The sequence below is a fragment of the Equus asinus genome, chromosome 13, assembly GCF_041296235.1.
Source record: "Equus asinus isolate D_3611 breed Donkey chromosome 13, EquAss-T2T_v2, whole genome shotgun sequence".
In the NCBI taxonomy this organism is placed as follows: Eukaryota; Metazoa; Chordata; class Mammalia; order Perissodactyla; family Equidae; genus Equus; species Equus asinus.
The window spans coordinates 6,540,901-6,685,079 of NC_091802.1; the positions used below are offsets into that span (position 1 = coordinate 6,540,901).

At 41.4% G+C, this 144,179-nt stretch overlaps 1 protein-coding gene across 1 annotated transcript; it reads left to right on the plus strand.

Moving 5' to 3' along the window:
- The first annotated feature begins 4,836 nt into the window (after positions 1-4,836).
- Positions 4,837-98,219, plus strand: HS3ST3A1 (heparan sulfate-glucosamine 3-sulfotransferase 3A1). Its single transcript, XM_014864184.3, has 2 exons — positions 4,837-6,946; positions 95,292-98,219. Exons 1-2 carry the CDS (start codon positions 6,348-6,350, stop codon positions 95,911-95,913), a joined length of 1,221 nt encoding a protein of 406 aa, XP_014719670.2. The 5' UTR covers positions 4,837-6,347; the 3' UTR covers positions 95,914-98,219.
- The last annotated feature ends 45,960 nt before the right edge of the window (positions 98,220-144,179 follow it).

The following is a 144,179-nucleotide window of genomic DNA, read 5'->3' on the forward strand; positions in this document are numbered from 1 at the left end:
GAGATGAAGACAAGGATGAAAGTGAGGAACAGACAAGAAAAGAACAGGGCAGTGGAGGGCCATAGCGTTATTTCTTAGATTCGTTTGCCTTCTGGGGTAAGTGGAAGTAAAAAAGGTCCAGTAAAGCACCCTACATTCTTTGAACAGAACCATTTATGAGGCCACACACATCAATTATGCTCATTAATACAGGTGCCCAAAGAATGCTCTCCAGGTTCTCCATACTTCTAGAAAGTCTTAAGTCTTTTTAAAAAATATCTATCTCTATATCTATTTATCTCTCTATAGATGGATATATATATAATTTCATATATATAACTTTATATATAAATTATAGATATTATAATAAATGCATATATAAATTACCCAACAGCCGACATCATACTCAATGAGGAGAAGCTGAACACCATCCTCGAGAACAGGAACAAGACAAGGATGCCCACTCTCACCACTCTTATTCAATATGGTACTGGAGGTTTTGGCCAGAGCAATTAGGCAAGAGAAAGGAATAAAAGGAATCCAAACAGGGAGTGAAGAAGTGAAACTCTCACTCTTTGCAGATAACATGATCTTATATATAGAAAACCCTAAAGAATCCATTGGAAAACTATTAGAAATAATCAACAATGAAAGTAAAGTTGCAGGGTTAAAAACTAAACTTACAAAAATCAGTTGCATTTCTATACTCTAATAACAAACTTATAGAAGGAAACTCAAGAATATAATTCCATTAACAACAGTGACAAAAAGAATAAAGTACCTAGGAATAAATTTAACCAAGGAGGTGAAGGACTTATACAATGAAAACTATAAGACATTGTCGAAAGAAATAGATGATGACAAAAAGAAATGGAAAGAGATTCCATGCATATGGATTAGAAGAATAAACATAGTTAAAATGTCCATACTACCCAAAACAATCTACAGATTCCATGCAATCCCAACCAGAATCCCAATGACATTCTTCACAGAAATAGAACAAAGAATCCTAAAATTCATATGGGGCAACCAAGGATCCCGAATTGCTAAAACAATCCTGAGAAAAAAGAACAAAGCTGGAGGCATCACAATCCTTGACTTCAAAATGTACTACAAAACCATAGTAATCAAAACAGCGTGGTACTGGTACATAGACAGGAACACAGATCAACGGACCAGAACTGAAAGCCCAGAAATAAAACCGCACGTCTATGGACAGCTAATCTTCGACAAAGGTGCCAAGAACACATAATGGAGAAAAGATAGCGTCGTCAATAAATGGTGTTGGGAAATCTGGACGACTACTTGCGAAAGAATGAAAGTAGACCATTATTTCATGCCATACACAAAAATTAGCTTAAAATGGATCAAAGACTTGAAGATAAGTCTTCAAACCATAAAACTACCTGTTAAAATGGCTATGATCACTAAGACTAAAAATAATAAATGTTGGAGAGGGTGTGGAGAAAAGGGAACTCTCATACACTGCTGGTGGGAGTGCAAACTGGTTCAGGCACATGGAAAACAGTATGGAGATTCCTCAAAAAACTAAAAATAGAAATAGCATATGACCCAGCTCTCCCACTACTGAGTATCTACCCAAACAACTTGAAATCAACAATCCAAAGTAACATATGCACCCCTATGTTCATTGCAGCACTGTTCACAACAGCCAAGACATGGAAACAATACAAGTGCCCATCAATCGATGATTGGATAAAGAAGATGTGATATATATATATATACACACACACAATAGAATACTACTCAGCCATAAAAAAGACAAAATCATCCCATTTGCAACAACATGGATGGACCTTGAGGGTATTATGTTAAGTGAAATAAGCCAGACTGAGAAAGACAAGCACCACATGATTCTACTCATATGTGGAAGATAAACAAACACATAGACAAAGAGAACATGTCACTGGTTACCAGAGGAAGGGGGACAGGGGGTGGGCACAGGGGATGAAGGGGAGCCCTTATGTGATGACGGACAAGAAATAATGTACAACTGAAATCTCACATTGATGTAAACTATTATGAACTCAGTAAACAAACAAAAATTATATATAACTTTAATACATAAAAAATTATTTTATATATTATTAATGATATAGTATACATAAATTATAGTTTTATATAAATTATAAATTATATAAAATATATTTGATATATATTATAATGTATATTTATGATATTATATATTGTGATATATACTGTGTGTGTGAATATATATATATATAACTTTAAAGGAAACTAATCAGTATATTAATCATGATCATCTCTGGGCAATGAAATTTGACATTTTGAGTGTATTTGTGTTATTTTATTTTTTATACTTGGTTGTATGTCAAGTGTTTTAAATAAACATGAGTTATTGATTCCAGGACAGGTAGGAGAGAGTCATTTTTTAAAATACTCCTTACTTTAAACTGTCAACCCTCTGTGGGTGGGGTCTGAGGGAAGATAAGCAGTCTTTTGTGCAGTAGCATGGATGGGTGTATAATATCAGGGGTGGGAAGGGCCTGCGGGCAGGAGCCCCGAGGACACGGGGTGAGGACAGTGGAGCAGGAGTGGGCACGCACTGAGGGGAGAGAAGGTCCTGAGAAGAAAGCTGGAGGTCTGTGAACATCCATCTCACCTGTTTCACCACTGAGGACGAGACCGCCTTCTATGAGAGCAAGAGCTTTCCCGGCAGAACCTTACCACTTTTAAGGGGTGGCTATATGCTTTAACACGGAATGACAAAGAGAGAGGAAGAAGCAAGAAGAAACTGCAACAAAGGCCATAGCACTTGTTAGTCATTTGGTAGCTATCTTTTCCCTTCAAAGCACCATAGTAATGATTAGCTATGACTGGTTTCGTCTAATAAATGCATCGGAATGGATGAAAGGAAGCACTTTCTAAAGGGCTGTGGAGTGCGACTGTAACTAATGTCATCATGAGACTTTAATCAGTCTTCTTGATTTTTTCCATGATTAGACACAACGCCATATACCCGTCCCCTATTGTTTTGTCAAGAATCTTTCCCGGAACCTTTCCCTGAGAGATCGCCTTGGGTGGCCTGTGTCCCACCAACAAAGCTCGCTGCTTCTCTCAAGATGACTTCTCTCAAGTCATCTCTGGATGACTTTTTCCTCCTAGGTTTTGAGAACCTCTCCTCTCCCTCATTCCTTTAGATTTAAAGGTGGCAACAGCCCAACACCACTAGCCCAGGATCATCGCACTATGCCTGAGCCTTTGGCTGTTCCACTCTTTTGTAAACAAGTCTTTTTTAAATAATCCCTCCAAGAATTATCCCAAATTGAATGTGCTGTTTCCGTTGGGACTCTGACAGACACACCCCTCTCACCAAAAGCAGCACCCCCCTCTATGCTGTCCAGTGTGGTAGCCACCAGCCACATGTGGGTACTGAGCATTTGAAACTCGTCCCAATACAGAAGTACCCGAAGTGTAAAATACACACTAGATTTCAAAGACCTGGTGTGAAAGGAAAGAACATAAATGACCTCAATAATTTTTATATTGTCTATACATTAAAATCACATTTTTAGGCACATTAGATGTATTACTAAAACTGCTTCTTTTTACCTTTTTAAAGATGGCTACTGGAAATTTTAAGTGACCTATGAGGCTCATATTGTGGCTCTTATTTTATTTCTAATGATGAGAAAGGCCCTGGATATTGTGAGTGGTCCTGAGAACGAGGTCTCCTACACAGCGTGGATGTTAATACCCACAGAAAGGAAATCCCTATGCTCAGTGAAATTATCATGCACAATATTCTATTGTTTTGGAGCTAGAAGGAAACTTGGAGACTGCCATTTTCCAGATGAGGAAACCGAGGCGTGTTTGTAAGCATTTACGGGATTGCATATGCTCAGAATAACTTTAAAACAGTCTTTGTTTTTGTGTCTTCCTTCTGCAAATCAGACTGAAATACCTAGAGAAAAACTTTAAAAGATTTTAAAGTTCAAGTAAGTATTAAACCTCTACTGGTTTGTCGATATCCAATTTTAAAACACGAAGAGGCCTTACTTAGAGCTTGGCAGCACTTGCTGTTCATCCTTGTGAAAACCCATTGCTTTAGGGCATCGGCATCAGAATTCAATAAGCTCTTCGCTGCTTTGTAGACTAGGTTGAGATTGGTACTTTATAAACATAAAACCATGCCAGCACTGAGTATTTATCCAGCAGGGCATAAATACACCACTTCCGCCCAAGCACCGAGTTACGACCACCACTCGCTCCCCTTTGGAAGGTTAAGAAGGACTTCCCTGATTTCTTCCTCCGTGGTCAAATCGAGCGCACCCAGGAAGGCAGGCGAGAAGAAGGTCTGAAGTCCCAACACTGGGCAGCAGGAATTCCCAGTGAATGTCCTGCATCCCGGGCGCCAGGCCTGCTGCGGGCCCTGGTCAGCATCCACGGTGGGCCCAGAAAGCTGCCTCCACAGCCGACAGGAGTTGGTGTGAGACGGCCAGGCTACCGCCCACATTGCGGGGCGTCCTGCCGAGACAAGGAAGCCAAGAAATAGGAACAAATCGGACTGGAATGAAAAACCACCTCGTGCAGGTTCCCCGGGCCACCTCCCTCCATTAAACAGCAAGGCGATATGGAGCCCTTCCTGACCCGCTGTCTGAGGAGCACATTTAGAGGATACAGGGTCAGGGGAGGCAGGAGAAAGAGGAAACCGCTGTTTATGAAAGGTTATTTAACTCCGTTCCCGGGACGAGTGCGCGCGCGCGCGCACACACACACACACACACACACAAACAACATTTAAGAAAAAAATTCCTTCTTCAAAAACTGGGCATGTGGATTTGGAGTCGAAGCTGATATATATTTTTTCATCTTAATTTCTCCCCTTGCTTTATTTATTGACTTATTTCCTAAGAGGCTGTTTCTTTCTAGGTCCTAGAGAACTCTCGATCATCTTAAGCTAATATAAAGGAAAACAATCAAAGGGGGGAAATACTGCTGGCGGGGAGAGAAGGCTTCGCTCGAGGGCCCGGCGTGGACAGTGGACTAGGTGGGAGTCAAAGCTGTTGTGGAGGAATTCCGTTCGCCCCCGACAGATGGGGGCGTGGCGCGCATCGCGCTGCTGGGAACTGCGGCCAACAAAACTTCCGAAGGTTCCAAGAGGTGGCGGGGGGCGGGGAAGGATGTAGCGAGGGAGGCGGGAGGGAAGCAGAGCGCAGGGGACTTGGAGGGGGCCAGGGCTGCGAAGAGCTGAGCGGAGGTGGAGAGGTTTGGGAGCCCCTGATCCAGTGAGCGGCTCGCTGGGTGGAAGTCAGGCCCCCGGGGATCCGGCCGGCCCTCGCTGTCAGTCAGGCGACCCGGGAGCCGCCGGAGCTCCCCGCTCGGCTCGAAGGGGGCGAGGCTGCCCGCGGGGCTGTGGGGCGGGAGAGGGCGGAGTGGGGAAGGGGCGTCGCCCCTGTCGCCCCCGCCCTCTCCGATGTCATTGGACTGCCGCTGCGGGGTCCGCGCCACCTTTTCTCCATCCCACCCCGCCTGCCCAGCTGCGCTTGTCCGGGGGCTGGTCCAGCCCGGGCCGTTGACGTCACCGCCAAGTTTGCAGCCCTCGGCGCCCCACGTGTGGCGGCGGCGGCGGCCAGGGAGGCGGCCGGGGAGCGCCTGCGAGCACAGTGGCCGCGGCCGCTGACAGGTCCCGCGCAGCCCGGCTCCGCCACGCCGCTCACAGGTGGGGCCCGAGAGCAGTTTGGAGCAGCCGGGCGCGCACGAAGAGGGGTGGACGGCTCGGCGCGGGCCTGCTGGCTCCCGCTCGGGCAGAGGGACTCCGGGGGACCTCATACCAGGGCCGGAGGGCGCGCCCCGGCGGGCAGGGGGGCCGAGGAAACAGAGAGGCACCGCCTCTCGCCGCTGTCTGGAGCGCACGGAGCTCAGCGGCCCCGGAGCTGCGCGTGCCTGCCCCGGGACCAGCGAGGGATGCACGATCGCTGAGCGGAGATCCGCGCCGAGAGGCCGCTGGGGCCGGGGCTGAGACGCTCGCCTTCGCCGCCGTCGCCAAGACTCCCATTCCGGCGACTCTCAGGGAACTGGGGCGCCGAGCACTGCCCCAAGACTCAGAACTTGGGCGACTCTTAAGACGATGGTTTCTTAAGCACGGCACCACGTCCCCCTTCCCACCCCCTCGACCGGAGGCAGGGATCCCGCGCGGGGCTCCCGGTGCTCCTCTTCCCTAGGAGCCCCGGCTGCCGCCTCCCCGGGCAGCTCGCACGCCGCAGGGACGCACGGGCGATGCGGCCTCCGTCCAGCGCGCAGGCCCTCCTGGAGGATGTCAGGGCACCTGGCAGGGTCCCGGCCTAGCATGGCCCCCGCGCTGCCCGACGTCGCCTCCGGCTAGGATGGCCCCTCCGGGCCCGGCCGGCGCCCACCCCACCTCGGCCGAGCCGCTGTCCCGCAGCATCTTCCGGAAGTTCTTGCTGATGCTCTGCTCCCTGCTCACGTCCCTTTACGTTTTCTACTGCCTGGCCGAGCGCTGCCAGACCCTGTCGGGCCCCGTCGTGGGGCTGTCGGGCGGCGGCGAGGAGGCGGGGACCCCGAGTCCCGGCGTCCTGGCCGGAGGCCCGAGGGAGCTGGCGGTGTGGCCCGCGGCGGCGCAAAGAAAGCGCCTCCTGCAGCTGCAGCAGTGGCGGAGTCGCCGGCCGCCCGAGCCGCGCGGCGACGGCGAGGAGGCTGCCTGGGAAGAGGAGACCCCCGGCCTGGCCGGGGCTCCTGGCGGCTCCGGGGCCGGGAGCAGCGTGGCCGAGGCCCCGCCGGGGACCCTGGCCCTGCTGCTGGACGAAGGCAGCAAGCAGCTGCCGCAGGCCATCATCATCGGCGTGAAGAAGGGCGGCACGCGGGCGCTGCTGGAGTTCCTGCGCGTGCACCCCGACGTGCGCGCCGTGGGCGCCGAGCCCCACTTCTTCGACCGCAGCTACGACAAGGGCCTCGCCTGGTACCGGTGAGCTGGCGCGGGGCGCAGACGGAGGCAGCCAGAGCGGGCGGCCGTGGGCCGGCTCAGGTGGGAGGTGGGCTTGAGGGCGCCAGTGATGACCCCCAGTTCACCTCCCTTCGTTTCATGCGGAAGGCAAAAGGTCATCAGCAGTTGTCCTTAGGTTGAGGGGTCTCCTTCCCCACCGTGCCTTCTCTTTCCAGGGAGGTGGATGTTGAGGGAAGGAGTGGGCTGGAAATTTTGGCCTTAATTTTTTCTTTAGTCCGTGGCATTCCCTTTCCCCCGAATAGCCAATCTTGTCTTTTTTTTTCCTGCTCTGAGAAAGTATCCATGTTGTTAGCTAAAGAAAAGTTCCTTCGAAGTTAGAAACCTGCTCATGAATTATTAGGTTTGTAACCTAGCCGGTCCCTCTCCCAAGGAAGCCTGTTTTCACATCTTCTTTATCTTCTGGGCAATTCCCTGTGGTTAATGCAGTCTTTGCCAGCAGGTATTTATTTCCCTTGACCCTCTGCCAGATAATTGTCCTAGGTGGTAAGTAATATAGAGACTTAGTAAAAGTGTCAGGAACCAGAGCCTCAGTAGTTGGGAAATATACGTCTGAGCAAGTGCCAGCAGCCAGTCTCCGTGTTTGAAAGAAGGCTTCCTTGGCAATAACTTTTGTTTGGGGCGAGGAGTGAGTTTTCTAAAGTGCTTTGTGTATTTATTGGGAAGGGCACCTTTTGTCTCTGGACTGGCAGAAACTTCTAAAGACCTTCAAACAATTCTCTTTGCAAATGAGGTAGCCAACCTTTTTTTTTTTTTAGGAAGAAAAAGGGAAGAAAATAGGGACATTGGTTACATTGTAGAAAACCCTCCTAATACTGTTTAGGAAACAAGTCTAATTTAGATCTTAATCTTGAATTTGCCAGTCTTCTCAAATTCAGACCACCTTTAATAATAGAATCAGCCAAAGTCTAATAAATCCTAGCGTCACCTGGATTTTATTTCCTATATAGTCTTGGCCTCTTTTCTTTTCTGCGAGAACAAGGAAAAATCGTGTTGCCAGAATTTTCCATTTTATAAAGTTTTATCTTGTTCATTAAGTATGCGTTCTCCTTGTTATTTTAACTGAAACAATATTACAAAAGTTACAACACCATTTAGATATATTTCAAAAGCCCGCTAAATTAACTATTCACCCCAGAAACAGAAATGGACATGATCTGACAAGTTTATTTACTCGAGGGGTCAAGCACACCCTCAGATTAATTTCAGGAGCCAAATTGACAGTAACTTAACTTGTGAGAAAACATTTGGTCCTAAAAGTCAAATTCCAAGCATTAAACTCTTTTCAAACAGTAACTTTCCGTTTGTTGGAAAGAAAAACAAACAACCTTCCCTTAATATAGAATATATATCATTTAAAATCATCAGCCACTTAAAAAATTCCCTTGTGTTTCTGTCGTTTATGTTGTATCCTCTGGGAAGTTCTTATAAAAATGACCTGTTGAATCTGGAAACAACAGGTCCTTCTTTTTAGCACAAAGGCAGCTCTGTTTTTTCCATCAAGGACACAAGAAAGAAGTGATTAAAGACCCCTAAAACTCTTATCTAGAGCAGTTTGCGTTGCATTCGGCCTGGTCCTGTGCTATAAGGGAACACGTTTCAAGCCGACTGCCTGAAACATCTGAGACAATGTTGGGCTCTGAGGTGCTGTAAAATATGGTGAAATATTTAGTACTAAAACCCTTTATTTTCATTTTGCCATTTAGATTTTATTTCCACAAAGTAGGATTGTTTCTTCTTATTCCAGAAATTGAGTATTTGAGGGCACAGTATATCTACAGACCTGGATCTTATTTTCCGTAGACCATTCTGAGCTCGTGTAAGAGAAGGAAGGTTTCAAGGTAACTGGAAACACAAGTATTAAAAAAAAAGAAAGAAAAGAAAAAAGAGAGAGAATCATAAACATTTAGGCCACTCTCTCGTTTGGAAACTGGATGCATGCCGTGAAGTAAATCTCTCCCTGGATTGTTTACTCCAGCAGAGGAGTTCCATAAAGCAATTTATGGTGGTTACAAAAATCATTGCACGGTAGACTTCATGGTTTGGTGAATTTAATTTTCTAAGTGTCGGGGCAATGTCTTTGTTTTACCATTTGCAGTGGTTTTTTATTGGATGCATAAATTTAAGTTTAACTCAATTACATAGAAAACTCATTAAAAAAATCCAACTTATGGAGCCTGGATTATGCGATTATTTAATGAAATTTTGCCACAGTTGTCTTTCATCTTGGCTCTGAACTTGGAGTTTGATGTTTGTGAGAAAGACTGAAAACTTAACTATGAAAAAGAAATTCCCCACACAAAATGCCAGTTAACTATTCAGTGAATTTTAGCCGCTTGTATTTGGCCAATATTTTAGAGTAAGAGATTTGGTTAGACCTTCTTGAGTCAGCCCCAAATTTGTAATATAAAGTTTCTGCCACACTCTTATTGACCACACACACACAGACACACACACTCTCACACATATAGAGGAACAGAAAGAAAATCCCAGTATTTGCAGCTTCAAGTGAATCATGAAAGAGAAAAACCTGTATAATATTTTTAAGATGCTCACTCACATGGGAGAATCATAAATGTCTAGCCTTGTTTTGCCTGGTGAAATAGCTCGGTTTGCCATAATAGTTTGTTGTGACAGCGCCCCCTACTGTCCCGACAGAGGGAGAATTCTGTTGCTATTAGGAACTTTGAAGAAAATCCCTTGGAGAATGAGTTTGAGTTAGAAACTCCTGTTGCTGGGATGTGTCAGTAAATTTCTCTCGCTTGGGAAAAAAAATAATAAAGTACTTATAAACTGCATCCTAAGAATAGTGTAATCAACAGTGTCTGCATTCGAACAAATTTGTAGGAGTAAATGCAAAGAAAATGAACTTATTCAAAATCTCTATAAAGGAAATTATTCTGATTGATTTAAAGCTTCCTACTATTACTCTAAAATAGATAAAACAAAGGCAAATTTTGATATGCCAGGAAATTTGTTAGTGATAATTTAGGATGCTTCGGTGGAGTCTCCTGGGTATGGAACTACGCTCTGATGGAGTTTAAGAAACATTCCACACGACTGAATTTCGCAGATGTGATATCAGTGCAACACGTGTCTGTGGCTTGCATGTCATAGACAAACAATCCTTTGCGATGAACAGTCTCCATTTCCATTGTGTGTGTGGTGAGTTCATAAAGGAAAGTGGGGAATTGTTTCATTAGCTTCAAAACTTTGAGATCTTTTCTGGAAGTCAAGGTCGAATGCCTCTACTGTAGTTCCAGAGCAGGTGAGCTTAGAATTTAATAAGAAGGCGCTCTCTCTGCCTGTGTAGATCTGTATCCACTAGAAAGTGTGGGGTTTTTCTCCTAAGACGAAAGATACCTATTTATGAAGTAAAGATATTTGTGCACTTACGTATGTATTAAAAATGTGTGTATACACACACGACACACGTTTATATGTTTGGTTATATAAATGTTATATAGCCGTTTGGTTTCTGTGATACTTTCATACTGTGTTTCGGGACAAGATAGTAAGTATTCGTTATCCAGTCTCTTCTACTAGTGCATCCATTTCCTATGTTTTGATTCATTTTCTTAAGTAAGACTGGACAATTTCAGCAGAGATCAGTATCATTTAAATTATTTTACTCTATAGCATCCGGGAAGATCAAAGATGACTCAACTTGCAGTTTAGGAGTTAGTTCTCCCCTGGCTTCATCAGCATTTGGAATTTTCTGGCCTCTTATGACCATTGCCTGTTTCACGTCCACCAGGGAGGCAAACTGAACAGAGGAGCTTTCGGTTCCTCTCAGGAGACACCGGCATCTCGGAGCAGCTGGGAGCAGCTGCAGAGGACCTCCGTGGGCTGTTTCCCACCCTCCTGAGCCACAAGGCCCTTCTGCGTGAAGGGTTGGAAATGAAATTTGAGCCAAGGGAGCTGCAGAGTCTGGCCACCCGTGCAAGGTCATAAGGACTTGGGTCCAGAGAGGCTCCTCTGTGCTTCCAGCAGAGTTAAGGACTGGGAAGGGACAAGGGGTAGGAGGAGAGTGGGAAGAATTTGCTTTGGACTCAGAGTCTAGGGTGTAAGTCTACAGGGGGAGAGGGCATAATTTCTCTCCTAAATATACTTCACGGGAGCTCTCAGTGACTGGACGCTCTCCATCCACTGAGAGGTTGCAAGTAGCCCCTTCGGAAAGCCACGGTGCTGTCATTTTGTTCTCTGAATGTCTGGTCTCATCTCTGCATACTAGTGCTCCAGCCGTACAAGTGAGATAGTCTAGTTCCTGTGTGTGTATGTGCTCACCCGCATGCACGTGCGTGTGAGAGCGGACACCCAGTAGGTGGGGAAAGTGATGGAATTTATAGTAGAAAAGTTGTTAAGTGGTTGGGGGAACTTCTGAGCGATATCAGACACCCAGGGTAGGGATCAGGCTTTAGGACTGTTGAGTCCAGGCATTAAAAACAACAACAACAAACCACGTATGGCATAGCCTGGAATTGGAATACCTTGTGTGAGTGAATATTCCTTTATAACGATGAGATTTATAACATGCTGATGTATTTTATGTGAAATGCATAGCCATCTATGAGTGAAAAATTTCCACAATATTGTAATCTCCTGCCTGCCCTGTAAAAAAGAAAACACTCTGGCCAAAATATTTGTCTCATATAAATAAGTCTGTTAATTGGCCAGGAAGAATATGTGCCAAATTTGTATTTTGGAGGGGTCATGGGAATGAAATAAGCCTGTGCAATTAATGACAGCAGGAGCTGACCTTACATAGACCAGATGCTCACATCAGGAGAAGTGTGTTGCAGAGCAAACAGACTGACTTGACATAAACAACGAAAGGCCTCGTATCTCTCAGGGACACATTTGGACGACTGCAGATTGCGATTAACGTCAGTCGGACTGCTGGGCCTGGTCGGGATCTTTATATACTCAGCACTTCTCTGTAGGGGGATGTCTTCCCTCACCAAGTAATAGTAACTTGGCTGATAAAGAGTGTCTTTTCTTAGTATGTTTCCCAATGATACTGGACTGCAAGCTTTTTGGAAATTTGTTTCTGCTTAAGTGGTCAGTTACAATTGTGAAAATGAGGTTTCTTGTTAAATATATGCCTTTAGTATGTTATCAGAGGAAATTGTACCTAAGTGATATTTTAGCTCCATAGTCTTTGCATTTATAGGAATGTGTTAAAAATGCTTGTCAGCATTTAAAACCTTTGCTAATTTGAAACAGTTTAAAAATCTCTGTGAGGGATATTGATATAGTTAATAAATAACCTTATGTGAAACCAGAACTTAGAAACGGACGAAATTCGGAGTTTGGTGCATTGTAGCATCTTCCCGGTTGCTTGCCTCCGGTGATGCAACTCTTGATTTTTTGCATTACTCATGTGGTCATGACTATCATGTGTCCTATGGTCACTTGAGGAGTGTATTCCAGAAGTTCACAATTTGCCTGTTTCAGAAGCTGTCGAATTACAGTAAATGTAAAAAAGAAAAGAGGAAATGTTTATTAAGAATGAAGTTTAGTACTTGCCATTAGGCATGTGATATTCTTGCAAAGGTTAAAAAAAGTCCTGTGCCCGCGCTCTTGAGAGCAGCCCACTTTGAATGTGACGCATAGCGCCACCTAGTGGGAGGGAGAGTCAGCGGGGAACCCGAACAGCTTGAAAAGCTCATCATTATCAGAGTATATTTGCAGTGTCAATTTTAAAAAGGGAGGAAAAATCGTCTTAGGTAGCACTTACAGCAAGTATGATCTTCTCTGCGTGGCTGGGCTTCATTTTGCCTCTCTGCCTGAGCTCACTTCTTTTAGGCAGGGCGTCTGTTCTTTGGAGAGAAATAAAAGAGACTTGCCTTCACCATAAACCTGAGAAACAAGATATAAATGATTAGGAGATTTATATTAGAAATGCACATGACTGAAAGGAATGCCATATGCCCCAGATTAGTTTTGTTAGTGTGTTTTGCCTCTGTTTCTGAAAGCCAGCTTCAAATGAAAATACTTCCAGATGATTTTATTTCAACATCAGTAATGCAGCCTCTTTCCTTCCCTGTGTAGGACAGGCTCTGGAGGAGGGTCCCAGGATTCTTAACAGGCAGCACACAGAAGCCTGTTAACCCTTAACACGCCAGAGAGACACTACTGAACATCCTGCCCACGTGGGCCAGTGTCATAGGAAGGTGCTTCCGGAGAGACCTTGCTGGGACTGCGGTCCAGCACGGGGAGAGGGCAGGTTGGTGCAGTGGGATGGTGATCAGGTTAAAAGTAAGACAGGAGGAAAGGGAAAACTAGAACCATTACAGTGGAGGAACGTGGCCGACCCCACTGTATCCAGGTGGTAAGGTGGAGGTCGTGTGCCCCTGGTGTAGTGCAAAGAGGAGGGCACCTCACCTCGGGGGTGTTCTTCCCCTAAATCCATACCCCAGGCTAATCATGAGAAGAGGTTAGACCAACCCACATGGAGGGGCAGCTACAAAATACCTGCCCACTATTCCTCGAAAATGTCAAGATCATGAAAAACAAAGTAAGACTGATGAACTGTCACAGATGGAAGTAAAGAGACTAGTCACTAATGATAAAGGCAGTGTGGTACTCCTGATTGGATCCTGGAACACAACAAGGGCGTTCGTGGAAAAGCTGGGGAGGTGAGAATTGTGTGAGTACTTTAGTTAATAGTATTATGCCAAGGTGAATTTCTTGGTTTGGATCATTGTACTAGGGTTGAGTAAGATGATAACCTTAGGGGAATCTGGGTGAAGGGGTATATGAGAATTCTCTGTACTTTTATTTTTTTTTACATTTTAATATCTAAAATTATTCTACAACAAAAGGAGGGGCCGGCCCAGTGGTGTAGCAGTTAATTTCGCACGTTCTGCTTCAGTGACCTGGGGTTTGCTGGTTTGGATCCTGGATGCGGACCTACACACTGCTTGTCAAGCCATGCTGTGGCAGGCGTCCCACATATAAAGTAGAGGAAGATGGGCACAGATATTAGCTCAGGGCCAGTCTTCCTCAGCAAAAAGAGGAGGATTGGCAGCAGATGTTAGCTCAGGGCTAATCTTCCTCAAAAAATTAAATAAATAAAATAAAATTATTCTACAACAAAAGGGAAAGCAGCAACCTCAAGAGAGAAGGCAGGAGATGCCTTGCGGTATCAAGGGATGAGGGCTCAGACTGAAATACTCCACTGCACCAGCTCCCTTTTAGTCCATGTTTCTTCTTTCCTTTCCTTCCGAAGGCCCCCGGCCCAGGCCTGCCAGCTTCCCCTCCACTGCCAGCACCTGTTGCTTCCAGACATGCTGATCTTTCCCTCAGCTTATTTCATAATAAAATTGGCTCTTGGCTCCCCTCCTACTCTCTTGTCCCTGAAACAGGCACAGAGACAGTTTCATTTTTATTTCTTTCTCTTTTTCACGGCCGGCAAATGTAAAGTGAAGAAGGTAGAAAACATTGCTTGCCCTTAACCGAAACCTTCTTGTGCTGGAGAACAAAAGCTTTGATGTAAATGACAGGTTTTTGAAAACACCAAGAACTGAAATAGGGGTCAGAGGAAAATCAGACTTGGGCATCTGGCTTTTGTGCTACCAACATCGGACGAACAGTTGTCAGGGGTTGGGAAGCTGGCTCCTGGGTAAACAGATAGGGCCATGGCTGTGGACGCTTCGTATGGCTGAGATGACAACACAGTCCAGATTTTCTAGGCCAGCTTAAGTATTCTGTCTGCTTGCTTGCCCTGGGACTCTGACTTTTGGTTTAAACACTGTGGCTTTTGAGACCAGCCGTGGGTGCAAAACAGACCTGGAACAATCTCGGGGTTAAAGGATGAGGGAGGAAGAGAGAAAATCCATCTTCAGAGCAGTGGAGGACCAGGACCTGGCGTCCTGGTGGGTCTTCCTGCTGAGACTGTTAAGCCTGGGATGCCAGCGTTATCAGACTCAAAGTTCCTGTCCAGGTGGCATGCTGGCATTTTCTGCTTCTGTTTTTAAACACACAGTTGTGCATCTGAGATTCTGATTTAATAGAGTAATGAAAATCTGCCTCAAAACATTTCCTTTGATATTTTTAACGCCTGTAAAAATAGTTTTATCCATATTACACTTTCACTTAAGCAAAACAAAACAACACAACACCGGCTACATCTTGAGACTCAAAGAAGTTAACAGCATTTCCTGCTAATTGTTGATTCGCTTATCTTTATTGGTTCTGTTTTATAAACCTGTTTCATGCCAAAGACAGGCTACTAATGCTTGTATAGATAAAATAATTTCTGTGATTTAATGCCATTCCTTATTTGTTGTTTGGCATTTTTCCATTTTAGTTGGAATATACTTTTCCCCATGTATTTTGAAACTTTTTTGAAATAGCAAAACCCTGAATGTACATTTGATGAAATCTATCATTTTAGTCTCTGTTTCGTTTATTTCTGCCACTAATCTTTGTTTCTTTCTACTAACTTTAGGCTTCTCTTGTTCTTTTTCTAGTTCCTTGAGATGTGAAGTTAGGTTGTTCATTTGAGGTCTTTCTTTTTTAATGTAGGCATTTGTCACTGTAAACTTCCCTCTTAGAACTGCTTTTCATGCATCTTATAAATTTTGGTATGCTGTGTTTCCGTTTTTGTTTTGTTTCAAGATATCTTTAAATTTCCCTTCTGATTTCCTTTTTGACCCGTTGGTTTGTGAATTTTCCAGTTTGTTCTTTTTTTCTGATTTCCAGTTTCATACCATAGTGTTTGGAAAAGATACTTGATATGATTTCAATTTTCTTAAATTTGTTAGTACTTGTTTTGTGGCTCAGCCTGTGATCTGTCCTGCAGAATGTTCTGTGTGCACTTGAGAAGAACGTGCATTCTCCTGCTCTTGGATAGAATGTTCTGTGTATGTCTGTTAGGTCCCTCTGGTCTAAAGTATAGTTCACGTCCAGTGTTTCCTTATTCTGTTCTGTCTGGGTGATCTATCTATCATTTTAGACATAAGGTAATAAGAGTTACTTTCGGTGAGCCCTCACTATGTGCTGGATGATGCTGAATGATCTGCTGCATGTAGTCTAGATAATTTTATTAATGTGATTAATATTATTAGGTAGGTTCTATCACTTTGTGCCCTCTATAGATCTGGAAACAGAGACTCAGAAAGGTGAAGTAAGTCGTCCAAGGTCATATAACCAAGTAAATGATAGAACTGGTGCTGGATCCAGGTCCACGCACGTCCAGCATGCCAACACTTCCCCACTAGGATATTCTGTCATGCTCTCACGTGGAATTGCCCAGGTGTGGTTCCTGCCTAAACACCAAGCCATCAGTGACTCAGAGATTGTGGGGATTGAGAGGCTGCCCCTGGTAACTGCACATGTTTGATTCTGGTCTTGGACCTTTAGTTAGAAAACTGGGCAATAAATCGACATATGGTTGAGAAAACGAATTTCTAAAAGTATTTAAATATCCTTGTGAGTCTGTGGGCCTATGTGAAATAAGTAAAGCCACTTCTGTTTTTTTATCAGCTTGTCTTTTTTTTTTAGAAGTAATCTGATCACAGAATTCAACTTATAGAGCATATGTGAAACCCTGGGCCATTCAGTTGAATTTTCTCTCCAATCCATTAAGAAATAACAGTAACCATAAAGAACCCTCAACTTTTCGTGGTCCAAATGACCAAGGTTCCTCCTTCTAAGCTGCTGCATGGGAAAGCCAAAATATTGTCAGAAATGTTATGAGAAGGCTGCTTACTGCTCCTGGAGTTAGAGCAAGGTGAGTTGGCCCATTGTTAGCACCAGGCTTCCCCTTGACTTCCTTTTGGCAAGGCCTCAACTGGGCGCTCCCCCTGAATATGGCTGAGTCACTGCCAACGTCCATGTTTCTCATTCTTTACTGTATCTGTACCTTTTGATTGACACTCCTTTTTTCATTCTCTAGATGTTTTAATACTCCCAGCAGGGCACAGCCCAGTTGTTACCCCCAAGCACTATCTTGTCTATTTTCATTATTATTATTAGTCGTAGTAGTAATTTTCATCTAATTTATTGCCAGCAGGTCGTTCTTAGTGCCAAGCTCTTTACTATAGTGGTCGTGTCATTGCCATATAAGACATGGCTATTGATTTGAATTTTCTTTGATTCCAGCCAGATAGAATCATAAACTGTAAAGGATGTTGGAGTTACAAGATATCTTAGAGATAAAGATTGTCTTTTACTTATGAAGAAATTGAGGTGCCTTGCCCAAGTTAAGCTAAAAGGCAAGAACTCAGGGCTCCTAATTCCCAGGGTGATTCTGGAGAATACAGTTAGGAAACAATTGCATGCTGCGAATTATATACATTTAGTTTTGGGGGGTTTGCAACAGTAACAAAAGTATTGCACAGAGTGGAACAAGATATAGCATTATTTTTTCTCCTCCTAGAATGGATGAGTGAAGGCCTTGAATTGAATTGAATCATTGGTCAATTCATCTTTAAATTTCTGATTTTCGTGTCAGATGTTTTCCCCAATGTTTTGATGTGTCTAGATTTTGAAATCCAGCTGTCACGATTAGCTTCTGGACCCCTGTATGTAATTTGTGTGTTATGTTCATTGACTGCTTGTACAAGATTAGTTGGAGAAAGCCAAGTACAGACAGGAAAATGTTTGCCTTTTCTCTCTTGACTATTCAGAATAGGAAGTAATCAATCAAATTATAGGAATAAAATTCCTTTTCCCTTTTTCAGAGTTCTTACTTGGATTAGACTCTCCTTTCAATAGAAAATATCAAAGTTGCCAGGCTGCTTTTAATGACAAAGTCACAAACAATGTGTTTGTTATCGTCCTAAATCTTTGCAGATTCTCATTAAGTTCAGGTATTTTCAAAGGGAACTGGATGAAGCTGTAACTGAAGTTACATCCCCAGAGCTAACCGCTCTCCTCATCCGCTTTCTCAGCTGAAGCCCTGTTCGCTCCAACGCGACGTTTTGAAAAGTCCTGGCAGTAGGAAGACACTGCAGTAATGAAGTGATTTCATTTCACAAAGCTTTTGAGTAAACAAAAACGGGCATCTTTTTTTTTTTTTTAATTTCCTGGTGGACTCTAATTATTCTTGTAGTTTCTTTCATCAAATGTTGTGGGTGTTCTTTTTTTTTTAAGGATATAAAGCCCACTTGTTTTTCTTTCTAATGAGGGCTGCCTCTTTCTTCTTAGTGTAGGAGGACTTGGGATTACAACAGTATCTGTTAAAAAGGCTTTTCCCAAAGCCAGAGGGTCTACCGGAATGCACTGCTAGGGTTTAATGATGGAAAGAAAACAAATTGGATCTGTTTTATGTTTATATGGGGAGGAGGTCATGGGGAGCTAATGCTCGTGATAAAAATTCTTGGGATTTTCAGGTGCGTTTGCCCTGTGGCCAAGGGTGGCACATTGGAAGCAAACGCTGGAGAAACTACTCCTCAGCTCCTGCTGATGGTCACCAAGTAAGACAGTGGACTCAGTCTTGCCAGGCCATCTGACTTTTCAAAAGAATCTTGGAATACTGCTTTTTTAAAACATGTTGAAAAATAATTCACATATTAAAAACCAAGACCAAAACTAAAACCAAACAAAATTCTGCATGGATGGAGCAAATCAATGTCACCTGAGAGTAAATGATGGCTCATTTATAATGTATGGCTGATGGTGAAGACCGGAGTTAGACAATGCAAAACTGGTGTACATCGAGAATTTTTCAAACTGGATTACAAGACATTAATGTATAATAAAATCAATTATTTTTTTAAGTGGAAGGGAATAAGTTAAGATAGGAGAGTGAATCCAGTATAGTAAGCAAGACAAATATTATTGTGACAGACTTGATTCAGTTATTTACATATATAGAGAGACAGAAGTGTGAGCAGAAAGCGTTGGATATAAAATGTATTTGTTATAATGGATCTCAATAGAAAGAAGTTTGAAAAACACTGGCTAGGGCGAACAGAAGTGCTGTTTGAAAAGGCTAAAATGAATGTGCTTCAGGATCCCGCAGGAAGCTCAGTGTGAGCATTCTGTGCTAGAGATTCTAAACCTCAGTCTTTTCAACCTTGTATCTCCAGGGCCTGCAACTGTATCTGTCACATAATAGATTTACTATTTGTTTAATAAAAGAAAAGAAAAAGTGACCCCTTAGACCAGAGGTCAGCAATTTTTTTCTGGAAAGGGCTAGATAGTAAATATTTCAGCCTTCATGGGCCATATGGTCTCCATCACAACTTTTCGACTCTGCTGTTATAGCAGGAAAGCAGCCTTAGACAATATGTAAAATGAATGGGCATGGCTATGTTCCAATAAAACTTTATTTACCAAAACAGGTCTCTGGCCCGCTGGCCTTCGTTTGCAGACTTCTACGGTAGGCTAAAGGCTTCGGATGCTTCCCTTGCCTTCCCTTGCGTATCTTGTTACTCCCAGGCGAGTGTCCGCCACTAACATCCTGGGGAGGTGTTGTGAATGCATGGTGTAGGTGATTAACGCCCCCTCGAGATACGGCTCAGGAACTGGAGAGCTCTTGAGGCTGTATGAGAATGGAATAGCCCGTCCTGGAACTGCACGGCAGTCTCTGAAATATAGGGGGTTGTTAGAAGATGGCTTTTTGTGTAAAGGGGATTATATGCTCAACTACAAACATTCTGTTTTGGAAAAGGTGTCATAGAAACACAAATCAAAGCAGGCTTTGGTCATTTTTAAAAAAAGCTTAATAATCCATTTTGACATTTCTTTGACTTTGTGCTTGAGTGCATGTTTTATTTATAGGTCTTCCCCCACGTCTCCAGTTTTCCTTTTGTCTTTTGGATTCCTGGGCATCCTATGAAGCACTTGGGGGTAACAGCAGACGCAATGAGGTGATACTTCATCATCTGACCTCTGTTCTGAGAAGCAATCCTTCCTTGCATCTTTTTTTAAAAATTTTTTATTGAAATAACATTGGTTTACAACGTTATATAAGTTTCAGGTGTCCATCATTACATTTCCACTTTTGTGTAGACTACATCATATTCACCCCCAAAGACCAGTTACCATCCATCACCATACACGTGTCCTGTTACCCCTTTGCCCTCTCTCCTGCCCCTTTCCCCTCCAGTAACCACCAGTCTGTTCTCTATATCTATGTATTTGTTTGTTTTTTGTCTTCCACATATGGATGAGATCATACGGTATTTGACTTTCTCCATCTGACTTACTTCACTTAGCATAATACTCTCAAGCTCCATCTATGTTGCCGCAAGTGGCAATGTTTCATTTTTTATGGCTGAGTAGTATTCCATTGTGTATATATACCACATCTTTTTTATCCATTCATCTATTGATGGGCACTTAGGTTGTTTCCAAGGCTTGGCTACTGTGAATAATGCTTTAGTGAACATGGGGGTGGACATATCTTTTTGAATTAGTATTTTCGTGTTCTTTAGTTAAATATCCAGAGGTGAGGTGCTGGCCCCCTGGCCGAGTGGTTTAGTTTGCATGCTCTGCTTTGGTGGCCCAGGGTTTTGCAGGTTCGAATCCTAGGCGTGGACATGGCACCGCTCATCAAAGCATGCTGAAGCAGTGTCCCACGTAGCACAGCCAGAGGCACTCACAGCTAGAATATACAACTATGTACTGGAGGACTTGGGGGAGAAGAAGAAAAAAAGAGAAAAAGGAAAAGAAAAAATAAAGAAGATTGGCAACAGATGTTAGCTCAGGTACTAATCTTTAAAAAAAAAAAAAACCAAAAACCCAGAAGTGGAATAGCTGGATCATAAGGTAGTTCTATTCCTAACTTTTTGAAGAGTCTTCATACTGTTTTCCATGGTGGCTGCACCAGTTTGCATTCCCACCAGCAGTGTATGAGGGTTCCCTTTTCTCTACATCCTTCATGCAGTGTAATTCAACATTCTGTCTTTGTCTGTGGGGAGTGAGACATCAAGTTGAGATCAAAGCACGGGGAAAGATTTTTGAGGATTATTAAATGGTGTGTTTGGGGAGTTTGAACTTTATTCTGGATCAGCATTGTGCAACAGAAATGAAATAGGAACCACATAGGTCATTTTAAATTTTCTAGCAGCCACCTTAAAAAAGTAAAAATGAAGAGGTGAAATTTATTTTAAAATATTTTGCTTTAAGCCAATATGTCTGAAATGTTGTAATTTCAACGTGTAATCAAAAATAAAACATTATCAATGAGACATTTTACATTTTCATATGAATCTTCCAAGTCTAGTATGCATTTTATGCTTGCAGCACATCTCAATTCTGACTAGCCACCTTTCGAGTGTTCAATAGCCCCATGAGGCCAGTGTCTACCACGTTGGACAGGACAGCGCTAGAGGGGCAGGGGAGGAGGCATTGAAGGTTTTCAATAGAGGACTGACTCTGCACACCTCCTCTGGTTCCACTGTGGAAGCATAATCCTAGGCGGCATATGAAGGGTAGAGGGTGCTTACCGAGATGGCTGGCTGTTGAGGAATCTCAAGGACTGAGATGGAGACTTGACCAAGAGCAGCACAGTGGGCATGGAAAGTAGGGGAGGGATTCGTTGGGTGTTTGGTGGTAGGAATTACAAAGCTTGATGTGGAATGTTAGCGATGAGCAAAGGGGAGAAATTGGAGAATATTTGAAGATTTCCAGCTCAGTTGTGTTTTTTTGTAACTGTGACTGTGCTGGGGAACACAGAAGGAAATAACAGGTATGAAGGAGAACAAACAGCTGTTTCAGACACATGAAGTGGAAAGTGCGTTGGGGTAAGCTGGAGCTCACAAACGAGGTCAGACTCGGGAGCCACCGTAAGGCATGGTTGTTGAGGTCGTGCCAGCCGCCACCACGGCCAAGACGTGAAAGTGTGTAGCAGAACACGCGGAGAGGGTGGAAAGAGAACAGGACCAGGACAACATGTTTATATTCTTGCCCCAAAGAGGGACAGTTTCTGTAGTTTGTGCCACGCATGCAGAAGTGTTTAGAGGGAACTGTACTGATGTCTATAATTTACTTTGAAACTCATTAAAAATGGTGAGATGAATTGATGGATGGATAGAGGGATGGACAGATATGTGATAATAAAAGTACAGAAAAGTATATATTTAGAATTTAGTTCATGGGTAAATGGTGTTTGCTGTCCAATTCTTGGCTGTGTTTAACATTTTCATAATAAAATGTTGGCGGTAGTGGGGAGGAGAGAGTTTCAAGGTCAGTGGTATCAAATGCTACAGAAAGGGTCATTACAGGTATAAGACAAAAGAATGTATGTCTCCTCAGTTAGGAAGTTGTTGCTGACCCTGAGACCAGGTGGGCTATCGTGTTGTGACAGAAGCCAGCTGCCAATATGTTGATGAGTAAATGAAAATGTGTCAGAAAGACAGAGAATGTGGTGAACTTCACCCGTGTGTCCGCCTGATCTGTGCTGTCTCCCTCTGCCTTCCTGGACTTGAGTCGACCAATGGGGTCCTCATACTTGCTTTATGACCATTATGACTAGTCATCCATGTAAGTACAACTTCCCTATATGAAAGTAGGGTTTCAAATGTATCGAGTGTGTTGTCCTGCTTGCTGCATTTGTCTGTCCTGTTTTCTGCACTCATGTGGTCACGTCTACATGGTGACTTTATCAACAGTTTCCTTCTCAGAAAATTTGTAGCCAGATTTTTTTTTAACTGCAAATTGTGCTCTTTGGATGGATGCTTAAGATTTCCGGAATTAATTATTGAACAAAAGCAGCGTCTGATACGCCCATTTAATTTTCTCAAAAATTTTGGTAAAAGCGAAGTGGCCAAGCTATTTTTCAGGGCAGTGCTGCACCAGCCTATTCTAAAGTGCATTGCAAGTGTGGAAAGAAAAATAAACTTGCTTTAAGAATCTCCATCTTTTTGAACATTCACTTAAAATTTCCATGAGGTAATGAAGAAATTTAAATGCTCTGTGTTTTCTCTCACCAACATTCAAATTTTTCAAAAAAGTTTCAACCATCGGATATTCTTTCATCAGTGACGTATTCTTATTTCTCCTTTGCGAATGCCAAATATCATTCTTTGTTAATGCTCCTGATATTTTCCTTTCTCCTTTCTGGAAATTTTGGTGATGACGAGAAAGCATTAAAAAAAGAAAAGAAGAAAGAAAAGCCTGAGAAAAACCAACCAGTTTATTCCTGTACTGTCTGACTCATAAATTTATTGGTCGTGGCAAAAAAAAAAAAAAAATTTCGTAATGTTTTATTTCTTACTTAGTGGATAGTGACTGTTTCTGTCCAATTTATAGAGGCTTATAGAGAAAGGAGTTGGAGGACATTTCAAGCCAAAGATTGCTTAAAATAAGGAGACTTGCTGTATCTGAAGTTGAGAAATTCTTCATGGCCTCTCTCTACATTTAGTATTAGTATATTGCAAATAATTCATCTATTTACATCAGTGTCCTTTCCACTACACTCAGAAATCTAAGGGTGGCCCTTTAGCAGTGTGGCGACAGATTAGGGGGGATTTATCTGGAGAGGATGAGGAAGGAAGAGGGGAGGGTATGGGGAGTCCAGAGAACTGAAGGATTAAAAAGCTAGTGGCTTAAGTGTAAACACACAACCGCATTAAATCTTCACTCATCTAATATCCTGATGAAAATGAAGCCAGCCACCATGTTGCCCTCTGCGTATGTGTGAAGAAACTTAAAAATTTCATTGCATGACCAGAAACTCTACATAATTGGGGCAGAGGAGAAAGTAGAAAACTTGAAGGGGAAAGAAAAGACTAGAAAGAGAAAGGAGCATGAACAAGTGCTTCAGAGGGCTACCAATAAAGGGGCAACGAGACCAATGTGAAGGGGAATGGGGTGTGAAAGCAATTTCAGATCTTGTTGGTGGTCAACCCTGACGTTTTGGGCAGATAAGTCTGAAGGCTCTTGTGAGTCCTGAAATTCTCAGATGTGAAAATGTTGGTAGTTGCTCATCCGCATCTGTCTCCCTTGTCACATGCTTCTCTATGGGTTTCCAGTAAATTTCCTCACACCCTAAATATGTTGCGTTTTCAGTTTCTACCATGATTTTGTTTCAAAAAGAATAATTTTCCCCCATTTCTGGAGACTGAATACTGTCTTCACAGCAATTCAAATCATCTGCCTCTACAAAATTAACAAATGACTGTTGTCATGAAGTGTGATGTCTACTTAAACATTATCAAAGTGCATGGGGGGTTCTACAACAATGCTAGTTAAAAGAATAAGGCATTCGGCAAGACATGACAGTATTTCAAATATGGTTTCTTGTAATAGATTATTGATTTCTCAGGGAGAAGAAGCATGAAAATCATTAATCAAAGACCTAATATATGAACAGTGCCATGTAAATGTAAAAGGTGATTATTCTGAAATGGTTAGAAATCCAGTGGACGTTAAATGTCTCGCTCCAGGTGCAACCTCCTAATTGTTTAGCAAACTATGTCAATGGGCACATTATATTTCGGCTGTATTCTTGCAAGCCTGTTTCCTGTTCACTTATAAAAAAGCAAAAAGATAATAGTTTATTTAAACTGCTTTATTAATATATTGGCTTAAACATATGACTTACATATACCTGTTATCGTAATATGCCAGCACAGTTTTAAAGATCTGAGTGAAATCATTGCCCTGCAAAACAGAAAGTTCTTAAAAATCAATAATTAGATATGTAAGCAATTTCAGTATATTGATTTGGACATCTGACTTATGTATGCGTATTATCAGAATTTTGTAGAATATGCTGGCAGTTTTGAAAGCTTAAGCAAAATCATTTTCCGTGAAAACAGAAAGTTCTTTTTCTTTCTCCCCAAGGCCTCTAAAAATCTGAACTATTGAACTCAGATTTGAGTAATGATGTACTATACTTTGCCAAATGACTCGTTTCCCCTTTTATAACATCCATCAGAAAAAAGGAAGTGTTCAGTTGGACAAACTATTTCCCAAGGAAAGCCTTTTTTTGTATTTGTTTACTTAAGTCGAGGTAGTTTTAAAATAAGATGAAAACTTCATATTGTTCTCAGGTGACATTTAAGACATGAAAAGATTTGAGTCTGTGGGTTATGTTCTTTTGGCACAGAAATGCTGGGACAGTAGTTAAAGGAAACGATGTCTTCCATAATCGAAAGAAAGTAATGCAGACATTTAACAGCATGTGTTCATATAAAAATGACAGAAATAAGATGTATTTCTTAAACTTGCAGTTTTTTTAGACACAACCATGACAAAATATAAAATGTATTTTAAACATTTTTTTTTGAAAACTTGAAGTATTTAGGCTCAGAATGGTGTGACTGGGTTTACTTTTATTGTATTCAATTATTGTTTGAAATTTATGGACTTGCTACAAAATCTCAACCCTCTGGGAACTGAGCTTGTTTATTCTTATCCAAAAATAAAGTACCTTATTTTTAAGAAAAAAGTATGCTATCGTAAGATCTCATTATTAGGATTGTAAATGACCTCTGGGTCGTCTAGTCCAATACTTATCTGATAGACCAAAGTTTATTAAAACAGCTCTATGGCTATTCTAGTCATCAAATAATGCTTTTGAGATACATCTCCAAAACTCTGATGTAACATAACTTATTTGAAGAGTAAAATATTTAGTCAGTCCATTGTTTCTTTTGCCTACTGGTTGCCAAGCAGATTCACATCTGTTTATTCTTTATTCATGTGGCTACTTGTTTTAAGACCATTTGGAGTGTGTAGACAACTTTAGAAGTATGGTTTTATTAGCTCATATTAAAGTTTATTTATTTATTAGTAAGATAATACAGTCAGTTCTGCTATAATGCTTGTTTTGAAAACATGAATTTGTTCCAGTGGAATTAATATATTAGGAAGCCATTTGAGTATAATGCCAATTTTGAGTTTGCTTATGTGCATTTTCATCCACAAGAAACACTAGGTGAATGCGCAAAACTTCACTAAGCTGAATTCAGCCACGCAAGAACACACACACACACACACGCCTCGAATATCTACCTACTACCTCAGTTTACACAAGTTGTGAGCCACACCCGTCCACGTCTGGTGTATGGCTTTAGGTCCCATTTTAGATAACCCTCCTTCTGCCACTTCACAATAGCTCACCAGCTGCAACCCTTCCAATGCCCACTTCCACAAGAAAACTTCCAGGCTTTTTCAAGGTCAAGTGTCATATTTATTGTAGTATTTATGAATTTCTTAACCATTGGTAAAACTGTGCTACCGTTGTTATTAGCTTCCTACCCTTTTTTTACTGTGCCACTCGTAAAGTGTTGGAGTGTTGTACCCTAACTCCTTTCTCCCCATAAGCCTTGTGGCTTTTATTGTGTAATTTTATGTAGTGCGATGATCTTAGGAATGCCTCTGTTGGAGTTACAGCACCAGTGACTATACATGCGCACCCATTACAGAAAACTGCAGCAAATGTGCTAAAGACTACGCTTGTAACCAATTAGATATAATTCCTCCCAGGCATTTTACTGTGTATCACATATTTTTAAAAATTGTTAACCTACTTCGGCTCAGGGCGTAAATGATTTTGTCACTCAGGAGTACAGTATAAACATTTTCTGAGTATATTGTTGGGCCTTTTGTAAATATTGTAATGACTTCTAAATCCCCTTTTAAGAATATATCGTAATTTGCTTATCATTTAACCTTTCAGTACTTTTTAATTTGGAGCTATAATAAATAGTACTTTGATGGATATCTTTGTTTATAATGCTATTTGTTATATTGATATTGTATATCAATATAACTTGTATATTGTTATATATACAAGTTGCTTAGAATATAGTCTCAGAATCATAAGGTCAGAGGCTATGAACATTTGATACATATTACTAAATTGATTTCCAAAACAGTTGTATGAATTTCTACTACCAACAGTATTGTGCAGGTAGAACTGTGATAAAGTTTCTATGCTTCCATGATTCTCAAATAGAGAGAAAATTTCACTTGAATGCAGAAATTTGTTGAATTATACAAATGTTTTAATTTCTTTTAAAAAAAGACACACAGAACTAGGCATCTGGATTTTTAAAAATAGGTAGTTGTGTGGTATGGTCAAAGGATCCCCAGCTTAACTAATATTAAAGTTTTTCCAGATATTTAGACATCAGACAGCTATGTGTTGCTCATACATTTTGTATATTTAATGTAAATGGCAAATTTGAGAAGAATAATAGTAGAAAATCAATTTCTATTTTTAATAAATGAAATAATTTAAATTCAAGTAATTGCCATACTTGCAAATAATTATTCATACTGTAATTCCTCTTACCTGACTAAGACTTCGTTATTAAGGTGCTTCTGGCAACATACTCAGAATGCAGTTGTCATTCATTAAATATTAGCCAGTCCCTATCTCACGCTGAGCACTGTGGTGAGCACTGGATCTGCATGGGAGGAGAGACCGTGGGGCCCAGGCTCCAGGCTGGATTGAATTAAGGCCTTGGGTGAGGAAGGCATAGCTCTCCAAATATCACTGTGGAAGCCCCTGGCTTTTAAAAAGCTTTTAAAGTTGTTTTACTGATGGTGTGGCTTCTGTTGTCTGGCTGTGCCATCAGCCACCTAAGCACTCCTTACTGTTCAGTGTCTACTTGGTTCCAGCACTTCCCTATGACAAACAAAACTGTGGTGGACTCCTTATAATGAAATCTTGAATGCTCACCCATGATTATTTTCTTAGGATAATTTCCCAGAAGAAAAATGTTGGGTAAAATAGCTTATAGATTTCTTTTCAAGGTTTTTGATAGATATTGTAAAATTGCCCTTTGGAAAAGTTGCACCAAATATTCCCATTAGTGGTATGAGAGGGCACCTTTCATTGAGTTCTAGATTAACAGCCATTCTGAGAAGTCTTTCTCCATATCTATATAACAAAAGGTATTATCAACGTTTCTTGTGATCCTTAAAATCTGACATAAAAGTTGAGTTAGGGCGTGCCTGAACTTGATGCAAATGGTGATCATATTGACTGTGGTAGAAAAGTGCTTTCTAGTTGAGAAGCCTGGGATCTAGTCCTGGCTTTGTCATTAATTAGTTAGTGAACTTATACCAGGGACTTGACTTCCCTGTGACTGAGTTTTTTCATCTGCAAAATGAGAATGTCAAATTAAGTGCTTTCTGTTCTTTGCCTCTGAGACTAAAATGGTACCGTTCATATATGCTATATGAACACAGACTAAGGAAAGCTTGTGGGCTTTACTATCATGACAAATATTCTCAAGCTCTCTAGGACGGGATGGTTAGCTTTGCAGGTTCCCTCCGCAGCCAGACCTAAAGGCTCTTTGGGGTGGAAGGTGGTGGGGAAGGCAGGCCTTCTGCAGTGAGGCAGCTGGGAAGCAACCCCATGGACCCCTTGGAAACTGAGAGTCCATAATAGCTTAGTGGCAAGATCTCGTCCAGTGTAGGCCAGGCAGAATCAGGGTGAAGAAAACTTTAGTTTTATGAATTAATAGCATGCTAGTTAGGCAATCCTACCAAGCAAATGCCTGTTCCATCATTCAGTTCTAGTCTTGAAAATTGTGATGAATTGCACTAGTCAGTTTACTGGCAAAAAGCCCACCAACATTTGCGTAGTTGCTTGATGTAGGAATAACTAATTCTTAGGATGTCTCTTGATCTCATATGCTGGGGAGATCTTAATTAAGATGAGATGCTTCAAATGCTAAATGCTGTGAAAAGTTTGTGGACACCGCCAACACTGCAGTGGTGGTTTGGAAGATAGGTCCGCAAATTCTCTGATACTCCTTCCTTCAAGAGGTGGAGCTTAATCGTCCTTATCTTGAGTGTGAACTGAGCCTGGTGACTCACTCACATCAAAGAGAACAGGGCAGAAATGATTGAACGCTACTTCCAGGGTTTGATTTTAAAAAGACTGTGCACCCAACTTGGGTGTGTTCTTTGTCTCAGATGATTTGACATAGGGAAGTTAGCTACCATGCTTTGTGAGCAGCCCCATAGGGAGGCCCACGTGGTGAGAAACTGAAGTCTTCTGCCAACAGCCACATCAGTGTGTTTAAAATGGATCTGCCAGCCTAGAGAAGCCCCAGCTGACAACTCGATTGCAATCTCCAGAGGTACCCTGAGCCAGAAGCACCCAGATAGCTGCTCCAGGATTCCTGACCTTCAGAAACTGTGTGAGATAATCAGTGTCTGGTATTTTAAGTTACTAAGTTCTGGAGTCATTTGTTATGCGGCAGTTGCTAATACAGCCACTGGCATCGTTTGCTAAGGCAGTGCTTCTCACACCTAAGTGGGCATCAGAATCACCCAGAGAGCTCATTAAAACACAGATTCCTGAGCTCCAGCTCCTGAGCATCTGAATCAGTAGGTTTAATGTGGGGCTTGAGAATTTGCATTTCTCAGAAGTTCTCAAGTGATTCTGGTGCTCTGCCGGTTTGGGGACCATCTTTTAGGTGTGAAAGACTTTGTCTGCTGCATGGAAAACCTTGCTGTCAACTCTGCTGCATCCACAGCAGAGTAGAGCTTTTCCATGGCGCTATCCTGGGAGATTTCTCTAGCCTTCCCAATACACCTGGAGCCTCTATTTTTATCCAGCAGTGAAGGGAATGAAGCTTAATTCTTACAATGAAGGCTCTTGAGGTTTCCAAACCTGCCAGTCTGTTGGTAGCCATCCCAGCAATTAGTCTGTTTTTCAGCTCATTCTTTCCCAATACAATTTCCTTCTCTTCTTAGCTTCTATTGGCAGACTCCTTGCTAACCCTTGGCATGGTCTTGTGCTGTCTTGGAATCTCTTAGACAAATGTAGAAGGAACTAAAATCTCTGAATAAGCTGTAAGCTGAAATGGTGGGAGTTGAAGGTTAAGAATGGTTTTCCCACTGGCATCTCTGACACAAGTCACCATATTTAGAAGAGAGAGAGCAAAAACTCCCCAATGGAGCTAGGAATCGACAGGATGCAGACTCATGTGACCACAGCCCCAGCTGACAGCTTGATTGCAATCTAAAATGGTACCCTGAGCCAGAACCACCCAGATAAGCTGTCGTTGCTGTGGCTGCTTCTTCAAAGCACACTCCTGCCTTTATCTGACCAATGCACTTTCATTTACAATGTCTTATGAAGTTGATAAATTATGAAATCAAATGGAGGCTGGGAATTTTATTCCTTTCTGACCTCAGGCATCCTTATCCAACATTTTTGAGCTTCTAAGACACTCTTCTTTTCCCTTAGTACAGGAGCTTGCAAATTGGTGGGGGCATCAGGAAAGAAATGCAGTATAAGGTAGCATGTGCAATGCCAGGTAGCATGTGCAATGCCAGCTTTCAAATTCTCTGAAATCAGAGAATTTCAGAGCTGAGAGAGCAGGAGAGACCTTTGTGTATTGAGGCATTGGGGGAAAGTCTCCTGAAGGCGATGGGATCATAAAAAATGAATAGGAACTAGATAAACAGAGAAACATGGGAGGAAATTCTAGGTAGGGGCAACTGCAAAGTGGGAGAGAGATATATCTGGGTGCTGTTGTGGGGTGGTAGTAACAGGATTAATGTGGCTATGTGGGCATTTTGTCTATAAAGAGTATTGCAAGAGAAGATGAGAAAGAGAAATTAGAACCTCATTCTGGGGCATACTGAAAGGCAGTTTAAAAGTTTTGGAATTTTTTATATGGAAATAGGGAAATTTTGTGAGCGGGCTAATGATATATACCCTTAAATGTTTTAGGAAGATTGATATGGCAGCAGATATAGACTGAATTAATTAAGTAGATGTTGGGTGTGGGGTAGAGTATGCTGCAGTTGAAAACTCCACCAAGGGAACAACTTCTGTAGAGGTAATGAAGACGTGATCTGGATGAGATGAGAGTAAGAATCAGAGAATAAAAGGAGTTAAAAATGACTCTTCCCAAATTATCATCATGGTAGAATGGCAATGGGTGAAACTGAGTGAGTATGGATGAGGAGTTGTGGTTCTAGATACACAGAGAGGTCAGGGGGTGAGTTCCAGGTGGAACCTTGCATAGGGCAGAGGTATAACACTACACATGCAGACTTGGAGTAGTCTGCTTAGATGTGAGAGGAGAAACTGTGGATGGATTGAATTTTTAAGAGATGGAAATCAGGGAGCTTTGGAAGAAGCCTTAGTGGGGACATTGGGCTGTGGAAGGATATTTTAAAATGGGATCCGAGAGGTTGGGTGAGACACAGGGCCACCAGAATGCCACGGAGGCCAGGACAGTGGTCATCTTACACGTGGAGAGGAAGGATGCTAGGGAGAACCAAGAGCACTAAAGATTGAATGGATTTGGCAGTGAGGAGGTCAGGGTTAGCAATTTCATGGGCATTCAATACTTTGACTGAAATCCAGATATAAGGGGAAAAACTTTAATGGAGTGGGTTGTACTGTTTCTCCAGGACCTCTTGAACTCCAGGGCTACACGTAAAAATCCCTTTCTGCCCCCTGGGATCAGGCTGTTAAATAAGCAGAGTCTTACGGTGGAAAAGGGGCATCCCTTTTCTGTAATTCAATATATAAACTTTTAACTTATTCTTTTCATGTCTCCCATATCCCTAACAGGATGGTTAGCTCTTGAGTCTGTGTTTTGCTCGATTTTTTGTTTTCCTGTGGTTTCTGGCCCAGTGCCTCACACGTGGTAGAAACTCAGAAAATAGCTGTTGAATCCCCTATCTCCTTAATCTCGTAAAATAGGAGAATGGGTCTGAAGATCAGGCAGGTGATTAAAACACAGCCAGGACATCTCCCCCAGGAAGCCCAGCCTCTAAAAACAGAAGCCAGAAGTTCAGCAACAGCCACTTCAGTCGTGAGCCCTGTATCAACTGGGGGATCTAGTCCCTGGCACCTCCTGCCTCCCCTCTGCCAGCTCCTGGGTTGTGCTTAGCACCCCCGCTTCCTTTAAACCTCCGTTTAAAATTTCCAGATGAGTTGGTTCCCTGGTCCTCTAAGTGAAGTTCACAAGACAGAGGTGCAACTGTTCATCACCTGGAAGGAAAGTGTACGGGGACACAGTGTGACCCAGGAGACAGGAGACCTACGTTCTGCCATAGGGTGACTTGATTTGGGACAAGTCAGTTCCCCTTTTTAGGACTCAGTTTTGTTTTCTCAAAACTGCGTTTGACTCAATGCTTTCTGCACATATTTGGTCATCTTTAGAGAAAGGTTCTCAAGCGATTCATAGACGTAAAAAAGACGTGATAAGGGAGTGAGGTGAAGAGAGATGAAAAAAATCTCTCCAGAAGCATTTTATCACTTAGGAAAGCATTTTCCTATGAATTCTCCTTTTTTTTTTAACATCATTTACTATGAAAAATTTCTATATATGGCAAAGCTCTAAGAATTTTATCGTGAACACCCATCTGCTCACCACCTAGATTCTATTCTTAGCATTTTACTGGCCTTGTTTTATCACATATCTTTCCATCTATTTAGCCTCTATGCAGTGTGGATTCTCTTCTGTTTCCACGGTCCCTCAGGGTATTATGACTCTCCTCAGACACCACAGGCCTGTAGGAAAGTTAGGGAGAGTGACCAGTTAGCCACTGAGACAAATTGGAGTTGGCAAATTGGTAACCAGTGCCATCTTGGATGCCCTCTGAGGGAGATTTTCTCCCTGCAGTCTTCAGAGAATACAGCATTTGCTAAAATAATGTATCAACCGTGCAATATAAAACACAAAAATAAGGAGACTGAGTTAAAAAAAAAAACAACCTACAGAATTTGTAGATCCAAATGAGCAAAGTTCATCAACGCAGTCTCCAGCAAAGGCTATAAACCTATTCCAGTCTTGCTGCCACCCAAAGTTTTTTGGGGATTTTTTCTTTTGGAATTCCCCTCAGAACTATACAGCTCATAAGAAAACTGGCTTTATTGCTTCTGGGTAGGCTCACACTGATTAGACTCCTAATTGCTGCTTCTCAGAGCCACTCTCTGACCCCCCTTTCTCCCTTTCATTCCACCTGTGGCTTTCCTCTCACTACCCTGGAGCTTGTGTGGGCTGAAACAGCAATCGCGAGTTCCCTGGGTTTCCAAATGGCTAAGAAGAGACTTTGATAACAGTAAGCTTCTCCTGTCTCTCTCTCTGATGCTGAGCAACTCGCCACCAAATGCCTGCATCTCGGTGTCCTTCTCTAAAATATGGCCGAGAATTTTTTCCTTGCCCTAGTTACAGGGCTGTTGCGATGAAAAAAAACGAGACACTTAGAAACCTAAAACTCCTATAAATACATGAAAAATACATGGGGTATTATGATTTTAATTATATTGAACTATAAGTAGTAAGGCCAAAAATAAAAGACTGAAAGGAGATACATTAAAATGCTAGCGAGCTAGAATTATGGACGAGAGATTATTTCCTCTTCTTGTTTCCAAAATTGTTTATAAGGTGATATTACCTTTTTCATGACAAAGTGTATTAGGACTAAGCATCTGTTGTTCTTATATTTTAGGACAAAAAGCAAGAAAGGATTTTTGTAGTAGACAGTTGAAGAAGGAAACGAGCAGTCATTTGGGAGAGAAATTGAAATATTATAGAAATGAACCTTCTTTGCCTAATAGTAGCACTGGCTTCTGGTTTCTACCTTCCATAGCCTAAGAACATTCATTTACTTTGCATCCTTGGGTAACAGTGGAATCTCACAAATGTGTTGAGAATATTCAGATGTAGGCGATTTTATCCCTTTGGAGCTATGAGAAGACTTTGAGAGGTTAGGTTAGCTGTCAGTGGACCTGCTAACTCCTGTCTTCTGAGCTGTGCCACTTCCCAGGCTGGATTAGTGGGACTCCCAGAATAGACTTTCCAGGTCACAGCTTCTGTGAGCAGGAAGGTGGGAGGAGTGTGGAATGGCTAAAGACCTATTTTAGACTTTTAGAACAGAGAATGTGAAAACCAGGGAGTTACAAGGGGAGGTGTCTTTGACATTCTTTGGGTGTACGATTCAGAAGTTTTATTTTGCCTTTTTTTCCAACTCCCTTCCCCAAGGGATTGAATTTACATCAGAATTTTACTTCCAGTCTGGTTTCCTGCATTAAAGTTTCAGAAGTTGATAGTTGTGAAAGATGAACATCTTAAAAATCATTGCTGGTGGTGCAGAGAGATAGAAATGGAAGGAGCTGGCGGGCACCGCCTGGGAACAGGAGGAATGAATCATCTGATCCCTTCTTGTCTCATCTCGGAACGTCAGGCTCTGTCTAGCTGACTGCATCCCGGAGCGGTCCCCATTGGAGGGCTCGTAGACTTGTGTGCGTCTGCTGTGTGCCACAGCCGTGCTCGTCGACGTCGGATGCTAGCCTCTCCGCTCAGGAGACGTGGTACCAATATAGCCTCATAGTTAAAACCTTGAATTATCTCACAAACACTTCCAGTGATGAGATGGACTGAGCTGAGGAAAATGTGATTTACTTCCCACCCCTCTCCACCAACAATAAACATGCAGGAATGTTGTATAAAATAGAACAACCACCGCAACAAAACAGTACACCCAGCCAGAGTTCAAAGAAAGGAAATTCTGCCAGAACAGTAGGTGGAGGCTAAGGCTGCAGTGACCCACGGGGGATGAGCAGGAGAGAGGATCTGCCGGCCGAAGGCTGGGGCCCTGGGGTTTGACCAGCGTTTGCCAGGAGGGACACACTGTGCCCCCTGCACGAAGCCGAATGCCTGCACACACCCTGTGCTCCTTGACCTCATGGCTCACTTCCTAGGCCCAGAAAAGAGTGGTGAGGAAGCTTGTCCTCTGTGTGGGATTTTGGACAAAAGAAAAAAATCACCCGCAAGGAATTAAAACTGTAGCTGTCTGAGCTGTATGTCCGCATGTGGTCTGAATTTATACTTTCTGGAAAATGTGAGAATTCCAAGCTGAGAAATCAACATAAGAACTGGTCTCAGGACCATTGAAACCCCTGTTAGCTGTGGCAGGAGAAAAACTGAAACTTCTTGGATGATTTTTCATCACTTCGTTCTCAGGAGGTTTCCCCAGAATGAACAACCACGATTGAGGATGAGAGCACCATTAGGCATTTCAGTCACCCGAGGGAAGAAATCAGCTGTGAGGAGGAGGCAGCCGGCCCACGCAAACCCCAGGACAGACCTCAAAAATATAATACTCTGAGAGGTACTTACATGCTTGTTTCAAATTATTAAAGAAATACAAAAATCAGAATGAAAAAGTGTGACAGCATAAAAAAGATCTGAAAAAGAACCAGATGGAATGTGAAATGAAAAATAGTGCTGAAGTTAAAAACTCAAGGGATAGGATAAACTAGAGGTTAAAATAGCAGAAAAAGATGTGATAAAAGGTCAATCTAATAAATTTACCCAACAGCAGAGAAAAGCAGCTGAAAAATGTTCATAACTAAAAAATTTGATGAAATTACCAAAGAGATAAAGAGTTAGGGACTAGAAAAGAGTGGTTCAGAGATGCAGGGAATAGACTAAGGAGGCCCAGGATCCGTTTAATTAGGCTTCCAGAGGGCAGAACATGGAGAACTTTCAGATAAACAAAGACAGAGTTAACTACACACAGATTTTCACTGAAACAAATACTGAATGAGATACTTTAGCAAGAAAGACTGAATCCAGAAGGAAAGTGTGAGGTAAGAAAAGCAACATTGAACCAAGAAATGGGTAAATTTGCTAGTACATCTAAATGGGCAATGACTATAAAACTAATAAAAGTAGTAAATAGGTTGGATTACTAATCAGAATGAGGGAAAAGTGAAGTGGGTGGTAGTGTGAAAGCATTTTAAAGTCTTCATGTTGATGGCGAGAAGGATAGCAATGTTAACTTTAGATTTTCTTAAGTTCATCATCATGCAAAACATTAGACGTAACCACTGAAGGAATAAAATAACTTCAGACTGGAGAGGCCATAAAACAAAATACAAATCAACTTGATCAATCCAGTAGAAGTTAAGAAAGGAACAGAGAAACAAATATAGTAAATAGGAAGCATCAAATAAGAGAAAACAAGTTCAAATTGATAAGTAATCAACATAAATGTAAATGGATTAAACTCAAACATTGAAAGATTCTCAGATTGGAGAATTTCCTCAGAAAAACAAGTCTCCTTTAGAAAGAATCTGGATCTTTGGAGAAAATCCCTACTGCCTTCAAACTTCACTTCTAATATCTTCTACACCAAGGGCTAAAAATACATGTTGCTGTGCACAGGCAGAGCAAAGGTCAGTGTTTAGAAAAAATATCGTTAACACATGTCCGGAGGTGCTGCTGATGGAAGAATTGCTTTTCTTGGATTAACATTAAAAACTTCTTAAACCAACCCTAAACTCTGGCTTCCTACAGAGCAATGGTAATGTAGCTTTTTGGTCAATGGGACGAGTCCAAATGTTTCGTTGTGTAATAGTAGACCGAGCCATTCATTCGATGATAATTCGTTAAGAAAACCTATGTGCCTGGCACCAGTGCTAATCGTTGCAATTTTGCGGCTTTTAGGTTGCCCTCTCACAGTTAATTAAAGACATTTTAAAAATTCGGAAACATATATTCAGGGAAGGAAGCAACTCCAGGTGTGCTCTATAGGGACAAATCTCCATAGCCGGAAAGGGAGACAACAGCGGCCTTCAGTCCAGCATCGGGGACCCACGTCCTGTGGGAAAGCTGTTTTCCTGTGCTCTGTTGGGCTGAAACCCTCTGGACTCCATCCACTCAGTGATTTCTAGAGGCAGAGATCGTCAGAGCTGGAAAAGACCTCCTGAATTTCCAACCCGTCAAGCTGCTATGGAGATGAAGAAAACTAAATGTCCTCCCACACTCTACCCGGATCAGCAAAATAGCTGGACATCTCTGACATTTTCTTTCTTTGCTTAGATTCCTACTCCTAGATTATCTACAAAAATCCTACTCCAGTTGCCCCGACTCCAGCTGACGTAAGGTCCTCGTGCGTGATGATCTGAGTGAAACATACCTTGGTACCCACCAACACACAGACCCTCCAAGTAACTGAAGGAGCAGAGGACTCACCACCCCCTTCTAATCTCTCCACTCACCTTGTACTCCAACTTTAGTTTCTTTCGAGACCACTGCCCCCCTAAAAAGAAGACCTGTGATTCTGACCTGCCCCAGGGTTCCGAGGGCGTGTTGAAGAGCTTCATCACTTACTTTCCTCCTTTCCAAATGGGATGCGCACATCCCTGGAGGAAGTGGGGCCAGGAGGTTGGGTAAAATGGGCTCCCTTCCTGTTGCCTGCCATCTGCAGCATCTGGCGTAACAGGTTCACATTTTCCCCACTTTCAGTGCACCCCTGAGATCTCTTGGGTCTTGTTTAGGGACCCTTTAGCTCCAATTCAACTCTTTCAGCCCCCAACAAAGTGAGCAAACAACAGCTGGCCACCACAGCTTTTCAGGCTCTGTATCCACTTCTGATACACAATCCTCTTGTAAAAGAAGCCAAGGCCATCTAGGGAACTAAAGTTAGACAAAAATCATCTTTTTATGAACTCAAATACTGTCCTGTCATGGTAAATATAAGATGGTTTACGGTCGCAGGGCACGTTGACTGGCTTCATAAACCCTGACTCCTGGAGCTCAGCTGGGTGCCTTGATATTTGACTCTTTGGATGGAGTTTGGCCCAGTGGAAATGTTTGCCAGCGATTTCCATCATTGTAGAAAAACAGGACTTACAGCCCATAAATTCTCTGCTTGGCCAGGGTGGGGTGGGGGTAGGTATGATGGGGCCTGGGGGAAGGGCTGAAGACAGAGGGTGGAGGATGTTCAAGGACTTCCATCAGGATAATGTTTCTTCAGTTTTCGAATCTGTCTTTCACACTGGACATTTTTATAGGGCCATTCAATCCCAGGATGTAAGGGAGATCAGAGGGGGCGGGAGGGGGCTGCAATGTCGGGAATCGGATAGGGTTACTGTCCCTGGCCCGCTGTTTCTCCGTGTGTGCCCCGGCTGCCACGCTGGTGACAGGATGTGAAGCATTCACAGAGTGGCCTGGGGTGTCTGTCCATCCAAGGCAGACACGTTTGTCCCCCACCTCTGTCCCCTGGAGTGAGTACCCTGGACTGCTCCAGGCCACGCCTGTGTCTGACTCATCTCCTGGCATGTGGCAGGAGCCCAGCAAACTCTTACAGGCTGCAGGGCTCCCCTTGCCTAGAGACGGGGCCGAAGGTACTACTGGCCTATTCCAGAAAAAGGCAGGGTGGTAATGGTGATGGAGAGAAGGGAAAGAAGGGGCGGAGTCAAATCCGCCCTTTGTTCCCATTTTTAGGTTTTGTGAGACAGTGCCAACACTGGTCTTTGCCTGAGGATTCAACTGTCTGGGAGGGACATTGGCAGCATGCTTTGTCAGCTGTAGATTTCTCCTGGAGCAGAGCTCCCTGGCCCAGTGAGAACCCCATCACTGCCTGGAACTTACGCGAGGAAGCTGCCTTTAGCACCACATAGACAAGCACTGCATCCTCATTTTGCTCCTCACCCCTGGGATCCAGACTTTTGCGCTGGCAAAATGCACAGCTCTGTCTTTTGGATGCTTCTGTGAGTGAAAGGGCTGCTGTTTGCTGCCGTGTCATCTCCTGCTCGAACTCCCCAGTGTCTCTGGCCTGGTGGGAGGTCTGTGGTCAATGCATTTGGGCATGGTTCTGGCCTGGCGGTATCTCAGGGTGAACGCTTGCAAGGAAATCAGCAGCAGGGAGAGAAAAATGCGGTCTAACCCTACCTCCTAAGAAAAGAGGCTTACCACTTGTTGGAGGTAGACAAAAATACACAGCTGCAGACATTGGTTGAGCTTCCATTCCTCCAGGGCATTGGTCCCAATGCTGGCTGCCCACTCGAATCTCCTGGGGAGCTGTAAATACCGATGCTCTGCGATGTCCCCAGAGACTCCTGTTTAATTGGTCTGAGGTGGGCTCCAAGGAGTCTGCGCGTCGTTGAAAATGTCCCCAGATGATTCTAACGTGCACGAGGCGTGGGGCCCTCTGCTTAGATGTGTTATGAACAGAAATGAGGGAGATGAGAGCAGTTTGCTCTGGTCTCCCAGTGGCTTTTCTCCACCCACATCTCCCACAGACCCAGCCTTTTAAGGTTTTGTGCTTGGCTGGACAATATTGCTGGAAATGAAGGCTGAGTTTTACCTCAGCCTGTAAACTCGAGGAATGCCACTTTAATTTCCCAAGCTTTGGTGTCTTTATCTTTTAAAGGAAAAAAACATTTAAAAAGATTTCCTGAAGTACTGAGTACTTTAGTTCAAAGTCAGTTCTTTATTAGGTACTTGGATTGTGGTTGTACTTTGAGTAAAATGGAATGATAATATTTAAATATTTAGGCATATTTATCCATGGCGTCGAGTAGTGGAGCTACATTATTTTGCCCTAAAGGAGGTCAGCTCAGTTTAGTGTGGACATAGTCAGCCAAGGTAGGTGGACTAATGGAAACCCTATATTCTAAACCAAAAATCCAGACGTGTTATGACCAAAAAAAAAAAATTGTCTCCCTGTTAGATGTCCTGAGTGTGACAATTTTGTGATGATTACTTAGGAGGATGTTTTTGTTCTTAGGAGATGGACGCAGAAATATTGAGGGGTGAAATGTCACCATGCCTGCAACTAAGTCTATTATGGTTCAGCAAAGGAGTATACACCTTTGCACACACAGAGAGGCAAGGATGGCAAGAAACAAACAACACCCGGTGATTCCAGGTGAAGAGGTTATGGGCAAGTCACTCATACTGTTGTTGTAACTCTCCTAGAACTTTGATATTTTCCAAAATAAAAATTTTTAGAGTCAAAGAATTGATAAAAAAAGTTGGTTACCCAACTGTAAACTAACTCCTTGAAAAATGAATGTTATTAATTCCACAATTGAAGCAAACAAATAAATAAAAATCAGTATTTGCCTATCGTTTATCAGTCTCCTCAGTTACTTTAAGGATGGTGCATGCTTACATTCTGTGCCCAAAATGCGACAAAGAAAGTGCTAGTTGCTGTCAGCTATTCACTGAAGCTATCTGTTAACAGCATGTTCATGTCTAGAATTTTATAAGGGGAAGGATACCGTAAAGATGATAAATTGCTTAAAACCTTTATATATATATAGAAATATATACCTATATATGTATTTTACTTTATTTTTTATTTTTATTTTATTTTTTTTAAAGATTGGCACCTGAGCTAACAACTGTTGCCAGTCTTCTTTTTTTTTTTGCTTTTTCTCCCCAAATCCGCCAAGTACATAGTTGTATATTCTAGTTGTGATCCTTCTAGTTGTGCTATGTGGGACGCCGCCTCAACGTGGCCTGATGAGCGGTGCCATGTCGGTGCTCAGGATCCACAGCGGCGAAACCCTGGGCCACCGAAGCGGAGTTCGTGAACTTAACCACTCAGCCACGGGGCCGGCCCCCTATGTATATATGTATTTTTTTTTTTTAAAGATTTTATTTTTTCCTTTTTCTCCCCAAAGCCCCCCGGTACATAGTTGTGTATTCTTCGTTGTGGGTTCCTCTAGTTGTGGCATGTGGGACGCTGCCTCAGCATGGTCTGACGAGCAGTGCCATGTCCGCGCCCAGGATTCGAACCGACGAAACACTGGGCCGCCTGCAGCGGAGCGCGCGAACTTAACCACTCGGCCACAGGGCCAGCCCCTGTATATATGTATTTTAATCTCACTTTTACTTGTAAGCGTAGTCTAGAACTGAAGAGTTTGGACATACAAATGTTTGAATTCCTAGATGTTTTGTGGAGGTACCATCCATTAATATGAACTGAGCTTCCCCAGCTCGCTGGGTGATGGTGCCCAGCCACGGGACCAGGACTGAAATAGTGATGCTCACTGCCACGCTGAGCATCCTGGCGCGGGGTGCAGTGCTCAAGGATGGGGTGCCTCTTCAAATGTGCATCCATGCACCACATGGGCAATGAAGAGGTTTCGACTCTTGCCATTATTCACTGCATTTGCCCTTAAACTGTGACTTATTTGGTGTTACTCTCCTACTTTAATTATTTATTTGTTAATTTTTGCTTGTTCAACTTCTTTGCCTTTAATCTTACTTTTTAAAACCTATTTGGTACCACTTTGTTTTAGATATATCTCTTCAGAGAAACATATTGCTGCATTTTTTAAAAAATACATTTACCAACTGATGGGTTCACCCTACTTTCCTTCGTTGACGTTGGCATAAGCAATATGTTTGGCCAAACGGTCATCACATTTCATGGGTTTTGTTGTTGTTGTTATTTATTTTTAACTCTTTTCCTTTTATTTTTCTACACAGACGATGATTTTTATTAACTCTCTAAAAATAATTTGGATGGTATTCATCATATTCTTAATTCTGCTAATTTTGTCTTTCATTTTTTTAAAAATTGAAAATGTATTTCTTTTATAATCAAGATACAGAGAAAATCCTAATTTACTCCCTCTCTGTAAAATGAACTAATATTCCTGCTTTTACTTCCTGCAAAACCTTCTCCACCGGGTCCCATTTTTTGTTGCAGTAATAACACTAATAGCTAATATTAATTGAGAATTCATATGTTCCAGACTCTGGGATGAGAGATTTGTAGTAATTGTTTTACACGATTGCTACGATTACCTAGGAGGTAGGTGTCATGATCAACCCTTGCACAAGAGGGGAAACTGATTCAGAGAGGCATTGCAGTTTGCCTAAAGTCACTCAGCCATTAGGTGCATCAGTCAGACTCTGAACGCAGATCTGTATTATTCCTGAGCTGAGACCTTAAAGTACTAATATTATACCACTGGGCATTTTATTATTACTTTTTAATAACATTGTCGTTTTTTCAAGAGCTATTTTTGACATGGGTGTTTTGTAAACATTTGTATGACAATTTTTTAGACTTTTGTGTTTAGTTTATTTGATGATCAAGGCTTTTATTCTCTGATCTCTCTATTATTCCATTCTTTTTAAAAACATGTACAATATATCAAGCATCCAGATAATACAGATTAACCTCTCATGGCCCAGACTTGGCATTTTGCCATGTGTCCTTCAGATGTAGGTATAGATGGATATAGACATTTTCAAAAGAAAGAAACCAGGGTAGTTCAGGTAAGTCTCTTTGTGCCCTTTTCAGATTCCACCCCTCCCTCCCTTCCTTGAGGTAACCACCATCCTGAATCTGGATTTTTTTATCAGTCACTTCCATATTTTTTATTTTTCTTGCTTACATATACAATAAATGACTGCTATTGTTTTTTGTTTTAAAAACTTGTATATGTGAAAGTTATTTTGTTTTATTTATGTATTCATTGTAGTAATTTCAGTAATATTTTCAGCATTTAATTATGATTCTTGGCATGTCCCATTTTTTTTTAAATCTTCTGTTAATAAATGAAATCTTGGTGCAATATAGGTTTCCCTAGTCACAGATATTTTCCCTCAAAATTCTGCAGAATATGATTCCTCATCTATGGTATTGAATGCTGTGAACTAGATGCCTCAGACAGCCTGTCTTGCTTTGAGGTGACTTGTAGGATCCTGTGTTTATTCATAAAATTCAAAATATTTATCGGGATGCGTCACATGGTTGTCCCTCTTCAGTAATTTTGCCTTGTCGATGGCAAACCTTTTCTGTCCATGGATTCAACTTTCTGAGAGCGTTTTCCAGAACTTTCAGTCCCCTGCATGGTGAGGTTCTGTTCTCTGGTCTCCATATGTCTGCCCTTCTCCCTTCCTGTTCTCATCTCTCAATAGCTTTTCCCTGTAGCCTAAGAGGAGACTTCAAGTTTAGCCTCCACAATGGTAATTGACTTTTCTACTTCTGTATTTTTGGTTTCTTTTAATGATTGCGCCTCTCCCTTTTCATTTCTCTCTACCTCTCAAGGAGCTCCTTCTTAGCCTGTCTTTACTCCCGCTATTTCCCATCTCATCTCTGTCTTTATAAAGTTCATACTGAAGCTTTGCAAGTGCATTGGGCAGGCATCACTCAAAACTTAGTTTGGGTTTTGTTGTTTGTTAGATGTCTTTTTTCTCTCCAAAATGTACCTTTGTTGTCTCTTTCTATTTAGGGCTTTGTTCCTTTCCTTTAATTTTGTGGCTTCTCTTTCTAGAACTGATGTCGGTTGTTATCTGTTGACTCATACTTGAGTGTTCAAGGTTTTATTCAGGCCTTTAATTTGCTCAAAAAATAGGGTGCGTGATTCACTTCAGATGAACAGGAGGTCCAGTTAATGAAAAACCCATTCTAATTAAGTGATTCAGCAACTGCAAGGAGGGGAAAAGAGGTCACATCTCAGAGCACCCACCGGGGAAACAATTCTGGGCAGTCCTCCACCTCTGCTCATTTTTGTGAATCTGCTGGGCTAGGTGACTGCTTTCTACATGGCCTTTTTTTTGTTGGGAATTGGTTGTTTTTGTTTGTTTTAGTTTGTTGGGCCAAGCCCTCGCTCTGGGTTCATTAAGTGACTGTGTCTGGTCTACTTCCTACGTTGCCATCTGCTCTTTCTGGGGAAATTTCTGCTGTCCTGAGGATTTTCCACCAGGTGCAAGCACCGTTGCTGTTGAGTTTCTGAGTGGTTCTCTGTTTATTCCGACTTCTGCCTGCTTTCGAACTCTCCCAGAATCTAGGGAGATTCAGAGTTCTTGGGGGTAGCCCAGACCTAGTGCCCATCACACCACACTACTGTTTTAGGAAAGGTGCTGGGTACCACGGCCCTAGGTGCCCGCCCTTCACTCGATTCCATCTGCGTGATATCTGCGGGGGTATCTCGAAGCTGAATGTGGACGTTACTGTTCACGATCTTTCATACTGAAGGAGAGTTTCTCACATTTTTATCTTCCTTTGGTCATTTTGCCTAAGATTGGATGAAATATGTGAGAGGGAGGGATTTTGATGAAGTCAGAAGTATCTTTTGCCTTCATGATTTGTTCTTTTGCTTAGAATACACTTCTCCAGGCAAGACTGCATGTTCAGCTCTGTTTCAGGTTCTTATGTGTCACATAGTCTATTCATTTGCACAGGTAACTCTTAACACAACTGGAGTTTACTTTCGTGTGTTCCTCGAAGCGCAGATGGAACTTTATTTCTTATCTCAAATAATTAAATGATTGTTCTAGCACCTTCTGCTGAATATAAATATCTTTCTAATTTCCGTGACTATTTCATTAGAAAGTGCCACATTTATGTCATAGGGGAGCCATGCCTTGTTTGGATATTAGGTCTTGAACTCCACACGGAAGACAAGTTCTTACAGAGTCAGACATTTATTTGGGAATCTCTTTAATCAAGTCTGGAGCGCTGTGAGGAGGTGAGGTGCTTCCACTCTGAGGGGTTCCGAGGGACAGTCCCAGCCTCCATTCCTTACTTTCTAGGGCGTTGCTCCCAGCTGAATGTCAGGTTGAATCCCCTACACTCTTTCAGCTGTGTTCCCTCTGTTGCCAGCCTGAATCTGTGTAAGTGAAATGGGAGTTTAATGACGCCCTTTAAACAAGGGTGGGTTACGCTTCATCTGCCAGTTCTTGTTCCCAGCCTACAGGAACCCCGGGGCAGGTTTATGAGATTGAAGGATTGGGGAAGGCTTCGCAGAGAGGAACGGCAGGAAGGTGAGCTTCAGGAAGAGAGAGGGCTCAGCAAAGAGGCCTGCAGGTTCAGCCTGTGCTCAGGGAGCCAGGGGTGTTTTGGATCAGCAGAAATGTGGGTTGCAAGCTGGGGAGGAGTGAGTGATAACGCTGGAGAGGTAGGTACCTGGGACTCCACTAGGGATAGCTGTGAATTCCAGACTCAATTTTCCTTCATTATTTGCTAATCGCCCAGGTGCCACGGAATGGTTTTAAGTAACATTATCCTCACGGGGCTTAAGGAAGAGTAATTTGGCAGCACCTGAATGTGGATGGACTAGAATACGGGGAGATAACTTGTAAGGGTTTGCCATAGTTTAGTTTCGTGATAAGAAGGCAGAGTGCAGTTGGGGATGGATGGATGGGGGAAGGAGGTGGCATCTGTTACAATCTCAGGGATGGCATCTTATCCCACCGCGGCAGGGTTTGAAACTCTGGATGAACTTTTCCTCCTCCTCATTGAAAAACAAAACCTTTGCCTTGCCTCTCGTTTGAAGGAAGGCTGGGCATGCTTCTAACTGGTTGCCCTCGTACATGTAAGACTTGACTGTTCCTAAGTGACCAGTGCTCAGCGAGGAAGACAGTAACCAGGCTTCGCACTGACCGCTGAGCTTCCACTGGGCCACTGCCTCCTGGGGACATCGGCACCCGCAGGGCCTCGTGCTCTCAGACGGCAGCTCTGCTAAGGACTGTGTCTGGGAAAGCTTCGTGAATTTGCCATTCCCCTTGTGAGCACCTTTATTTCTCATTTTTAGTTTTTAATAAGCTTGATACACTATGCATTGCTCATTGCTACTAACATTGGAACCAGTAGAGCTATAACCGGCAATGACGTCCTTGAGCGCCGAGGATTCCTTTCTACTTTTCTGCAATCAGGGCAAGGCTCATAGCTGCTCAAACCACTGGACTTGGGCCGCGGGCTTTGCAGCTGGGCCAGTAGAAGCTCTGAGCCTCAGTCCCACCGGAGCACAGGCTAGCCACTCGATAGAAACTCTCAGAAACAAAAGAAAACAAAACCACCCAAGCGATAAACCCCAAAGAGTAAATCTAGGCTCTATCAAATACATAAGATGTCTTATTTATGAGGCAGGAAGCCCCCAACTGTGGTTAATTCACCAAGAACATTCTTTTCCCTTTTGAATCTCTGAATATTCTTGGGGCCTCCAGCCTCCGTACTTGCGGGCGGTTGTATCCGTGACACTGTGTCCCTATGTTACTATCTAATTTTCCTTGCAAATTCCTGCCTAGAGTTTTGATAGGCAAATTATTAGACCATCCATTGCTCTAAACTCTCTATCCGTAAGGGATAGCAAAGGGGTAAAATTCTTTCTTGACATCATGTTAAGGGAAGTTTGATAAAGATGTGGATACTTAGACCACGAGCCTGCTTACAGTTTTAAAAGAAAGTAACTGAAAGGGTAAGGGACGGGAGTTAGGGGTGAGGAACTTAAAAATATGTATTTTGAGAAATCAGTACTAGGTCATGTGCCTAGGAAAACTCTAGAGTGTTTAGAAAGGAGTATATTAGCTGGCCAGGAGCCCCTCTGAAGAAAAGTCTTTTAAGGCGCAGATTGCTGTGGATGCGAACCTGATGGATGACGCATCGTCTCAGAGGTATTTAGGGAGGTTTGAACTGATGTTTAGAATTTTGGTACATGGACAGTTTCTTTAGAATGTAATCTGATCTGGACAAGTGTTGAGGACCCTGAAGGGACCACAGGTAGAGAAGATCTTAGTTTTTTCAACTGAGAGAAAGCATACCGTCACCTTCAAAGAAACCCTTACTGGTGCTCTTATAAAACCGCCGGGGCAATGCTCCCTGTGATGGCATCGACATTAGCGGGCATGGCAGTGGGGAGCCACTCCTCTCTGCAGGCAGCTTCTCCCACACAAGGCCTGTGAAGGTGCCTGCTTGGTCATCCCCGTGTGGACCTTTTGGGCAGCAGCATGTTTCCTGTCCTGTGAACTTACAGTACTCCCTACTCACTCGCCTCTCCTCCCCTCTGCGCTCTCAGGTCCAACAAGAAGCTGAAGGGAGGAACTGGCCCAGCTCCATAGTCAGCCTTGAAGGCACAGTGTCGTGGCGTATTAATTGGGCTCTGGAGTTTGTATGCACCTTTGCGCCACAGCGATTCTTGCTTAATGTGTAGACTCCGTCCCGTGAAGAACAAAAGGGAATTTAAGTTAACTTGATCATGGAAAGATCAGGAAGGCTCAAACCCTGGGAACTAGAAGTTCAAAGGACACCAAAAGGCCACTTTTCTAGGCAATCAATTGCAGTTCTCCTCCCTGCTAAAATGGAAGCAGTATTAGTCAGTAACCAAAGAGAAAGAACTAGTTGACTGGGTTTACTCAAGGCTCAAGTTCTTGGCTTGCTGTGGAGAAGGTAAGGCGTGGGAAGCCCTTCGCCTGATCTTCCTTCTCAAGTACAGGGGCTGCCGCGGAGGCCGAGGGAGGAAGAGTTTTAGTGGTACCTTTGTTTTTCTTAATTTGCATGTGAAAAAGTGCCGCAGCTCGCCTGAAATGTTAACATCAAAGGCAGCACTCAGGGATCCTGAAGGGAGATTTGGGCGCTGTCCCTCCAGCCAGGAGGCAGAGTTCTGGAGAAAAACGCATTTCAGTACAGATGGGAACTCTTTTTTATAAATAAATTTACAAATGAGGTGACAGAGTCAGTCAGCCACCTAAGAAGAGGCAGAAGGAGCCCCTGTCCTCATGTCCCTCTCCCCATCCCCACATCAGACGTTGCCCTGGAGAGTGCTTTCATGGGGAAGCTGTGCTGATCAGTGCTGAAAGCGCCTTCGGCCCTGACACACCTGGCACTTAGATTATAAGTACCATGGTCAGCCGGGGGAAAATGAAAGTGCTCAAGAACCCAGCAATTGCCAGTCAGTCAGCCATAACCTCGGCTCTATCAAATCAATAAGTGCCCGTCAATTGGCGTCTCCGTGAGTGGGGATAAAAAGAGGATAGAGACTGGGGCTGGCCCTGTGGCCGAGTGGTTAAGTTCACGCGCTCCGCTGCAGGTGGCCCAGTGTTTCGTTGGTTCAAATCCTGGGCGCGGACATGGCACTGCTCATCAAGACAGAGGTCTCACTTTCACAAAGCAGACAGCTTAGTTGGAGGGAGTAGATTCAGACCCCAAATGTTAAGTAGTAATTCTTGAGTTAAATAATATATGGAAAACATAAAAGAGGAAAAGGAAACGCCACAAGGCAAGTAGATCATTATGATAGAGTTGCGTGAAGGAGATAGTTGGGCCTCAACTGAGAAGGGTTTGGTAGAAGGAAGAAGATAAAGAAGTAAAATTTAAGAATGAGAAGCAGTTTAAGCACTGCGTAAGGATAAAAGCGAATAGAATTTATTGAAAAGAAAGTTTTAAAAAGTTATTGTTTTTTTCAAGGAACGAGACGCATTTAAGCAGGGAAAATAGTTTGGAGCCTGCGAGGGAAGGGCTCTGGCTGAGCAGTTTATAGTTCTCTCCTATCACTTTGAACAGGGTGGGGACAGCATCAAAATGCCACTCTAGGACAGTTCCTGTGTTGCTGTGTACGTGGGGGAAACCTCCACCACATAGGAAACGTGGCTGCTGGAGCACGTAAATGGTGATCCTGTCTCTATTTAAAGGGTTGCTAGTTTGTTCATGATGGATTTTTTTTTACAGCAATTTTGATTTTTTTTAAAATATTGCATTAAAACCTTATTTATCTTGATTACTGAGTTTTTTGGTGCCCCCTAAATTTTGCACCTGAGGAAAATATCTCACTTGTCTCCCCCTAGCCCTAGCCCTAAATAAATCCTCCCATTTAAGTGTCTACATAAACAAAAGTTTAATAAAAATTAAACTCAGGTGACCGACAATGCTGGTGTTTTTGGTCAGGTGAATCTGCTCCGAGTGGTGATTCAGGGACCCAGGTTTCTAACCCAACACATGCCTTGAAGCTGGCTCTGAGGCTCGTCTCCGTTCCAGCAGCCAGAAGTGGAAAAGAACATGGAGGATTGGGGAGGCTTGCAAATGATGCCTCATACTGCTCTCATGCTGTTGGCTGGAGCTCAGTCACATGCCTCACCATGGAGGGTGGTTGGCAAATAGGGTGTAGCTGTGTTCTCAGGAAGAAAAGGAAGTAAACTGGATGAACAGCTAGCAGACTCCTCCGTCACAAGTTTTGTAAAGAAAATATAACTGGAAAAAAAGAATATTAAATTTCAATTGTGAAAAAAAGAAAATTTAAATTAATGCTGTTCAAAGTTTGGTCCCTGTGCTCTAACGTTTTTTAAAAAATATACTACTACTAAAAATAAATAGATTCAGTTATCAAATAATCTTGTAAATGTTTCATGCTTTTGTACCCTTTGGCAGATTCGTAATACATGTTACCACTTTAAGGCTCTGAGAGTAAATGAAACAAGAGTATTTTAACTTAACCTTGCCTTCCATCTTCTTTTCATAGCATATCTATTGACATCCTATGGCATTTTGGGAAATGGTGTGTCTGGAGGAAAGGGATGTTTTGAGGTAATCAATAAGAAGTGAATGAAAGGTCCTTTGAGTACCATTCACCATTAACAGTTCAGTTAGATGAGTTGGCAAGAATTTACGGTAAACTATGATAAGCTAGTTAGGCGACTTTTCCCAATAACTTTCCTGGAGGCTAGAATGGAAAAAGCACCTGGCTAGGGAGTTCCAAGTGTGACAATTGGTAGAGCAATTGTTAAATCTGTGTGGTAGTTGAGGGGGTATGTGTAAGGTAGTGTTGAGTCAAACTATGGAGCCCAACAGAGTGAGGAGCAACTACTGCCAGAAGAAGACATTTGGTTCCTTGAAGAAGGATTTGGTCCTTTGGGAGGGATCAGCATAGGAGGAGTTTCCCTGAGGTCAGAGGATTGTCGACTAGTGGTGAGCAAGAGGAAAGCAGCAAGAGAAATTATCCGTGTGAAAGGCAGGAAGTATTTGAGAGCTCAGACACTGAGTGGTGCTGTGAAGTAACTAAGTTTGTGCCTTTGTTGGTGGGCGATAGATGTGGAGTGGAGACTGTTGTGAAGTCTTGGAAGATGTTAAACCAAAGGTCAAGATTATAGATGGTTCATTAACCTGAATATTACCCAGGATGTTAAGAGACATGGTGGATATATGCTTGGGACTGGATGCCTGTACCCCCAAAATTCATATGCGATGATATTTGAAAGTGGGGCCTTTGTGAGGTGATTGGGTTTAGATGGGGTCATGAGGGTGGAGCCCTCATGGTGGGACTAGTGCCCTTATAAGAAGAGGAAGAGACCAGAGCCCTCTCTCCCTGTGCCATGTGAAGACCCGTAAGAAGGTGGACATCTGCAGACCAGGAAGAGAGCTCTCCCCAGACACTGTGTCTACCAGCACCTTGATTTTGGACCTCCTAGTCTCCAGAATTGTGAGAAAAAATGTTTGTTAATCTATAGTATTTTGTTAGAGCAGCCTGAACTGATTAAGACAATATGCAACCCAGCTACAGAGTCATTAAAGACAATGGAAATGGCTACTGAAAAGTGTTAGAGTGTGAAAGTGAGACTTGGATTTGTTAGTATAATTAAATACTGGGACTTTAAAAGGGAAGACACTGTGTTAGATGCTGAGGGGAGGGATCAAGCTGAAGACTCTTTTTCTTCCCCTGAGACGGATGGGAGTGGAGAGTGGGTCTCTATGTAAGAGACATGGTTATAGAATTTAATAGGTCATCGAATATCTAGTAGAATAGGAAATTTGGTGATCATTAAATCTACTGTGTGTCTGTGAGGAGTTCCTAGGCAACCTGCAAAACAGGAATTCCACAGTTCAATGTTTGCTATATGTTACATACCATATGGATCTTGGAGTTTCATATTGCTTATTAGCACATTAGAGGGTCTGAAAAGTCCTAGAGTAAAGATTAAAAGCACATTTATCTCGACTCTCCCCAAACTTATTTGTCTATGAAATCCATTTTTTCGTGGCGCATATATTTTCATTCATTCAACCCATATTTATTGAACATCTACTACTTGGCACTGTGCTATGAAATGTTGGTGTTCCAGAGAATGCAGTTTGAGAAATGATGATCTTCTCCAATCTCTGCATTTTTCTGATGAGGAAATGAAGCCTATCAATAATCAGTAAAGGGAGGAGGTAAAGAGAGAGAGAATTTCCATAGGGAAGGCTGTGGGGAAAATGGACTGCAGGATAATGGAAAGTGAGAAGAGTGATATGGAGATAGTAGGAGTGAAGTTGGGGAGGCAGATACTTCTTTTTCCAGGGGTTGCGTATGAAGATAAAGGAATAAGACAAGATGGAAGTGCACACATCTTAGTGGTGAGGAGCGGGTCTACCTGGTAGACAGTCAGTTTTATGATATTAGAGTACAAGGGCTGGTGGAAATTAAGCAGAGACATACACATACGTAATCCCATACTGAAGCAACCTGTAAAACTGGCAAGAGGCCGGAGGCAAAGATTCATGTGATACTTTTTGAGGTATTGTGCTAGATGCTCTGGGTGGTGCAGACACGAGAAAGAACGTGTCCCTTCCATGGAAAAGAGGTCTCTTCCATGACCTCACAGTCGTAATGCAGCCTCAGATCCAGGACTAACAATCGTTCGTGTCCCGAGCACAGCTGGCTTATTTCAGAGATCACATGACCACAACCTCTAGGGCCTGGTGGAGTATGACAGAAAACATAAAACCTCTTCCATGCAGAGAGGTGCTTAGCTCCCAAGTATAGATAGGGAGAAGGGAGAAAGGGTTTCTCAGATGGTGAAGGCAAATGAATGGAAGAGAAAAATTGAGAAATGAAAGCTCTGCCATGGTGATAAGCAAATGCTGGGATGAGTTATGCATGGAAGTGCTCCCTGTGGAGTGAGCAGAGCATTGATGTCTCCATTCATTGTGCACGTCCCTCTCACACGGCTTTCATTATTTGAACACTATCTGGTGTCATTAAGATATCGGTGTTATTTAGGTATATCTGCGTTGGCAGTTTAATTATGTCTGGGTAAGGCTCAGTATTTATTCATGGGTGATCTTGGGGAGTTGTCAGACTCCAGCCTGGAGATAAAGACTAGGTGCTGGAAGAATGCTAATGCTCCTCAGCTTGCACTTGACAAACACACGTGCCAGTTATTACCAAACTGATTATTTCTATCATTAACAACACATACATCAGCCTCCTTCACCCGAGACCGCCACACACATTCATCTTTTCATAAACAATTGTCAGACAAGGGCGCTGGGAATTGATGTTCTGAGGGAATTGCCCAACTTGGGTCAGCCACTAGATGCAGCAAGCTGAACACCCTGTTAGCGTCATTTCATTAATCAGATTAGGACAATAACCCATGGGGTGAGCCCTGTGTTCGTAAACAATAACCAATCAGGGTGCCTTTGTGTTGCCTGTGGTGGCGGCTGCATTTCTTTTTAGAGGATGCTGCTTTGCAGATCCGCTTGGAAAACCTGCATCTTTGCTCATCCTATCACTGCCCATTTATAATAATTACTCGTGTTCCAAGGAGCGGGGGTCGAGGAGAGACTCCGGGGTGGTGGAGGCACCATCTGCTCCGTATTGCTCACCTGAGTCAGAGCCTCCTGACATCACTTCTCCACAGCAACATGAGCCAAACTGAGCAAATTAAGAGGCTGGGGCTGTGCCAGACGTTGCAGGGCCTGAAAAGTGATGAATGAAAGCAATGGGAAACAGCAGACCTGCTCCCAAGCAGAGACCTTTCCTTCAAAGGGTGACTCACAGAAAAGGCAGTTTTGCCCTAGTTAGAAAGGTCGTCCCAGACCCTCATAACCAAGGAACTCACGCTTGTTTCTCCACATCCACAGCTTGTTCAGATCTCATCTCACCTATTTGGAAAAGAGCATCCTCTGCCCAATTTCACTTAGCTTTTTTTGTTCTCTTCTGATGTAATACAAAGTTTCAGAGTTTGGTTTTTCAATGAGTCTAAATGACTGCCTTTTCAGCAAACACACATTTATATTTTTAAGCAAGCCCAAAGCAAGAAATATATCTATTTGTCCTTGAAATGGTTTCATTTGGTGGCACATACAACATGGTGATGATGATGATGGTTATGCTTTACCTTCGTATAATGCTTCACTAATAGTCTTTTTTGATGTTCACAAAAATTGGACTTGCTTTTAAATAAAAAAGATTTTGGAAACGAGGTTAAGAGACATTATGCAACTTGCCCGAGATCATGAGCTGGTTGGTAGTAACCCCTGATGATAGGGCTCCTTAATCCTCCTTGTACAACCATACGATCATCCTGGACTCATAGTAGTCCAACATTACATGTGATGCTTCAAACTCCTGACAAATGGTTGTTTGTGTGAGAGGATCTCACTCCCTTTTGGTACCTAGTTCATTCTTCTTTTGAGTGGCTTTAACAGTTAAAGATTCTTCTTTTGTTACAATTGAGCCAAACTCTTTATCTTTGTAATTTCCATCCGATTCTAGATTTTCTCCTAGGTGTACATAGAACAAATCCGATTCTCCATGTAAACATCCTCGGACATTTAAAGACAGCCATAATATCTCCTGGAACCTTCTCTTCTTTGGGCTAATTCCAAGTGTTGAGGCTATTGGTACTGTGTTCATCTTCTCGGGCTGCCGTAACAAAATACCACAGACCAGGTCGCTTAAACAACAGAAATTTGTTTTCTTACAGTTCTGGAGGCTGGAAATCCAAGATCAAGGTATCGGCAAGCTTGGTTTCTCCTCCCTCCTTAGCCTTCTCACTGTGTCCTCACACGGCCTTTCCTCTGTGCATGTGCATCCCCAGTATCTCTCTCTCTTCATATAAGGACACCAGTCCTATTAGATTATGGCCCACTCTCATGACCTCATTTAACCTTAATTACCTCCTTAAATGCCTTGTCTCCAGATACAGTCACATTGGGGGTTTAAGGCTTCAACACATGAATTTGGCGGGGTGGGGACACAATTCAGTCCATTACAGGCACAATTAAGTCAAGGCCTCCAGGTCTTCAGCATACTTTATTACATGTACAGGAAACAGAGAAAGTCAGCACCTGGCACAGGTGGAAGAGGTATCTGGAGGTGTGTCAAGGACCTGACCTGCATCTCGTTTCTTCAGACAGCCATCAGAATTGGTGCCCACTGAATGAGTGCTACGCAAAGAGTCCACAGATGGCCATCTGGCCGTGATGCTCAAAGACTCAACCTAAATCAGCATTGAAAATGATCAACCCTGAGGCAGGGGGTATCGTTCCACTGAGGAAAGAGACTTCTCAAGGAGCATGAGTCTCTTGGAACTGGTTATTCTGCAGCACAGGATGTAAAATTGGAAGAATCACCCTCTCAAATCTCAAAGAAACTAGACTCAGGCCTTGTTTTCTTATAGTATGTTTGGGAAGGTGGAAAGGGTAATTATATAAACTGGCCCTTCCATTGCCAACACGTACACCAAGAGTGAGTGAGACAGTGATGAATTGCTCAGAGGTGGAAATAGGGTCTTTAATTTCTAACCTTTTGAGCTGTGGCTAAAATCCATTAGGAGAACATGGATTAAGAAGTCCAAAGTAAGATTACTCAGCATCACCCAGTGGTGAATCACTCTGGCACTTGGGTCAGAATTAACATCTGAGGATTTTTTAAAACTTCATGGCTGGGATTTTTTTTTTTTTTCCTCCTGGTTTGACTTCTTTTGTAGTCTTAGCCTCTTTAGCCAGGGAGATAGGAAATGTTTGGCATCCATTCAAAACTCATTCAGACCACAGGGTAGAGCTAGAAAGGAGGCCTTTGGGGATATGCAGGGTCAGTCTGAATAATTTATATCATAGCTTTCAGTAGAAAAAAGAAAAGAAAAAAGTTTTCCACAGCATCAGTAGGGAAAATTATATCACAATGTATAAGTAGATTTAGCAAGATTTACAAATCTACATGTGTTCCCTTAAGCAATAGTTTTCAAATATTTGATGACCTTAGAACTCTTGGTTGAAGTGAAATTTTACACTAAAGTAAAGTTGAACAAAACTGATAAAATGGAAGTTGCTCTGCTTAAATAAGGATGTGGGATCTCAGAGACCCCTGCCTCTCCTTTTCGCTCTTTCTGGTAGCCCCTGAAGGAAACGAATGTAAGATCTTCCAAGAAGATAGATCAAATGCTTTTTCTCTAGGAGACTCTTACTCTACAGTATCTCCCATTGAACCACAGAACGTGTGTGAGTGAAAATTCATCATTGAGTAGTAAGTCACACCTCTCCTTACGTTTTGAAAATGATACGTGGTCTTCCAACAGAAATGTAGAGATTTAAGGAAACTGATTTTCCCAACAACAGGAGCATTTAAAACTCTCTGTTTAAAGCAAACTGCTGGGAAAAAACTATAGATTTTATCAGTTGAGCTTGCATTTTTAATCCATCAAATCATACACTGTTAAAGATACATGGGACACGAGAAACTGAAATCAAATGAAATAATTATGTAAAAGTGCTTTGTAACCTGTAAAACATTTTTCAAGAATAAGCGTTGATGATGATGATGTTTCCCTCATTCCTTTAACTGGAGCTGTCATATTCCTTTGACGCTGAACCTCTGAACCCTTTAACTGGAGCTCAGAAAAGGGAAAAGAAAATCTTACCTAGTGTCAAGTGGCTAGTCAGTGACATAGATAACACTAGAACATTATAGGTTGTTGCTTGAGGAAATTTGGTCAGTCATAAAAAGCCTAGCAATCAGAGGCCAAGCAGAAATTCAAAAGAAGCCACTTATTTTCTTTTGTACAAAAATGTATTTTATCTATACTTGAAATGGATTCCAAGGAACTACTTTTTGTTGGAATACAAAAGATAAGTCTATCAGAGTGGACCTACGACTCTAAAACATGTCCATGGAGGGAATTTAGGTTTATTTACCAAAGCCCAAACTGGGGTGCAGAGTGGCACCCTCTCTTTGTAGCTCTGTAGTGATGGTTTGGGACATATGGAATGGGCTCTCGTCTTACATGGTTGGTGCTGAGCTTCTAACATCAGTGTTGGAGGTAAAGATTCTACAAAACCAAAATTACCTCTGACAATCCTTCAGACTCTTAGAAACTCAGACACATCATGTATTACTTTTGTCTATGGAAACTTGGCTGAGCTGTTCCTTTTCCTGTGATGTTGGAAGCCGAAATCTCTTTTGAACTGAGCAAGGCAGCATGAGTATGTTCCATGTTTTGTTCTCTTTGAGCTCAATTGGTTGAATATGCTGAGGAATTGCACATGATTTGATTCTACTATGCAAGTTTCTAACTTTACACATAAATTGATTTATGGTGATAGGACTGGTTTGTAACTCAAATAAATTTGAAATGACGATATAATAACAAATATAGAGTGATGTGTAAGGAAAAAGCTGTTCTTTGGCAATCTTTCTAACCTATGAAGTGAAATTATGGAGAATAACTATGAACTTCTCCAACTGACCTTTGGTACCTTCCTCTGAGCTAGAATCTGGGTTCAGAAGAACGTTGGGAGGTGATGTGGGATTGTCTCCAATCGTGGCCACCACCAATTCCTCCCATCCACATTTTTGCATTCCACTTCTTACATCAAGAGGTGGAATCTAGGGGCCAAGCTGGTGGCATAGTGGTTAAGTTTGTGCACTCTGCTTCTGTGGCTCAGAGTTCACGGGTTCAAATCCTGGGTGCAGACCTACACACCGCTCATCAAGTTATGCTATGGTGGCATCCTACATACAAAGAATAGAGGAAGATGGACACAGATGTTAGCTCAGGGCCAATCTTCATCACCAAAAAAAAAAAAGGAGGTGGGATCTAATTATTTCCTCTCCCCTTCGATCTGAGCTGGGCTTGTGACTTGCACTGGCTTATAGAATGAGGCAGAAGCAATGCTGTGCCAGTTCCAGGCTTAGCTATTTCGAGTCTTGAACAGCTTCTATCTTTGCTCCCTTGGAGCCCTGAGCCGCCACGTAAGGAGGCCAACCACCTTGCTTGAGACAGAGGTCAGCCAGCCCCCAGCTCTTCATCTCCGTGGCTGAGGACCCAGACATGTGAATGAATGAAGTCGTGGTCATTCTATCCCCACTGAGCTCCGGCATGAATACAGCTGAAAGAGTCCAACGGACATCACATGGAGCAGAAGAACCTCTTGGCCAAGCCTTTCCTGAAATATGGAATCATGAGCAAATAAATGCTTTGTATTGTTTTACACGTTAAATTTTGAGTGCTTTGTTAAGCGGCAGTGGATAACTGAGACAGTTGGCCAGGAGATTTCTGGTAGATTTTATTTCACAGGTTCTTCTCTGATACTTTTCCTTCCTTCTGCAGACTCTTCTGCTTTTGTATCCTTTGATGCTGCTCAGACTCTTGGTGAAGAAAAGCAAAACAAAACCGAAACATCAGGAATTTCCTCATGATAGGCCCTGATCTTCCCTTCTACCCACACAGATGATGGGGGTGGGTGTCGGGCTCCAGTGTCTTGATGTGGGTCTCAGCTTTGTAGGAGGGGTCACCAGTGTACATCATGGTTTCATAAATTTCACATTCCTTATTATTTTACTGTGCTTGGTTTTCGATTCCTATTGCAATGGAAGACAGTGACAGGTAGTACACAGTTACTTTCTAAAGGATTCAAAACCTCAGGGAGAAGGGGGCCGTGATAAAGATCAGAAATGGGAAATTAGACAATTCTAGGATAAGAGGGGGTCAATAAATTTCTAGGAAAAAAGAAGTGCTACCATGAAAATATCAAGAACCAATCTCAAGGACTTGCAAAATGGTGAGTCCACTTCTCTTGGGCTACTCAGTGACCAATCTGGATGGCTGAGAGTCAGTCAGTCATTGAGCCATTATAGTCAACTGAAAAACAAATTTTTCCTAAAAAAAAAAAAAGGTGGAATTACCATCTGTCAACACAAAGGCTGACTTCTCTATTCAGTACCGTAGTGAGCCTCGTTCCACGAAAGAGTCGCTGGATGTCTGACCATTAAGTAGTAAGACGTGTCACTTCTGTTGGATGGAAAAACACTATAAAATTGATATGTTGCTTAAAATACACAAATGTCACACTTACAGACCAAATAGATATTTCTTGATAGAAAACACGCTTTAAAACCTTAGCAGGGCAAAGAAATCTGCTAAAGAATGTTTATTTGTTGAAAACTCAGTTAAATTCAGTGATATTGTCACCTAAGAAAACCTCAAAGCTCAGATTTTAACCTTACTGAAATATTGATGGCATGGAGAGGAGGCAGATGAAATAAAGGATTCTTATTATTTTTGGTACCTCGGAATCAGCTGCCTGTGAACTATGGGAAAGTGCTTGCCCCCTTCCTCCTCCTCCCATCCCCATCCTGTACGAGAGGTAGCTCCACCCTCAGTTGACAAGCGTCTGGTGGAAATTTTATAAGATTTTTCAGAGAGGCATCAGTTGTCATTAATACTTGAAAGAAAATTGAAGAGAAGGATTCAATTACTCATGTGAAAAATGGACCTTCTACCCAAGGTTTGGCCAATGCTGGGATGTCTGTTTTGAATTTGAATTATAGGTGTGATACATTTGCCGGAGACACGGGCATTCATTTTTCTCAAACCATGCAAGATTGGGAGGACAGAATAGGAGGGAGCAGAGAGAAAATAAGATAATAAGAGTTTCACGTTGATTTACTCATCTTTGTGCAAAGTAATGGGGACAGGAGGGAGACCGTTCCAGAAGTCTGAAGGAGAGATGGAGGAGGCGCGGAAGAAAGGATTGCAGGGCAGCCTGCCAAAGAGAAAGTCAGATTGTTGTTCTTAGATATTAGAAGATTGCTTTATTTCTCTAGCTGCTTTGTCAAAATACTTATGCATAAAATATGCCACATGATGCAGCCGGAGTGAGCGAAGGCCATACTGCTTATCCAGGAAATGACTGTATTCCTAACCTGCCTGTCTGTTAGCTCATTCCTTTAATAAAGATAAACTGGGTCTGCATAGCAGGGCTGAGGCTATGATTCCAGTGTGTTTGAGTCTGGTAGTGCAAGAGAGATTGGCTCACAGTCCCCGCTCGGCAGATGGATGGGTCCTTGAGGCACAAAGTTGACGCCACACAGAAGTCAGTGTCTGTGAGCTATCTTGAAGACCTAATGTCAGATCACTGAGTGTGGATAGGAGAAGCACTGGACCGGAAACCTGTGGAGTCCTCCCTCTTGTCACTAATTAGCTCCAGGCAGGACCAGGTTCATAATTTGTGGGGCCCAGTGCAAAATGAAAATGTAGGGTTCCTTGTTAAAAAATTATTGAGAATTTTGAGGCTGCAACAGCAGAGTACTGAACAGAGGATGGAGCCCTTCTGAGTGTGGACGCCGTGAGTCTGCACAGGTTTTCTGTCCGTGAAGCCCATCCTGGCTCCTTGACTTAGTGACAAGAAGCTTCTCTTTTGGAGCTGTCCGTTTGCGTGTGTGAAATAAACTGATTGGACCACATCAGCAGCTTTCATCGTAGAGGTGGGAACATCGGTGGGGTCAGTTAGCAACATTATTAAGTTGGATCTTCTCTCTAATATGGAATTCAAGTCTTAATTCTAAAGGATCTCTCTGTCCTGTTCTTTAAACCATGTATCTGTGCAGACTGGTCTATGGACCCTCTTGGGTGCCCAGGAGATGGGGAACAGAAAGTTTGTGGCCATTGTCTCATAGGGAAAAAGAGAACTTACGATAAAGAAGAAAGAGGATATGTTGTCATATCTATAAAATAAAATCAAGTCCATTCTCTTGCATTAAAAATTAGTCCCTGCCTTTCCTCCAAAACAACTTAAACCTCCTTTTGTCCCCAAACAGAAATTCTGAAAAATAGCATAAGCTCATTTATCTTGAAACCGACTTTGCAGGCAACGTTGGCAGCTTTATCTATTTGAAAAGAGACCTTGAAACCCAAGCTTCTCTAAAGCTTGGGCTCTGAAGTTGAACTTCTGGGAGATGACAAATGAGAACGGGATGAAGTGTAACTTTTCTTGCTTTAACCAAAAAAGGATCACTAAACCTAAGCATCCAGCTTTGGTTTGTGAGTGCTGGGAAACATTACTCTGTGCCCAGAAGCCGCAAATGGAGTAACTGTGTGGTTCCCCAGGTCACTTAGGGAGGGTTCTAGAGTTGCCAGAAAAACTGGTATTTCAACTTCTGGTCTTGATGAAAGAATCTAATATAATTCTGCAGATCTACTCTTTTTTCCCTTTTCATGACCCAGGGAAGAGACAGTGGGACATAAAGTCACTCATTAGCATAAGGAAAGCAATTTGACATCTACTTGCCATTTTGTATGAGTGAGTGTGTCTCTGATTTATTGATACTTTGCCTTTTTTTGTAAGAAGGCAAAACCTATTTTGGAAGACCACAAGTCCTGCAATACATTTGGCCTACTTTTACAGGTTTTTAATTTCACTTTTTTATTCATCCATTTAATAAGTACAGTTGGCCTTTGTTATTCACAGATTTGTATTTGCGAATTTGCTTACTTCTTAAAATTTATTCATAACCCCCAAATTAAGACTTTGAGCACTTTCACTGTCATTTATGGACATGCACAGAGCAACTGAAAATTTGAGTCACCTGGCACTTGTGTTCCCAGCTGAGGTCAGACAAGGTGACACTGCCTCCTTGTTTCAGTTCTCCCACTGCAAACCAGTGTTCTTTTTGAGGTCTGTTGAGTGCCAAGCTTTTCACATTTTTGTGCTTTTGCTTAGTAATATTTCACTGTTTAAGGGACCCCCAAACACAGTGCTGATGTGCTGTCAAGTGTCTCTGAGTGCAGGAAGGCTGTGATGTGCCCTGTGGAGGAAATATGTGTGTTAGACAAGCTTTGTTCAAGCATGAGCTATAGTGCTGTTGGCCATGAGTTCGATGATATATATTAAATAATGTGTCTGCAAACAGAAACACACATAAAACAAGGTTAAGGATTGATCAGTTGACGACAACGAGGTGACCAGAGCTCATGGGAACCTAACCTGTATTTCCCTGAGGAACAACAGTTCAGTATTCCCTAACTCACTGTTCACGAGGACTTTATAGAATATAACTACCTCAAATAAGGAGAATCGATCGTGTGTGTTGAGAGCCTGCTCTGTTCAAGTGCCTTGAAGGATGCGAAGTGCAATGGAATGTATCCCCCCCTCAAGGAGTGTGTTTAATGACAGTAGTGACCATTTTTGACAACTACTTATTCCAAGCACCTTAAGTACAGTATGTTCTTTCATTCTTTCAGCAATACTGTAAGTTGGGCATTAAACCATTCATAGGAACAAAGACTGAAATTGGCACAGCTGCTAGATGGTAGAGCCAGGATTTGACCCGATTCATTGACTCCCCAAATCGTGCATTCGTCTTCCCATGCTCTCCTATCTAGTCAAGGAAAGAAAAAAAGTCAAGAAAACTCACATATTGCCACTATAGATTGAGAAAAAGGAGGTACCCAAGTAGATATTTCTGGTTTGTTTTCTCAAAAACATCAAGTCCATCCTAATTTCTCCCTCCAGCTTGCTTTGAGATATCTGTAAAAATGTTTTCAGAGAAGCTCTTCTGGAATTTCCAGTCTTTCATATGCTCTTCTGATTTGTTGCATTAAATATAAGGCAGGAATTTTAAACAAGGAAGAAAAGAACTTTATACTCTTTACTATGATCCTCTACTACAATAAATATCACGCAGTTTTTTTCTGGTTGTTGTTCTGTTATGTTAAAAAGAAAGTATGTTGTCTCATATCTATAAAGTAAAATCAAAACCTTTAGGAAGTTGTTTTCATGAAAATAACATCTTTTTATCCTGATACAATCAGATTCCTGTAGTACATATTATTTTGACTTAACCCTTTTCATTAGGTGTAATCAATCTCAAGTAACAGATACATACAGAGTGGTTTCCTTCTGCCTTTAAAAAATAAATTTAATAATTTTTCAGATTATGAGAGTTCTTTTATTATTTTTTTTCTTGCCTTCCCTTTAAGGTCTTGAAACTCTTTTAAAGTAGAGTCTATGTTCCAGATCTTTCCCTTTCAAAGACTTAGGACAGTGACCTTTTTTTCCTATTCCTTCAAGGTTGCTATAAAGTGAAATAACTTATAAAAATCTCCTTAAGCATACCTAGATTATAGCAGGACTTGTTAAATATTAGGTCCTTTTCTACTTCTCTTATTAGTTTAATTTCTGGTTAGCAGTTGAGGCCATTTATAAGGCTAGTGTGTACATGAGAAAAACCTAACTTGCGCAGATATTACTATGTATAGACACGTTACACGTATAGAATTGCCTACAGTTTACAGAGCCAACCTTCCCCATCCTGGAGGTATTTTATTCAATTTAATCCTTACAGCAACCCTGAGAAAAGGACAGAGCAAGTGCCATTGCCTTTTTTTGGTAAGATGATGAGACGGGGGTCTGCTGAGGATGAGATTATACAGGTTAAGATCACAGATGTCACTGAAAATAACCTGTTATACTTCCTCCATTTTCATCGTGAGTCAAAGCATAGATGTCACCATATTGCTTACTAGTTGTCAATATTTCTTGGAAATATTCAAAACAACCAAGATTATAAAACCGCCAGAATCTGACTCCAGATGCTCTGACTTTGATGCTCTTATCTTCTGCTGCCCAGTCTTCTCTGATTTCACACTTTTGTCTGAGAACCGTGGAGAATGATTGTCTTTTCCCCATCCTGGGCATCTTGTCAACAGATACTGAAGAAGTCCCTAATTCTCTCTGAAACTCCGACTACCCAGATTCCTTTTCTGTGTTGATCTCTACTTTGTTCCACTTTAATTCTGACTCCTCAGGCTTTGGATTCTCCCGGAAAACTCATTCCCTCACCATATGCCTCTGTATCCTTGCCAGGTCTTCAGCTTGCTGCTGAAGTGCTGGGGTTCATTTCCTGATTTCTGGAACATTGGCTGCTTCTTCTGGAACTTGACAGCTCATTCATTTGCCAGTTTGAAGTCTGAACTTCCCAGTGGTCCCCTCCTGGACATCCCCATGTTCCTCTGTTAACTAGGAGAGTCTGTCTGTGGTCCCCCATGTCACATGACAACCAGGCCTTTTGCAAATACGATTGTAAATGAATATGTGTGCAGTGAGCACTTGTGAGTGCACGGGAGATCTTTCCACACGCAGGAGACCACCATAAGTCCCAGTTCAGCAGCACCCACTCCAGCCTTAACAGCAATTGCCAGAGAAGTCACTCACTGGTGAACCGTGCCGGCGGCTTCTCTGCCTCAGAGTGGGCTGTTTCAACTCATCTGGCTGATTATGCTTGCAAAGAGACTTGATTTTCAACTCTAATTACAGCCGCTAATTCAGGCCTGGCCTTCTGATCATTCATCTTTTAAGTGTTCAGCTTCTGAATCCCATTTGGTTCCCTGTCCCCGTCTCTTTCCTACCACCTCCCCTTGATGTGGCCAGAATAGTTAACTCAGACAATTAGTAAATGCTGAATCATTGAGTCAGTGAATGAAGCAAGTGTCTGTGTGAGGTATACAACTTCCTGAGTGGGTTTAATGGAAGCCTAAAGAGATTTTTCACAGATTCATGGGTTTTCAAAGGAGAAATTTGCATATTAATAAGAAGCTGTTCAGACTGATTCGCTTAATGTGTTTGGAGTAAGTATAATTAAATGTCAAGGGAGATATATCATGAAGTCATGAAGCTGAAGCCAATTTATCAAAAATAAGGTCTAGGGAGAGACATTTCAAATAATAAACAGTTCTCTAACCTTCCTTTTTAAGGTGATTTGCTTAGTCTGGGCCAAGATTTACATGTTTTTTGAGACTCGGTTCGAACAAAGACACTGGGAACAGAGTGGGGGTGGGGAAAGAGAATGAACATTTTTCCTATTCAAGTTTATAACATTCAAGGAGGTCTTTCCTGTCTGAAACACTTTTAAAGGGGACAGAACCTATTTAGTTTTCTCTCTCAGATATTGGGATTTAGTTAGGATTAGCCCCTACTCCACCCCCGCACATACAGCTGCCATTTGCAAACTCTTGTTCTGATGAGAGAGAATGTCATATGTGAGGATGACTAGTCACTTAGGAACTGACCTCTAAGAAAAATGGATGCAAATATAACCCTGGGTTCTGGATTTTGAAGAGTGAGCTATTTACTAATGAGCATGTCTAAGGAGTTGGCCATTCTTTGAACAAATTCAATCCATGCTTTGCTGTGAATCCACTCAGGAGAGAAGTCATCATAAAATTACACAGGCTTCTTTTTATACTTTATTCCCTAGGTGTTTGATTGAATTAACCAAGAAATTCAGGCTCATGTAGTAGATGGATTCTCTTGAATTCCAGATGACACTAAAGTGACCTCAGGAATAGTTGCTTGACCGAATCAAATGGAAACACTCAGTAGCATCTTGATTCTGTTTATCAGACTGTGAAAGCCAATGGGTTCATTCCTGAGCAGACTGCAGTGAACAGCACCTTCAGTGGCCCTCCTCAGAGAGGTCTCAGGAAAAGAGGAGAGACTTGAGTCAATGCCGTAAAACCACTTGGTTGAAGAAAGAAAATGCCTACCTCGTACTCACTTACCACACCAACAAAATGAAAAGTCATATTTACAAAACTGAGAGGTTAAGGTGCTTCCACTTGCAGTGGCTGTGCATTGTACTGACCGGGGCTGCTGGGAGGACTAAGCAGAGAAAGGCCATGATTCAGGATATACTCTTTCTGAAGCAACATTTACATTTTGGGTGATAGCAGGTTCCCCCAGTTCCACAAAGCAAGCTAACCTTGAGAAGCTTTGAGAACAATCTATTGTATCCCATATCTGAACAGAGTATGTTATATAGGGCTTTTAAAAGTTAGTCAATGTGACCTACTGCCTTTGTAACAGCAATGCCTTTGAAATCTGCCTTTCTTGGGTTCAAGTCCCAACACTCCTCCTTACCATCTGGGGGACTTTGGACAAGTTGCTCATCCCCTCTACACTTTAGCTGTGTCATCTGGAAAGGCAGAGATCATAATGCCTGCCTTGTTTGGGTTTTGTCTGGAGAAACATGGTGTCTGTGAACGATCTTGTTACTGTTGTGTTTTCTATTATTTGACCCATGACCTCATGGAGCCATCGTTTTTGGATCCATCATTTGTGGACACTGTTTACACTTAAAGTGATTGGAGACATTGGACCCTGGAATTTTCTCTTAACGTTCAAAGCTAAAAATAAGGACTGTATTTTAGGTGGGATTGTGTGTGTCTAACCAGGAGAATCCTTTGGAAACTCTGTGTTGCAACTATTCAGAGCAAGGAAAAGGAGGGCATTTTTGTTCCTGGGATCAAGCCCCTGGTCATCCTCCTCTTCCTAATGACAGGCTTACCTTCTAATATGTGTGTGTGTGTGTGTGTGTGTGTAGATAGATAGATTACAACTGTGGTTTCAAATGTTTGTACCACTAGGACTCATTCTTAAAAAAGAAAAAAATCTATGGCACTCTTGCTATATAACAGAATCTGTGCTGATTGAATGAGGGAGGGAGGGTGTCTAGAACTCACCTGCTTAGCACACCCTCTCACTTTACAGGGAGACCCTAAAACGTCTCCAAGGAGTCTGTATGGTTGCATTCAGCCCAGTTTGAATGCATAGCTCGTTGGCTTGCAGTTTCTCTAGCTGTGCTGGACAGGTTTGCATTGTTGTTTTAGTAATGTGCAACTTTTATCACATAACCAAAACTTTAAGTGAACACAAGAATATTGCAGTGTGGTCACAAACACTAAGACAGTCTTATACAAATATTCCTTAATTTTGCAGAATAGGAAAGTCTTTCCGTAGATGACTGTTCAGCAACCCAGCAAACCATAGGTCTTGAACTTCGCATTTATGCCTTCAAAGTGTGTTTCCAGCTGTGAGCTTTTCTCTTTATCCCACAGGAACAGTAAGTTGAATGTTCCCCAGTCCCACTGTTCTCTCTCTTGGTTAGAAGGAATGGTCTTCTAACTGGTCATGGTAGGACCTGGATGGGAACATACCTGGATGGGAACAAGTCCTCTTCTTTAACTTTATTTTGAGTTCAGAGGTAGCAAGTTCAAGAACAAGAGGCGAACCTTTGTGAAACTAGGTGGCAATTCTTTTGCTTACTGCTATCAAATTTTTATATGAAATGTTCATGAATTCCTCAAAGTCAGTCATTCCTCAAAATAAAATATATTCCGTGTAATGTTACTTCCACACTGCTCAGGGATGTTGTGAAGGTAGGAGGATTTTGTGGTCAAAGATGAATGGGGAATGAATTCAACAACTTAAATGGATTTTCCTACAGAAGACTTTTAAGAGTTATGTTTCTAAGGTTCACTGTGACAAGTCAAATAGGTTTTGTCATATGTAGTGTTTCCAAAATGACAGTGACCATGGAAAGCATTTGTCATGAAAACCCTTGGGACTATACGTTTTTTGGAACACAGTTTGTGAAATGCTGTTTTTTCTCTTTTAACTAAAGCACACTGTGATTTATAAAGTGAAAACATTTTTAGGGTGGATAAACTTCCTTGTTAGAATTTGATAATGGTCTTAGGAAGTTATTTTAGGACCCGATGCACAAGTCCTTTCTGCTCCTGAATAAGTAGATGGCAATAGGAATATTAACTGCCAATTTCTTTCTTGAAAACATGGTTTTAGAGACTGAATTTTGTGTGATAGATTGGTGTTATGATATGATTGATTTTGCTGTACCATGGGACTAGCAATTCATTTTCTCCCTAACAAATAGCAGGTGCTACTCATTCAAGGAAACAACTACACAGAAGTGAAATATCTTTTTTTTTTTTAGGGCTGTCAAAAGTACTATGCTGTGTAATTTTCCATGTTTTACTGTTTGGGGTAGCTCATCATTCTCCCAGGGTTACTATTTCCCTATATCAGTGTTTATAAACCCATAGGACTATACATGTAGGGCATTTGTGACAGTTGTATATCTTGGATCCCATGCTTTCCAGCTTTATCTCCCAAGTCCGCCCTCCTGCCCTCACCACTGCATACACCCATACTCCCTTCCCATATACTACCACAGCCCCGCTTTCTGCATCTTTGTATCATTGTGCCTTTGTGCATGAGTCCATCCCTCTGCTTGAAATGCCTGTTTTCTTCCAAACCCCCATCCATTCTTCAGAGATTAACTCCAATGTCACTTCCTTCATGACTGTTTTCTCCACTGGTTCCTCCAGTGGTTGAATTCATCACACTCTTTTCTGAGTTGCATGCCACTTTGTTTACAGCTCATACTCTGTCACTTTTTGGGTTCTCCAGGAAGCAGATCCTGAGAAGGAGTTAGGATACAAAAGATGTTTTGGAGAGGGCCACCTGTTAAGGAAAAGGGAAAGAAGCTAGATTGGGCAGACCCGACACAGACCTGACAGTCTCTGCCAGCTCCACTGGGAGATCTGGAGCAAAGGTTACTCATCAGGCGAGTCTCAACTTGGGCAGACAGCAGACAGCGCTAAGCTCTTGTGCCACCACCTTATTCAGTCATTGACTGAGAGCCACCCGGAGCCAAGTCTGTGTTCAGTAGCTGAGATGGACCCTAAGGACTCCAACAGCTGGAACCTGTCAGCTGACCACACACAGCCTAGCTGCAAGTCCTTTTGTGAAGGGGATCAGAGTAGCTCATCTCTGTGTCTTCCATTTTTTGCTGCCCATCAGAGTTTTTATTCTTTGACCCACATACCTGGAATGTCAGAACTAGAGAGACTTGAGAGATCATGTAATGGAACCTCTACATTTTATAGACAAGGAAATGGAGACATTTGTCACCCACACTGGATTATGAATTCCTTCGTTGTGTGATCCATGTTGGATCCCAAAACAGAATCTACCAGATCAATTCAGCCATTCCCATTTCTACTCCTTCATTCCAGTGACATCCAAGTAACCCTTCATCTGGCCACCCCAGGAGGCACCGCCTTTTCCTGGAGGCCAAGAGGAGTGAATGTTGATGGATGCCAGATAAGAAAACGAGGAAATTATTAGTGATATCTGCACTAGGTCATAGCAGTTCAATTACACATTTAAAAAGAAAAACCCAAACAGTATTGACACTTTAAATATTAGGCTTTTGTGACTTGAAGTCCCCAAACAATTACAGATGATGAAGGGGAGCTGAAACCCACGAAGAAAGCTTAGCTGCAGCAATAGTTGGGAGTCTGTGAACAAACTTTTGTTTGTAGAAGGAAGAAAATCAATGAGCAGAGTGGCAGTAAATCACAGCAGAGTGTTTTCCTTCCTGTTTATCAATCGCTCTTCATAGAAGCTGCTTGGCTCCAAGGTTGTCTTAGATGCACTTCCCAGGACTCTGCTTTCACTGGCTCCTGGCGCTTTGTGAGGGGTCTCTGTGTGGCTGGTGATGGGGCGCCGCCCTCCCACAAGTCTGCCCCACTCCAGCGGTGACTGATAATGCCTTAATTACCAAACCCAAAGCAGGTGATGTCTGTCTTCCTGGTCCTGAGGGCGCTTGATTACTCAGCTCCCTAAAAGGAAACACTTTCCACATCAATAATTAAGCAGAGCAATTAGGGGAATTTAAAAAGTATAATTAGACAGAATCAACTCTGTGTCCCTTGAGCATTCTATCTCTTTTTCTTCCTCATGCTCCATTCCCTCTCTCCCCTCTCCTAAAGTGTCATTTTGTGGACTTAGGAGGCCTCCATTCCCTGTTTTTAAAGCCCAGGCAGAAAAGGAAACAAAACCAGTTGAAGGGGATGAACGCGAGAAGTGGAAGGTGCATGCAGACCCAGGCTGCCTGGTTTCAGTTCTTGGGGCTTGCTGTTTTCTCCTTATAGGCAGCCTCAGCTCTTGGCTTGAGGAGTGGAAATGGGCGGGTTGTTTTGGGCTGGCACATGCAGTTGTGCAGGAAGTCTCTGGGAATGGGTCCCCCACCCCCAGAATAGTGAAGCGTATGGCCAGAAGCACAATGCGCAGCGGCCCCAAAGGGGGACCCATAGGAAATTACCTCAGCCAGTGACCTTTCACTTCACTTTGCTCTGATCCATCTAGTGTCCTCAGATGAAGAGAATCAATTTTTTTTCCCTTGAGAAAATGAAAATCAATCACAGGCCCACCAGACAGTTATGAAAAGTATGAAAATTAAAGATACATCCTAGTTCAATATGGTAATATGAATGTAAGTCTCCCCTTCTCCCAAATGGCCAGTGAAATGGCCAAAGAAATAGTAGCGATATCAGTAGTGGAACAAGAGCAAGTCACCACCCACGTACCGAAAAATTCAGAAACTTCTCTAGGGTATAATGCAGGGAAATCTAGATTGAGGAAAGGGCAGTCAGGCCAGGAGCCAGTGAAGGAAAGTGTAGCCTGGGAATAAAACAGAAGGGACCTCCTGGAAACCCCTAAGCCCAGATACTAGGACCCGAGGGATGGTGTGCTGCAATGCAGTGATGGAGGGCAGCTCCCGAGTCTAGCCTGGGGAGACACTTAAGTGCCAGGATTGACCAAGCAGCATTCACACCTGCAGATGGCAAGGTCAGGGCCTGGAGCACTGATCCTTCCCCTCCAGCGACAGGTGGGGGCTCAGCACATCCAGTTTCAGGTCTCAGCCTTGGCGTGGTAGCCCCTGTGTTCACTCCCACCTCCTGCTGGTGGACTATTTATTTGCCTTTTAATTTGAAAAAGTAAATCCCAGAAAATGAGTAACATTTATCTTCTTCCTTCCTCTGGCCCTGACAGATTTCAACAGGAACTCAGAAAAACAGAAGCCATTTCAGCCCTAAATAAGGGCAAAAATAGCTTCACCTCTGGTGCCCTGTAAGGTCAGCAGGCAGAAACATGATCAAACAGGAGTCTCAGTCATTTCAAAGAACATAACCAACTGGAGGAATCAGAGGGAATGCTCTCCCTGCCTGTCCCTCCGTGATAAATAGTTTCAGTAGGAAATAAGAGAAAAGTTGAGAAAAATCTCTCATTTGTTTTTTCAACAAGATTTCAGTCTTTAGTTGAAAGCTTAACTGAATATCATACACAAGTAATGAAAATGGCCTGAATGTATCCTGATTCCAAAGGGAAAAGTTTAATCAAAGGACGAAGAGGGAAAACAAAACAAAACAAATCCTGCAATCATCTTGATGACAAAAGCATTTCCCTCAAAAGAAGAAAAATGAGGTTAGCATTAGATATCTTCCTCAAGATATTATACTTCTGAAAGCATTAGCCTAATATTACAGGGTTTTGAGGGAAAAAGTTTGTGACTTAAGAATTTGTAACCACCCAAATGATCTCAAATGGTTAGGGCAAAGAAGGTGAAGTCATCACGGTAAGAATGTGTGAACTGAATTTATACAGTATAAAAGGGAATTAATAATGGTAATTCATTGTTTACAAGAAGCACACTAAAACAATATGAAATAATGTTCACAAATATAAGGATGGTCAAAGCTTGAGTTCTCAGGGGCATGCATATGCACCTAAACACATACACATTCAAAGAGAAAAGAAAGGAAATAACAGTAAACAAGCTGAAGTGACAAAAAATGTATCAGACAATGTAAAATTCAAGGTAAGAGACTTTAAATAAAAAAAAGACCTATTTTTTCTTTTTTCGTTAGGAAGATTGGCCCTGAGCTAACATCTCTGCCAATCTTCATCTATTTTGTCTGTGGGATGCCACCACAGCACGGCTTCATGAGCAGTGTGTAGGTCCATTCCTGGGAACTGAACCCATGGGCCCCAGGCCACTGAAGCAGAGCACACAAATGTAACCACTACATGACCTGGCCGGCCCCAAAAAGGTCTGTTTTTAATAATCAAGACCACAACCTACAGCTTAATATTCATGAACCTTTATATGCTAAATGACATAACTATTTAGGATCAAAATATATTAAGTGAAAGCTATTAGAAATGCAAATAGAAAAAAAAAGAAATGCAAATAGAGATTTTAAAAAAGTTTTCTTGTTTCTTTTACTTTTTATTTTGAAATAGTTATGGATTTACAAGATTGCAAATAAATGTACAGAAAGTCCCTGTGTACGCTTCAATATTAACAACTTGTATAACTATAGTTCAATATCAAAACCAGGAAATCAACATTGGTGTAACTCACAAAACAAGAAGAGATTATTTATAATACCACACTATGGTAGAATATTGTAATACATCCACTTAAATCTTTGCCAGAGCCATTGGAAAAATATGAATAAACATATGGAACTCTCAAAAATATACTTAATTTTGATTTACTAAATAGGTATCAGAAGGCTTCCTATCCTACAAACAGAAAATAGGCAATCTTTTCAAAAGTCTGTGGAACACTTATAGAAATTTTTATATATTTGGCCACAAAAAGCATAATAATTTTCCTGAAAGTTTAAATAATATTAAGCTCACACTTTGACTACAAGTGAAAAGTAATAATAAAAGGAAAAATAAAATTAATAAAACAACTACAAGGTTAAAAACAATCTTCTTTAAAATCCTTGAATTAAAGAGGAAACCAAATCTGCAGTTAGAGATCATTTAGATAAGAGCCAAATGATAAACACCTGTCACCTTGTATAGTCAGGGATGTAAAGAGAATGAATTCATGTCCTTATATATTTTAGTATCAAGCTAGAAAAGAATGAAAATGAATCGACATTCAAATCCAAAAACCAGAAAAGGAGCAAAAAATAATAAAACAATGAGAATAGATATGGCCAAAAATAGCGAAGACATTAGAAAGCAAACACTATATAACTCTACAACGGTGATTTTATTTCAGTGGTGAAATAAACTGTCGAACAAATCACGAATACTGTCTGTAGGAAACAAAGAGGGCATCAGTTATTGAAAGACGATCCAGATTAAATTAAAAAAAAACACACAAAAGCGGACAAAAACCGTTAGCAATTTCTCCATGTAAAATTAACTCTCATCTCTTATTTAAAGCATTAAAAAAAAAAAAGCCCCTCGCTGTTGGGGGGGCGCAAATTCTCAGGAAACTGTTCTTTCTAACAGCAACAACAATCCACTGTGTGGCCAAATCTACCGTACCTCGCCATCTTTGCTCGTGTCTTTGCAGCATTTGATATTTGACACTGTTGATCAGGGCCACTTTTTGAAAGGTTTTTCTTCCATCGCTTGGTTTTGTTTTCCACTGACACCATCCTTGTCCTTTGCTACATTTTCTTCCTGATTTTACTCCACGTGGGCCCCCAAAGTTCTAGGCTTTGTCCTACCAGTTGTTATGTCCTTTGTCTCAATTAATTGATCCTGTTTCCTTCTGAAGAAAATAATGGATCTGGCCACATTCTTTGTCTTTTTCTTACAGTTTCACCCACTTTCTGCACAACTACATGTCTAGTTGAAATCACTTTTTTCTAGAAAGGAACGATGTAAGAGGAAAATGGACAAAACTTCACTCAATGTTTTGCTTGATTCTAGAGTCTTAGATGCTGGACCCTTGAGACCCAGTTCCTCCTCTCTCCTTTATGAACCTCCTGGCTTGTGTAACTTCTCACTTTTGACCATACCTCCTGCCTCTCTTTCCTATCTTGACCCATTTCTGTTCCGTTTCCAAACACTCAGCATTTCCAGCTTATTCTAGGTGTCTGTTTCAGCTTGAGAACTTTCTCTACCACTGTCTATAAAGCTTCACTTCTGTGTTCTATGGTAAGATGGTCAAAACTAAGAGCATCATCTTCTTCTGTACACACTTTGTGTGTGTGTGTGTGTATGGTCTTTGAAGCTTGACTTGAAACAGCTTTGGTATTGTTAAACGTTATTTTACCATTATATTCTTGTTTCACTTCCTATGTGTTTATGTTGTACGTCCCTAACTGAGCAGATAACATTTCCTATATGACTTGATATTCACGAATTAACTCTTTGTGATCTGTCTATGTAGTGAGACTTAAATACAGATTATTTAATAGATTGGCTCCTGAAATAGATAATAAACCCTGAGATGGTGGGGTTTGGCCTCACACATTTTCCTTTAACACATAGTAAAGACTCACTAATCTGTTGGATGACCTATGATGTTCTATTTTGATAATTTTGTACATCTAAGGTAGAGATAAATCACCACAATTATCTTAATGAGGTTGAAGGAAAACCATATTAAATTGAAAACAACCAAGCAAAAGCATGCAATAAATTATTGAAAAAAAATTAGAGATTTCTAAGTGGGAGACTAATACCCATCACTTAGCAGTAAGACAGATAAATAATTGGTTTTTTAATAGTCAAGATACATTATCAGTATTTTTCAAACTTTTTTTGACTGTGATCCACATTATTTATATGCATATACATATAAACAATAAGTATGAAATACATGTTCATGAAAGAATACTTTATCTTATATGATGCTGTCTAATAATTTCTAAACTATCTTATTTTATTTTATCTACTCTTTTGAATGCAGGTGGCAATCTTCTAAAGCAAGCTCTCAACAGGGGTGATTTTGCCCCTTGGGGGACATTTGGAAATTTCTGGAGACACTTGGTTGTTATCATGCCCTGGGGGCAGGGGAGGATACTCCTGGGATCTAGTGGGTAGAGGCCAGAGGTGCTGCTCAAATCCTACAATACACAGGACAGCCCCACAACAAAGAATTATCTGTCCTGAAATGTCAATAATGTTGAGGTTGAGAAGCTAGGATCTAAAGGGTTGTATCCACAGATCTAAAAATCCTTCTATGCTAGCCTTACCAAGAACAGGGGACATTGCCTCTAATAATATGCCAAGCTTCTTCCAAGAGGATAATGAGGACAACTTCTGTCATTATGGGCACCCCACAAAGTAGACCCATTTTTCCTTCTTATAGTGCTTGGCGTACTCTTTCTTCAAGTTCATGTCAACTTGTGAGACTGAGGTCTTCGAGGCCGTACAGGGCACTTTGAGGTTAAACGGTAATGAATGCCTCCCTACGTGTCCGTGAAAGCTGATTCAGCACGCAGGGCCATTAGCGGTGTTGGGTTAGAACTAATGAGCTTCGGGTGCCAGGAGTTGGTATTGGAGCTTCATGGGGCATTGAGACCCAACAGCACTCAACTTCTTTCTGACCTGCTGGGGCCTCTATTACTTCAAAACCCAGTAGCGAGAAAACTGCTGAAATGGCAGTTTATACCACATTAGGCTAATTACTTCTTTTCCCAAGATCAAGACTATATTTTGGAAGGGCTGAGGAATCTGAAAGCAGAGAACATCCTGCCTACTGAGGCAGGGAAGCTAAGGCAGTTTTTGTGCCCCTCCAAAGAAACAGGAGATTAGCAAAGAATCTGAAAGCAGAACGCAAAGTGGAAGGACTTCTAATGTTGTCTGTAGACCAGCGCAGCCAAGAAGCAGGTTGTGACTCAAACGCAGAAGCTTGGTTTGGGAGATGTGCCACCACAGACAGCTGCTGCTGGGTAAGAAGAAAGGACGACAGGGGGACTAGCAAAGCTCAACAGAATGCATGGAAACACTAGCGAATTTGGAAGGAAGGATATGCCGTTGCTTTTGGTTGGAAGGTTTGAGGTTGTCTCAGCAAGCCCTTGTCAAACCCAACATGTAGGGATGTTCTAATTTTTCTATGAATAAGCATGTGTTTTATTTATCTAAGTGGAAATGTTTTGCGTTTTTTTCAGCATTGTTAGCTATCATCACTATGGACTTGTTCTACAGACATACACTGGTGGGGAAATATTTTAGAGGTTGCCCTGGCCCAGAGGGTAGGGTCTTAGATTTTTGTTCTTATTTGATTAGTATAATGTTGGGCAAATTATTTCACATCTCCCAGCCAGGATCTTGTAATATTTCACTGTGTAGCTGGACTGGTATGATCCATACAGTTTTGTTTCCCCTTGAATATACTATGGATTTAGGCAGATTGGATAATAATGGAGCTGTCCTAAGTATAGCAGATCCTTTATATCTCCACTCAAGCAGACATTAGAAATTCAAAGCCTCCTGGAGAAAGGGAAGTTAATAACGAGTCACAACTTTTCGGTTATGAGAGAGAGAGACAGTGCCCACAGCAATAGCATGTCAGTTCTTCATTGATCTTTTGCTAGGCTTCTTGCTACTTTGAAGGCAGAAGTAGGGAGATGGTGGCAAATGGTTAAATCTGTTAAATCTGATTTTTATAACAAGGGTACTTTGATTATTTCCACTATGTGGATGAGGAGACTGAGACACTGAGAAATTAAGATACTTATGGGTCACATAGTTATTAAGAAATGGAACCAGATTCTTCTAGTCCCCAAACCTGACCCATTTTCATTCCGTTTCCCATCCTACCATCTCTAAGTTCTGTCCTTCACACCAGGGGGTGATCCTCTGATACTTTGGATTTCTAAAGTTATTCTAAATGCCTTGCAGGCAAGTAACAGTATTTGTTGAAGCTTAATATGGGGAGAACAATCCAACCAAATCAACAATGTTTGTAATTGCTTTATTTTTTTCTAGACTTGGTAAAGATTAAACAATAGCCATATCTTCTCTCAGACAGTTGACATGGATGAATGAAATGACTATACACATTAGTTTCCACTTATTTATAAAATATCTCCCTTATTTTAATCATCTGAAAGTCCAAACTAGATCCATTTCCAGGAGTTTAAGAGATCATGTGGCAGTTGGCTGTTACTGTGGCAAAAATAAACACGCCATCGTTATCATCATCATTATCATCATAACCATCATCATCATCATCGCCATCATCATCACATCGCCATGCTAAGCACTTTCAGCTCATTTGTACTGCATTTTGGGTAGCTTTAACAGTTTCTTATCATGGCTTTTCCCATTCATAGTAGAAATAATTATCACCTCGGTGACCCCACCTCCAGCAGGAGCCACGTGCCTCCTTACAAAATGACGGTGGACTAAAACAGAGGTTAAGTGGCTCGTTCACTGCTGTTCAGATTATCAGTGTTGCAGACAAGAATAGAAATCGACCATTATGAAACTTCTGCAAAGAAAGTCAGTGCTGTAACCATTTAGATTAATCTTAAGACCCTAGGCAGCTGCCAGGATTAGGACCTATTTTCTTATCTACTCTACTTTTGGTGTTTTAAGAACAAGTTAAAGAAGGAAAGTAAATCAAATCAGAAGTAGTGGTTCTATTTCTTAGAGGGCCCAGCAGCACTTTCAGTGTTTGGAACTACAAATGGACCAACAATTCCATTCCTTAGAGATAACCACTGTTGGTTTGGTGTGCATCTGTCCAGATTATTGGTAAGCCCATATTATATATAAATACAGCATATTAGTTATATATGGCTAAAATAATGTTTCGTAATATTTCTACAAAACCCCAGAGACATACAGTTATTTGTTTGACAAGGCTGCAGCGTTCCACTGATCTGGGTTGATTTGAGATCTCAGCTGGCCTTGCTCATGTGTCTGTGGTAAGCTGTGAGTCAACCAGATGGCTCTTCTGATCTTTTCGGATCTGCTCACATGTCTGGGGAATCAGCTGGCTGAAGGTTGATCTAGGATGGTCTTTGCTGGGATAACTTTGGTGACTCAGCTTTGTTCCATTTGTCTTTCATCCTCTGGAAGGCTAGTCCCGACATGTCCTCCCAGTGATGGCCAAACACAAGAGCATGAGTGGAATATCCAAGAAGTTTTTCAAGCCTCTTCTTGAAATAACTATATACTTGCTCATGTCCATTGGCCAAAGCAAGTCACATGGCTGAACTCAGTATCAAGGAATGGGAAAACAGATTCCACTCATGGTGCAAAGGATGCAAAATTCATGGCAAAGGGCAAGGCTAGAAAGAGGGATGAAGAATTGGGGCCATCAACACACTAAACCTCGTAATCACTGAAACATATTTTAACACTCAAGGACTTTTTTTTTTTGCCTTTTTACCAATATGAGCTAATATCCTATCATTTTTATGGCTTATATTATTTTGAAGATCTTTCTTAATTTGAAACAGATGTAATTAGATTTTTTTTAACATTGCAAAATGCTCCATTCTATGGGTATGCCAGAAGTTTTCATCCAGTTCCCTAATGATGGACATTTAAGTTGTTTTCTGTTTTGGAGACTTTTTTAATGGTGCTACAGTGGGCGCCCATTTGCATAAATGTTTGTGTGTTTACATTGGTGTTTCTATAAATTGAACTTGTAGAAGTAGAACTGTGGGATCCCTCATACTTCACCCTCTAGCAAGACTCAACCACTTGTGGTTCCCTGAATGTGCCACAATCTCCTGCACCTCCATGTTTTCAAATACTGTTTCTTCTAGAATCCTCCTCCCCCTCCCGCTTGATTCTGATAAACTATGGTGAAACCCATGATAAAGTGAATCTACATATAACTGGTGATTAGCTCTCAGACTTGTATCAGACTCACTCTGTACTATCTCAAGGTCACAGTATATGCAACTGAACTGTTTTGGAGGCCACTTGTAGCTCTACTCTTATCATCATTTTAGTCTGCACTCAAGCACCCCTGTACGTGTGAAGGCTTCTCTAAATGTTTTAGGCGGATCAGGTATTCCTCTGAATGTAATAATACTTCCATTATAGTAATTCCCCCATTGAAATACGTTGCTGTTATGTCTTTCTGTCAAGATGGTAAACTTTATGAGACCAGAAACATTGTCTTTTTATGTTTGTAGTTGCATTTTCTAATAGAGTGCTTGGCCAAAGTAGGCACTCAATAAATGTTTGCTAATAAAAATCTTACACTAGAGGTCAAACCTAAAAGTAGCCATATAATAACAGTTTAATAAATATTTATTTGTTCATTCATTCTATAAATATTTATTGAATATGTACAGTGAATTGGATATGTTTGAAATGAGAGGATAGGGAGAATGTGAATGTGCCTTCTTGAAATGAGATGGTGTTTTTAGAGAGTCTGATGAAATTCCAGACTTGTTACTCAGAAAAATGCATATATGCTCACATTCACATTTTTACATACATTTACAGTGAGTTCACTGCTTCCTGATACTCGTTCTTGGAGCATAGGTTAAAAACCTCCGCCTCCAGTTGATAAGAACATGGCTCTATGTCAGACTTAGCTACAAGAAGGACAGATTTTAGAGACTTAAAGTTAGACCATCCGTCGTGACCCACCCATCATAGTCCTTCATTCCTGAATCATTACAAGTGTGCAAGTGACCAGAGTATGGATTCTGTCAAATCTATATCTTTACCTATATTTTAGTGGTCTTCCCTACCTCTAAAATATTTTTGAGACTCACATATTATTTTAGGCTACTGATAATTAAATATATACAAATAGCAAATCTACCGCAAATATGTCTCATGACTCATTTGACTTTACTTAACCATAATTCTGTGTAAATACATAGATCTATTTGATTTATTGGAAGACAGAGAGTTTCAAAAAAATTGCTGGATAGAAAATACGATTTCTACATCTTAGAAAACATTTTAAGGTATATTTAGATTAAATGAAACATCATATCCCATTCGGTGTAGTAGCAAAAATAGAAACTATCTAGGAATAATATCAACAAGGTGTATGCACTGCCTGCCTGTAAAAAACTTTACTGTGGATTTGTGACTAGTGACTATGCAAAGAGTTCTTAGAAATGGTGCTAAAATCATAATCCATGAAATAAATGGATAAATTGAACTTCATCAAAATTAAATTAAAGACTTTTGCTCAGCTAAAGATACTGTTAAAGATAAACACTGCATGATTTCACTTACATATGGAATCTAAAAAAAAGAAGTCAAATTCATAAAACAGAGAGTAGAAAAGTGGTTACCAGGAGCTAGGGAGTCAAGAAAATAGGGTGAGGTTGGTAAAAGGGTACAAACTCTTAATTATAAGATGAGTAAGTTCTGAGGATCTAATGTATGACATGGTGACTATATTTGATAACACTATATTGTACAACTGAAATTTGCTAAGAGCATAGAACTTAAGTGTTCTCACCAAAAAAATGAAAAGTACTGCAAAAAAGCCCTCAAAAATTAATTATTACAGTTCAGTCTAGCAATCATTAAAAAAAAAATAATGGTGCCCCATGGCATAGTGATTAGGTTCAGTGTACTCCACTTTGGTGGCCGGGGTTCACGGGTTCAGATCCTGGGCACAAATCTACACCACTCGTCAGCCATGCTGTGGTAGCATCTCACATATAAAGTGTAGGAAAATTGACACAGTTGTTAGCTCAGGGCAAAACTTTCTCAAGCAAAAGAGATTAGCTCAGGGCTAATCTTACTCAGCAAAAAAAAAAAAAAGGGGGGGGGACAAAAAGACAAACTATAGACTGGGAAAATATTTCCGAATCCTGTATCCAACAAAGACCTTCCAGTTAGAATATATAAAGAACTGTTAAACTCCACAGTAAGAAAATAACTCAAAAAATGGGCAAAAGGCTTTAACAAACATTTCAACAAAGAGTCAATTAAGCAAATGAAAAGACATTCAATATCATTAGCCATTAGGAAAATGTAAATTAAAACCCCTGTGAGATACTACCACATAGCTATTAGAAAGGCTAAATTTAAAAAAAAAACAAACCTGACAATGCCAAGTGCTGACAAGGATTGGAGCAAATGGGACCCTCATACATTGCTTTGGTATAGCCACTCCTTAGAGTCGTTTGGCCGTTTCTTATGAAGTTAAATATATACTTTTTAAATGGCCCAGCAATTCCACTCCTTGCTTTTTACCTGAGAGAAAAATTTATATTTGCACAAGAATCTGTACCAAATGTTTACAGCAGTTCAATTCACACTTGTAGAAAACTAGAACCATCTCAGCTGTCCTCCAGCATGTGAATGGGTAAACAAACTGTGGTATATCCATACAATGGAATACTACTCAGCAAGGAAAAGGAACAAAGTATTGCATGCAACAGCTTGAATGGATCTCAAAGGCATTATGCTGAGTGAAATAAACTGTCTCAAAAGATTATATATTATATGATTCTATTTATAGGATATTCTCAAAAAGACAAAACTATCGTGACAGAGAACAGATCAATGTTTGCCAGGAGTTAGGGGTGAAAGGAGGGTAAGACTATAAAGTGATAGCACAATATTGGAGTGATGGAGCTGTTTTACATTCTGATTATAGTCGTGGTTACACAAATCTAGATATATATTGAATTTCATAAAATTGTACTCCAAAAAAGTCAATTCTACTATGCGTTAATTTAAATAGAAAATAAAATAAAAGGTTTACTGAGGAATACAAAAGAAAATCTGTATAAATGAAAGCCCTATCATCTTCCTAGATTGACAGACGACATTCTTCCTAAATTAGTCCTTATGTTTTATGAAACCCCAGTTCCAAAGGAAGGGAGAAGGAGTAGAGGATGTGGTAAGAATATTTTATAATTTTTTAGTCCATTTGGAAGAAAATATATCCAATAAAAAAATATTGAAGAATTGGGGCTGGCCCCGTGGCCGAGTGGTTAAGTTCATGCGCTCTGCTGCAGGCGGCCCAGTGTTTCGTTGGTTCGAATCCTGGGTGCGGACATGGCACTGCTCATTAAACCACGCTGAGGCAGCGTCCCACATGCCACAACTAGAAGGACCCACAACGAAAAATATACAACTATGCACTGGGGGGCTTTGGGGAGAAAAAGTAAAAAATAAAATCTTTAAAAAAAAAAAATTGAAGAATAGAGTAGACAGACAGTTTCATGTTAGATTTGAAACATATCATAAAAGTACCATAAGTAAAAGAGTGCTCTACTGGTGCCAAAATAAACATCGGACAGTATAAAAACTTAATACACAAAATGACAGCTACACAGGAATTTAGTATGTGAAGTAGATATATCAGTACTGGATAAAAAGACAGTTATCTGTCATTTTTTTAAGAGAAAAATATTTAGAATTCAACCTCAGCAATAATTTAAAATGAGTTTCAAAATGAATATAATTAAAATCAAAGATGGCTATTTATTTAATATTAAAGAAAGAAAAAAGAAAAAGAAAAGCCATAAAGAAAAAGATGGAAAGACTTCAAAACATTAAAAAAAAATCATAAACAAAAAGGAAATGAGAAATGATAAACCAGAATATTTGCTACACGAAAGAAAATGTATACATATAATTAACATAAGGAAAATGTGTAAAATCTAAGAAAAAAGGCATCCCAGTAGAAGATAAGCCAGAAAAAAAAAAACATAACCAGGAAGTGTCTTTAAAAATCATATTCCTAGTAAATATCTGGGAAAATGCTCACTAGTTTAAAACGTAAGTATTAAAATATTGAAAAACCATTTTCCTATGTTCTGGCAGTAATTGTGCAATATTATAATCTGCAATATTAATAAGTCCATGAGAAAACATACACTTTAATATACTGAAATACAACTAAGATATTTAACATATTAAAATTCAAAGACACAATTTAATAGAAGGCAGGTTTGCAATACAATTGAAAAACCTTTAAAATATACACACCTGCCTTTCCACTTCAAGGAAATAATTAAACATGTGAATGAAAATGTGTACCTTTGTAACAATAATGTACAACTGAAATCTTACAAGGTTGTAATCTATCATAACATTAATAAAAAAAAAAATGTGTACCTTTGGAAACAACCTAAGCATCCAACAATTAGGGATTCACTAAACGCTTTATGGCAGTTCATATAATGGGATACTGCACAGTCATTTAAAATGAAGTCGATGCTTATTTTACATTAGGAATGATTTTTCCTATTTATTCCTGAGTGCAAAAGCAGTTTAAAATGGCGTATGTACAAAATGGTCTCATTTTTTAAATAAGCTATAAAGATTGCATAGAGTAGTCTGGAAGGATATATTCTAAAATGCTACATCTGCATGATGGGTGGGTGATTTTACTTTTTAGAATTTTGTGCTTCTCTGAATTTTCTAGTTTTTCTAAAATGAACCTCTTTTACTTGTGCAGTTTTTAGATTTCTTGAAAATCTAATTTAACAAAGTCTGTTTGGAAAGCAGCTCCTTTCTGCCTGGTCTCACCCTTGAGCCTATGGGCGTTTATTTTCCTTGGCTGAAGGAAGAGCGACTCTTCAGGCCCACCCTTAGCACTGTCGGGTCCCTGAACATGAGTACAAATGGAGACCCATATCCCATATGCCTAAACGTTTAAAAACTGATAAATCAAGCTAATAAACTGTTAGAGGAAATATATTGTATTCTCCTATTTTGACAAATATTCCTTCATAACAAGAAAACAGAAAAATATATTTAAATCTATTGTTTTTATAGGTCTGGAAGTTTTGGCAAAATTCCAAAGATGACTCGATTTGATTGTTATTGCTCAGCTGGGATTCTGTTGACGGGCCAGCAATGTTTGCATGAGTAATAAAATGAAGACATACACAAATCATGAAGCATTATATCCTTATGCAATACAGTTCATTTTTCATGCTTAATTTCAGCAAAATACCAATTATGTTACAATCAGGATTTTTATATTAATTTTCTCCTATTGACAATTATGATCTAAAGCGGAGGTGGGCAAACATTTTCTGAAAAAGTCAAGGTAATAACTCTTTCAGACTTTGTAGGCCATGTGGTCTTTGTCACAACTGCGCAACTCTGCTGTTGAGGTTCAAATGCGGTCACAGGTGGACGTGGCAATGTGTCTATGAAACTTTACTTACAAAAATAGTTAGATTTGACCTGTAGGCGAGAGGTTGGAGATCCTTGATCTAAAGGATTTTTAAAGGGCAAATGTTCAAATTTGGATATATGTCGATCCAAAATATAAATTTAAGAGTAAAATTGGAAATGATTTTCCTGTTTTAAGTTAATTTTCTTCTAAAGTATTCCAAGTTGTCTATCAAAATCCAAAAACAAAATGTAAATTATAATTTTTAAATATCAAAATTTAAAATCAAAATTAAAGTTGACTTTATATTAATTTTTTAACATTGTAATTCAATCTCATTAAACATTTTCATAAAATTAGAACTGTTTTCCATTCTAGTTTTCAATGTCCATCTAGTTGCCCAGGGAAAGAACTCAGTATCATGCGTCACCTGTTTCATGTAGACCTACGTATTGGCAGGTCTTCGAGTAGCATCATTTACTTAATAATGCAGAATGACTCTCCTCCTCCATGTGCCACTGTTGTGAGTACCATGCTGATGTGTGAGGACCTCCAGGACCGTGAACTGGAATAGGAGGAGAAGCAAAGAAATGAGCACTCAGTAATACTAGCAAATGATGCTTTTATATCAAGAAGCTATTTCATGCCGTCTGATATGAAGCCCTTGATAAGTCACTCGCCTTTTCTCTCAGCTAACTGCTTCCCTCGCTCAGACTTTCCCCAAACCAGACGCAATGTCCATCTCCACTGTCAGCAGCAACACAAACCTATGTGTGTTCTCCACATTGAGACCTGTTGTTTTGAAGACACAGGGTGAGAGGTGTGGAGAAACATTCCCCTGGGACCTGAGCAGTGTTAGGCATAAGAGTGGATTTTTAGGGCTGTGGGTTGCCGTGTGCCAGCACTTGAGTGACAGTGTCCTTAATAAATCTGTGTATGTGATATGTGGGACTTTATTCATCCTGGGTCTTTGAGCTGGGTCGCTTCTTCTCTAAGGGCACTGCTGATGCTTTTCACCTGTGTCCCACCTTGAGCGATGGTTTTCTCCTTCCTGGTGGCTTGTATTATAGCTCCACTGCTGGGCTGTGTGCAGTGGACGCTCGTTGATTGCTTTAGTCTGCATGCCTCATTTCATGATGATGTCATTCTTTTGGAGGTTTGTTTTATGTCATAAGAGTGAGATTATTTTGGAAGTTCTGTTAGTAAGACAGAATGTGTATCGTTTTCTACTGTTCAAAACCAGGGAGGCTAATGACAGGGTACTGATGGCAAGTTTTGGAAAGAATATCCAGGCAGTGCAAGGCCCCGGACCAAGCAAAATCATGGTTTCACATCAGTTTTCCTGTTTTAAACTTAAAAGACATATTGATTTAGCACCTACTCTGTGTCCAGAACCTAACAAACAGAAAAAAAGAATCAAAGAAATTAAAACAAACAAAAAGCCCACCACTGTCAAAATGTAACAAAGAACCTTTCCAAAATTTCAGGTTTTTCTTCATCGTGCCCTCCGCACGTCTCTCTCTCTCTCTCAGCTTCCCCACTCTCCTGAAATTGTCGATTTCCAGGCAAGGAAAGCACATTTCCTCCCTTATCTCCAGCAGCACATATGCAAAGACCTGATAATTCCAGGCTGATGAGAGAGCCGTGCTCTGAAGCAGCTGTCTGCAGTAGCACAAAGCTGATAGCACAGCTCTCAAACTCATCATTTATAAAGCTCCTGTCAGGAGCCGAGGCAGGGGGTTTGCTGTGGCTGCCAACACAGAGCTGGGAGAGGCCTACCCTTGGCCCATGCTCTGCCCACTTTGATCAGGAATTCCATATTCCCCTTCTTGATGGTTGGTCTTATAACATGGTTAAAAGTGCCAGGTAGGATGAAGAAATAACAATTCTCCCTTTAATCAGGGCTCCTGTGTAATTTAGCTTTCCTGCTGGAGAAGCTCTGCAAAGGAATCTGCCCTCCACGGGTGGACTTTACTTTTCAGGAATTTGAAACTTCAGCATGCTCAAACCCTGTGCATATTATATTTCTAGAATGGGGGAAGGATGCTATGTCATAGAAAGAATGGTGAACTAAGGGTCAGGAGACCAGCATCTAAGCCAAGCTTTGTGTCCATGGGGCTGCATCACTTCTCAGACCTTTCCACATCTGTGAGACGTAGGGGCTGGAGCAGAGCTGTCGAAGGTGATGAAGGTCCCTCCCAGGTCCAGCATGCAGTGGTGCTCCGCTTAGGAGACACAGTTCTCTCCTTTCCCTTCTCCAGCACATTCTTCTCTTTTTTCTCCCACTTTCTTGATCGCTTCCTCTCTGTCTCTCTGTAATCAGTCTCTCTCTCCCTCTGTCTCTCTCTGTCTCTCTCATTCACACACACACACTTCAAAGGGTTTGTAAATATTTATCAGGCTTTAGATCCTGACTAATTTAATTGTAGTTTATCTCCACTATATATAATCATTTTTATAACTAGATTTAGGATCATTCTGTAGGAATTATTTCTATTCTAACTGACTTCAGATGTTCTCTCAGTTTTTTCTACACTGGCTGCTTTATTCTTGAGCTTTTAATTTGGCCCTATCTGTCGTTCAACTGAAATGAAACTTCAAGTTTGATTTTTTTCTCATGGTTACCTAGACGCTAAGCTTTTTGAATCATTGCATATCTGCAAAAGTCATTTTGATACGACTTCAAATGACATACAACTTAGCTGAGTGTAAAGGTCTTTTTCCCTTTAATCTTTTAGACCTTGAGCACTTATTACTGAAGTCTCAGGCCGACCCCCCACTCCCCACGGTTTGTTGGTAACCTAGTTATTGTGTTTACTTTTCATTTTGAATGCCTATGAAATTCTTTATTCTCAAACTCTAAAAGTTTGCTAATATTTTTCAAAGTCTGGATCTTCATTTACCAGGGCTGGAAGTAGAGTGGCACACCGGTAGCATGTAAGATGCAAAATTTAAGGTGAAGCTCCCTGTCAGGGCGGTGAAAGTGCTGAGTTCTGCACACAGGGACAGAAGAGTAATTGTCACTCTTTAGTTTTTGCAGGAAGAATGTCTTAAGTCCAGAGACAGACTCACGGTGGAGAAGTAAGACATGTTCTTGTCTTTTTCCAGGTGATTTCTTAGGCTCTGATTGTCTTATAGATTCTGACGTTATTAGGTTGTCTGTGAACTTAGTTTTTAAGATTGTTACGTTGACTTTTTTTTCTGGATAGTCTTTGATATTTTGATAGGACATTGTGAGAAGCATACCAGTTCCTGAGAGCCAGACACCATTTAAAGCAGAGTTTAAGATAATGTACTCAGAGTTAGAAATGATATTTTAAATTTTATAAATACTTGAATTCCCCAGTGAAGTAATCTCAGAAGGAGAAATTCAGAGGGTGATGCAATGAGCCTTGTAAGATATTAGTGTATTTTTGTATTTTCTAGAAGTCAATGGGTGAAATTATTTGTGGGATTACTTGGGAAATTCTAAGGTCCTACACAAACATAAAGGATTATTGCTTGAATTGATGATCCTAGATAACTCTTGCCCCTCCACCTTCAGGACTGCTCTGCTCTCTGACCTGGATACAGACAGATTTTCTACCCTTTCATGAGGATCCCCAAAATTACCAGCCAAGAATCCTTGACTTTTCTCGCCTCCCCTGGACTCCCAAGAAATGTCAGTGGTGTTGCTTTCTTGAAATAAGCTTTTTTGCCTTTGTCATAAAGCCTGGTGGGAATAAGCACCATCTAGTTCTCTTTCTTTGCCTGACTGTTCAGTTCTAGAAGGAGTCCACTGCCGCCATCCCTGGGAAACGCACCAGGCTTTAAGCTTGTTGTTGACGTATCTTGACGACAGTTTGGATATTCGAATTGCACATCTAGATTCGGTCAGCGTGGGAGCCAGTTCAAAAACATAAGGCTTCCTCTTCTACAGAAGCCAACTCAAACAACTACTAAAAAGAGTTTTCTTTCCAGCTTTACAAGTCACGTTTTGAGTGGGATCCCACATGACAACAGCAGGAAAAGCAATATTGATGCGATTGGGGCTTGGCCCGGGGATGGCAGGCTGACAGCACTGGGGGCCCACGGCAGCTTCCTCTGCTCCAGACTCACGCCATCTGGGACCCACGGGAATTACCTTCAGACCGTGGCCATGAAAAGAGCATGTTTTTCCTAGAATTTTCTGCTGCCAGAGGCTTCCAAAAACAGACACATGGTTCTGTTTGGTTGTATAGACTAAAAAATTCTACGTGTACGTGCGCCAGATTTATTTGTTCCTCAAGGTAAACTACCTCTGCAGTACAATTCAGAGACTTTCCCTGGCAGCGTGTTCCTCATTGCAGAAGAAAGCCTTTGAAAACATGCTGTGTGTTTTACCTGTTTGCCAAATTTCAGACAGAATGACTTGTACTGTAATACGCACATGTTTTGGCAGGAGGTCAAAGATAGCCACCAACAACAATGCTGTTGCCTGGGTGTTCGGGGAGGTTGAAAGAATATGTACTTTAGACCTGAGTGGACCTGGATTTTCATTCTCTCCCTCCCCTCAAGACACTCATTACTGTGTCTCTTTGGACAAGTCATATTACCTCTCTGAACCTATTTCCTCATCTGCGAAATTAGGCTAATAATTCTACTTTCCACTGTTGTTATGAGATGCAAGAAATAATACATCAGATCTTGGCCTATGCTAAATGCTTCCTAAGTGTTCACTTGCTTCTGTCTTCATCATGTTCTTCCTAAGACACCTGAACTTGAATTTTTGGCTGCCCTGCATCTGTTATTTTTGACAGAGTCCTATCCGTGAACTTCACGTCCTAGCAGTGACATCTCTTTTTGATGTTTCAGGCACAGAGGAAGCGTGGGACAAAGAAGGGTCTCCTTAGTCACTGGCTTATTGAATGTGGTAAGACCACTCAACTCCTGGGCTCCCTGGTCTTTCTGCTGCCTCCAAGCACTAGGGAAACCCCCAAGGGAGGCATCACTGGGAGCGGTCTCGGCACTCTCCCTTAGCATCAGTTATTTGAGCTGCGTCTTTCAGACCTCATTGGTGTTGAAGTCAGTTCTATTGATGCAGAGCTGCCTTGCCTAATGAGTGACACAAATCTTTTGATTTGATTGGTAGACGCACACTTCAGAACAGAGCAGGTGAGGCTGTGCAGAGCTTTCAATTGACAGATTAATGATGAATTGAAGTCCTGCACCATCCAGGGAATCTTAGAGGTGGGAATGTCTTAGAGACACAGGGGACAATAGTCTTATTTTGCTTATGAAGACACCAAGGCCCTAGAGAGCTAAAGTGATTTGCTCCAGATCACACAGCTTATTAACAGAAGAACCGAGGCTGAATCCACATTCCTATTCCTAGTTTTGAGTTTTCTCTAAGACTATGTTGTCTTCATGGAGACACGTGGTCCATCTGTGCTGTATTTTAGAATAAACCAATAATGTTTTGTCTCCTTTTGAAATCTTAGGCAGAAATCCTAACTTTTAAAAATTATCTCCACCTCTATTGAAAGAGAAATTTACATTTTTTCCTTTCTTAGAGGAAGAGGGGGGTGCCTACTTCTTTCTTCAAAATAACTGATGATTTTTTAAGTTAAATTTCTATCATTTTCCACTTTTAAAACTTTGGGATCTTCTTTGAAAACTGTGACTTTGTTCCCTTCATAAATCAGCTGTCCAGCCTCAGCAGTCCTCCCTTCAGTATCTCTCTTGCTCTCCCACCCCTGTCTTTACCACTCTCAGCCCCTAGTCCAGGTCGTCAGCTCCTCAAGCTTGGATTACACTGGAAGAGCCTCCTACAGCGTTTCACTAGCTGCACCCTTTCCTTGCTCCGTTCTAACTCGTGCACTGCCTCAGATTTCATTTATCACTGGCAGTAATCGTGCCGTCATCTGTTCAGTCTAATTTCATACAATTCTCCTAATTCAAGCAGACACACCCTTTCCTCTGTATTCAAATCAGAGTTTGGGTCTTTCAGGACCTTCACAGCTACCGGCTGGGTAACTGTCTCATGTTCTCGTGTTCTCCATCTGTCGAATTTGCTCCATCCAGGCCATCTTCTGTATATTCTTTTTCCATCCCCTTTCTCTGCTGACTTTCTTTAATCCAAAGTGACAGAAATAGCCTTGCACTAGACCTTGGGAGGACCGTTCATCACCTTTCATATACTAACTGTGGGAACTCACACATGCCACTCAGACTCTCTCAATCTCAGATCCTCATCAGAAAAATGGAGGAGCATAATACCTGCCTCATCTCTCCAATGGCTGCGTAAAGATTCAATGAGAAAGCAATTGCTGCAATGTTTTGCAAACATAATGCACTCTTCAGATATCTCTCTACTCGGGTCCCCACTCTAGAGACACATCCCCTGCGACACTGTGAACACCACTGGGCTTATAGCACTGTGTGATTCACTGGCCCCGTGTGGGACAGAGGCTAGGCAGCTCCTGTTCTGATATCTTACCTAGGGCAAAGGGGAAGGAGTCACTGAGAGGACCACTGATTCCTGGGTATGGGCGCTCAACTCCTTTTCTGTTATGATCTGAATTTCATACATATGTATGCGTATATATGTTTATATCATCAAAAATAGAAGGATATATATGTGTATATATCCTCCTTTTTTTGTTGGATTTCTGGGTAGCTTGCATTTTGTCTATTATGGTTCAATATGAACATTTGGGAACATGTCCTTTGGTGAACATATATACAATTTCTATTGAGTATAGTCCTGGGAATGAAATTGCTGGGCCATAATGTATGCACATAATCAGTTTGGTAGATAGTGCCAAAACATTTTCTAAAGTCACTATGTCAATTTACACTCAGACCAACAGAGAGGCAATTTTTCCACATCCTCGCCCACACTTGGGATTCTCTGTGGTTTTCATTCTAGCCGTTCACGTGGGTGTGTCATTGTATGACAGTGTGTTTTAATTTGGATTTCCCTGATGACTAATGAAGTTCAGCACCTTTTCATGCGTTTATTGACCATTTGGATTCAGTTTTTGTATGCACTGTCTACTCAAGTCTTTCACCCATTTTCCTTTTATGCTATCTGGTTTTTTTTAGCTTATTGATTTATAGGAACTCTTTTTATATTATGGATAGGATTCTTTTATCAGATATATGTATTTTAAATATTTTCTCCCATTCTGAGGCTTGCCTTTCTACTCTCTTAATGGTATCATTTGATGAACCGAAGTTCTTATTTTGATGTAGCCCAATTCATTATTCTTTTCTTTATGCTTATTCCTTTAAGAAATTTAAGAGATCTTTGCTCCCCCTCAAAATCATTAAGATGTGCTCCTAGGTTTCCTTCCAAAAGTTTTATTATTTTGCCATCTGAAATTGATTCTTATACATGGTAAGAGATTAAAATTTCTTGTTCCTTATGAAATGTGGAATGAATTGACCAAACACCATTTACTAAAAATACAATTTTTTTAGGAAGAAGTACTTCCAGAGAGGGCCAGTAGCAATTCCAGTGAGAGGGTGGGGGAGCAGGAAGACAATATGAAGGCAGGGGAATTGAGGAAAACTGGCCCCAGTGGATACAAAGTGTGAAGCATATAATGTGGGTTCCTTTTTTACACTTTCTTAAATGTCTTATATGCACAATGAGTATGTGTTGTCGAGTGCCATTGAGGGCTACCTCTGGGTGGTGCCCCTGACCATGGAAGCGGTGGTGCAGACAGTGCTAGAGCAGTGGCCGTTTTATCCCAAGGGAGGCCTTGCCTCTAGGCCTGTCAGTGGGGTGCTGTCATGGAAGCTGGTCTGTCCTATCAGCAGTGTGACAGTAGGAAAGCTTTCTGGGTCATCTTGGTACTCCTACCATAAACTACTCACTTGATTTAGGGCTTGAGTAGAAAAAACCAAACTCTTTAGCCAGTCTATCATGGTTCCTACACCCTAGACAGCATAGACAGCTACTCAAATAACTCTAGGCCCGTGGAGACTATTCCCAGTGTGACTTATCAGATCCAAATGAAATACCCAGGACATCAAGGTGGCACACCTTTATGAATCAGACGGAAGTGTTATCAAACAGTTTACTTCTTGGCAAAACTATACCACATGGCATGGGAGGAAATTGATGCTCCTTAAAAAGTGACCTCATCTCTTTCACACTGTAATAAACCAGTCCTTCCAAAGAACTTGGCTTTGCCAGTTCATAGCTTTCAAACCAGGCATCCTCACTGTCTGAATGTCATACATATGGGGCCTCCAATGGACAGGTGTGTAGATGTCCCAGGAACATACCAGAAGGTCTCTGATCTCCTCTGGACTCTAGACGGAATGGAGTTCTCCTGGCAGTCAGGAATCCTGAACACCAGGCATCAGTTTCTTAAGAGCAGTTCTTGGTATGTTCCCTATAGTCATGGTCATGTCAACACTCCATTCACTGCCCAGATTGCCCAAATCCTTGGCTTGATTTGTCTGGGGAGGTGAGTAAACTGAGATTAGAGAAGTTAAATGACTACCTCATGGCCACCCAGCTGGCAGTGGGCAGAGACCGACCACAAACTTCATTTTCTAATTTAAGACGGCTCCGCAAAATCTCATAAATTATTATACTCCCCTTTGATCTAGCAAGAGGAAAGCAAAACCACAGCCTCCTTCAGTACCTTATGCTAATGTTTAATTATCTGCAAAGATAAAAAGACTCCTTTGTCTAATTAAATTCTATTGGTGCACTTGAGGCCCTTGTCCTCTTGGTGAGTTCTTTTTTAAATAAATTATGGTAAAATAGACATAACGTAAAATTTACCAGCCTAACTATTTGTAGGTGGACAGTTCAGTAGTGTTCGGTGCGTTTACATTGTTGAGCATTCACTCTCCAGAACCCTTTTCATCTCTCAAAACTAAAACTCTTTGCCATTAAACAACTCCCCGTTCCCCTCCTCTCAGCCTCTGGCAACTACCCTTCCACTTTCTGTCTCTATGAATTTGACTCCTCTGGGTACCTCATATAAGTGGAATCGAAGAGTATTTGTCCTTCTGTGACTGGCTTATTTCACTTAGCATCATGTCCTGCAGGTGCATCCAAGCATTAGTGTGTGTCAGAATTCCTTTCCTTTTTAAGGCTGAATAATATCCCACTGTGTGCATAGACCATATTTTGCTTATCCATTCATCCATCGATAGACACTTGGGTTGCTTCTACATTTTGGCTACTGTGAATTCTCACGGCAATCTTTAGGGAGAAAGTGCAAATTGCCTTATAATAATCCTTAATTTGCTTGTGGAATCCCTTTCTGTCCTTGTCCTTTTCAGGAGAAAAAAAAAGAAGCTTCTCTAATTTTTTTTATAATTCTAGTTTCTACCCATTTCCCCATCCCTGTACCTACTGTAAATATCTCCAAATTCTTTTCACGGTTTAGAGGCAAGGTTGGAATGGCCTATTAGCCTGGAAATTAAGGCCTCCCAGAACTTAGTCCTCCCATGATCCAATTAGATTTCTCAATCCCAAGCCCAAGTTGTTCCATCATCAGGCAAACCTCATGTGTCTCCTCATTGCACACACCCTTCTACTCCCATAGGCTGTCTGGTATTTCTACAAAGCTTTCCTAATACTGGGATGGCTTTTTCACTGCCCATCCAAGGCCCAAGCCCTCAGGTAAGGAAGGACGACTCCCAAATTCTCCTAAACACATCAAAATACGGTCTTCCAAATTACATGTGCATTTTGTTTTATGTGACAGATGAGCTCTTTTTTGAACATCAGAATTCAAACTGCAACAAGAAAATGAATAAAGATATGAAAAAGGAGATTACTATTTAAAGAATCCTGTGTGAGTCCTTTTACAAAGCCATGTACTTTACAATGCAAGCTTCGTTAGGATTTATTTAGACTATCACTTCTGCTGTTTTGAAAAAAGTACCTTGCAGGCAGCTTATACTTAACTCCCCATCCCCACCCCATGTAAACCAATCAGTTTTCCTCATCCTGTAGATGACAGTAATTAATGTGTTTTTCTTCTGAAATCCTATTTTAGCTGTTTCCTCTTCAAACTCCTCCTATTTTGGAGAGCTCTTTCCCCTACTTTATTGAGATAATTTAAAATGTGGTTTCTTTTTTCAGCGACGTTAGTAGTATTTCCTCTGGCCCAGCACAGTCTGCAGCTCTAATCTCTGCTGAAAGGCTGCTGGGGATCTGTGCATCCCCCGAGACGGGGGAGAAGGGAGGCTGGGATTCCAACCAGCAGCTCTCGAGTGACGTATGCTATCTCTATTCCACTGGCCAAAGTATGAGGTTGAGTAGCCGGAAGTCGAGCTTACAGGAAAGGAGGCAGGAAGGCTGACTTCTTTTTTAATCAACAAATACTCCTTCTTATCACATCAGTGGTATTTGATGTTTGCTTTTAGAGTCCAAGACTTTTTCCACATGTTTAATCAAATTTCCTTCACTGAGATATTCCAACCATTTCTGGATAGATCCCCTGGCTCATCTTGTAAAAGTGTAACCTAAGCTTCCCAAGTAGGTTGGCCTAGCCAATTTCTGAGCTCCATGAAGGGAGTTACACGGTGAGGAAGTCTGTGAATTCCTGTCACACAGTGGCACCAGCGTTGCATGGGCGGTAATGACAATTTCTGTCTCCTTTGTGTCAACGCCAAACTCTCTGGTCTTTGCTTAATTCAGGAGTATATTTAAGGAGTGGAGAATGGGACACATTAGAAGTTCTTTTGAAAAAGGGATTGTAGATCTCTTTTTTAAAAAAGGAACAGAAATCAGATACCTAATTATCATTTCCCCTTTCCAGAAAAGAGTAAAGATAACTTGACTGAGATATCAGAGTGCAAAAATGTGAGAAAAACTGCATCATTAAACTAAGCCAGGGTCAGTGGTTCACTACTACAAATGTTGGGGAATTTGTGCCAGATATAATGTAGCTAAGAAGAGGAATGTTTATGAACCAATTGATATGATGCCTGAGACAGATGCCAAAGTACAGTCATGGCCGCATAATGACGTTTCAGTCAACAACAAACCACATATACGACAATGGTCCCATAAATTAGTACCATACAGCCTAGTGTGTAGTAGGCTAGACCATCTAGGTTTGTGTAAGTCCACTCTACGATGTTCGCACAACAACGAAATCAGCTATCCATGTATTCCTCAGAACATATCCCCATTGTTAAGTGACATGTGACCATAATCCATTTGGGGTGGTCGGGGAATAGAAATGGAAGGGTTATGAATAGAAAGGTATGAAATAAAATTGGCCACCAATTACTAATTTCTGAAGCTGGGTGTAAGGTATATGAGATTTATGTTACAATTCTCTCTACTCTTGTGTATGTTTGGAATTTTTCGTAATATGTAGTTAGCAAATAGTGTAGGTGGGACACAATTATAGGAAGTCAACAAAGGCAAACTCATCACACAAAGTACATTCTTTTATTACAAAGGAAAAATAGAAATTAATAATAAAATTATAACAAAAACAGCAAATCAGCCATTAGAATTCAAAATAAAAATAGAAGCAATCCTAGATAACACCTTGACCAAAAAGGAAATAAAAAGTACAAAATGCAATTACTAAATATTTTTGAAGTTATGACAAAGACAGCAGTACATGTCAAAACTTGTGAAATTTGACCAAGCCTGTACTTAAAGGGAAAATGTTGCCTCACAATGCTTTATTACTTGAAAAGAGAGATTGAAAGTAAATGAACTAAGCACTTAGTTAAACAAACTGGAAGAACGATAAAGCATAACTAGAAGATGAATAAATGGCGGGCATTAAAAAGCTAAAATGCAAATCAGTGAATGAAAAAAATGTAATTGAACCTGGAAAGCAGAAAGAAAGGCAGAAAAAAACAAAATTATGGTTGAGATTGGGGCTATAATTCCAACTACTCAACTGGGTGATTCTGAGAAAATAATTGCACAAAATTGACCCAAGATGAGGCAGAGTATTTCAACTAAACAATAACCAGAGAAGAAACTGACAAGATAGTTGAAAATCCTGCTTCTACCCTCACCCCCGAAGCGCCAGTATGACTCTGTAGATGACTTCCATCAAATTTTGAAGGAATAGAAAATTATTTTGCTACTTAAACTCCTCTAGGATATAGAAAAATACGAAACATTTCTCAACTCATTTTATTTGTGGAATAATTCATATTCTAATAATTGATTAAGCTATTGATCAAAAGAGAAACTGCAGCAACATCTCATATGAATGAAAAATCCAAAACAAAATAATGATGAATCCAATCCAGGAATGCATTAAAAGAATGACATACCATGATCAAATGAAGTTTGTTCCCGGAATAGAAGTGAATCCCATAAATTTATGTTTGATTTTTCTTATCAATGGAACAAAAGACAAAATACATTTAGTTATTCCAAGAAATCCCCAAAATACATTTATTCTAACATTGATTTGAGCAAGATCTATTTCTTATAAAACTTGGAATTAGAAAAACAGTGCCTTAATATTAGAAAAAATATATATATATAAATTTCATGTAAATAGTGCGTTTAATGACAGTACACTTCAGTTGGAAGAATGAAAAGGTTTTCTCTCTCCTGATCATCCTTTTTGACTGGCCTGAGACCTATCAGTTCTCAGTAGGAGCCCATGCCTAAACTGGGTAGCAATGTCTGCTCCATCAAGACTCCAATGGGATATTTTTTTAGCATGATACAGTGAGTCTAACATTCATCAGGAAGAGCAAAAAGACAGGAATCATCAATAATGTTTTGACCAATAAAGAGTCAGTATTTACTTTGGTGTACATGAAAATATACTGTAACGATGATCACTTATCATGAGAATTAGGCCAATGTAGAGAGGAATCAAGATATTAGACTACTATAATGATGACTTTTCAAATTATTAGATAAAAGATGGATTATTTAATAAGTCTTGTTACAGGAAAATTCAGGAATTATAAAAAGAAGTATTTTGTGTACTATGGTGTGATATTAAGCTAAATATGATTGCTTTGTTTATAAGAAAACCACAGAAAGGGCTCAGAGTATTTTAATCCCATCTCATAGCAGTATAATTGCGTTTATTACAATATTCTAATTTGCCTAAAGAATTGGATCAAGGTTATTTTCTTACAGCATTGTGGGCTGATAATAAAAAATAAAAATTATATGGCACTTATTCTGTGCCAGGCACTTTTCTAAGCTACTGAGGTATATTAACTCCTTTAATCATCACAACAACCGTATGAGATCGACATTATTTCCCATTAAACACAACAGGAACCAGAGGTGCAGAGTGTTACTGCGACTTCTCCGGGGTCACACATCTAGTAAGTGGGAGAGTTGGCGTTGCGACTGAGGCAGCCTGGCTCCAGAATATACAGCACACTCCCTCTCCTTGCAGTGAGCTCTCTAGGTAAGGCAGGGGAGTCGTTCATTTTTCAGGCTCTAACATGCCTTTTTGCTTTGCTCAGGGACCTGATGCCGAGAACCCTGGACGGGCAGATCACCATGGAGAAGACACCCAGTTACTTTGTCACCCGGGAAGCACCCGCGCGCATCTCGGCCATGTCTAAGGACACCAAGCTCATCGTGGTGGTGCGGGACCCGGTGACCAGAGCCATCTCGGACTACACGCAGACTCTCTCCAAGCGGCCCGACATCCCCACCTTCGAGAGCTTGACGTTCAAAAACAGAACTACGGGCGTCATTGACACGTCGTGGAGCGCCATCCAGATCGGCATCTACGCCAAGCACCTGGAGCACTGGCTGCGCCACTTCCCCATCGGCCAGATGCTCTTCGTGAGCGGGGAGCGGCTCATCAGCGACCCGGCCGGCGAGCTGGGCCGCGTGCAGGACTTCCTGGGCCTCAAGAGGATCATCACGGACAAGCACTTCTACTTCAACAAGACCAAGGGCTTCCCCTGCCTGAAGAAGGCCGAGGGCAGCAGCAAACCCCACTGCCTGGGCAAGACCAAGGGCAGGACCCACCCCGAGATCGACCGCGAGGTGGTGCAGAGGCTGCGCGCCTTCTACCGGCCCTTTAACCTCAAGTTCTACCAGATGACCGGGCACGACTTTGGCTGGGACGGATAACAATATAATTTAAAAAGAAAAAAAATATGAAAATATAATATATTTTTTTACCAGTCGGTAGAGAAAAGACAGTTTAATATTTGTGCTGAAAATATCGGTTTCAGTATTTTTTTCAAAGTATGTTAAGAGATTGTCCTCACCTCTGCCCCCATCTTCATGTATAACCCACACCAAACATTTCGATAAACAAAAAATGAAAACTTCACTCATCTAAATACTTCCAATTTTCAGTTTTTATTTTATGTTTTATATATGCAATCATAAAGTGTGAGCATCAATGGCCATTAAAACTTTTTTAAAACTCCTGAGGGTAAATCTTTTTCTTTTTTTTTTTAACAAGGCCCAGATAAAATTGCTATCTGTCCTTATGTTTTCCTCCTTTTAACTTTTTTCCCGTGCCATTTTTTTAAAATCATTACCCAATTAATAATGCTACACGTTTGCACCCACCTCGCAGTTATCAGTGTGCTTTCAAATAAAACATCTTTTTTTAATTCTTATACGACTATGTGGTGTGAGAACTGGTATATAGAGATTATTATCCCCGTTTCACAGATAAGGAAAGTGCGTCAGGGAGGTCCGATGACTTACTTTAAGGCCAGATGATGGACCCTGGACAGACCCCCAGCTTCTACTTGTTCCTTGTTTCATGACACTTTCTCCAGGGAGAATGGTGAATAAGACATCTGTACTTTTAGGAGTGGCTGGCTAGTTTGGGGATGATCTGAGATGGGACAGAGAAGGTTTCCTACTGCTTTCTAAGTTCCAGGCCAGCCTTCTGGACTCAGTCGCATTACACGGTTGTGCTCAAGAAAACCACTCAGACCTGCACACATCTTCTAAGAGCCAGTCTTAGCCTTTAAAGTACCCTGAGACAGGAAATCAGCTTGACTGAAGTTGAGAGAAATTATTGGATTCTTGTGTGGAGAACACGATGGACCCTCACACTAGGAACAGGGCCAGGGGTGGTAGGAGCATACTTTCCCTCCTATTTGTTGTTTTGACTGTCTTTTTTTTTTTGGTGAGGAAGAGCTAGCATCTGTTGCCAATTGTCCTCTTTTTGCTTGAGAAGGATTGTCTCTGAGCTTACATCTGTGCCAGTCTTCCTCTATTTGGTATGTGAGATCCTGCCACAGCATGGCTTGATGAGCAGTGTGTAGGTCTGCACCCAGGACCCAAACCTGGGAACCCCAGGCCGCCAAAGTGGAGCATGTGAACTTAACCACTACACCACTAGACCAGCCCCTTTTTCTCTTTTTTAACAAACAAAATCTGCTTCTCTTTGTAGCATCTCGTTTCTAACCTTGGAGCTAGTACTAAGAAAAAAATCAATAAACATATTTACAATGGCCTAATTTTTCACAGGTGGAGGACTATCACTTTCCACTTTATATTTTCTCCATTTCCTATTCATACCAATTATAACCCAATATTCATTAAAATTTGGAAAATATTCTAAGAAACGCAGATGTGGATAAAATGGTGGTTTTTCCTTTTCTCCCATTTGTTTCTGCCCAGCACCCATTTATATAGCTCAAATAAATCAGTGGTTTATTAACAGTATTCCTTTACTCTCTGAGTGGGCATTAACAAGATTAGCATTAATGGGAATTAAATTGGTTTAGAGAGAAGCACATACGCATGAAATATATAAAACATTTGTAATTAGTCTGTCAGCAACATTTTATTAAACCCAAGAGGAAAATGTCTCCTATCTCATGGAAGTTTTCTACATCTGCCAAAATTTAAAGGACCAGACATTCTAGTATTCTAAAATAATGTTCTTTTTCTTCTCCAATGTTGTCAACAAAAGAAAGTAAAATTGTTTTAAAATATGCAGTACAATTGTGCATTGGCCATAGGTGCTCTATCAGGTGAAGGAATTATTTCTTGAGCAGCCTAACACAGGATGAAAATGAAGGAAAAAAAAATCATTTAAATGTCTAGATAGTCCATGATTGCTCCAAATCTTTGGGTTTATGTATTAATATCCCATTTTCAGGAGTTAAGTAAACCCCGAATCCAGGTCCCCTTTTCCAGTTGATTTCCTTTCCTTCAGTGCCCTCAATTCTCCAATGTGACAGCCTGTTTTTCTTCTACTTGAATCGTTGCTACCAGCGACGAGACACTCATTTTAGCTCTTCTCATCTTTTCTCTTAACTCATTTTATTTGTGCTTCTGATTATTTTGTAAGTGTTTGCTTGGAATTATGCAAAAGAGGCTTGCACAAGGAAACAATTGCATCTAACAATCTGTATTCAGCAACCTTCATCTTTTTGTGTTAAGAAATAATAAAAACCAGAATTGAGTGCAAAGGACCTCTTCTTGTATGTAGATATGTTTTTGTTGTTCATATTATTTTAAAAATGAATGACCACACAGCACTTCAGGAAAACCTTCTAACTTCTAAGATTGCTTAAGAGTGTTGCAAGTTATAGATCTCAGTGAAAGATCTAGTCAGCATACTTTAAATATCCTCCCAAACAGGAATTTCCCGTTTCTGCCTCCACGTGGTACTTAGTCCTACTATGCATGGTCTTGGCCTCAGATTTCTTTTGTCCATTCAGCTACGCCAAATAAGATTTGAACATCTTAGCCATCCTTCCTCCCAGCTGTCTGCTCCTGCACCATGGCTATTGACCTCCTTAACTCTTCTGCGAGATGGAGAATTATCTCTCCGGGAGACCAACCAGAGGGCTACAGCTTCATTCTGAGCACTTTGCTTTTGAGGTCACGTCTACAGTGTATAAATTCCCCAGATAACTTAATAACTTTTAAGAGAAATTAATTTCATTCCAGTGACTGGAGATTAATAAGCTTCTAGAGAATGGATGTTTATTACTCTAGGAGTATTAATCCCACTCTAATTTTTTATTTTAAAGATCTCCAAAGTTATAACAAATCTCAATTGTAATCTGGATCAAATCCACATTTGGCACTTGAATCCTTTCTTTAGCTGGTTATGCCGGGGTTGAAAACATTGATGTGTCTATAAATTCTTTGTTGTTGTTGTTGTTGTTGTTGAGGAAGATTAGCCCTGAACTAACATCCGTTGCCAATCTTCCTCTCTCTCTTTTTTTTTCTTGAGGAAGACTAGCCCTGAGCAAACATCTGTGCCAATCTTCTTCCACTTTACAGGTGAGTAGGCACCACAGCCTGGCTGATGAGTGGTGTAGGTCCTCACTCAGGTTCTGAATCCGCGAATATGGGCTGCCTAACTCAACCATTACACCATGAGGCTGGCCCCAGTGTCTATAAATTCTTAACTCTTGATTTTGCAGTTCTAAAGAGGATAAATGTCCCATAAACACATTTATCCCATTTTGTCAGCTGAGACCTGCCAAGTCTAAAAGATATCTAAAATTCAATGTGTGAATAATAAAAATGTCTGTAAAATAATAATACCTTATATTCACTTAGCAGATTATCCTTTCAAATGCATCATTTCACCATAAACCAACACCAGCTCTCCGTTCTCATTAGTTCCACTCTACAGATGAAGAAACTAATACTTAAGACAGTGATTCCCAAGGAAAGATGATTTTGCATCCCAGGGCAATGTCTGGAGCTATTTTGGTTGTTGCAAGAATGGTGGAGTGTAGGGTGCGTCTAGTGGGTAGACGCCAGGGATGCTGCTAAACATCTTGTAACGCACAGGAGAGCCCCCATAACAAGGAATTATCCCGCCCAAAATGTCAGTGGTGCTGAGGTTCCCAGATTAAGAAGAAATAAAACAGTCACAGCTAGTATGGTCTGAACCAGGTCTTAAAACCAGGTTCTAATTAGCACTTGACTGATAATTCTTTCACCACTCTAGCTGTTTCTTTTGAAAGCCTTTCTTTCTCTCTCTAACTCTATAAGTAACTCCATTATAGTAAGCAGATCGATGTTTAATGTTGTGCTTTGCCAAGAGGAGTACTAAAGAGAAACATCACTGAGGTGGGTTTTTACAACGAAGATACAAAAGCAGCTTGTAACAAACAGATAGTTGCATTGTGATGAAATAGAATCAGTCAGCTTCAAGTGGGAAAATAACTTGCAATAAAACCTTTCCAAAGGCTTTTCAAGTTCAAGTCTTGCAGTTTCAATTTGCCTCCAAGACAGTGCTGTGACAGTTTCTTGTCACCTGACACAACCAAGTGTCAAGAGATACAAGTAAATGGCTCCACTTCTGTTAAACAGCTTAATTCAGATGGATGTGCTATGTTTACAAATGGCCCCGAATTGCTGAGCAACAGCAAAGGAAGATGAATTCTTACTGCCACATTTTCTAGAAACCCCAGAATTTTGTATGTAATTATCATAGAATCAGGAAAGAGAAGAGCTTGTGGCTCACGAACATAGGAGAGTATGCTGAGATTCAGTCCAGTGAAAGTCTCGTGCAGAAATGAAAGCCTCTGCTTGTTCTCCTGTTGTGCCCTGTGATCAGTGAGGAAGTATGGGACAGTAAAACCTCAAAGGTCAAGCCCTTTTGGGGAAACATCAGCATCACTGTGGAATTTGTGGTCCTCCGAATATCTTCATCAACGTGAAAACAGATTTGCATTCAGAGTCTCAATTATTTGGATGAAAAGCATGGATATGGAAAGTGTAAACCTGTTTGTCCCATCAAGGAACTTTGGAATGACAGACTTTCCCTTTAAAGGTTGATAAAAGGTGAATTTGGGAAAATTACAAGGCAGTGAACCTTCCTACACAGAGTAATAAAATAATAGATTTTCATTATGCCCCGAGGAAATAAAACTGAAAATAGAAATTGCTTCTAATATATGGATCCATTGTGAGATATTTAGGAGATTTAGTTAGTATGTTTCAAGCTATAACCTTAATTTTCGAGTTCAATTTCCAACTGTTGGTTGTGTTGTTTTAATAGCTGTATGCTCAACAGCTTACTCTCCTCTGGTTTTACTGTCAAAATAAAAGCTAACAATAAATAGGCAACGTACATTCTGTTATGAGTCCTTTTCATCCCCAAATTCCTGGGTCTAGTATTTTAGGCGCATTCGAAGGATCAGATATGATGAGAAACGGCATCCTTTGTTAACTCTGTCTGGCTGGTACCTGATTAGGCTAGATTTTTCGCTTGATGCTAACTGATATTGATATTGTCTCTGCACATAGCAAACTGTGGTCCATGTGCTTTCAGTCTCTTCCAAAGTCACTTTAGAGTAATCCTAGAGTGTATACCGTCTCTGGTGTCTTGTTTTCATTGCAAAGAGGAGTGATGTGTCTTTTTCCTTTCCACCTCCCATCTCCATGCTTCTTTCACTTTCTAGTGCCTTCTCTTCCTATGTCCTGCCTGTATGCAATGATCCCCCTAGCATCCCAGCCCTACTGGCCTAAGTTCTGCCCTCCCTTCAATTGTACGGTACTCAACGGCATACATGTCCTGCTTCAGATTCCTGGGGGAGATTTTGCAGCCCACTTAGGGTAACTGCTTTCAGCTTCAGCTCTAGGGAAAGTAGTCTGATTATCTGATGTAGATACCAGAGCAGATGAAGGTCAGATGGGTTTAACTTTCCCCAAGAATATTTACATTAGGAAAACAGGGCCCAAAGGAAGATGAATGAGACAGAGTATGACAGTGTGGGGGCACATTTTGACAGGAGGTGGAGGTGTTGTTGGAAGGACACTGACCAGCTTTGCCGTGCCCCACCCCTCACCAGTGACCTGAAGAACCAGGGTCAGCAACTTGGCATTCCACTTCTGAAATGGTGTCTGCCTATGGTCTGGGCAGTGGCATTTTTCTCCCACCTGTTTTCCCATAAAGCCTTGTCTAAGCTCAGATTTCTTTATTTCAAGCCTGCAACAGCTGGTCAACAGAGAACAGTAGGAAGCAAGAAAACTTTACAGTCATTTCTCTGCCATTTTTCAGAGGAAACAAGAGTTCTTGATTAGCTACCATCAACTAATACCTTTAGGGTCAAACCTAATTCTTATTTCAGACTACTTTATCTTACTCCTAACAAAGATCAGTTTGTTCTTTGTTATGAAAAATCCAACTAAATATTCTATAATAATAGTAACTTACCTTTAGATGGAATGATTCAAAGCATTTTTACACGCTGCTTAGGCTTGAACTATTTTTTTTTTCCTTTCTTTCTAGATTAAAAAAAATGTTTATATAGTATATTATAGCTCTTTCCCATTTGCAACAAACTCTGCATTTCCCCTCCCCTGAATTACTTACAGATATCTTTTCAGCCTCTTTCTTTTCACCCTTCTTACTTACATATCATTTCTCTTCTGAATGAACTTTCACCCTTCAATATTTTCCTGTATCAAAATCCTTAAGCCAAAAGTCATCTTGCATTTTTATTTTTTGTATTCTTCTTTTCTTTACAATTAGATTCTTAGCTGTTACTTTTCCCTTTGTGTAACCGTCTACCTCCAGAATTGTACCTTATTTTTCATTTTAAAGCTTGTCCTTTATTCTTCCTTCTTTGATCTTCACCTTTTCTCAGATTGTGCCTTTCCCTTTTAGGAAAAGTTCTCTTTGGAGAAAAATCTCCTTTCCACTAGCCTTTCAACATATGGCATTTAAACTTTCTTAGAGATGTAGCTTTCTTATCCCTTCTTACCCACTAAAATGCAAAAGTACCAAACAGCGTTGGCTCCTGACTATAAAGCGATTCCATATTGAACATGTCCAGCTCTCCTTCCATCCAGCCGTAAATAATGAGCTCCTTTTCAGACTCTTTGGCCCCTGCTTTTTGATGAGACCATTAATAAAAAGTTCTGTATCAACGGAATGATAAACTCTACTAGCCCGAGCCATATATAATGAATACGCAGAAAAATTGGAAGCAGATCTGTTTTTACCAGCCTCATCCTGTCTTCCCACTGAAGTTGCAAATCTCCCACATGGTAACGATGCCCAGGGTCCATTTCTCTCATCAATCCTTCAGTGTGTGTCTCTAGGTTTCTCCCCAGTCTGTTCTCTGCTTTTCCATGCCCATTTATTCCTACAACATTTTCATTATTTGATTCACTCTAGCTCCAATTTCTCCAGCCTGATCTTCATCATTTTTACTATCATCTCCCTTATTTCTGCTATTGCCACTCGGATGTTTTCTAGATCTCTAAAACTGTGCTGAGTCTGCTTTTCCCTGATGCTCTATCATCTTCATGAGCACCCCTCCTTCATTTCCTATGTTATTTTGAACTTTTCTCCACTCACCGTTTGAGGCCAGGGATACAGCCATACTGGTAAGTAATATGATTAAATATTCATTAGACTTACTTAGAGCTTACTTATATATATCTTAAAAGGAAACCGTGGTCTTCCAATCCATCCATTTTATTGATCCTATTTTCCTTTTCTTATCAATTCCTCAGCTCTTTCTGTGCCTTAGTGATGAAATCCCATGTCTTGTGGATAATTTTGTGAATGGTCTTGATGATGAATGGTGAAGTCCTGCATGAATCATTCAGTACCGCTGATCGTCAGTTTTCTCATTTGTTAATTAAAAAAAACAACTGCAGTGCTGTCAAGTTCATTCCAACTGAAACATCCAGAAACTTTTTATGGTTGGGGCTGTCACTAATCATTATTTTTCTTCTGTCTCTCAAAATGATTATCATTAAATCAATCACTTCACCTATTTCCCACAGTCCCCTGAAAACTGTGGCTAAAATTTGCTTTTATTAATGTTATCTGGCCACCAAACCTTTCCTTCCTGTATAACTTGGTCACATTTGTCCATGTTGGAGGAATGGTGAGTGCCCCCGAATTGCGTGTTTCTTCCTACTTTCCTTGCAGTCCTGGCATCATCACTTCTCCTTGACTCTGAGGCCATATCTTTTCTGGATTCTGAAAATATTCTGTTAAAAAAAATGTCCTTAATAACAGTTTCTAAATTGAGGCTATCTTAATCCATCCCTTTTCGGCCCTTTAATTTACAGACTACCCCCCACCTTGAACAGTGAAATATAGCTATAAAGAAACTCATTCGTTCTTGTGTTAACCATTGCTTCCATCATCACTTTGATCTGGTCCAGACGGACCATGGTTTTCCTTTGACATATGCTATTTTCTGTGAATGTTTATACTCTGGATTTTTTCCACCTCGTGCACCATTCCCTGCTTTTTCAAAAGAAGGAAGTGGGTACCTTACTCTTTGAATCCTTTGCTACTGAGATAATGCACCGTTTATAACCATTTAGAAATGGGGCAGTGCCTCTTGATCGACCATACAAATGCCTTCTGAGTCTAGCATTTACCCAACAATTATCATCAAGTCATCAGAAGAGGCACTCTCTGTTGCTTTGTGTCCTGGTCTCTATGGTCCTTACAATTAAATCCAGTCAGCTTTGATTTGTGGGAATTTACTTAGTTTCAAAGGTGTCTTTTGAACTCTCTTTTTAAAAAAGAGTCCTCTTTTTTTATTTTGCTAAAATATACATAACATAAAATTTACCATCTCAACCATTAAATATACACTTCAACGGGATTAGGTACATTCACCATATTGTCTGCAACTATTACCACTATCTATTTCCAGAACTTTTTTATCATGCCAAACAGAAAGTCTGTACCTATTAAACAATAACTCCTCATTCCCCCTTCTTCAGCCCCAGATAATCTCTACTCTGCTTTCTGTCTCTTTGAATTGACTCCTCTGGGTATCTCCTATAAGTGGATTCATATAATATTTGTCTATTCGTGTTTGGGTTATTTCACTTATAATGTTTTAATGATCATCTACAGTATGGCATGTGCCAGAATTTCCTTCATTTTTAAGGCTGAATAATATTCCATTGTATATGTAGACCACACTTTGTTTATCCATTCATCTGACAATGGACATTTGGGTTGTTTCCATCTTTTGGCTATTGTGAATAATGATGCTATGAACATGGGTGTGCAAATGTCCGCTAGAGTCTCTGTTTTCCATTCTTTTGAGTGTATACCTTGGAGTGGAATTCCTGGATCACATGGTAGTTCTGTGCTTAACATCTTGAGCAATCGCCAAAGTGTTTTCCACAGTGGCAATGCATGAAGGTTCCAATTTCTCCACATCCTCTCCAGCACTTGTTATTTTCGGTTTCAGTTGTTTTCTTTTTTCATTGTTGTTGATAATAGTGGTCCTAATAGGTGTGAAAAAAGGATGTTTTTTTCTGTCCTTACACAGACTTGTTTCTCGTTTTCCTTGACCTTCCCTGTCCACTGTCCCCCTCTCTGTCCCTCAGATAAAATCAGCTTCCCCTTTTTCTTTCCACAACTGTAACCTGCTACTCCTCTGTTTTCTTTGACTGCTTCCTCTGCCTTCTTTCAAACTTCCCACGCCTTGGAAACCCTCCTGATCATCTGCCCTGAAAGCATACAGTGGCTTCTTCTGGATGGATCCTGACTTGTGCAGCTCGGCTGGCCTTTCCATCCTTGACTCTTGAAGCCAACCGACCTGTACCTTTTCCCTTCTCATCACAGTAGCACATGGTCAGGGTACCACACTCAGTAGCCCCCATGGACACAGTCTTCCCAAAAGACTGTTCAGTCTCACCTTTATTTGAAGCATGGCCAGATTCTTGTTTTGCACATTGGAGACACTTTCTTGATGGCATGTAATTATCAAGTCATCCCTCTGACCTACTCTGGACCTTGAATGAGGGGGCTAGGTCCTTGACTACCAGTGATAACCACTCAAGTTCCCGATAGCAGACTCCCTTTCCTTCATGCCACGTGCCTTTTCCACATAATGCATTCATCAATATGATCTCCAGGCTGGCTTTTCAACCTCACCAGAATTATAAACACAGCCCAGTGTTTGTTTACTCGGTCACAGTTTCTCCCTTCTCCTGAAGGGATAAGCAAAATTTAACTTAAGCCTACTTAGTAGGATCACTATGAATAAAAACAAGTTGAGTCATTATTTATTATTTTCACTTCAAAAAAAATAAATAAAATTGTCACCATGAATGAACAAATCTGCATGAATTCTTGCTGCTGTCATCTTGAAAAATGAGTATCAGAAAAATGCTCCCAGGAGGAAATTCAGAACCACCTCAGGCTCAGAGACTAATCCTGTCCTTAGACGGGACATAGATGCTTAAACTTTAAATAGGCAGCCACACTCGCTGAGGCTCTACCTGCCTTTACATTTTGCTCAAATTCTGATAACTAGGCTCATTTCATTTTTCTTGTAACCAAGCTCCCAATCTCATAAGTCTGCCCAGGTAACTAAGTGTTGTCTGCTACCCCTATAGCTGGTGTTAGCCTTTTTTGCTCCAGTTACCCCAGGATCGGGAGGGCCCATCCTCACAGCCATCTCTTTGACTATATTGCTGACGTCTGCTGAAGACCTCCCTTGCTTTATCTACCTAGGTGGGTCAGGAGATGGGACAATGGTCTTCTGTGTGAGCTTGCCCAACCACCTGACCCGTGCCTGTAGCAATCTCTGTTTATTTTGTCATCTTAGTGATGTCGTTGCTGACCCAGGCTAAAGCCACGGGGAGCCTCATTCTAGAGAACAGATTCCAGTGGCTGGGGCTCAGCTTTTTCTTCATATGTTTTCTAAGACAAATCCGTTTTTCCTCTCAATTTCAACGTGTTTCTTGTGGGAATTTGGAGGGTAGCTTTGCAGCTTTGGTTCCTTCCCATTTAATGATATTCCCCAGGTGGCTGCTGTTTCTCCTGAAGGGTTTTCTTAAAGAAATCTCCAGTCTAGCTGGGCACATAGATAGCAGGAGTTCTTTCTGTCCTCTCCTGCCTTCACCCTTGGGCAGGTGGATTTACTGTGAAAAGAATAAAGCTCAAGCTTCAGATCCTTTGCGGGCGTGAGGCCCTTACAGCATCCTTTACCCAGTTTTGTATTTGCAGTTTTGTATTCTTTTCTTAAAGGAGCACCTCAAATTGTCTGAGCTTCAGGCTCTGTGAAACCTGTTTCTACTTCTGCCTCTGTGATTCTTGGGGAAGATAAATTTGCCACACCAGCAGGATGCCATTTCTTCCCCTTTCACTGCTTCTTGATTAGTACACCCCAGATTCCATCCTCCTCCAAGTGAAGAATGCTATATTCTCTACTTCCTCGTCCTTATTCTTATCATTTGCACCTGGCTGGTAGCTGTAACTTGACAAAGAGATACCTAGATGTGTGTAAAGAGCAATGACAAGGGGCTGGCCCGGTGGCGCAGTGGCTAAGTGCGCACGTTCGGCTTTGGCGGGCTGGGATTTGCCAGTTCGGATCCCGGATGCGGACATGGCACTGCTTGACACAGCATGCTGTGGTAGGCGTCCCACGTATAAAGTAGAGGAAGATGGGCACGGATGCCAGTCTTCCTCAGTGAAAAAAGGAGGATTGGCAGCACATGTTAGCTCAGGGCTAATCTTCCTCAAAAAAAAAAAAAAAAAAAACACAGTGACAAACCAGTGCAAGGGAAGCCCAATTCCCTCAGCACCTTTTGAAAGGATTGGTAATAGTGCATTTTAATTTTTACTGGTAGTGCCAGATAAAACCTATCAGCACAGACCTAAATCCAGGGTGACTAGGGACACTAGATATGTTAATATAATTCACAAATCACCTTCCACCCTTCTTAAGCCCTTTAGAGCCTATTTTCTAACATAAATCTTTATTACCGAGAGTCAGTATGATTACTAATTAAGAGTATGGGTGTGCAATTTGAAGTCTAGATTTGCCAGTTTCGACCTGTGTGACTCTGGAAAACCTACTTAATCTCTCCATGCCTCAGTTTTCTAACCTGTAAAGAAGGGGTGTCCATAATAGTGCTCACAGCATAGGGCTCTTAAGAGGATTAAATTATTATGTGAAGTGCTTATATCGATACTTGGCACATAGTAGATAGTATATAAGTTTCAACTTTTATATTAGCTATTATTTAGAAACTTTATCGACTCACTCTCTTGGTTCTAGAAAATGACTGTAGTTTGCATGAATATGTGCATCCCTGTCTTCCTATGCACTTCCAGGCCTCTTTGCACACAGCTTATGTAATTTGGGATAATAGCATAACATTTTAAGATTATTTTACCTTGAAATTAAAAGACTGCTCAAATACACACTGGACGCTTCCAAATCCTGAAGCTGTCTAATAGCTAAGCAGGAATCGGAAGGAGAGAGAATCACTTAAACCCACTGACAGAGTCCATGTTTGGGTCATCCCATGGTTACATCCCCATATTTTTTTTTTTTTTTTTTTTTTTGAGGAAGATTAGCCCTCAGCTAACTACTGCCAGTCCTCTTTTTGCTGAGGAAGACTGGCTCTGAGCTAACATCCGTGCCCATCTTCCTCTACTTTATACGTGGGACGCCTACCACAGCATGGCTGCCAAGCAGTGCTGTGTCCGCACCCGGGATCCGAACCAGCGAACCCCGGGCCACCGAGAAGCGGAACGTGCGAACTTAACCGCTGCGCCACCGGGCCGACCCCGCATCCCCATATTTTCCAGAAACAAGTCATGGGCGGGAGGGAGAGCACCTAGGCTTCCCCATCATAAGTCATCCACCAGAAAGCAAACACTTGGGGTTACTTGGTAGAGTGACCCACGGGTCCCCATGGCAGGGCTGTGAGAATCTGCAAAGAGCAGTCCCTAACAGCCTCAGGTCCTGGAGTCTTGCTCTGACACTAGCTTGTGACTTTACATAAATCCTTCGGGGTTCTCAGAGTGTCAGTTTGCTCATCAGGGAGTAGATTAAACGGTTTCAAAGCTTCCTACCAGCTCTAAGCAAATAGAAATGCAAGTTCCAGCAAACCGTTTGCTTGGTGGGTCCTAGTGATGACACGTTTCAGTTGTCGAACACTTTAGGTTTCACACAAGTCTTTTACAGTCTTTTTCTTTAGCAGTCAGTGTCCCTAAAGGTGGGATATCTCCACGCTCATCAATGAACACTCCTAATAGCACCGAAGTTCATGACGCTTTCTCAATAATACCTTTGCAACAACATGGCCGAGTGTTTGTTTACTTAAAAAGTCATTATCGCAGGCACTGTGATCCAGTAGAGTTAGTAGTTTATGCCACATCCCGCTTCTGCAATCATCTAGTACAGAGCAACTTAAATTCACAGTTTGTATTTTCATTAGAAGAGGAAGAAAGATGGCGACATGGAAGTTAAAAATATATTGATTTTTCGGGGCCGGCCCGGTGGCCAAGTGGTTAAGTTCGCACGCTCCGCTGCAGGCGTCCCAGTGTTTCCTTGGTTCGAATCCTGGGCGCGGACATGGCACTGCTCATCAAACCATGCTGAGGCAGCGTCCCACATGCCACAACTAGAAGGACCCACAACGAAGAATATACAACTATGTACCGGGGGGCTTTGGGGAGAAAAAGGGAAAAAATAAAATCTTTCAAAAATATATTTTTCAAGTGATAAACTTTCGGGGAAAAAGCTTAATGAGAAATGATTCATGTACCGGCAAGGGTGGTGTTCAACCTCCACAGCTATAAAAACTGGGTTCATCAAACTGGGCTGCTCTGTTTATCCGAATGTTTTGAGGTCGTGGAATTCATTCACGCTTACAGTTGCAAAGCCTCAATATGATGAAAATGATCTTTAGCAGCAGTCCATAAGATGAAGATATTTGCCATGAAATAGGACTTATATGCTATGAAATAAAACTTTACAAGGCTCCTGGCTTTATAGACTAGGCCTGTTAGCATTTTATATATCTATCAAACTTGGTTAAACAGTTTTAGCTTCCCTGCATTTTCTTAAATTAAAAGTTGTAATTTTTCAAGGGTAAAGCTGGGCTTCCTAGGGGTTTTTGCAAATATATTAAGGTTCATAAAAAATAAGCAAATTAATAGTTTCCCTTGATGGTTTGGTTCAGTTGAGCCAATTTTTGTTTATTTTCTTCTCCTTGTAGTGGAAAGGGAACTGAAAGGAGATCGTTTGTGGTGGTGGATATTGATTTGATGCAATTTGTTTGCTCATATTTGTTGAAGAAGAAATTATATTTATGTGCATGCTATGTTAAGCAGGCACTCTATTTGAACTTCCAAGTCTTTTGGTCATATTTGATGATCATTAACATTAAAAAAGCCTTTCAAAGCCCCTTTAAATTATTTTTCTGTGACTAAGTCATCAAAAAGGTAGCTTTTATGCACTTTAGGTCTTGGAGTTTATTTTTAGTATGGCAAATTTTCCCCCATCTGAGAGAACTCACCAGTTTCTTTCTCTGAGGACATATAATTTCTTCTTCTGCTTTATGTCCATGGTCCTTGATCATTTCTTACAAAAGCTGCTAAGGTCTTTTATTAAAAATACTTCTCCGAGAATTTTCTTAATTCTGTAACTTTTCTACTCCACTAATTTAAACTGGAAACTGTTTAATGTACTAAATGTAAATTTACCGTGACAAAACTACCAGAAAAATTATAGACAGTAACAACAAACTAAAAATTTCAACATAAAATTGGAAAATCCTATTTTAAATGTGTTTATTAAATAGCACCACTATACTAGTTTCTGTCTCTTTCTGTGTAACATAAAATGTGTACGTTTTCTATGATAAAAGTTTAAAGAGTTTAAAACATCTGTCTTCATAACATATTTTGTTGGTCATTTTCCCTTCAGTGTTACTTTTGTTTAAAAAAATAAATTTTGTTTGTGTTTTATATTTTATTTAATAAAAGGCCCTCCTTTCATAAACACCGGGTCAGTTGCTGTCATTCATTGGTGCTTTCTTATAGAACGTAGTGCTTGAGGACTCCAATACCGCTGATGGAGTAACATTATTTCAACACTAAAGTCAGTCTCATGTTCTTTAAAAGGAAAATTATCAACGCTTTAGACTTACATATGTTCTTTTCCTTCCTTAAAATCAACTATGTCTTTCTTTTGGTCCAAAAGCAAGACATGGGGAGGGTTTTGGTTTTCCAATAAAACAAAAATTAATGCTAGTTTATTTGTTATTTAAATAGTCTGTTAATTTTATCCTTTTGGATTCCCAAAATACTTTTTTTAACAGCTCTATTGACGTACAATTGAACATCATAAACTGTACAAATTTAAAGTACGTGATTTGACAATTTTCAAGATATGTAAAAACTTGTGAAACCCTAACCATATTTAAAATAACAAATATATCCAACATTTCAAAAAGTTTACTATTTCTTCTTATAGTTCCAGCAGATTTTGCTTCACATATTTTGAAGTTCCCTTATTAGGTACGTACACATTTAGGAGTATTATGTCTCCTTGATGAATTGGTCTCTTTACCATTATGAGGTAGTCTTCTTTATCTCCAGTAATATTATTTTCTTGGAAATATACTTTCTCTAGTATCTATATGGTCATTCAAGCTTTATTTTGATTAGTGTTAGCGATAGGTCTTGTATACGTTGCAAAATGATCACCATGATAAGTCTAGTTAATATCCATCAACAGATATAGATACAAAAAAAATTTTTCCTAGTGATGAGAACTTTTAACATTTACTCTCTTAGCAACTTTCAAATATGCAGTATTATTAACTATAGTCACCAGGCTGTACATTACATCCCCAGGACTTAGTTACTTTTTTAACTAGACATTTGTACCTTTTGACACCATTCACCTATTTCACACCCCTCCCCCCAATTTCCTGACTCTGGCAATCACCAGTCTGTTTTCTATGAGCTTGGTGTTTTGTTTGTTTGTTTGTTTTGTTTTGTCTTTAGATTACATGTAAGTGAAATCATATGGTATTTGTCTTTCTCGTAGTCTGACATATTTCACTTAGCATAATGCCCTCAAGATCCACTCATGTTGTCACAAATGGTAAGATTTCATTTTTTTATGACTGGATAATATTCCATTGTATGTATAGTCCACATTTTCTGTATCCATCCATCCACCAATGGACACTTAGGTTGTTTCCATATCTCAGCTATTGTAAATAATGCTGCAATGAACACGGGGGTGCATATATCTTTTTGAATTAGTGTTTTCATTTTCTTCAAATAAATACCCAGAACTAGAATTGCTGGATCATATGGTAATATTTTTAATTTTAGTATTTTAAAATAGTATGACCCTATCTTAACTTGATTACATCCTCAAAGACCAAATAGGGTCACATTCACAGGTAACTGGGATGAGGACTTCAAAATATCTTTTTAGGGGCCAGCCCGGATGGCCTAGTGGTTAAGTTCAGTGTGCTCCACTTCAGCACCCAGGGTTCTGTTCCTGGGTGTGGACCTACACCACTCATTAGTGGCCATGCTGTGGTGGCGACTCACATTCTAAAAGAAGAAGATTGGCAGTTGATGTTAGCACAGGGCAAATCTTCCTCAGCAAAAAAATATATACATATATCTTTTTGTAGGGACACAATTCAATCCCAAGAAGTACCATAAATTCAGAGGGCATAAAATAAATATCTAATAAGTTACACTGAATTCGCCATAAACAAATTATTTCTCCTTCCTGGGTTTCACGTGTGCATTATCTATTGCTGCAGAACAAACTGCCACAAGTTTATTGTCTCCTGGTTTCTGTGGGTCAGGATCCCAGACACAGTTTAGTTGGGTCTTCTGATCAGGGGCTCACAGAGCTGTAATCAGTCAGGCTGCATTCTCATCTGGACGCTTGTCTGGGGAAGAATCTGCTTCCAAGTTCATTCAAGCTGTTGGCAGAATTGTCTTTGAGATTCTAGAACAGAGGATCCAGCTCTTGCTGACTGTCAGGTGGAGCCCACTCTCAGCTCTTAAGGCTGCCTGCAGTTCCTCGAGGCCACCACAGTTCCTTGTCGTGTGGATTTCCTCAACATGTCTGCTCACATCATCAAGCCACCAAGGAGAGTCTAGAGTGAGTCTGCCACCAAGGTGAAACCTTACATCATGTAACAGAATCACAAGAGTGACATCCATATTCTGTTGGATAGAAGCAAGTCCTGCCCACGCTCAAGGGGAGGGGATTATGCAGAGGCATACATACCAGGAGGTGGGGATCTTGGGGGAACCTTAGGGTCTGTCTGCCACATGTTTCCTCACCCGAAGAATGAGGGGACTGAAATTGGTGCTCACCAAAGTTCGTTTCAGCTCTGGCATCTAAGTGTCTGGGGAGATCCTTCACCCCCCAACTTTACATATGCTGGCATCCTCTCCCCTGCCCATCATGTCCCACTTCTGACGTGCAAGCACAGAGCCATTCATAACCGTGTCCAGGTTTTTGCTGATGAGAGACCCGGACTCATCTGCTACCTTTGCTGAGACTGAGAACCTGGAAAGGCTTCTTTAACCAGTGTAAGGTGACCTCTAATTCCTGCATGAAACAAAGCCTTCATTTTCCTCTGACTGAGTAGAATAACTCGAATTTATAACACTCTTGACTTGTTTTTGTTGATACATTCTCCTGAAGAATAAGAATCCTTTCTCTGCTGATCTGAAGTTATTAAATCCCAAATCCCTTGCTTCTCCAAAGGTAACTTACAGAACTATGTCTTTTGATATAACTTAATAAATGCTAAGGAAGGCCGCATCATATTGTTTTTTCCCGGCCTGCTTTTGGTAGACCTCATCTTCGTGTTACTCCTGCTTGGAAGACCTTGTTTTATAACCTTTCTTTTCTCACCTGCCACGTGATTCCCTCTGCTTACTCCACCACCCTTTCTTTCTTTCCTCCTTTCTTCCCTCCTTTTCATTATACCATTTATGGTTAAAAACTGATGCTTCCCGGGAGAGAAGAGCTCAGAACTTACATGTCCTCACCCCAAGTCTGCTCCTGAGCTGCCACTCTGGCCACTGCCCATACCCATGTGCAGCCTCCCTACTCTGCTTCCCCCCACCCTCGCCATGACACTGGGTTCTTAAACTCCTGGGCTAAGTTGGCAGAGCAGTTCCTACAGCCCTAGTGTCCTCTCTCCCCCTCAGCCTGCTCTACACTTCACTCCTCACTCCATCCCACCTCTTGCCTCATTGGTGAGAGAAAGGCATTCTCAAGCCTGGGATATGGTAATGCAGAGCTAGATAGTTTTACACTGAGATTCAAGTAAAGTTAGAGTGACTGAGAGCCAAGATCTGTTGAAACTCTTCTTTGCATCTCCAGCCTCACAACAGCGGATGTATTCCTCAACACGGTAGCATTGATCATAGTTCCAGAGGTTGGATGAGATTATTGTTGGTGGCATGAAGGCAGGAGACAGCACAGTGCCACCACAGAAAAGCTTCTCAGAATACATAAGTTAATGAATTAATCTATTGTTTCAGGTCACTACTGAAGTACTGACAAAGGTAAGATGGTGGTCCTGTGGGGACGGACATTACCTGAATCGCCTGCCTCGTATGCTCCCTTCCATACCCACAGAAGACATCGTTAATCGATCATAGCACTTGACATATTGAATTCTGATTTCCCCTGAGAATCCTTTCCAACCACATGCTTTGGGGAGCTCCTACCAACTGACTGAAGTTGGTTCATGCAATGACACCTATTTTCCGTCCCTGCTTTAGAGCTCGGGGAACATAAAGGGATAAAATGGGGAAAAGGCTTGGAAAGGAAAATGGACAAAATCACTGGGGTCTCAACTGACAGCTGACTCTTTCTACAGTGTGTTTAACTTTATCACATTTCAGCTTCCCTCTCCTGTACCTGAAATACAAGTGTCCAGAAGATATCTGGGTTCCCTAAGGTTGCAGAGCCAGATTAGAGTGCTTTTGATTTGCTTCATTTTCATTTGTAAAATAGCAGTAATGATGGCTTCCAATCTGTAGAATCACTGTAAAGATTCAATAAGTCGTGTGCGTCCGGTTCTTAGAGTAGTTCTTGGTACTTGACAGTACTTGATCAATATTAGTTATCACCGATATTAATATTAGTTAGGATTTCCAAGCAGTGATCCTGCAGGTGAGGCTTGAGAAACATCTTTTACCCCCAACACAGCCTTTCTTGTGTGGGCTGGGTGGAATTCTGCCTCAGCTCCGGGAACAAGCCTGCAAAAGAACTGGCAAACTCACTTACCTCTGCAGTTAACCATGTCACGACAGAGTGGAGATGTCTGCGGGGCCCACGGCATTGTGTGAATCATAATAAACTTCCCAAATGCAACCTGACCCGGCCCCTCACTGTGCTTCCCGTTAACTTTTACTTCACCTCAGAAAGACCTTCATGGGAAATGTGGTTTCAGAAGTGTTGGAGGAATTTGTCATCAGGGACCTCTTTAGTTACTGAGCCCACGTGAAGTAACCAGGGCAGGAAATACATCTGTTCCGCAGCAGCGAGTTGCCCCAGTGGGTACACGGCTCTCCAACTCTAGGGGAACTTTTGCACACCAGCATCCTATATCACAGCCATCTGCCCCAATAAATCCTGCACCTATTGCTAGTTAAACCCAGTGGTATCCAGGGACGGAATGCTTGATTCATTAGCTACTGATGAGGCTAGGAATCGAAAGACCTGCCTTCTCTTTTCTGCTTCATTACGTTCAAGAGCAATTAAGAAAGGGATTTTGTCATCACATTCTTGGCAATAAATGCAATTGCAGTGGGCTTAGCTGTAGCCTTGAAGCAAAAATGGGTCATAGGTTTCTATGACATTTCCGAGTTGAAGGTAATGATGGTCATTGCCACAACCTTTTTCCCTATCTGTATCTCCAGTTTACTATCTAAAAATAAAACGAATGATGAACACATTGACCTCCTTTCAATAGAGCAATGAGAGTTGGAACCAGTTGACCTTCAGGGACATTCTCGTTGCACAACGGGTCATTCTTTATGTCTGAGATGCGCAGAGGAAAGGTGCCATTCAACCTGACCCAGGGATGAGAGGCCAACGGCTTGCCAACAGGCATAGGGAGCCCTCTCAGATTTATGAAGCATCCCGATATGTCAGTTTCCATTCCCGACCTTGTAGGTGCGTCGTCTCCTCATCCTGGTCCCTTTGGGCCATGCGTTGCAGCCCTCTGCAGCACTGTAATAGGGAAGGTGGCATGACAGTAAAGAATTTGGTAAATCACAGCCTCTTTTTTTTTTTTTCTTTGCCTGTGCTCCAAGTACTAAATATTTGAATGGAATAAAAAAAAAAAACACCTCAATGAAATCAGTGATTCCAATTATTCCCCCTTAAAAATGTTCTATCATGCTGTACGCCTTAAACTTATACAATGATGTATGTCAATTATTTCTCAATAAAACTGGAAGAAAATGTTCTGCTTCAATCGTAATTATATCCACAACCTGCACTACCTTCTTCATGAAAAGTAGAAGATGCATTAATTTTTAAAGTTTTCTAACAACTGAGAATTTTAAATACAGCAAAGCAATTTGATTCTATTCTCAACTCCCTGGACCAACATCCAAGAATTCAATATGATTGGCCAGGGGCATAAACAAATGCACAGGACGGTCAATGAAATGTGAAATGTGGTGCCAAAAATCTTGGTTAATTTTCAATTGAATTTAATCTTGGAATTCAAAGAGATCTTTGGAGTTAACTATTCCAGCTTCCCCAAGACCTAAACAAAGTCCCCAAGTGGTCACTTTAGTCCTTTACTCCAGTGGGCACATCCTGATTTCCTCAACCTTCTAGGGGAAATAAGAAGCCGACCCCTTTGGCCCCTCTTACTCCATAGACTATTTGGAAGTAAAGAGAGATGCTAGATGGGCCCTCCATGAAAAAACAGAAGCTTTTAACTTCAGTGCCACAACTTCAAATCCCATCCAGTTGCACATTGAGGTAATTTTCTTGAGATTAGAAGGGGCAGAGCAGAAGTTGCTGGATGCCACTAACGATTCCATCCTTCAGTCACCCCTGGCCTTCACTTCTGGATGTCAATCCAGACCTGCCTTTGCGGATTCTAGAATTTGCCTGAGTAATGTCACTTGGTGGGACTTTCTGACTAATCACACCTTCGCCAATTTGCCCATTTCCTGGCACACTATGCTTCTAGCCACAACCTCCGTAGTCCAAGTCCACATGCTGCTGAAGCTGACTGCTCACCTCTCGGTTCCTATCTTGGTACAGAGAGCATCAGGGCATCCACATGCAATCACTGGGGCTTCAGAGTTGGGAGGAAGAAATGAACACCACTGTGTTGTGCAACACACTGGGCTCCGCTCAAGGGTTGGCATGAGATGTTCTTCCTGATAGAAATGCAAACCACATGTGGTGTGAAGACGAAGAGGAGTTTGACCCAATTCATAGAGCCCTAGTATAGCAGATAGAAGGGTTAAAGATTGAAGGAATTTACTGCCTGCAGAACTCACTCTGATGGAGAGTTGGCATGAGTCAGGTGAGAGGAAGTAAAGAATAAATGGACACAAGGCAGTGTGAACAGAGTATTGCCCAAAGGGCCTTGGAAGAGAAGAGAGGGTCAAGGTTGTGAGATGTGAGCTGGTTTCATCTGTAAGGCTCTACTCCTTAACTCCTGGTTTATTCCAGAAGGATATCCTCTCTAGCCAAAAGACATCACCCCAACAATCCCAGAAGTTCCTGGCAGATGGAATGACTAAGGCTTCTCTGCAAAAAGTCATTCCTGGGCAGGATTGAGCACATCTTGCCCAATCGAGTAAATTGTGGAATTGATTGTTTTTCCCAAACTATCTACCACAAGTATTGAAACTGGTAGTGGTAATCCCTGGTAGGTGGGGGGCTGCCCTTATTTAACACTTTACCAAACTCAATAATTATCGTTACTACTCTTTTAAGCTCTGACCCTGATGAATGTACGCTGGTTTCTTCTGTGAGTCTCCAGCAGTTTACTTCTGGCTTCAGTCTACACTCTGTGTCCATGCCACCCTAAAGGATGCCTATCTTACAGGCTATCACTCTTTAGTGGTGCCTGCTATAATCTCAGGCACAGTCCGGGGAGGCTGTGCCCCAGTTCTAGGAAATGTGCCTCACATATCCTGCCTATATTGCCTTCTGTAAACCTTTAAAGCCAAGCTATCATGTAGCAGAAAGCTGAATATCAACCACCAGCAAGTCTTTTGAGAGATGACCCAGTATCCAATTTTCTGCATTTGCTACATATCAAAACTTACGTTTCTCCAGTGTGATAACTTGATCTACATTCTGATAGTTCTCTTAACTTGAAGATTTTCTTGATTTTCAACTATAAATTCTAACTTCAATTAACCTAATCATAGTGGCTCTCAGGAAGAAACTGAGCTGATGCTCTTGTATCAGCGAAGTGAAGGGTGTTGTGAATGACCGTCTAGTTCAAGGGTTTCTGAAATGGTTCACTTCAGTGCCCTTTCCCACCAAGGACACAAATGAGAGGCTTCCCCACTGCCATGAGCCTCTCTCCTCCCCAGTGGCTTGGGTTTTCCCTCTTCTCTGGGCTGATGGGTGTTCTGGAACATCAGTCAAGCAAGGCAACAGGACCTAAGCAAAGGTCATAGGGCCTAGATGTCCCTCTTGCTGAGTAGTCTCAGAAGAGAAAAAAAAAAGTCTCATCAGTGACCCAAGGAAGCCATGTTTGAGACAAAGAAGGCCTTCCTGGAGAGCTTGCGTATTTTTAAACGATGTCTAAGGCAGGAGGGTCACGTCCCTGGACTCCACCAATCATAGTCACTGGGGACAGTTTTGTCTGAATGCTGTTTTTTCTTTTTTTCAGTACTGTCTCTAATATTTTGTAGTGTTTTCTTTCTAAATAAAATGATGTATCATAGGGACTATTTAACCCTCATCGTAGAAATGTGTACCATTTAAATTTTACACCAAACTTGCTGATTTTCGTGTGTAATTTTTGGTATAGCGTTAGTACTACCACTTAAATATTCCGATGGCATTGTTCTGAGTCAAAAGGGATTTTAAATTATATTTATAATGAATGCTAAAACAGCAGCACGATGTCACTACTGTCACTTCAGAAGTTTCCACACCCAGAAACCACAGTAGGGTACAGAGGACACAGACGGCAGGTGCCAAGAATGTCCGTTTACAGATGACACAGGGCTGCTACTTGGCAAAGGTGACAATACATCGGGTCCTTTGGAATGATGTGGTTCTTTATTTAATTTTTCCTGAAATATTTGGAAATTGGGCCTTTTCGTTTTTTTCACATAATGTTCACTTGTACTAATAATGTCTTTATAGAGCAATTTGAATTTGCATAAAATGTAACTGCCATTCTGTCAGTGCCTGTGAAGGTGGGAGGACCCCAGGGCAAGGACTCAGCTCCCAGCACCCTTCAGCTGCTGGGAGAACAGTCCCTGGTAGCCCTCTGTGGGGTCTCCTTCGTAGGGCTTCCTGAGAAGTGGGATCCTCCCTTCTTGAGCATCTCTCTCTGAAGATGTTCCTGCATCCTGGGACCCTTGACCAGTAACTCTTTTCTTTTCCCCTCTCTCTCTCAATCCAGGAAAGGAAAACCTCAGTCTAATATGGCAACCTGCCCCCGCCCCCGCAGCAAGCCATTTGCCTTATACCCATGAATCCTATTGATCAGATTATCACTCAGCCTCTCAGGATTTCAGAGGGTAATGGAAATTGAACAGATGTTTTAACCTCCATAGAATGACAATGACTGGAGCAGATTTCAGGCGGTTGTCCTGAGAACTGTAGAATAGTCCACATTACTATGAAATGCTGGAAAAAACTGCCAAGTGAAGTCAGAAAGAGTATGAGAAGAAATGTCCCAAAATGTCTGAATTCTTCAGAAATCCTGTCTGCAAGGGAGGGAGGGAAGAGAACCCCTAAAATTCCTTGTTTGTGCTCCCTTCCCATTTTGCATTCCATACACACAAGCCTGCCTCCCACCTTCTTGTGAACTAGCCGTGGCACACCTATTGATTTGGACCTTTTAAAAAGTATTTAGGAGACTCTGTGAGGAAAAGGAATTAGTTATTGTTTTCTTCAAAATACTAACTTTGGACTAAGGGGAACTTCAGGCAAAAAGTACCCCCCATGCTAGGGGCTGGCCCCGTGGCCGAGTGGTTAAGTCTGTGCGCTCCGCTGCAGGCGGCGCAGTGTTTCGTTGCTTCGAATCCTGGGCACGGACATGGCACTGCTCATCAAACCACCCTGAGGCAGCGTCCCACATGCCACAACTAGAAGGACCCACAACGAAGAATATACAACTATGTACTGGGGGGCTTTGGGGAGAAAAAGGAAAAAATAAAATCTATAAAAAAAAAAAGTACCCCCATGCTCATTCTCCCTATAACTGGAGAATGGCATTTAAAAAAAAAATTTCCAGTTTTATTGATATGATAACTTTGTATTAGTTTAAGGTTATAACACAATGATTTGATATATGTATAAAATGCAAAATGATATTACCATAATAAGTCTAGCCAACATCCATCATCTCACATTTGCACACTTTTTTTTTTCTCATGATGAGAACTTTTAAGACCTACTCTCGTAGCAACTTTCAAATACACAATACAGCTTTGTTATCTGTAGTCACTGTGCTGTGCATTACACCCCCAGGACTTAGTTATCTTAAAACTGAGATAAGGGCAGGCATTTGAGAAAGCTGCACTGAGATGGTAGGTCTATAGGATAAGTGAGAGAGAGTAAACTTTGAGTGAGGAAGAAGCAGATGCACCGAAGTCCTCTCATGAGTTGCATATGCCCATTGGTTTAGAGAAAAGAGAGAAGGGCAAATATGTTGTCTTGGAATAAAATCAGCTCCAGGATAGAAAATACTGTGAACTGGGAGTGAGAAAAGAGGCCCAAATTTCCAAAGTCATGTTGGTGGGCCAGACAGAGTCTGGGGCCTAGATCTCAGCAGATCTCGCCGTGTTTCTCACTCGGTAAAGCACGCCAGCACAAAATGAAGCACTCTTTAAAGTTTTGTTTAAAAACCTGTTATAAAACCCAAAAATGTGGAAAATAGAAAGAAAAAGATCTGGCTGATTTAAAAGGCCCACTTAGAAAATGAAGGAAACGTGTTCTGGAGAAATGTCGTAAAGACTCAGGAATTCTTCATCCTCTCGTTAAATAATGCACCGCCAAAGGCATCCCCTTTCTGTTCTCCCATGCCCCTGGGGAGGGACTTGGCCTTGCATGGAATTGGGGAAGAAAGGGCATGCTGGGAGGTCTTCCTAAAGGCTCCAGCAAGCCATCCAAAGGTGACTTTGATTAAGAGTCAAAACCCTTATTGCCCGCAGACTAAAATAGACTTAATTAAGATAATTTCTCTTTCAATCAGCAGGGAATGCCTTGCTACAGGTGGATTCCAGAGGTTCAAACATGTCTGGTTCCATTCTGGATGTTGGAGGACATCAACAAACTTCCATGGGATAAAACCAATGGTAAATATTCAGTCAAGAGAAGTCGAGGAGCCGGCCCAACGGCGCAGTGGTTAAGTGTGCACGTTCCGCTTCGGCGGCCTGGGGCTCGCTGGTTCGAATCCTGGGTGCGGACATGGCACTGCTTGGCAAGCCATGCTGTGGTAGGCGTCCCGTGTATAAAGTAGAGGAAGATGGGCACGGATGTTAGCTCAGGGCCAGTCTTCCTCAGCAAAAAGAGGAGGACTGGAAGCAGAGTTAGCTCAGGGCTAATCTTCAAAAAAAAAAAAAAAAACAAAAAGAAAAGAGAAGAGAAGTTGTTAGGGATTCCTGGTTAATATTTCCCGGGCGCTTGTGGTGTGTTAGGTACTACTCCAAGTTCGCGTGTGGGTTTTCTTAGTGTTCCCAGCCATCTCAACATCAGTTTCTGGAAGAGGGAACTGAGGCACAGGGTAGTGAAGTGTTTAAGTTTTCAAAGGAGGCAAGCAATAGAGCCCGATTACGACTAGACAGTCTGGCTCCAGAGTTTTCATGCTCAACCCTCTCCTCCACCACCTCTGGGGTATGACAGGGACATCATCCAGAGGACTTTGTACTTGAGAGTTTCAAAGTCAAATGAGTTATATTTGGAAAGCATTTCTAAGCAGCCCTTATAGGCTTGGTGCTAGATGGTTTTACATTATTTTTTGCAACAACCCTGTGACGAATCTATTCCATTTCCTTCCAACCTTGTTCTCGAGAGAGTAGGTTTGTAGTAGAAGTGATACTGTTTTCTCTAGAGACTGCACTTTTATAGAGAAAAACCAAAAGCAAAATTTAAGAAGTGAATCCTGTGATCTCTGCTTTCTTTGGTTCATCTTACCTCCTTCATGCTGCTATGGGAACCACCCTCCCTGGAGCAGGTACCCAAGCTCCGGCAGGAGGGCCAGGCAGAGCTAACTTGCCTCCAGAGCTAACCTTGCACACCTCTCATGTCCTTTTCCTCGATTCCAGATATCATCTCACTTGTCACCTTTTAATACAAATGGGATCCTGATCAGAAAAAGTTTCAATGTCAAATTGTTCCTGGATGGATCAATGAAATAGGATCTTGTTTCTTTTATGTTCCTGGCTTCACACTATCATCACAGTAATCTTCCAGAAATTCTTGGAGAGTCTCCCTCTTGGTCAAAAATTTTGATTAGCTCATTACTTCGGTTCCTATGAGCTGGACTGGATTTTTTTATATATATATTATTTTCTGTGATTCCTTCCTTCCTTTCCTGCTCCCCATCTTACAGTCCCTGCCTATCTGACTCTGACACACTGGCTCATGTTTTCTGGAATGTTCTCCCTACCTCCTGATTTCTCTGCAGATCTTCAGACTGCAAATCCTTTAAGGCCCAGTTGCAATGCTGCGTCTTTCATAATCCCTTCTCCAATCACTCCACAACTTAAGCTCTCTCTCCTCTTCTCATAGCCCTCCACCAGAGCCTTTTAGTGATATTTGAAACTTCTATGCTGTCATTTATATACAAAACTTATATTCCTGGATTGCGACTTACTTAAGCACAGGACTGGCTTCCATCTGGGGTAGAGATAGAGGCAGACACAGGCACTGTGATGGGGACCTGAGGAAGGAAAAAAGGGCCCAGCTCTGGCCCTGGGTGCACCTCCCATTTCACAAAGAGCCAGAAAAGCAGCTTCTCACACCTCACAGAGAAAGGACCAAGAGCGAATGACTCAACTCTTCCGTGTTCACTTTACGTTTATATGTTTTCCCAAAGAGGACCAGATTGGGCCATTTTGCCACCACGCTCTACAAGTGCCCCTGTTGGGAGGCGTTTGCCCAGATCACCCCGGAGGCTGTTGACCTCCATTATCCCTGCTCCGTATTGCTTTGAATCAAGCACTAATCCTTAAACTAATCAGTGGTGATCAGGGAAGTCCAGTTGGCGTCATGCAAATTTACTTTAGCCAAAGAATCTTATATAGAAAATCACTAGTGAGCATCATTTTTCTTCAGAGGTAGTTAGATTGCTTCTCCTGCCTGCCCAGCACAACAGAATCTGGTGATTTCTATCAAGGCTGGATGAATAAGGCTTGGTTCCCGATTCTTTGTTTCTCCATAGTATGGCCAAACCCAAGCAGGATTTTGAGGGCAGGACAGGAGGGCTTGCTCCCTATTGCCTGTTTCAACATCTTAAATGGCCAGTGAATGATTCTTCTTACCTGTTTGGTCTTAGGTTGGAGCTTAGAGCACATTCCATCAGCCAGGTTGGGCCAAGACAGTCATGCCCTCCCCTATTCCTGCCCTCTCCATCGCTTGGATCAAGAGCTGTTTTATTATCTGTGCTGGCTTGAAGAATACAGGTTGGTAAGGAGTTCCTATGCCTGTACCCATCACACAGCTTTGTGTACTTAACCAACAGGCCTGTGGTCATCCGTGCATTGCAGTGGACTCCTACTGGCTCACTAGTGCTGATTGTTTGCATCTCTTCCCAACTTCATGGACTCCACATCCAGTGATGTCATGCTGGTAGCTTGAAATCAACCTACGATGGGAGCATTTACAGTGTGGAAATTGGCAAACACTACAAATATGGTCTATTTCTCTTTCTTTCTCTTTTTTTTTTTTTTTTGAGAACCGGTTTGCCAAATACCACTGAAGTAAGGCCATCATTACTGCGAACAACAAACATAAGATAGAATACCTGCTCACGGGGGCATTATCCCCTTTCTCCAACTACAGAAAATGAACCTTGTTTCTTTGAGGTCAAGTCCCTGTGAAGAAGCTGAGGCACACGGCTGACTGCTCCAAGGGAAAAACACTGAATGAAGCTCCAAAAAGAGTCAGGATTGCATCTTAGTTCCACCAGAGCTAGCCTAAAGTACCAAATTTTTCTGCCACAAAGAGTCAGATGAACCTAAGCGAGAAGGGCGGAAAAGGCCAAGTGGACTGATGAACTTTTTAAAAAGGATAACTGAAGTCAATAAATGTTTAGAATAGAAAGAGCCGCTCCTATTCCAGGCCTCGAGCAGCCTCTAGCACATTTCCATGTCATGCTGGCTGTAATGGGAAGTGACAGCTGATGAAAGCTGCTATTCATGGTCATGTGAAACAGCTTTTCCTCCAAGATGAAATTCAGTGTGGCATGAGTCTAAACACACAGACCAAAGGCCGGGTGAATGTATTCCCCAGGTCCCCAAGGGCTGGCAGAGGTGACTCTGTTTGTGAAGGGGGCTTCCTGACTGGGCATCAGAGAGGCCCAGTGTAAACAATAGGAGTCTTTATGCCCCTCTTATGCTCAGGCCCGAGATGGTGGTCCTGGCCCTGGACTCTCCCATCTCAGGCCCTCCTCTTTGTTTATAATCAACCACAGGCACTCAGGGTGACTTTGGAGTTTTGTGACTACTATTTTCCACCGCCATAATGAACAAAGCCTGAATTTATCCTCACTGCCTTCTAGGTGAGCCATTCCCTTGTAGGGAGCAATGTTGGGGTGGACGACATGACGCGTGAACTGCTTCAGTATTGAGATGACTGTTCTGACTCCTTGTCTGGAAGTACCAAGAGCAAATGCAAGTCTAGCAAAGGGGTTTTTTGTATGGAGTTCAGGAATGCTGGGTTCTCCTGGCAGCCTATAGAACTGATCTTTATGAGCCTAAGGCAAGCAAACACTCATTGGAACAAGAAGCCATAGCTTCTACTCCATGTCTTGCCATCTGACACTGACATGAAGTTACAAACATACGGTTTCCATCAAAACACAGTTGGCGGTATTCCATCAGCCTCAGGGAGCTGGGGACTTAGTAACTAGGGTAGCTAGTAGTTTAGTAGCTAAAGGCTGGGCACTTGGAATAACAGCATCTGCTCCAGGAGACAAGTCCTTCTGGAAGAGCCAATGTAAACTACACAGGGTGAGCACTGGACAAGGCAAAAGGATGAGGAGTCTAGAACTAAGAGCTATCTAATATAGTCCCATAGCTTCTGCTTCTACTCTGAGTCACCTATCAAGACCTCTACAGTTCTCCTTCTTTCTTGCTCTGAAGTTAAAAAACCAGAAAGTTGGCTGTGGATGCCCAACTAAGAGAGGTGAAGCATATTGTACACCAGGCTGGCAAAATAAGGCCCTCATGCTAAGGAAACCAGAGCAAAACATCAATGTCCCTCTTTGTGAGCTTTCTGACTCCTGTCACACCTCTAAGATTCCCAGTGAACACATGCTAATCTCAGGCCACAAACTCACCTTTGCAAGAAATGTGACCTTATTTTCTATAGCTAATCCTGCTTTCTCTTCTAAGACCCTACGCCACTGGTTGGTAGAAACTAAATTTCTTGTATATCTCTGTATCCCCAGAAGCCTAAAACAATGATAGAACTCAAGAAGCAAGCTTCTGCATGTGTGGATTTTAGGGTTCTCCCAATTCTTGTAAGTGTTGTATCTCAGTTTCTTCCCACATACCAAGGCAGCTATGTGTGCACACCTGTGAGTGTGTGTATGAATTTGTGTATTGGGGTATGGGGTGTCTGGTCCTAGATGTTGTCATTCAGTACCAGCATTCATGAGCTTTCCTTGTTCCCATCATTTCTGCAGTTATTTGGCCATTTAGCTTGTTGCTTCATCCTTCTTGTCCCAGCCAAAAGGCCTCTTCAAGTCTGGCTCTCCTTCGTATTTTCTGTTTCTCTGGGGGGTGCAGGGCAAACAGTCAGTCTCCTGTGCCATTCATCAGCCTCAAGGACTCATAGCCTTTTCTATTCTACAGTTCCACTGCTGCGCTCAGCATCAGGAAACAGGGTTTTCAGCTCCCCATCTCCACAGGGAAGAGAGACACAGATGTCACTGCCTTACTTCTCTCAACCCACCTGGAGTTGTTATCATGCTGACCCTGCCATAGGACCAGGTGGGTAGGGAGTGGGGCAGCACCAGTCTCTACCTTCTTTCCTCCTCTCTAGTTCTTCTCTCTCCCACCAGCCTATGAAACCTGCCCAGCATCCGCGCAGCATAACTCAACTCTTTATCTACCTTCTCATTTCAGTGTTCATGAAAACTTTGCTGTACCACATATGCCCTTGAAACTCATAATTTTGAGGTCCTTGAGACTTAAAAATCTTCTTCCTGTAGATCATTGTTCCTGATAGCAGCTTAAAAATCAATTTTGATCCAAAGCTGAGTCAATTCTTCTTCCTCTTGGCATAGCTGCTGAAATGTCCCTTCCCTGATACATGAAAGTGGAATGTTCTATCTGTCTGAGTTAGAGGAATCGTCATAAGGGAAAGAAAAGGGAGGGGAAATCTTTGGCTAATACTTCAAAATATTATCCCGCTTTGTCTGCTGCTTTTGATCGGTTGGATGCAAAAACTTCCTACGGTCGGTCCTCTGTCTTGAGACGGCCACTCCTGTGACTCCAAGGGCCCCTCAGAACATTTAGGGGAAGGGCTCTGACATATTTAACTATAATCTGAGACTAAAGAGGACCTGAAAAGTTAGGATACTGCCAAAAAGGTTGGACAGGAAAGAAACAGACTCTTCATTTCTCCTCTAGTCTCTCAGATGGGAGAGTCTCCCCATAGCACATTTTACTGAGGGACACTTTCAGTGTCTCCAGGCTGTCATCTTAGTATATCATACCTAAAGATGATGGGGAGGGGGCTTAGATCCAAGAGATATCTTGCATTTTTCAAAGTTGTGTGGATTTCAGGATCTCTTCCCAGTAGTGGGGAAAGGAAATGTGGAGGTTTCTGCCAGGTTTTCATTCTCTCAGAACTTTGAAGTGGTTAAGCATAAAGAACCAAGGTTTTGCCCTGTACTTCAAACCCCTTACATGTCATTTATTAGCATTGCTGGCTTATATTGTCAGGACACCCATTATATGCCTTGATGAACAACCAAAGGCCTTATAGTCTAACCCAGGAGTTAGTAAACTTGCCCAAGTGTGTGCACATCAAGAGATGTGTGGGTGGGTAGTTGGGGTAGGGTGGTGTGTGTGAGTATGTGTGGTGAGGCAGGGGTGAATATACCTTGATGCCAGGAGAATCATTCTTTCCAGTCCTCCCAGTATGTTCTCAACACTGCTTGACATTCTTCACTTCCATCAACAGAAAGGCTGAATGCAACTGATTTATTTTATTTAGCAAGTATCATATACATGTGTAATGCCGCATAATGAGGTTTCAGTCAACAAAGGACGGCATTTATGATGGTGGCCCCAGAAGATAAGTACCAGATAGTATAGCCTAGGTGTGTAGTAGACTATAGCATCTAAGTTTGTGTAAGTTCACTCTATGATGTTTGCACAATGACGAAATCTCCAGAGGACACATTTCTCAGAATGTATTCCTGTCGTCAAGTGCTCCAAGACTTACAATATATGTATATGTAATATTTAGTTGTGTGAATTAATTTCTCAGAAAATACTTACGATTTACAATAGACATTATAAACTAAGTAGTGTGAGTTAGAAAACTGAAGCCAAGGGAAATAGAATTACTTATCCAAAATCTACAGCTAGTTAAAGGCAGCATCCTGACTTTCACGGAAATTCTTTTCCTACTTTATGAGTTTAATCAGATTCCTGGCAGCTGAAATAACGTCCACTAATGGAATAAGTATTTGAATAGGGATTTTAGGCGAGGACTAAGACCAAATTTGAGTAGTGAGAGTTCTGATTTGGGCATAATAGTTAAGGTCTTAGAAAAATGCCAGAAGGAAACTTGAAGCCACTGGATACCAAGTAGTGCTATAGAGGTTATGTGAAGAGGAGTGTGGGTGGAGAAAGAGCAGAGATAAATTTTGTGGGGTCTTTATTCAACAATTATTACAACTATAACAGTACTACACTAGGCACTGGTAATGGTATTATAAAGATGAATAAAACATGATCAAGTAAAATTCAGATATAGCAGCATCTGAATGTTTTACCTAGTTTTTGCAGAGTTCAACTCTATTTTTACTAGTTTCTTTGCTTCGTTAAAAGAATTCATCCGTTGTGTGAGGTGGTGGAGGAAGGAGTACCCAGATCTACCCTGCAGAGGGCGGAGACTGGGAAGGCATGCTAGTTTTTGTGTGTGTGTCAATGATTTATGCTGTGATGGAATGGGATATTTATTTCTTTCTGATCTACTATCAGAAAAGAAAAGAAGAAAATAGGCCTATTGTGTGGGCTGGTATAGGATGTGTGTGCAGGAACCCAGAGGAGAAAGGGAGTATGGGAGAAGAAGGAGATGGAACCTGGAAACCAAGCATGTCAGCTGAGGTTCTCCAGAGAGCAGACACTAAAATCGATCTAGAAGTAGTAGAGATTTGCTGGGGAAAATCCTTGTTCATCTTTCAATAAGTGGGACACGGAGCAAAAGTAGATGAGAAGAACCTGCAGATCATGATGCAGGTCTGATACCTGTGGAAGGAAATGGGAAAGGAAGGAAGATTGGGTTGGAAGAGCCTCAAACTGTGGTGCAGCTCCAGGAAAGTCTCTCTGCTGGGGAACCCTAGAGCAGAGCCCGCCCACGAGAGGAGCTCCACATTGAGAAGAAATGTCCTGGCTCTTGCCACCCCCTCTCCCTCCACTGTATTCAATCATTAGCTGGAAGCAGCCTGGGAAGAGTGTGGCCTCAGCATGCATGTCATGGTGGATCCAAACGTGTGACAGCTGAAGGCTGGTAGTCAACCATTCTCCCTTCAGTAGGCTCACCCATAGGGAAATCTGAACCACGCACCTCTGTGGGTAGCACACCTGACTGCCTCCGAGCAGGAGAGGGGCCCAAGAGCAGACTGCCCCCGGGAGGTGGTGGGTAAGGAATGCCAAAACTGCCCTGTGCTACTGGCACTGCTCAAGTGCCTCAAAGCTGTGTTGGATCAGAGTCTTTGCCAGCCTGCCACCCAAACCTTAAATGAGGGGAACTTCACATCCTCTGCATCAAGAAAGCCCTGGATAGCTAGCTGCCTGGAAGAGGAGTAACTCCTGGCCCACGCCACCTGTCTTCTCTGACTCACAATCTAACCAAGTGCTGCAGCCGAAGGGCTGCTATAGACGTACTGGGGGATGAAGGAGCCCCTGGAGAACCGGCAAAGTAGGCTGTGGACAGCTCTATCTCAACTATGTACATTTTCCACACAGACCGGAGAAACCAGATTGTCTGATCTGGCAATGGGATGTGATGGATCTAGAGTTAATGTGAATGAAAGTCAGTTTAAGGGCTATGAAACACATCTGAGAAGTGATGTCGCTCTAATCTTACCCTCACTAAGCTTAGTATAAGTCAGAGATGCCTGAGAAAATGTTTGCTTCCAGAATATAACTAATGATTTCATGATGTAGTGATTCTATTTGAGGGGAAGGGAAGGGAATGGGTGTGCTGGTGAATGAATGGATGAACTGAAATCCATCTGTCCTATTTCCTGGGTATTTGATTACAGGGCAACAGAGGGTTCAGATGAAAATTGTATAATAAGCTAGAGATCCTTTATCAAACGTGCAGGTTGCCACAATGCCATACGCTTTGAGAAAGACTATCCACCACAATCTAAAAGAAAATTACATGTTTTAAAGTAATAAAAGCAGACGTGCCTCATGCACACAAAAAGCTGTATTTGGAGACAGGGACTTCTGGATAAATAATTGATGATTCTTTCCACTGAATGCACAATGGAGTTTTGCATCATAAATAAATGAGCAACCTTTTATTTATCCAGCGAGACCTTTAGCACACACAGAAAACATCCGTCTTGTATCATCGTGTTCATTGAAGGGCTAACCAGCTGCTTGCTCTGTGCTCTGTGGAACAGGGCAAATGGTTCATGCAAATGAAAATAGCAAATAAGTGTCAGCCGCAGGTACTGGAAGGGCCGTGACTTTATGATATTTTCTTAAACTTCACATAAAGAAAAATGGAACATTGTTTTCTGGAAGGTGGGTTTTTATATATCTGTATTGGGAGTAGTGATATTTTATAAAATCCTCATTTTATACTTGGGTTGCAAATGCAGGACTCAAGAAGTGAATTATTTTCTCTCTCGGGCATTTTGCTTGCCCCTAAGTGAAGGGTTTTGCCTCTGTGAGCTCTGCTGGCCAAATGACAAAGCTCAAGATTCAGTATCAGGGGATTAAATTTTCCAATCAATTAGATAAAGTATCATTAAAGTAATTAGTCAAGAAAATTAGAGCAGTTTGAAAACTTGCCTACTAAGTTTTGACTCTCCCGTCGTGGAAAGGCGGGATCTATGTCCCCTCTTTTGAATCTGGCCAACCTCAGCCAACCTCAGTGATGGGTCAACCCACAGGCTGTGGTGGAAGTGACATTGTGTGACTTTGGCAACTGGTCATAAGAGAGCTACAGCTTCAGCCTGGTGCCCTGGGGCACTCAAGCTAGAGTTCTGAGCTGCTACACACAATCTTACCTCTCCGAGGACACCATGCTGTAAGGAAACTCAATGTAGCCAATGTGGAAAAAGCACAGTGAGAAGCCCTGACACTAAGTGAAGAGACAGAGATGCCTGGCCAGCGCCTGTTTGACTGAAATGAGGGACTTCAAGCCAGGACTGCCTACCTGAACCCTCTGTGATTTCCTAACCCACAGAAACTGCCAGAGATGATAAAATGATTACTCTTGTTTTAAGCCACTATGTTTTGGAGTGACTTGTTAGGCAGCAATAGATAACAGGAATACAAATTCATCATAAAAGGATAGAGAATTGTAGACATAGAAATTACTCTCCAATTTATTTTAATTCAATTATAGTCTGCTGCACAGACCTTGTTCAGGATATCCATGCCATGCTGTGTGAACCACATCACTCACCTGGGACTCGAAACTTCGCCATGTGTCAGGGCTCTCAACAGAGCCTTTCTTTTTCTGGCAGCTTAAGGCCTTCACAGAGTGTTTTCCAAGATTTCTTCAAGCCAATAAGAAGAAAGTTTGCATTTTCCTTTCTAATTGCCTGCTTGCTATTCCTACATCCATGTAAAAGGTAGAAATTGCAATCTTTCTCCTTAGATTGTGTGCCCCTCTTCACCAGAAATCTAACCGGTAGCTAGCTATACAATGTATTAGATTAGCTTAATTACTTAAGAAAGATCCCTCCAAATCCAGCAGCGTATTAAAAGGATTATACACCGTGACCGAGCGGGATTTACCCGAGGAATGCAATGGTGATTCAACACAGGAAAATCAACTAATATAATGTGCACATTAGTAGAATGGAGGAAAAAAATCAGATGATCTCCATTGATGCAGAAAAACCATGTGACAAAATCCAACATCTTTTCATGATAAAACGCTCAAAAAATTAGGACTAGAAGAAAATTTCCTAGATCTGGTAAAGGGCATTTATGGAAAAAACACATTTAACATCATATTCAATGGTGAAAGACTGAAAGCTTTTCCTCTAAGATCAGAAATAAGACAAGGATGTCCACTTTTTCCACTTCTATTCAACATAGTACTAGATGTTCTAGTCAGAGAAATTAGGCGAGAAAAAGAAAGAAAAGGATCTAAATTGGAAGGAGGAAGTAAAACTATTCACAGATGACATGATCTTACATGCAGAAAATCCTAGAGAATCTACTTAAAAAAATCCGTTAGAGCTAGTAAACTAATTGAGCAAAGTTGCAGGATATAAGATTAATGCCCCCAAATCAGTTGGATTTATATACACTAGCAATGAACAAGCCCAAAAGGAAATTGAGAAAAAAATTTCATTTATAATAGCATCAAAAAGAACAAAATACTTAGAAATGAATTTATCCAAGGAGGTGTAAGACATGTACACTGAAAATGACAAAACACTACTGAAAGAAATTAAAGACCTAAATAATTGGAAAAACATCCCTGTTTATGGATTGCAAGACAATATTATTCACGTGGCAATATGCTCAAAGCAATCTACAGATTCAATGCAATTCCTATCAAAATCCAAGTGGCCTCTTTTTGCAGAAATGAAAAAGCCAATCCTAAACTCGTATGGAGTTATAAGGGACCCTAAATGCCAAAACAGTCTTGAAAAGGAAGAAAAAAATTAGAGGACTCACACTTGCTTGTTTGAAAATTTACATAATGCCTGTCATCCTGCAAGGCTCTTCCCAAAGCATCTTTGATTACCAGCCTAGCAATGGTCTCTCCCTTTCCATCTTCATGTACACTGGACCTTTCCTAGAGCCCTTGTCATGTTTTACCTATTTTTATGATCACTTGTATATGTCTTTTTATCTATCAGGCCATGGCATGGTGTAGTAGGAAATTCAAGGGCCCACCATGACTCAGCATTAAGCAATATATATCCTTGGCATCACAGTTGCTTTCTGAGCCCTAGTTTTCTCAACTTAATGATGGTAAAATGGTGCTCCATTACTGGTTCCATGCCAGAATGTACATCAGAATTGCCTACGTTGCCATGATTCTACAAAAACCTACTGAATCAGAATCTTTAGAGTAGAGTGAGGTCCTGCATGGGCATTTTCCAAGCTCTTCGTGTGACTCTAGACTGTACCCTTGGATCATAAGAACCAGAGATCCTGCCTATCTTGGCTTACTGTTATCTCCTTAGTTTTCTAGGGGGATACAAGGCTTGGCTCATAGTGGAAACTCAGTCTTTATTTTAATGAATTAATGTATGATCTCCAAGGCCCTTTCCATCACTAATATTCACATCTCTCACTTTGTTCATTTATGCATCCTCAAGGTGCTTAACATAGTATCTTGGCTGTACTAGGTGATGACTGAGTATCTGTTGAATTGAATTGAATTGAAAGTCAGAGAGTTAATTTGAGGCACAGAGGTAGAATTCTGAGAATCCATCAGATAAAAGCAGAAACTTTTCTATTTCATAGCAGAGACATTGTGGAGGCATAAAAATTATCCATGGAATGTTTTTGGAGATTTTTTTTTTAAAGAAAGCAATTTAGCACAATATGATTTCAATTCTTACTCTTACAAATTGAATTTCTGCCAAGTTTCACTTGGTTTTATACATGGAGGCCTTTTGTGTCCACATGGTCATTAAGCCTCCTGGGTCATCCTATCCCTGGGGAATACTCAGTCTGCATTTTATTTCTAGTCCATTCCTGCAGGCTGAAGCACTGGAATGGATACAGATGCCTGCAAACCAGAAAATCAAACAACTGGGAGAGAATGTGGTGCCAGCTTGGTCTGCTCTTGGTTCCATCCTCCCCCAGATCCCGTTGGGCTGCCCCGGGCACAGCTCTCCCCCAGAATGCCCAGCAAAAAGGACAACTTAGAACAGGCATCCTTTGATTCAGCTATTTATACCTCCTTGCCTTCCAGACTCCAACAGTCCCAGGGCCATTTAATCCTATTCCTAACACGCCCTTGTCTTTTGACTACAGTTTGAGGCTTTATCCTTTAATAGCTCCAACTTGCTTTTTGTCTTTAAAAGGCCTTGGGAGGACCTAGTTGATGGTCTCAGGCTTTGCAGAGTCGTTTAAATTTAATCTCTGCATTTCACAGAGGATAAATGACCAGTAAAATTTTTTTTTCATAACTCCCGTTGGCTTTGCTATATTGAACTAATAGGAAAGATAACCTGCATACATTAGGAAATATTGAACATTTGTCTAATTTTAATCATCAGTTTGAGAGATCAGGGAGCTGGGAACCCAAGGAGCCCTGAAAGAGCTGGAGCTGCGCTGAAAGACCAGCTGGCTGGTGGGTGGGTGTCTGTTGGTTTCCTGGGTTTTGCTTGTGTGTTTGCTGTTTGGGTGTTGTGGCTCTGTTAGCACAACCAGTCTGCCTTTGCACTGAAGAAGCCCTTCAGCGTGTGTTGGCTGACTTACTGGCCTCAACTGCTAACAACTGTGCTGCATAGTGTTGGGCTCTACACACCCAGAAAGAGAGAAGGCATGAAGTGGGGCGCAGATGCTTAAAATTTCTGTCTCCCTCACAAGCCCCCCAAACTTCAGGACTTGCTACTGTGCCAAACCAAAAGGTCCATACAGCTCAGTCAATCCTGCTGAGAGTCAGCCACATAAACTACACATTTATTCATTCACTCAACAGTTATTCACTGAGTGTCAACCATGTGCCAGGTACTACTATCCTAAGTATTGGGGTGCGGACAGAAAGCAAAGACATGGCCTCTTCTCATAAGTGGTTTTACTACACTGAAGGGAGACACACGACAGATATGCAAAATAAGAATCTAAGAATAAGCATAAATCAAATATTACCTCATTAATTCAGATCCTATTGATTCACAGCTTGTGAGCTCCCAGATGTGGGATGAACTCAAATTTAACTTAGAACTGTCTGAAGATTATGGGAACGCATTTTTCAAATTCTGTCCAAGAATTAAAAAATAATTTTCAAAAGTTTGTGTGTAGGTGGTTTCCATGTCTTGACTCTTGTAAATAATGCTGTGGTGAACACGGTGCAGATATCTTTTTGAGTTAGTGTTTTCATTTCCTTTGGATTGATACCCAGAAGTGGAATTGCTGGATCATACAGTAGTTTTATTTTTAATGTTTTGAGGAACCTCCACACTGTTTTCCACAGTGGCTGCACCAGTTTACATTTTCACCAAAAGTAAAAGAATCATTTGATGAATTTGTGTAAATGTAGATTCTAGATATATAGTTGAGAGAAAAAAGCAAGGGGCAGAAGAAATTATACAGTATCATCCTCTTGCATAGTGTGTGTAATTGTTTGTGTAATATCTCTGAAAGGATATATAAAAAACAAACAAACAAACCAAACTCTTCTTCCTGTAGTTGTGTTGTGGGAGGAGACCTGGGCGGGTGAGGATACGGTAGTAGAAAGATTTACTCTTCTTTGCATCCCCATTTGTATGTTTTGAATGTTGTACCATATGGATGTATTTATTGCTTATTCTATAAATATGTAAATTTTTTAAAAGAAAAGAGTGAAATACATGTAATTATTTAAGTAATTAAAATTCACATTCCTGGGTCCTACCATGGAGATCTGGAGAGCATAGGTGTACTTGGAGTAGTGGGATGAGGGGCCTGAAAATCTGCGTTTTGAACAAGTCTCCCGTCTTTGTAAGATGCAGGTGCTTCAAGGACGATACCTGCAAACCTTATCTCCAGGAGTGTTCTCCTTTAGGGGGAAGTCATTTGTTCATCAAACAGTTAAGGAAGTTGTATCTATCACGTTCCAAGCATTGTGTTAAACATTGATGACATAAGGACGAAGTGACAAGTTTAGTGTCCAGAGGGCAGGATAGATGTGCAAATATTCCACTACAGTCATGGTTCTCACAATTTCAGCACGAATCAGTGTCAACAGGAGGGTTTGTTCAAATGTGGACAGCTGGGCCCCATCCCCCAAGTTTCTGATTCAGCTGATCTGGGGAGGGGCCTGAGAACCTGCATTTCTAACAAGGCCTCAAGTGATGATGATGATGATGATGATGATTCTGGTCCAGGGACCACATATTGAGAAATTGCTCTAAAACATCCCTGAGAAGTAGTTAAATTGAATATATAGTCATGCATCATGTAATGTTTCCGTCAAGGACTGACCGCATGTACGACGGTGGTCCCATAAGATCAGTACCAGCCTAGGCATGTCATAGGCTATACCATCTAGGTTTGTGTAAGCACACTCTGTGATGTTCGCCCAATGATGAAATCACCTAATGACTCATTTCTCAGAACATATCCTCATTGTTAAGCGAGGCGTGACTGTGTTTTAGAATGTGAGACTCACTCCTCATACATGAAATGTCCTTCTTTGAAGAAAAAAAACCTAAAAGGTCTCTCTCTAACTACCATTCATGCATCCTCTGGAATCACAGTGACATTGAATCCCACTACAAATACTTGATGTAAGCTAGCACGTCTTCTTCCTATTAAATCTTCTGAGCTGCAGGTTAAAGGTCTCCATTCACCTTGGCCAGTCCCCAGAAAGCTTAGTTTTCAGTCTCTTCATTTCTGTCCTCTGGAGACCCTACAATGTGTTACTATTCCTCTTACAATACGGTTACTGAAAATTCGTGAGGCCTGAATCTGAGATCTTGTCTGCTCCGGGTAAAACAAGCCTTGACTTCTTTCTTCTGGAGGCTGGTGGAAAGAGCTGTCTGGCAGGGATCCCAGCTCCACCCCCAGCACATGACTTGGCTGAGTTGATCAACCTCTCTGAGGCTCACAGGAATGACGAAGGTTATGACAGCAACCTGTGGGTTACTGTGAGGACTAAGCAAGAAAATAGACGCAAAGGACCAAGTGTGTTTTACGCTTAGTAGGTACTAACAGATATCATTTGCCATCACTTCTGACTGTGAGGCTCAGGTGGAGCCTCTCCCCCTCTTCCTCCCTCCCTCAGTGCTAAGGACCACCTTGCTTCCTCCTTTTGTCAAAAACAAAAGCCTTCCTGTGTATCATGTGCCAATAGAGGAGATTCTGGTTGGACTCAGCTGGGACACTCTGTAATGTCATCCTAAAGCAATAGCTCAACAGGAGGTGATGGCAAAATCCGAAGGGCCATTTTGACAAGGAAGCCCTGTGATGATGTTAGACATAGGCAGGAAAGAGGATACTTCCCACTTCTCTGCTATTCCCAGAGCACCAGCTGGTGGGGCAGAGGTGGGGGTGGTAAGGTATCTGTGGTAAAGCTGCCGGAGCAGGGAAATTGGCAAAGGACCTCCCTGAGATGGCTTTCCTGCACAGACTTGAGTCAGGCTGAAGTGAAGAAAATGAGCTGATGTGATCCAGCACATGGGAACTTTCTCTAGTGACTTCCAGAAAGAACCAGAAGAAGTGATGGAAGGCTGGAGTCCTGCCATTATGGTGGTGGGGGCTGATAAGCAAGCAGGTTACCTGCCACCTCATTGGTCTCTAAAGTCTAGTGGTCTCAAGAGACAAGAGGGTTACAAAGACACTGCTGTTGGCATTTCTCCATCCTTAGTTTTCTCTTATTTACCACTAGTGTCTTCCCTTTATTTCTCATAAAGCTTATATCAGAAAGCTAATTTAGTAGACCTTGTGCTCGAGTCCTCTTTAAAGTGGAGATCACATAATGATGCCCCCACTTCCACTTATTAATATGTATCCATGAATGTGCACACACACATGCAATTTTCAAGATGATTTAAAATTAGATTTCCTATGAAAATTAAGATTTGGGTTTCTTTTTAAAGCTCAAAATATCTGGCCATGGTGGTTTTCTAACAGCCACAATCGCTGTTCCAGGTAGGAACGGCCTTTTACTGGGGATGCCCTCTCCAGTCGCCACTTGTACCACCTCCCACACTGGGCCTGACTCTTTCATTTGCATAATTTACCATAGCCCCATAGTTATTTAATTTGGGGTACCTCAATAGAGGTTTTCTTTTTCTTCCTTTCTTTCCAATATAAGTTACACAGACTGTCTTCACCAATATACTTCTTGGATTCTGTTGTCACTTTTCCATTTTCATGCGTCTTTTGAGGTCTGGGTGTGAGGGGGTCCCCTGTACTTGTGTTTGTTTTTTCCTTAGTAAAGACAAGTGTTCTAGGTCCCTTCTCATTTCCACAGAGCTGATTTGCACCACAATGGAAAGGCTTGACTACTTCAAGCTTTGTTTGGTGTTTCTGTGTAATGACACCTGAGTCTTATGGCCTAACCTAGGAATTTCCACTGCAAGTATGGAGACTAACAGGAGTTTTAACCTAGCGGGTAATGGAAGGCCTGTAAGCTGGCTAAGAAAATGAGGCAGGGCGTTCCATGTCATTCCACATTCTGGGCTGTGTTGGCTCTCAATAAGCGTTCAGATAAAATGAGACTAGTGATAATAATGGTCATGGAGGTTAATGTTCTGTTTTCCTAGAGTGATGGTGCAAGCTGAGAGAATGACTTAAAGGGCACAGCTTTGGATAGGAATATTCTTGAATGTGGAACATTTCTAAAGGCTGTTATCATCAACACGGCATCATCCTTTCAATGAGTCTCGTGTAAAACAATAACTTTCTCATTCCCAAACACAATACCATAAAAATAGATCTTTGAAACTTATTACATATCAATTTGATGACCAGAGTCAAACAAAAATAACCCCACAATCACGCCACTTAATGCCTTTTAAATGCACTTATGAAAACAGATGAAGAACAGCCAGAGTCTGCTCAGCACAGGCATTTTCAAATTTCATACGATAATCATAACTTTACATTTTTCAGGGCACCCTTCCTAGTGTATCAAAAGCCACACAAAATCTAAATAATCAAGTCAATCATCTGGCAAGTTTGATTTGGAGGGAAATTTTTCATTAGATTGTTTTGGGAGATATCAGCCTAATAACACCCCCATTCTCTAGACTCAAAACCCGGACAATGTTTTGTTATCAAAATATTCAAGCAGCAGCTTATCATGAACACCATCAAGGAACTCATAATCAAACGCTACAGAACGTCTTGGAAGCCACAATACCAACACAGGCAGAAGACGCAATGTTTAAAATAACCGATTTTGAGAAGCGAAATCAAATGGAAAAAGCTTGGGAGGCTATTGCTCTTTGGGTCTAATTGGCAGTCTTCCAGGTATCACCAGAACCTGGGGGACAGTTCACTTCAGACAGATCTAAGAGAGACAGCACTGTGAAGCATAATATCAATTTATGGGGCAAAAGCCTTTAGTTGAGCAGAATAGCCAAGTTAGACGCGCCCCGAGCCCCTCCCTCCCAGAGGCCCGTCACAAACATATAACTGGTTCACGATTTTGTTTGCCAGAGGAACTGTCTCTTCATCTTAGATAATATTGGACATTATGGTCAAATTCTTATTCTCTATCTCCTATTCTGGACTTCCTGTAGATTGCCATTTTTAATAATAATAACAGCAGTAGCAACAATAGTAACAATAATGGTACTAGTAACAGCAGACGGCAGCAACAATAGTGACTTTTGAACAATACAAGATACGGCTCCTATTGTTAAATTAAAAATAAAAGATCGTGAGGTGGAAAAGTGTTGCTATCCATCTGCAAACCTATTCCCACACAGTGTCTCAGCTCAGGGGCGACGAGGTTCTGGGGTGGAGAAATGGGACAGGTTTTTTAAACCCCAAAGGATGAGCACCATCTCTGTCCCATATCAAGGGATCAAAGTCTGTGGGTGCTGTCATTTGGCTGTGGGTGCAGGTGAGCACTGGGCTAGCTGGAGGTGACCTGCTGCAAACATACGATGCGCACCTTGGGATCATGATGACCAGCTGCCCAGGCTGCGTCATTAACATCCCGGAGTCAGGAGGATGGACCAGTGTCAGCAGCCTCGGAAGACAATCAAGGTTTATACCGCCTTGGGGAATTTGAGGTCAATTCAATTTTTCCTAGGTAGGATATAACCCCTCTGTCTGTGATTTATTTTATATTACTTACAGTAGTAGATGCCTACTTCTTTCCCATCCAGCATCTGTTCACCACTTAATTTCAGTTTCCTTTCAGAAGAATCACTTTATCCTCCTCTCAATATCTGTAGCGTTGACTCTGCCTTCAGGAGTAGAGCATGACCCAGGCTAGGTCGGTCAGCTCATCTTTGGCCCAATGCCCATATACCTCTTTCCCTATATTTCGATTGGTTCCAGGATAGGCAAAAGACAAGTCAGGTTAGACAGAGCCCATGATTCTCAATTCTGAGGCTTTCCTTTGATCTATGGGAAAATCAATTCTTCTTTGCTTCACCTGAGCCTGAAGCTGTAGGACTGCCACCTAGAGCTTAACCCTGGACACAACCCCAAAGATAAGCAATGTGATTCCGGCCATGTGACCGCAGCCCTGAGATAAGCCACGCCTACAGCTCCCTGGACCTCCTAGATTTTCCAGTTTTCAGAGCCAGTCAAGCCCTTTCCAGCTTAAACCACTTTGAGTTGTGGTAGGGGTTTCCATCCTTGGTAATCTGAATACCCTAACTCTATCAAAGAAAATGTTGGGTTGTCTGCTTTCTTGGTTTGTCACTAGAAGAAATGTTCATTTAAAAGCACAAATGCATACAAGCTATAGTATGTATTTCTTTCTGCTTCCTGTTACTCTTAATCAAGGGAAATCACTCCCATACCACAGTGTAAGCTCCAGGAGAGCAGAAACCAAACGGTCTCTGTTGCCCTCACAGAATGTCCTCTCCAGGAGAAGTTAAAGGGATTTTGTTTGCCAAGCTCTGTAATGGGTGGACGTATACAAATTTAAATGCAGATGCTGAGTCGAGCTGAATTGTTTTAAATATTAACACTATACAATTTTCTTTTTGGGGGAGAGATAGTGAGAAATTCAGAGGCGGAGGAGAGAAGGCAGAAGCTGGCAGAGCTGGAGACCTTTTTCTGTCTCCAGAATAATATCTCTCTGCAACCCTCCAAACCTTAGTAAAAAAAAAAAAAAAACAACAAAAAATACCCCAGCAATGATATGCTTCATGGGAGCTGCAGAAGCTGTGTGAAGTGTAGCGCCGACGTTGTAATGGGAGTCAGAAGACAGCTCCACATTGGTTTATACCTTGAGATCTGATCATACAGGGTAACTCCTGCAGGAGATTTGTAGGTACTTCTCACTGCGGGGAGTGGACCTCCGTTATCTGTACTGCTATTACACTACCAGCTGAAGCTGGAGGGAAAGTGACTGGGGACAGGCCCCATTCAGCTAGAGGAGTTTGCTTTGGCAAATTACCCAGATAGAATGGAAAATAGCCACGGGCGGAGGGGCTGAGAGAGCCTTCAGTTATTGTTTCTGCTGTTGACCTTTGCCCTCCAGAAGGCTTCCCTGAGGAAATCAGACGCTGGGTCAGCTCAGTTGCCTTTTTGAGCCTCACCCATTTAAGGGATTGCTCCTGTTTGCACGCCACAAATCACAGATGCAACAGAAATGCAATGAAACTTTCCTCAACGTTGTTCTCAGAAGAGTGTATTCTCATAGTTTGAGAAAAGGAGCAAATGGAGGCTTCTTTTAAGCTAGCCGGGTCCACCCCCTGCTCCTCAGGATGCCCTCCTGTGTCTGCTACCCTTTAAAAGCAAACTGTGATTTTTTTTTTTAAGAAAAACAATCTGATGGTTCATTAATAAAATACAAGCTCAGTGAAGTGCTGAGTACTTTAAGGTAAATCTTAATTTTAAAAAAATACAAAGTCTGACTGATACCTGGCAAAGGGAAGTCAATGGGAGTCAGCAGCAGACCTACACTCTATCACACTAAGTTAGTTTCTCTACAAAGCACTAGGGTCGCATCATTATAGCCAACTAGGCTAGAGCAAGAAGCAGAGCAGTTCTTACTGTGGGTAAAATAAACATGTGCCACTGGGGCGAGACTCCGCAAAGAAGAGTGAGAGCTGGAGGTTAGAAATCATCCCTTCTCAAACTGGAAAAAAAAAAGCAAAAGAGGACATTTTGGGGACAATTGGGGAAATGTGAATATTAACTGTGTGGGGACCTGGATTTGGCTACCCCAAGATATGTCTCTTTGGCATGATGATCATTCAAGGCTAGTTACTTTGCAGACAGGAAAGCAACTGAAAAGTAGAATTTACTTACCCTTTGTAAGAGACATTTACATTGTAAAGGAAATCTCTATCTGCAAAGGTGCCTCCCTCTCTGTACCAGGAAGACGAAAGGAGATGACTTTGTCTCTAGAAACTCTTAATCAATGGGGAAGGCAAGGACTTACATCTGCATTTGTTTATTGCGCTTGTCTGGTAAACTCAGGTAACTGACTTCCCTCCCCCTCCCAATGTTGGCATTTCTTTAAGGATTAAGCATCTTTCTTTAGGCTAGGAACTGATTGCTGCGCTCACCTGTGACCGCCCAGCTCAAGACAATAGACTTGCCTCCTGCTACGCCCTCCGAGAGAGCAGACCCACTACCTGCTGTGTCCATCAAGTGCTGAGCCGACAGGGCAATCTTGTGACTATTGTGGGAGGGACATTTCAATCATACGTGAAATATTCTGTTTGGGGATATATAACCACTCTGTATATCTCACTATCTTGGTGCCCTTTCTTCCTTCGGGAAGAAAGGCCCCGGGCCATGGTCCTCATAAAGCTTTGTTTAATTTTCTCTTGCTATTCTGTCTCATGTGAATTTAATTCGTTCTCCAGCCAGACGAACCCACATTAGGTAGAGGAAAAGTCTTCCTCCCCTACAACTGCATGGATTAAAACAATGTTAAATTTCTTAAGAATGCTTTCTATTGTGCTTATATAGGAGAATATGAGCATTTTTAATAGATACATGTTGAGGCATTTAGGAGTAAAGTTTTAAACTGTTTATAACTTACTCTCAAATAAGTTCAGAAAAAAATCCTACAAATGTAAGTATAATATAAAATAATATAAATAACACATATATACATTCATACATTTGTAGAGGGAACTAACTCAGGAGGACCCAAGAGCTTCCTTTCCAGGATTAAAATATACATAACATGTTGGGGGAAGGCTCATTATGAATGATATTAATATCGTTAAAGGAAGAAAAAGATCTACTCCACTATGTTCAAATCTACACAAAAGACAATTCTGTTATTTGTGAGATTTATAGAGATTTAAATTTTTCTCCATGGTGTTTTTAATCATATTATTTCTACTCTTGGGCCAGTGGGAACATCTTAAAAGTAAATTTGTAATGGAGTTTTAAATACTTGTTGTATTCAGCTGGAGGAACTCAGGAAAGCAGTTCTGGGACCAGTTCTGATCTGGCCTGAGGTGGACAGAGCAAACTCCGGGTAAAACAACCAATAAGGGAGCAACCAGATCATTTCCCAAAAAGCCAGGCAAAAATAAAAGGAAAGGACAAACTCTGTGCACGTATGCATGAGTGCATGTGTGTATGAGAGGGGGATGAAGCAACATTTGTTAAAGTTCCTACTATATGTGGAGGACTGACCTCATTCACTTATTTTATCCTTAGAATAACCACACAAAGTTGTCATTATTACAGTCAGTTTACATATTGGAAAGTTAGGCTCAGGGAGGCTAGGCAACCTATCCAGGCTTACACAGTTCATGGGTTTAAGAACCAGGATTCAAAGCTAGGATTGTGCTCTTGTCACTGTACCAACTCAACATCAAAAGGTGTTGTCTGGGGCTGGCCCAGTGGCATAGTGGTTAAGTTTGCACATGCCACTTTGGCAGCCTGGGGTTCACAGGTTTGGATCCCAGGCACAGACCTATACATCACTCATCAAGCCATGCTGTGGCAGTGTCCAACATACAAAATAAAGGCAGATTGGCACTGATGTTAGCTCAGGGACAATCTTCCTCATCAAAAGAAAAGAAGGTGAAAGAAAATATTATTATAAAAAGTCAAGAAAGCCCCCAAGCCTAAAATATTTTCTATCTTTCCCTTAACAGAAAAAGATCTAAACATGGCAATCTGTCTTTCAACCTCTAATGCAAAGACTGTGGTGGTTGTCATTTCTAAAAGAAGGCAAGTACCCTAGGACTGCCAAAAAAATATTCAATAGATTTTTAAAAGCTGATATATTACAGATACATTCTCTGATCATTCTCCAATAAAACTGAAAATTTATACTTAAAACATAAGCAAAAAAAGAACAAACCCCAAATCCAATAAACACACAACCCACTACCAGTAAGTTTATTACTGTTTTTTCCTTTAAACACTCTTGAGTCAAAGAAGAAATAAAACCATATGAAAGAAGAGTTCCCCAATACAAATGGTAACCACATAAATTAAAATGAAATAAAATGTCCCGTTTAAGATACATGAAGATACACTACTAAGGAATAATAGATAAAGATGTTAAAGATAAAATAGTTTGGAATAAACTTAAATATGCAGACAAAAGTCTTATGAAGGATCTAAAAAATGCTTGAATAAATGAAAATATTTCTCTGTTCTTCAATAGGAAGACTCAATATGATTGTAAAGAGGTCTATTTAACATGTGAATTTTGAAATTCAATGAATTTCTTTAATTTTGATACAATCATACAAAATTTCAACTGTAAATAAACCTGAGACTATCCAGGAAAAATCTGAAGATAAAGTGCAATGAAAGATAACTTCCTCCATCAGATAATGAAACATACTATAGAACAGTAATTGTATCAGTCAGTGTCTAATCAGGAAGAGAAACCAATTATTTGAATGGAAAAAGTTTGTCATAAAGAATTATCAACTGTTATTGTGTATTGGCATAACAAAACATTGGTTATTAAGAAGTAAAGAGAAGTGTAAAGAATATAAGAATAGCAGATATAAGGAACACCCACTACCCCAAGAGG

Excerpts from the sequence above, each read along its gene's own strand:
- HS3ST3A1 (XM_014864184.3), top strand. The coding sequence starts at position 6,348 with ATGGCCCCTCCGGGCCCGGCCGGCGCCCACCCCACCTCGGCCGAGCCG. Across the intron at positions 6,947-95,291 it reads AAGGGCCTCGCCTGGTACCG|GGACCTGATGCCGAGAACCC; the intron begins GTGAGCTGGCGC and ends TGCTTTGCTCAG.